Source organism: Pseudopodoces humilis, chromosome 10 (genome assembly GCF_049639895.1).
Source record: "Pseudopodoces humilis isolate 2021_Gansu_Grassland_sample_001 chromosome 10, ASM4963989v1, whole genome shotgun sequence".
Classification (NCBI taxonomy): Eukaryota; Metazoa; Chordata; class Aves; order Passeriformes; family Paridae; genus Pseudopodoces; species Pseudopodoces humilis.
The window spans coordinates 4,740,502-4,884,680 of NC_142209.1; the positions used below are offsets into that span (position 1 = coordinate 4,740,502).

Below are 144,179 nucleotides of genomic sequence, written 5' to 3' on the forward strand. Positions count from 1 at the left end.
TACATCACAGTTTGGAATACAAAAGCAGCAAGGTTCAGCCTAGAGCACTTAGACCCTACTACCTTTAAGAAGGCAAAGTGCACACAGTGGCTTACAATTGCAAAGCAAATTATTTCACATATCCTTGCAGTGAAAAGACAGCAAATGGACAGCAGATAGTGCACTAGGGAGCATCATGAGAATGCTTTTCTTGGTCAGTCTACACATACTTTGTGAATTAATCTGACACAAACACCTCTCATCTTAATATACTTGATAAAAGACAAATGTCACATAGCCTAACAAGTAAGTGAACTAGATATCACTACTTAAAAATCATTCAACATTTATGGTCACTAGTATTGTGCACACTAAGTACAGCAACGTTACTCAACAGCTTCAAAGATGCTTTTGTCATGACATTGTTTTGAAACAAGCAAAACCCAAAATTTTGTTAACTACTTCACATTCTTTAATCAGAGGAACTCCCTTCCCTTTCTGCAGAGGTACATTGTGGCGGTGTGGCAGGAGCTGCCAAAGCCACCGCCTTCCTGAGAGTTTCATGTCTACACTGGGAAGGGGCAGCTCTGAACACCAAACACTCAAGCACCACGATGTTGTCTGAGGGTTGACAAATAAGTATGAGAGAGATTATTTGTATGGTATTCCTGTGGAGTTTATTGATCTCACACAGAAGGGAACCAGGGACAAAAAACCCAGAACAAAGGGACGACTAAGGTTATCCACAGACAGGAAAGGGCGGAACATCACAACTGAGGGCCAATGGGTTGAGGGCACAGGGGCGAGCAAAGGTGGAGCCAAGGGATAACAGCTAACCAGGGTCTTGGGGGTGGAGTGACAGAGAATGGGAACCAATAGGGAAAACAAAAGCAGGGAACATTCTGGAACTGGAGTGGAGATTAGGGATGACATAACTCTTGGATGGGGACAAGGAATGACATAATTAGGATGATTACATCCTGGGGTACATAAAATACCAAAGGACTGTAGGAGAACATTCTTTAAACAGGGGTCACATCCCAGGGCATCTTACTAGCAACTTCCCCCACCAGCTCCTGGGATGCAACATCAAACATTAGAAAAAAGGAAACTAAGAATCATCTCTATCACCTATTCATATTTGTACTCCTAATCAATGACTCTATTTTTTTTTTTTTTTATAGCACCTCAGTGATTAAAATAAAGTGGTACAGTGAGCTGGTCGATTTTACACAAAAGAGCAGCCTGAAAGTTGTAGGCAATAGAATGTGTAAGTTACAAAGAGGGAAGATGAGTAATGCTTGCAGAGCTAGAAACAAAGCAGAACACAGATAACAGCTAGTCAGAGCTTTCTCCTACCCTAAGAACAAACTGGTTCAACATGTCATTTACCAGGAGGATTCATGAGGAATGCTGAAGTCTGAAGGTACACAGTGAGCCAGCCAAGATCTAAGGCACATCATGCATCACTATACCTTCAAGTTCAGGTCTCTTTGCTGCTGCACCTTGAATATAACATTTTTAGAAGAGATTATAACACATACTTTTATTCCCCAATAGTCTTTGGAATGTATAATTCTGCTCCAAAACTGGAAAGCAAATTGCATTTAGTAATGCTCACATGGCACAGAAATTGAAGGAGTGGGAGACTTGCTAGAATTACTACCACCTTTAGCTCCTCTCAGGACTATTTAACTCTCTCTACCAGAAACTGGGTGGAGTTCCCAGGTAGAATTTCACAACAAACAAAAAAATTCAATTGAAGATAACAGAGCTGTTCAAGAGAGATATAAAAATAATCCAGCTTTGTCAGGGAAAACAAAGACAGCCATTCAATCCTCAGACATTGCTAATAACTGTAATGATAGCCCCAGTTTTGAATATTTATTGAACATTATCTTTCCCTCTAACATTCCAATTTTGTTGATTTCCTGGCTACCTGGACCTACTCACTGAAGTAGCAGCAGTCTGTACCATTTATAAATACAAACACATAAATATATGCCTATTTTAACTTCCTCTGAAGTAATTTTTCATTGTAACTAGCTTTACAACAATTCAATTTGTTGAATAGTGCCTTTGAGTTAATCAAATGCTCTTAAAAGTTCAGTGATTATGTAATGAGTAATTAAAACCACCTTGGAATAATCACATTTAAAATACATCTATGACAATAAGAAGGTAGAACCGTTCTGTGAATTTACACTTTGCATGTAAAATAGAAAAATTCACTTTTTTTTTTTTTTTTTTGCTATGGTAGGTTGCATCCATGCTGCAAAAATATTGAGAAGTTAATCAGTTTTGGTACATGGTAACACTACATATTCTGAGTAATGCCTCCTCATATTAGCCCTTCTTGCTTCATCTGCCCACCACTGTCCCAGCAGTTAAGGCAGCAAATTTTAGAAGACCGTTTCAAATGTCTTCAAAGGTAACAGAGCATGACTAAGACAATTTGAGACATTAACAACTACATTTAAGAACAGGTGTTTACTGACTGGGGAAGTGTGTATACAACCTCACCTTTATGCTTCTTTTCTCAGCATTTGGGCTGAGACATAGGCCACAGAAATAAGCAAAGCTGCTTCTTTTATGCATTTAAAAAAGATTATTGGTTGGAGATTTCCTGCATGCATTAAGGAATTAAATACATTCTGTCCCAGCAAATGTAATGTTACTGAAACACCTTCAAAGTAGTTGCTAATTGTTGGAGGTTAATTTTTCACAAATGGAACGGGACTGCTGGGTGACGTGTCATGAGCTTTTATTCAGGTACAGGTCTCAGCTACGGATGCAGGAGATGGCACAAGCTCATGTCCGCCATGAGCAGCTGGACATCTCTTTGTTACAGTACATTAAAAGTTTTTCAGCCAATAGCATATTGCTAAAGCTTACAGACAATTGTTCTAGCCAATCACTAAAAGCACATGTACACCTGCTTCAAACAATGCTTGTTTGTATGCTTTCTATTAACAATACACAGTATTCCATTATTAAGCTTAAAACTTTCTACTATCATGGTAAGCATATTTTTCTGCAGCCTTAAGGTCTATCTTGGCCAAGCCTAAAAACTTAACCATTGTTTCATGTCCTTGCATATTGTATTATTGTATCTTCTTTACTTTCAGGCTTTGCAGCTGCAGATAGCTCTAAGTTCTCTTCTTTTTCTTTTTTGAGGCCTGTTTTCACAGCTTCGGAAAGTTTTATTACTTTTAATGCTTCCCAGAGTTGGGTATCTTGCTGAAAATTTAAAATTCTGCATACACAGAGATTTTTAAGTGACCTGTCATCTCTTGAATATGAAAAAGTATCAATACAATTTAGTAATTCTTAAACCGAGAGAAGATTCTTGCTAACATTACTATATTTTTTCTCAACTATCACCAAGAATTACATTAAAAGGAAAAATCATCTCAAAAAGTAAACCACTATAACTGCAGTGTTTCTGTAGCATTTCCTTTTATTCAAACTACTATAACTCCAGAATGAGAATGTCTTGATTAATGGTTTCAGCTGGACAGTACATTTTTTCAAGAGCAGCTAATTTAATATCCAGGTAATGTGATTAATATTTAAACCTATATTAGGCATTTTTACAGGAGTCCTCACTACTGTTCTAGTCTGTTGTACTCTAAATGGTTGTGCTACAGCTAATAAATACCAACATCTGGCAATAGTATCAATGGCAGTGATTAACTCAGGACAGGAGGGTAGTTTTTAGTTTCTATAATCCAGGAATTAGTGAAGCTGAATAAAGTTTGGAAATTGGTCAAGTTTTCCAACCCTAGACTTCAGTTGATAACTCTACACTGCTTCCCAGATACATTAAAAAATAAACACACACATATTTTTAAAATCCCTCCAAGGCAAGGATTACTTAGCAGCAATCTAATTTTGCACCCTGAATTTCATAGTTTTTATTTTGCTTTGTGAAAGATGAAAATTCTGACCAACTCATTTCTTTATCATTAGAAATTATGAACTTCCAAAAATTAGTAGCCTATCAGCCAAATAAAGCTGGCTCGGAAAGTAAGTTGGGTGATTCCACTGGGATGGTCTAGACTTAATCAGACTACACATGAGACCTACACAAGGTTGTGGAGTTTGATGTTTGATTGTTTTTTCTCTTTAAGACCTACAATCCAATTTCCTCAGTTGCTTGATGAAAAGATAGCTAGAAGGAGAAGCTTCACAAAACAAGGGTTTTGGCAGCTTTGCCAGTGTAAGAAATTGTCATTTCTTATCTGCAGTTACAGATTCTGCAGCACTGCCAACTCATCTTGTGCCAATAAAATTGTTTGTAAGGCTGAATGGAGAAACACCTCAGGGTCTGGGCAAAATAAAAAGAAAAGGGCCTATTCTTTAGCCACATAGGTACCCTGATGCAGTCCCTGCCAGATCTGCACAAAACACTTGTTTCAGTACACCTGTAAAACACTGTACAGCAAAGGCAGCAGCAGACAGGCAAGAACAAGAACTCTGTAAGCCAGAACTGCTCCATGACAAAACAGCTTCCTCTGCCAGGGCCAACCAATGAGGATCTGTTCAAAAAACAATGTAAATGGGTTTTGCTAAATTCTTCTTTAATTGGAATAGAATGAAGGGAAACAAATGATCAGCATTTGGGAGGCTTCATAAGTCTGCAAAGAATTCCTGTTAATAATTGGTCCCTACCAGGATTAAAATTAATCTTTAAAACATAATATTTTCATGATCAACTCTCACAAAACTGTTTCCTTACCCAACATAAAACCATAAACTTTACTTCCTGAACAGGGATACACATTAAGCACAGACAAACAGTAATTACTGTACCACAGCAAAGGTTTTGGGCTGACCTCGGACTGGAAATGGCAAGCACAGTACAAAACATTGTTAATGAAAGAATTATCAAAGGTCATCCAGCTCATCCAGCTGCTAATTTTAAGCTGCTGGGCAGCCAGGGACAGAATGATACATTTTTTGTCACCTATGAAAAGGAAAAATAATTTGTTACAGCCAAATATATATGTCCAGATTTTCCCCTGTTGTCTTCACAATTCCCTGTCATCAGTGATCAGATTTTTTTTTGAACTATGTCAGAAGACAACAGCAGAAGCAGTGAGGCAAGATAGTGCACAGAAAGAGAGTGGCTGATCCAGCCAAGAAAGCAAGCTGCATTTTTAAACAGAACTTTCTGCTGACAATTCTTTTCTGCTGCATCAAAACATATTTCTGAGAGAGCTTTAAAGTTTTGTCAGCTAGAGTATGTTGTTATTCAAAAGCAGAATTTTTCATTTTTACAAGTGGAGGGAGTTGAGCACATATAATAAATCTACTGTATTGAATGATTCTGAGGAAGTCTAGTGCCTCTTAAGGAATCCCTCCCTTTGACTTAATACTTGCAGGGTTGAGGGCAACCGAGCTGCATTAACTATGGTGTGTGAAGGGATATTTCAGTCCAAAGCAAGTCACTGCTATGCTGGGCTGGTTTTTGGTTGTGCACAACTGGTAATAGCCACCATCTGTTCATGCAAAGCATGAAGGTAGATAAACCAAGTGAGCAGCACTGGGGACTTGCTGAACAGCCTGAGGAGGAGAGTCAGAGAAGGTTAACTGGGCTTAGGAGGATCAGGAATGTGCAACCACAGTGGAAGAAAGGCAGCACATCAAATCACAGGACAAGGGAGAATATAAGATCATTCACCTTGTTTTCTCACTGAAGTGGTCATGTCAGTAGAGGGGAATGGAAAAGGGTGTGCTCATCTCCTCAGAAGCATCACAGACGAAGATACATAATCAACTACCTCTAAAACCAGACAGGCAGATTAAGGGTGGAATGGGAAAGACCAAAGAATTAGCTAAGGACTATCCCAAGATGTATTACTTGGAAAGGGGTCCAACTTCTCCCACTTCTCACTTTGGTTCCCTGACTTGCAAGGTTCATTGAATTTTATCTCTTTTTCTGGGGGATAAAAAGCTGCAGACAAAGTTAATTATAAATTCATGCATTCACGCTCCCTTTTTTTCATAGGTCTCCACATATCCCCTTCATATCCACATATCCCTTTCATATTCACAGCCCAGAGCAGCTACTCCATGACACTGAAATTATATCTGTATTGGCAGAATGGATAAAGGTGAAAGGAAATTCACAGAAGCAGAATGAAGATAGAGCCTTCAAGCACAAGCTGCTACTAAAAAAAAAAAAAAAAAAAAGTCATACTAATGGCTGTATAAGATCATTTTTTGCAATGGAACTGCACACATCTGTCTGGAAGCAATTGTACAGAGCTCAGCAAGTAGGGGAAAATGAAATGCTGCTCCCTCATGCATTGATTATAGCATTCATATCTGCAGAGACAAAAATCTGACATGAAAGAGAATCCTTAGCCCTATCACGCATCTACTGATAGAGTAACAACAGCATTTCAGAAGGCTCAGTTTTCTTTGCAAATTTTGAAATAAACTCCTTCTGCCTTGGAACAAGCCTCTGTTGAATACATGTTCCAATTTTACAGTTTGCTGTCAGAGTTTTTAGGCCTCCTGTAAGACAATACTGAATCTCACAGCTATAGGACCACTCCTGGCATTAACAACACACTCAATAAAAAAACAAAAACAAAAAACCCAAACAAACAAAAACACAAAAAAAAACAAAACAAAACTTTCTCTGGAATTTGAAAATATTTAGCAGGGCAAAGAAAACTGAGGTTGTCATAAATGGATTACTTACACTAAAAAACAAGCTATAATGCTATTTATGTGCCATCAGTTATTCCTAATACATTCCTAATGTATGCATCTATTTTTCTACACTTTTTGCTGGATAACATTGCTACACATACTACATATCATAAAATTAGAATATTCTCCATAAGAGCGCCACAAACACAGCTAGAGCAGCTCACAAATCAACTGGGAAATAAGCTGTGAAACCTACTAAAATCTTGAAAGTCAAACCATCAATATTTTCCCTGTAAATAACAAGCTTAAATTCAATCCAAAACTAGGAGGTGAAAAATTAGAGCCCCAGAAATGTTCCACCATTTACTTCAATATTTTACCTCCTCTCTTTTTTCAAATCAAAAATAGGTCTCATGCCTCAGCCACCAGACATGGGTAGTGCCTTCCTACAAGAATAGCTTCTTATACTACATTAACTGGAAGAATGCTGGGAAGGAAAGGAGATGCCAGCATCTGGACAATCAGCTTGGAATCTCAAAATTATTTTAAAAATCTCAAATTATGTTTGCCTGACTTCAAATAATTTTTTGTTCTTGGCCATAGCCTGGAGCAAATTTTTCTGACAGGAAATCATTTGGTTGCAATATATTACTCAAACTAGATGACCTAATGATAACCTCTGGCTTTAAAAAGTATTTCTTTGAAAGAGATCTGACTTTATTTATTGATATTTTGGTAGAGTGTTGAAACAGGAAGCTTTAACTTAAACATTAATTTTCCAGTTGTAAAACTGGTAAAGAAAGGATTATCTTCTTTTTTTCAAGTCCCTGAATTTATGCACAGGCAGAATATGAGAAGAGATACTTTAAATAGGGAAAGAAAAAAACAGCTGAAGATTTTATGGAAAAGCAGCTTTTTCAAGTAATATCTTGGACAAATGAAAATATTTTTCCTTCATAATTAAAGACACACAAAAGTACAAATGCAGGAGTGTGGAGGACTTAAACTACTAGTAGTCAAATACCTAGTTACAATTGCCCAAATAATCCCTCAAGGAGGTGATTAAAGAAGCTTTTTAATTAAATTAAACAGACAGAATGTAGCTGCAAATATTCACAAAGTTTATTTTATTACTTAGGTTAAGGCCTATTGACTGTTTAGGAAACTTATTTTGGTTTTAATTGCTAGAAGAGGATGTGTGTTGTTATTACATAATGCAAAGAACACTAAAGTCAAGATGTGTCACCTTTTGCTGAATTTTTGTACTGTTCCCCTCTTCCAAAATTAAATTTATCAAGCATTTAGCAATTAAAGGCCAGTACTTTGTAGATTATAGCTAAAGGTCATATAAATGTGGGCTTTTTTCCTCTGGACACTAGTTAGAAAGTGATTCCTCAAAACGGCTTTTCCATTTTTTCTTCAAAATTTGCAAATATTAGCATTTTTGTGAATGCATTCTGTTACTTTGAGCAGCATAAATTTACACAGTTCTACTCACAATCTGTGCTATTTGCTAAAATTTATATTAGATCTAAACATTAAACTATTTGTGAATCCTTTCCGATGCATTCACAAAATACCCAAGCAGCACTTAGCAGCTTGGCCATGGCAGTGATTAAACACTAGAGATGGCACTGGATCTATAAATAGCCAACTGTGCTTGTTGTGGAATTGGCCTCCTCCATCTCCTTGGTTAATTACAGTTAATTACAATTGGGGGCATGTCACACTGTATTAGGAACGGCGATAGTGATGACACAGACTCTCAAGTTTATTTGCAAACAGAGAGCTAGGTGTTATTCTTCCAGATCTTCTTTTATAGACAGTTCCAAGCAGGTCAGAAAAGGTAAAACTTTCATTGGTCATCAAACCAACACATCACCATCACTGGACAGTTAGGAACAACACTCCTCAACTGTTTCTTGCAAGTAAACAACAAGGAGAGAAGCAACACCTGCAAAGGTTGTTTTCCTTCTCTAAGGACTGTTTGAATTCCTCCTCACAATTTCTCAGGCCACACTTTCTCATGCCAGTGTGAGAAACTTATGTGACTTAGCTTCACACAGACACTGTGCTACCTGCCTGATCTCTCGCATTCACCATCCACAGGGGCATAGTCCTGGGTACCTTGGCAGCACCAATCTCTTACCCAAAGGTGGACATCAGGAATTGTTATTAACTACAGCACTACATTAATCCTTTCTGATTTATAAACACTGTCTGTTCCCTCACAGATTGACATTAAAAAGAATAAGCAGCTAAAAAAATAACTAGTCAAGTAATGAATCCAACAAATTTTCTTACCACTGATGCTGCAAACTGGGTGATCATGAATGAAATATTTTTTCAACATATTATTAAAAATCAGACAGAATTAAGTATTGTTGGGAGTTAGGTGTCCTTCCTTTACTTCTGGCTCACCTGTGGAATTTTTACCCATTTAGTTGTGGGGAAAACCTGACTGCTGGTACTTGGTGGGTGCTTGAGAAACACAGAGTTTGGCTGGGCCCAGGTGGGCCTCGCACCCCCTGCCCTGCTGGGATGTGCCAGTGCCAGGCACTGCCACAGAACTGCTGATACACCTCAGCCACTGGCCCGGGATCTCAGCTCATCCTTGCTGTTCCAGCCGACTGTTCCTCAGAGCCCTGCAGGAGCACTGGGACTGACTGCCCGAGGGGTTTGTGAAACAAAGCCTCTCCTCCATCCCTTCCCGTCTCAGCCGAGAAAGCTGTCACGGGGTCCCTGGTTCTGTTTTGCTGTTAATGCTGTAGTTACTGTTGTTTGTGTGCCTTGTTATACATACTAGTAAAGAACTGTTACTCCTATCCCCAGATCTCTGCCTGAGAGCCCCTTGATTTGCCCTGGCTGCCTTACGAATACCTGATTCACACCTGAGTCCTGGGTCAAGGGTCCCACATTCCTTGCCTCACCACTATCCAGCTGCACGCCTGTACCCATAAGGTCCCAGACCCGAAGTAACCAGGTTGTATAAGCCTCACGCCCCCACCTCACAATGTCTTTTTGCAGATTATGGAGACTCTCATATGTCAGGGACTCAGTGATGATTTCAACTCCTGGCTCCCCTGTGGGTTGTGAGGGCCCTCCTTTCTTATCCTTACCAACAGGGTGCTGTGATTCCATCTTAGACTTCCTTGTTTCCACAGAAGCAACTGCTGCTGTCTGTGATTGCCCTTGTGGTTCAACTGGAACCTGGATGGTTGTAACACTTGTGGGTTCCAGTGCTGCATCATCAGACTCTCCCTCTTTGAGGCAGGGGGAGGGTTTCCCAGCAGCTGAGGAAATGCACTCCTTTAGTATCACATGTATCTCCCTCATCAGAACCCTCATCCACTCTGGGTGGTTCATTTCTGAGGTGGGTTGTGGGGCAGGGTCAGGCTCTGGGGCAGCACCCCTAGTCTCTGGGGCTGCGTCAGGTTCTGGTGCAGCATCCTTAGTCTCTGGGGTAGGTGTCAGGGTGCTTATCCCTGTCAATTTCCTTTTGTCTCTGAATGCTATGTAGAACAGGCACATCAGCAACACCAGCCACTGTATGATGTCATTAGCATCTAGAGAAGATTTTAACCCTTCGAAAACTGGTGGGGCAGGCCGAAGGAACTGGGTGAAGAGTTGGGAGAAAATTTCCCCAGCTGTCCTTTTCTCCCAGTAGGCGCCATTATTAAAGTAACCCAAAAACCATCCAGTTAGTGTGTGATAGCTCTGAATCCATGAGCCCGCCTTCCAGAGGAAGTTAAACATCCATGAATTCCTCACCTTATCAACCTACAAAACAAACTGGATAATAGCCACAGTAGCCTTAGTTATAGGACTCATATTTAGGTAAGGTGCAGCAAATGGGAGAAATATAGCCATAACCACGTGCCACCTGAGCCTGGGTAAGATAGACCACATGGTTTCCTCTACCTAACAAGGTTTCCAAATCCAGCACACAGAAGTTAGGTTATTTAAGAACTGTTATTCCTTTTTTGCCCTTTTTCTCTCAGTGCACTCAGGCTCCACTGTTGGGTGCCAAAATCTGTCTCGGTTTTAGAAGACAGGTGTCTGCTAGGGAGGGCAGGGGCTGCCCTTGGATTGAAAATGTAGACCCCCTCTCTCTCCAAATTATTATAATTTTGAAATCAAGGGGCTCTCAGGCAGAGATCTGGGGATAGGAATAACAGTTCTTTACTAGTATTTATAACAAGGCAAACAAACAGCAATAACTACAGCATTAACAAGAAAACAGAACCAGGAGCCCCGTGACAGCTTTCTCGGCTGAGGCGGGATGGAGGAGAGGCTTTGTTTCACAAACCCCCTCGGGCGGGCAGTCCCAGTGCTCCTGCAGGGATCTGAGGAACACTCAGCTGGAACAGCAGGGATGAGCAGAGATCCCGGGCTGGTGGATGAGGTGTATCAGCAGCTCCGCGGCGATGCCTGGCACTGGCATGTCCTGGCAGGGCAGGGGGAGCGAGGCCCACCAGCGAAGAAAGAAGGAGAAGAAGAAGCAGCAGCTCCGTCTGGGTGATGGCAAATTCCCTTCTCTCTGCAGCAACAGCTCCCAGCAGTGTCCTTCTACGAAGCTGAAGAAGCCAGCAAAACTGTCCCTGCCCTCTCCTTTTCCTGCCCCCTTCCTTTCCCTGGGCCCAGCCGAACTCTTTGTGTTTCTCAAGCACCCACCAAGTACCTGCAATCAGGTTTTCCCTGCAACTAATGGGTAAAAATTCCACAGGTGAGCCAGAACTAAAAGGACACCTAACTCCCAACAAGCACGGTTAAAGGGAACTTTTCTGGGATTTGGTGCTAAACTAAATTTTGTGTGGAGTTGTGTTTGCACGGACCAGGCTCCCCATGTGAGACAGCAAGCAGAGGCAGAGGAGCTTTGTAACCCTGGGGGTGTAGGCAATGAACCAACAAGACCAAAATACATGTTCTCAAGAACCTATGTTTAAATAATTTTTGGTTTGGCATGGCATAAATTACAGCTCCAAACATACACAGATGAGTATGTGCCGGTACTGCTTGGGCAAACCTAAGTTCTTGTACAATTTGGTTGACAGAAGCCCATGTCACAGAAAAATTAAGATGTCTATGTGCATTTCCTTATAAAATTTCTTATATGAGAGTTTTGCAAGAGGGCTTGTTATAAATGCAATGGCAAAATAGGGTTAATATAAAAAGCGATTTATTATAAAACAATTTCAATCACAAACAACGAGAGAAAAAAACACAATAAAATAAACAGCGCAGCGCTGGGTGGACAGGGGTCTATACCCAGAGGTACAGATTTACCCAAATCCACGAAGGAGGGTAGACTGTCCGAGGTTTTTATAGGGATTTTGTGTCCTGAGGCCAAAACTCTGAGCAGTTACTGTTCAACAAAGAGTTTAGATGGTTGGTTGAATGAATTTCCTGGAACCGTGGAACTGAATCAATAGACGACTGGGCAGAGTCCATTCGCATGTGAAAGGTTCTGAGTGCTTCTTGATTGTATCCTCGGTTGGACTCTCAGGGTGGAGTGTCCAGGTCCAGTGCAGCCGATGGATATCTCGGCTGGGCTCATCTCATTGTTTGGCCTGATTGCATCTTCAGTCGGGGCTTGCAGGGTGGAGTGTCCAGGTGCGGTGTGGAGCCGATGGGCATCTCAGCCTGGCTCCTCTCATTGTTTAGCCTGATTGTCCGTGTCCTGCTCTTTATTTCAGGCTGATAAACGTCGCCTAGGGTCGTTACTGCCTGAATGGGTAGTTACTGCTGGGTTTGGGGGAAATCCTTAGGCCACACTATATTTTATATAATTTTTACATTGTTACAAATACAGTTATATACTTATTTATTCTTTCACGAATTTTTATCCAAGGTTACATTTATCACAGGCTGTTAGTTCGTTAAACATAGGTGGGCAACCCACCAACACTAAAATATTTCTGCCATAGTTGCCCAATTATTTGCTGTCTAAATATAGCAGTCAGAAAACATCAAGTCAGGACAGGAGAAACTATGGAAATGGTCATTCAGAGACACACACTGGAAGAGAAACCGACAATTTCAACTACATAATGGGGTTTTTATCACCTCAAATTCCCATTTGAATCAAGTTATTTACACCAATAACTGCCATTAACCAGATTCCAGTATTTATTTTTTGCTTACGAGTGTTTTGCCAAGTTCTTTAAACAAGAGTTAATAACCCTGAGGGAGAAGTTAAGTGTCTACTGAGGATACAGAAAGAGAATCAAGGATATCAAGTCAAATAAGTTTTGTCCATATGTTACCGCTGAAGATCAATTGATCACGCGAACACAGGTTGAGGTGTGGTGCAAGAAAGAGCAGAGTTTATTTTTCCTCCCAGGATTTATAGGCTTCCTACCACAGCCAGGGATTGGATGGTCAGGATAACACTTTCTCACTGCACTGGCCATGAGAGGTGCCCATTACAAGACGTGTAACAGAAAGAATGTACACATATCTATGTTTATAGTTACTGTCTTGGGAAAGTCCTTAGAAAACTATGTTAGCAAGCTCAGAAGCTGAGTTTTCAGGGCGACATCCATATATTTTGAAAATGTATCAGAGATTTGTCAGAAGACCAAGAAACTTAAAACTAACTTCTCTAGCACCCCAGTGGGCTCTGATGAAGACCAAAGCCATCTAGAAATTGAGAGAAGCCCATTTTCATCTTTGTTGTAAAAGCATTTTCCTTGGTGAAAAGATATAATTTCATTTTTCATGTAAAGTCTATTTTTGGTTTTGCCTGTTTGTTTTGTATGTGTTTGCTCATTGTGTTTTGGTTTGATTTTTGAGTTTGGTGCTGTTTTGGTTTGGGGATTTTGTTTAATTACACACAACAGGCTTCAGTTGCTCTCTAGATATTACTAAGCATGCTTGTTTTCTGTAAAAAGTTGTTCCTCATTCTCCATAATAAACACAGTCAGGTACTTCAAAACCAGAAAAACAATAAAGAAATCTAATTAAAATCTTTCAGCAAGCATCATTGATATATTAGATGGTGTTTGCCAGATACCATCAGTTTTTTATTTCATTTTAAACAAATAACATATAAATCAAGGATCTGTGGTGAAATCCTTCATTTGAGAAGACAGACTCTCTAAGTTTACCCTAAATTCCCAGCAGTTTTGTATGTATCAATTTATTTTTTATAATTGATATATAACTAACAATTATATAACTCTACCAGTCTAGGCCATTAGGGAACCAGTTTAGGCCGTTGGGGATGCAGACAGCTATGGTCCAGTAACCTGGGTGGCAACTAAATTCAGTCAGTCAGGACCAACTGCATGGGCTTTCAAAAACTATATAAAGTGAACTGCACTCAATAAATGTTGTCTGTTGCCACATGAACTATGGAGTGCTGTGCCGCGTCTGTCTCTACTGTGACAAATAGTAATAGTAACCACTTTCTTTTTCACAGCTCTTCCAGAAGCATAATGATGCTTCCCTTAAAACAAAATTTGAGATTGTCTTCATATTTCTTTCCTTATGTTGGCCTTAAGGCTGTCAATTTAGTCCAATAAAGATAAAAAGGGAGAGAAAGTCTCCCTGTTTTTACTTCTCTGCTGTGAATGTGAATAAGGTGAATAAACACCAATCTTGAACCAAACAATCTTTGAGATTAATTTTCCTGCAATTAAACATCATGAATCTGTGATACTGGCTTGTCTTGCAAATCAAATCTTACACAGGTGAAAGCTCTTCACCAATCCAGGAGTACTCTTTATAATCTGATTAGCTACTCATTATTATATTTAAGATGCTGTTACACTTATTACTACAATAGAGCTTTCTGATTATAATACCCTATGCTCTTAGCCATATATACAACCTTCTGATTAGAGATCCACCATTACATCAGCAAGAATTAATATCAGAAGAACGCAGGCTTTATTTTTTGTTATTAATACAAACTCCTGTGCTGCTAAACAAATCCATTTCCTAATCACATCATCTCTAATATGTTACCATTCTGAATAGACATTCTTACTCAACAGAGATGGACTTTTCAGAGAATGTAGAATTTAATATTATCCTATTGAAAGATCCTCATGGAGATGACAGCCTCAGATATATTAGTGTAAATACTCATTTTTCTTACAAGTGAAATCCTACAATGACACACCACAAAGAAACAAAAATGTGGCCATGTTGCTGTTGAAAGTCAAGAAGTCTGAGACGGATCTTTTCAAAGTCTCATCTGAGCTCAAATAGTCCCAATCAAGTGCTTTATATCCATATTAGGTCACTTTTTATCACACAATAGTGCAGAACTCATGTCTAAGCAAGACATCATGAATTCCTTCTCCAGACAGACACCTCATTCAATAAAACATACTTTAGTAAAACCTGTAAAAAAATGAAAAAAAAACAAACAAAAAACAATAAACCCCACAACAAAACAGTTTCTCCATCAAAACTTGGTTTTCCTCATAAGAAATAGAACCGAAATCATTCCTGTATAAATTTCCCAGCTCTGTGGAATTTATTTAAAGGGTCAAAGATTTTTTTCGAAACTTAGAAGAACCTCCCATGTGTGTTTACAATTTCTTTTTTGACTTACATTTGCTGAATGAAACAAATACTTTACTACAACTTAAAAATGTAATTTCTAACTGTGTCACTATTGTTTCTACAATTCAGTTCACCTGATGCCTTTCCTAAAATGTTTGTCCCTGTTAAAGATAACAGCAAAATCCTACATGACATCACTGGGACCAGAATCAGATTTGATACACTGCTCAAAACAGTGGAGGAAAGGATGGATTTAATAAGTCTGGTTGGGGAAAAAAAAAATAATAAAAAAAGGGAAAATCCAGTATATCCATAATAGAAACAATTTTCATACAATAGAAGTATCATGCCTTATTTGTATTTAAATGTTTGAAATTCCTACTATTAAAAAATTATTTCTAAGTGTCAAACACTTCCAAATACAGTGTTTCCAAAACTCAGAGTTTCAGCATGCAGGGTGTGTAAAGGTTTTTGCTAGTATGAAAAAAAATTAACTGCATGTGCCCATTCCATTAATATTACAAAGGCTCCAACTCAGATGTGTGTGAAACTTTTCCATTCCAAAACATAAGCAGTCTGTTTTCCCCACACTTACACTGCCCACTGGCTTTCTTAATGACCATCTAATAATTCATAGACTCAGCAAACAGCAGTGGTTAGTGGTTTGTTGGGATCTCTGTGTGACAGTGTTAATTTCTGTCATCTTTAATAACTTTTTTGTTGTTACGCAGAAGCATCCAGAGTGCTCAGGGTACAGTAACAAAACTGAAAGTGCTCCCACTTGTGCTGGTTGCCGTTCAGTTTCCAAGTTTAAGCTGAGGTTTTCCATAATAGACACAAGCAAAGCACCTTTAGTCTATGTTCTCTCATTATATTCTTCTGAAAACTACAGGTCAGTATCTCAACCATCACTTAACTGCTTACATAAACAGTGTTACTTTTAAACTCCACCTAACACAAGTATTCTTTGTAAGGAAAACCTAATGGTATTTGCAATTAATTAAAAATTAATTCTTTGGGAGTTCTACATGCACATGGATTTCACTGTAGCATCAGTGCTACATTTATTGACTGATACCTTGATCACTGTCAGTTGGTAACTGATGGAATCACTCACTCAAATCAGGATTTCATACTTAAATTCTATTTCTTCTGTCCCAGGGAGGAATTGAAATATCCAGCCATTGCAAGCCCTGAGAAATGAAATCTATAGTCCATTTTTCCCTATAAGAGTCTGTTGTCTAGATCAGTAATAAAATTACCTGCCTCCAATATCCAGATCAGCAATGGGGGACAATTCCAGCAACCTGCATCCTCCACACTTACAGCAATGTCTAAGTTTATGATTGACAGACAGCTGCAGGAAAAGTTAGCAGCTCACAAATTCACTTGCCAAAAAATCCTAATATCTAATTATCAGCCTCCAGGGAGATTTCTCTCAACATACAGAAGGTTTTTTTCTAGCTGAAAAAAACCCTAGAACATACAACAAAGTGGGGGGGACTGTTATGGACAAAAGCTCCAAAACTTAAAAAAATAAAACTGAAAAAATAAAATTCGATAAAAAGGTAAAATATCATTTTGAATTATTGAAATACACACTCACAGGATGTCATAAGTGAATAATTTAATATAATAATCTATGAATGTTTTATAATATAGAATCCTACTTCTATTAGTTTTATTTGAAGCAGTAAAAACTAAAGCTGCCCTTCAAAGTACCCCAGCCATTCTCACACTAGATGAGTACTGTATATATACACCATCATAATGTTTATAAAAGTATTTAACCTAAAGGTCAGCTTGCATTCAGCTTTCATAGTGGTGTAAATGTGAAACTAAACTGCTCATTGTAGCGGTATTTGTCTATATTTATAGTTGCACAATGCACTAGATCTGCATTCACTCTAGGTTTGAGTCTGCTAAGGCTTTAATTTGTTTGATCATTTAAAGAAACTATGCACTAAGAAATTAATAAAAAACCTGTCCCACTGCTATAAAACACAAGACCTACACATAAAGCTCTTGTTTCACACCTGCAATTATCTTTCCTAAAAGCTTTTGAGTCAGCAAGACAGCAGTGCAACATGGGCCAGCAAATCAATGCAACTTCTCCCAAGTATTGTAATCTAAAATTATGAATTTATAAAAATATATTATGAATTTATAAAATTATAAAAATAATGAATTTAAATTTTTCAAGATTCAAAATTAGAGCAAACTAACACATAAAGATGCATTTATCAGCAAAAATCTTCTTGCAGTCACCAAGAGAGGCACAAGAATGGTGGTCCCTATTCACAAAGGGGTAAAAGAGGCAATTTTACATTCCTGGCACTGATCTTTCCAGTATATAAACAATACTCCTGCTTCCAGCAACGGGCCAGACTTTCAGTTTTCACCTCCAATGGTTTCTATGAGCACTGAAATTTCAAAAGCCAGATCAGGAATAAGGTTTAGAATCTTTGATGGTTTGGCATTACACAGGAGCAGACACACATACAAATAATCCTTGTGTTAGATGGAGTTAAAAAGTAACACATTTAGAATACCTACCCAATTTCCCTCTGACTACTGAGAGGAATGATGAGTTTGTCTTTACAAACAAGCTGTGGGTCAGTTGATAAGATGCAGCTATCAGTGAGAGACAACGGAAACAATGGGATGGATTCCAGTAGAAGATCAAAGAGGCACTGAAAGAACACTATGAATTCCATAAAAGTTAAGAAGGGATTATGCATTGGGGGTGGGGGGGGGAAGGTACCCCAGGTATCAGGCGTTCCGGGAAGCCTGTACCTCTCAAGTACCTCAGCCTATGGGGAAAGAGAGAAGGGGCAAGCGGCCGGGAATTAGGATAAAAAGGAGGCTGCGCCCTCCAAAAATTTGAGAGACCCCAGGGGAATGCCCCATGGCCTCTCCCTTTATTTGAATAAAGTAAAAGGACTCCTCTGTCTCCTTTTTGGACATAAACCTCTGGTGTTTGTGGATTAATTTTCCTGACACTACCATCTCTCATTTGTACATTCTAGTCTCTTGACATGAAGTCTAAAGCTCACTATTTTTCGTCTCTGCTTTGCTCTTGACCAATACTCAAATTTTCCATTAAAATGCTGATATTCTTCAGCTGCCACTTCATCTTGACAATATTATGGAACATAATTGTAGCCACGACTCACCTCTACAGGTTGATAGGTTGTTTTGCACTGTTATCACTAGTGAATTAAGTTTATTTTCTTAAAAGAGCAATAGTAAGAGAGTGAACACCTTAAATAAGCCATTCTGCTTCACTTGCAACATTATGTATATCCTATAATAATTCAGTGTCAAACATCCTACTAGTGAAACTGCAAGACACTGTAAGAGACGGTCTGAAGTTTCCCTCATCTGCCTCACAACCATCCCAAGAACAGAGACTAAGACCCTGAAGACCCCAGGGGACTTTGTGCAGGAGTTCTGGCCTGGTTGAGGTGGATGCTCCCTAAGCGATTATTTGAAGGTGTGCTCGACCAACACCACAATAGTGATTGTTTGCAGGTGTGCTTGTTGTGCCATGGTACACTGCCTTTGTTCCTGCTGGTGAGCAGGTACTGGTGAGGAGTGGCCTGTTCTGTACCTCATACCTGCTTCACAGAGCAATGAGTCTTATCACAATGGCCTGTGAATCTCCCTATCTCTTGTCCAACTGCCCCTTGCTTTGAAACAGACTATGAAAGTGACTTGCTAAATTACTTTCTTCAAGAGAGATCTCCCCATGGAAGAAGACACTGGCCACTCCGTCTTGTCCGTTGATAGCTACAACACCCCCTTTTTTCTCTCTTTACTTTGCCTCTTTATCCCTCTATCTCCCCCCCTGCCCCCCCACTTTCTCTCCCTCTCATCTATCACACAACCCATGTTGTTAGCACTAAAATAAAGATGTATTGTTGCTGTGATTTAAACTGAAATCCCTTGGTGTCCTTTTTGCATGCTGAGGTCAAGCAAACTTCTCACGACTCCCACTTTTGCTAGCGGATCGTGACATAAATCAACATATAATTTCAATATCATAACTCCTGTAAGGACTAACATGAATTTAATGTCCAATCTTGCATAACTCCCCCATTTATATGGTCTACAGATGTCACAGAGCTATAAGAGTAAAAATAACCATGGCCTCATTAGATTTAAATTACCCTGTTTTACTTCTCCCACCAAGAAGCAGTTCCTATTATTAGTCCTTATTCAAAGTCATCGGTCATGCAAAGTTTTGTTTGCTCACAAGATCAGACTCTTGTGACCAGAACTCAGGGTTCCTACTCAGTAGTAATCCTACCAGAGATAATCCAGGACACCTGAAGGCAGGCAAGAACTACTCAGTAGAGCTCCTATTTTCACATGCAATAAAATAATATTTACACGTTGCATTTATTATGGTATAGCAATTCAGAGCTCTCATTAAGTTCATACCTACTATCTTTACAGCCATTGTATGTAATAGATACCATACACACACAAAAACATCAATCTTAAACAAGACTTACAAATAAAATTATGTTCAATACCAAACACATCTGAAAGGTTGCCTATATGGACATATATACAAAATTACCCTCAAAAAAGAGCTATTATTTAATAGCACAAAAACTCCTTTTTATATTTTTTGGCTGAAGTTTGTGTCTACAACATCCAAGCATCAAACTGTCTGTAAGACTCCAATTGAGTATATACCAAAAAAATATATCCCTGCTACACATCAGATGAGTGAGTGATGAACATTTGTCCTCATAAGGTTTTGCCTGTATCACTACAAACTTTCATAATCACAGACTCCCAAAGGTCCCTTTTCAGAGACTAAATCCATCTGGTCCACTCTTCAGAGAATGCTATGAAACAGAGGGAGCAGCTGTCCAAACAGCCCATCTCCGAGTCTCAATGTCATGATGGTTCTTGCAGCAAAAATGACAGAGGCCTGCCCCCCCCAGCCTACACTTGAGAGGAGCTGTGAGAGGCTTATGTCAGTCTTTATGCCATCATCACAAGCTAAATTTCTAAACCTGAAAATTTCTTGTTTAAATGTCCAACTGGAAAAAATCCACACAGTGATGTGTGCACAAAATAATCACTAAGTGACAACTGACACTCCAGGACAGTGCCCTGAGTACTCCAGCTGTGATTGCAATCTCATGTTGTTATTCACTCTGGGCTGTAAACTAGGGATAAATACACATTCAATTTTTAGTCAGCACTTAACATAGCCAGGATCTGCACCAAGCCTTAGCTCTGATCTTAGCAGGAGCAGATAAAGACCTTCCAGGAACTCTTTCAAGTTTTTCAGAGATGACATTCCCCTGAAGAGCATCCCTTAACCATCTCTAACATGAGCCACATTGCAGCTGCATGCACCACTCCAAATGTGAGATTCATTCACAGCAGTGATTGCTCATCCAAACTAAGTAACTATACTGCAGTTCAGTAGGCCACTGCAATTTTTCAGCTCCTTAAAAATTTAAATTCTGACTCACTCAAGATGATGGTTATACATCTTACTCTAATAATGGCAGAAGTATTAACAATGTTTCAAAGAGACAGGTAAGTTTTATTTTATTTCTCAACATTTTATAGCTAAGATCACGAATTTTCAGCAGTGGGACTGCACTGTGTATTAATTCTTCTAATGCACAGATGTGACTGTCACCTTTGACATTTCTAGCATTGATACATACTTTTAAAATTATCTTTCAATGGTAAGAAAAAAAAGAAAATTACAAAATTACTTTGAAATATTATAAACTCGAATTATAAAAGAATCAGAATAATTAATAACTCTTAAATAAAACCATAGAAATGCAGGTAACTAGAAATACTGCCTTCCTACTCAGCTTACTCCAATTCTGCAGAAAGAATTGTTTTCTTGTAAAATCTAAGATGAACAGTTCACTAGGTCTGTTCAAATGTCAGACTGAACTGATAAAGCTTCATGAGCTTTCAGGCAAAGCTTTAACTCCTTGTTTACTACAACATTGAAATTAAACTTCTAACATAACTATAAAACAGGTTTGTTTATTTGTTTTCCTGTGTCAGTATAACATTAAATTCATGGGCCCACTTCTTGTATACCAAAGGAAGAAGCATGACAGGAAACTATCAAGTGCTAACATGTAACACTAAATGTTACCACAGAAACCTTTAATATTTTTAAGTGTACTTTGCCGTGATGTTCCAACACACATGAACAAGTAGACTCCATTTTCATCCAACAAAGATACTTTTGACTTCCTAAATTCTACCAAAATGCCTCCATAACTTAAAAGCCTGATACTAGAATAAGTTTTCTACATTTATAGGTGCATATATAAACTGGTGCATCAGTTTATTTCTTGCTTTTTTCTGGATGGTAGACTATGGAAAGAAGACTGACATCAGCTGTGTACATCTATGTCCAAATCCAGTTTATGTGCATTTATGAAGTTTAAATCCTGAAACATGAACATCTGAAATTTCCCTATGAACATATCGATGGCTGCACAACCACACTAGCCAGATAACTGTGGTCATGGCTGCTTGCTTTTTTTTTTCTTTTATTTTTGGAAGAGATTTTTGGTTGGGTGGCGTGTTTCCATGGAGTTGTTTTTGTTCATTCTTCACAATGCACATCTTTGCCCTGACATTTTTTTCTGTAAATGCAGAGCAGCCATATTTTTAGTAGCACATAAAGTTATTATTGCTTTATTTCGATTAAAGTGTGCATATGTTTGCTTTGGCAAATTGAAGTTGATAAAAATGCATACCATCTTTTGAAATTAAGCAGCAGAGCATCAATGAAAAATCCATCAACACTTAACTAGTAAGTACTCCCAGTTCTGCCAGAAGCAGATATTAAGCACAATAAAAGTGCTGCAACTCACTATATCCATACTAGATTTTCTTTATAAACATTATTTCCAACATGCAGAGCTATGACCCAATTAATTGCACACAATTAAACATAATCCCAAATACAGTGTGGCTGTTGACTACAACTACTAAGAGCCCTCAGGGGATGAAAAAGTTTAAAAAGAGCCTTAATTTGTTCAGACAATGCAAACTTTATGCCAATGAAAATATCATTAGAAGTGGGTGTTCTAATCAATAGGCAGAATGGTGATAATGCACACTGAAGGATTTCCTCTAAAACTCCCCATTTGTAGGTTTTGTAGGGATTGCACACAGGGATGTTTCCATTACTGCAGCACTTACAAACAGCCAAGGCCTTTCCTACTTCTTACACTTGCTTATACACAGTGAGGAGCTGGGGGTGCACAACAAACTGGAAGGGGACACAGCTGGGACAGGTGACCCAGCTTACCCAAGGGATATTCCACACCACACAGCATCATACCCAGCATGAAAAGCTGTGAAAGAAGGAACAGGGATGTTCAGAGTGATGGGCGTTTTTCTTCCCAAGTCACTGTTGTAAGTAGAACTCTGCTTCCCTGGGTGTGATGGTTTGGCATTTAAAAAAAAAAAAAAGGTAAGAAACACCCACGGAAGTAAGGGCTTTGAGAGAGTCTGCTGGGAGTTTCTTCTCTGCTTGAGATCAAGCTGGCCAGTTCTCAGAACTGACATCATTGTGGACCATTGAAAAGTGAGATTACCTTTGTGAATACCATCTTTTAAACCTAAGCCCGGGAGCTTCTGGCTTTCTTTGTTTCTGGCCTTGGAAGCTGGTGTGGCTGCCCCGCCCCCCCCCCCTCGCAGCCTGCACGGCCTGGGGTGAGATTCAGCCAGAGCCCAGTGGTTCCCGGTGGGGGATGGAGGCTGCGGGGTTTAGCCCCAGGCCAGGCCAGGCTGCGCTGCAGTGCCTGCTTATCCTGGGAAGACCTCCAGGTCCCGTACCAGCGGGGTGGCCAAAGCTCTTCCCAGGGGCCTCCAGACGGCTGTTGACACTTGCCACCCCCCCTCCAGCCCCCTCACCCCCATGGCCCGCATAGACGGCTCCAGGCTGAAAAGCAGCCGAAAACCATCTGCTGTCTTCCAGTGGCTGCCAAGCTGAAATCTGACATCATTAATATCTGCCACGGTTTGAGCCAAGATTTAACCTTTTCACTACCCAGATGAGACCTGCAGATTTAAACCCTTCTCCAGAGAGAGGAAAGTGAGTGATCAACATGTAAAGAGACAACATGAAACATGAAGGTCAGTAAGAGAAAAGAAGTCAAGCCTCAGATGGAAGGAGAATGAGGAGATGCTTTAGTAAGCTGAAATATTCTTTTGGTAGAGCCATGGAGATGGACAATAATGTTCTGAATATCTCCTTTAATTCATGAAGAGTATTAGGAGGGAATGAATTATTCAAACTGTGAATCTGAGCAAAGGTATCCATTGATGAGCTAAGCAAATGGTGGAGTAGCTGTGATCCCATGAGATGCTAGAACAGAAAGAGAGACGTGAGAGTTGATGAAGACCCTTGGCAACCAGGGAGAAAATGGAGAAAACCTCTGTTCCCAGAGATGATCACAAAGACAGATGAAGAGAACCTTTGCCTTTGAATAACTTATCCTTAAAATAACACTTCTTGAGTTCATGGCCCATGAACAGACCTCAGATAGGTGTGAAAATAGGAGGAGGGCATGATGGCAAAGTTTTTTCTGGGCAGCTGCCATCATGAGAATGAAAAACTGCTTTCTTGTGGAGAACTCTCCATGGAATGGTGTCTTGGTTCTAGAAGACAGGTGTCTGCTAGGGAGAGCAGGAGCCTCCCTCGGGATGAAAGAATGTAGACCCCCTCCCTCCGAATTATTATAAATTTGAAATCAAGGGGCTTTCAGGCAGAGATCTGGGGATAGGAATAACAGTTCTTTACTAGTATAACCAGGCAAACAAACAAACAATAACTACAGCAATAACAAGAACTCAGAACCAGGGACCCTGGGACAGCTCTCTCAGCTGAGATGGGATGGAGGAGAGGTTTTGTTTTTCACAAACCCCTCGGGCAGTCAGTCCCGGTGCTCCTGCAGGGCTCCGAGGAACAGTCGGCTGGAAACAGCAGGGATGAGCTGAGATCCTGGGTCGGTGGCTGAGGTGTATCAGCAGCTCCGCGGCGGTGCCTGGCACTGCCACATGTCCCGGCAGGGCAGGGGGTGCGAGGCCACCAGCCAAGAGGGGAGAAGGAGAAGAAGCAGCCGCTCCGTCTGGGTGATGGCGAAAATCCCTTCTCTCCACCGCAGCAGCTCCGCGCCCCAGCACACGAACGTCCTTCCCCAAAACTGAAGAAAAGCCAGCTAAAAACTGTCCCCACCCTCCTTTTCTGCCCCCTTCCCCCCCCCCCACCCTGGGCCCGGCTACTCTTTGTCCGTTGTCAATCACTCCTAAGTACCGGTAGTTAGGTTGCCCCAGCACATAATGGGTAAAAATTCCCCGGGCAGGCCAGAACGACAAAACAAACAAAAAAAAAAAAAAAAAAAAAAAAAAAGACACCTAACCCTCAACACTATCCACCCCGAATTTTTTCCCATACCAAAATGTTACATTAAATATTAAACCTTTAAATTATGCACAAACACACACTACTTTAACTATATACATATGTACATGCAGATAGAGATACAAGCACAGTGTCATGGGTAGTTCACCCTAAAACCAGGTCCCCTTGGGGTATGCACCGGGTCTCTCCATCTTTTTGCATCACCCACCAAGTGCAACCCGGTCCCTGAGCAAAGACAACCCCACGGATTGGACTGTCTTTGCTGGAGGCAGAATTAACCCAAACAGTTTTTCCCAGCATACCCCTCATATGTACCACTGGAACCTTATCTCCATCTGTCGTTCTAAAGGGCTCAGATTGGGCAGGGCCTGCTCGGTTAGTGGAACCTCGGGTGTTCACCAACCATGTGGCTTTTGCTAAATTAATCTCCCAGTTCTTGAAAGTTCCCCCACCCAGTGCCTTCAAGCTGGTTTTAAGCAAGCCATTGCACCGTTCAACTTTCCCTGCAGCAGGTGCATGGTAGGGGATATGGTACACCCACTCAATGCCATGTTCCCTAGCCCAGCTGTTTATAAGGTTATTCTTGAAATGAGTCCCATTGTCTGACTCGATCCTCTCAGGGGTACCATGCCTCCAAAGGACCTGCTTTTCAAGTCCCAGGATGGTGTTCCGGGCAGTGGCATGAGGCACAGGGTAGGTTTCCAACCATCCAGTGGTGGCTTCTACCATTGTGAGCACGTAGCGCTTGCCTTGGCGGGTTTGGGGCAGTGTGATGTAGTCAATCTGCCAGGCTTCCCCATACCTATATTTGGACCACCGCCCACCGTACCATAGCAGCTTCAACCGCTTGGCCTGCTTGATCGTGGCACACGTCTCACAGTCATGGATGACCTGAGAAATAGTGTCCATGGTTAAATCCACCCCTCGGTCTCGTGCCCACTTATAGGTGGCATCTCTACCCTGATGGCCTGAGGCATCATGAGCCCATCGAGCTAGGAACAACTCTCCCTTGTGTTGCCAATCTAAGTCTGTCTTTGACACCTCTATCTTTGCAGCCTGATCCACCTGCTCATTGTTTCGGTGCTCTTCACTGGCCCTACTCTTGGGGACATGGGCATCTACATGACGGACCCTCACAGACAGTTTCTCTACCCTGGTGGCGATGTCCTTCCACTCATCAGCAGCCCAGATTGGCTTTCCTCTGCGTTGCCAGTTGGCCCTTTTCCACCTTTCCAGCCATCCCCACAGAGCATTGGCCACCATCCATGAATCAGTGTAGAGGTAGAGCTTTGGCCACTTCTCTCTTTCAGCAATGTCCAGGGCCAGTTGAACAGCTTTGAGTTCAGCAAGTTGGCTTGATCCACCTTCTCCTTCAGTGGCCTCTGTGACCTGTCGTGTGGGGCTCCATACGGCTGCTTTCCACTTCCGGTTCATCCCTACGATGCGACAGGAGCCATCAGTGAACAGAGCGTAGCGTGTTTCTCCTGCTGGCAGTTGGTTGTACGGTGGAGCTTCTTCAGCCCATGTCACTTGTACCTGCTCCTCTTCATCAGTGAGACCAAAGTTTTCACCTTCTGGCCAGTTTGTAATTACCTCCAAAATCCCAGGGCGATTTGGGTTTCCAATACGGGCGCGCTGCGTGATGAGGGCGATCCACTTGCTCCACGTAGCATCGGTGGCGTGGTGGGTAGCAGGAACCTTTCCTTTAAACATCCACCCCAGCACTGGTAGTCGGGGTGCCAGGAGGAGTTGTGCTTCAGTGCCAATCACTTCTGAGGCGGCTTGAACTCCTTCATAGGCAGCTAAGATTTCCTTCTCTGTGGGAGTGTAGTTGGCTTCGGACCCTCTGTAGCTTCGGCTCCAGAATCCCAGCGGTCGGCCTCGAGTCTCCCCAGGCACTTTCTGCCAAAGGCTCCAGGACAAGCCATTGTTCCCAGCTGCAGAGTAGAGCACGTTCTTCACGTCTGGTCCTGTTCTGACTGGGCCAAGAGCTACTGCATGAGCGATCTCCTGTTTGATCTGAGCAAAGGCTTGTTGTTGTTCAGGGCCCCAGTGGAAATCATTCTTTTTTCGGGTAACCAGGTAGAGAGGGCTCACGATCTGGCTGTACTCAGGAATGTGCATCCTCCAAAAACCTATGGCACCTAGGAAAGCTTGCGTTTCCTTCTTGCTGGTGGGTGGAGACATTGCAGTGATCTTATTGACGACCTCAGTGGGAATCTGACGCCGTCCATCTTGCCACTTTACTCCCAGGAACTGGATCTCTCGAGCAGGTCCTTTGACTTTGTTCTTCTTGATGGCAAAGCCGGCTTCTAGCAGAATCTGGATGATCTTTTCCCCTTTCTCAAATACTTCCACTGCTGTGTTCCCCCAGACAATGATGTCATCAATGTACTGCAGATGTTCTGGAGCCTCACCCTTTTCCAGGGCAGCCTGGATCAGTCCATGGCAGATGGTGGGGCTGTGCTTCCACCCCTGGGGCAGTCGGTTCCAGGTGTACTGCACTCCCCTCCACGTGAAGGCAAACTGAGGCCTGCATTCTGCTGCCAGGGGAATGGAGAAAAATGCATTAGCAATGTCAATAGTGGCGTACCACTTCGCTGCCTTGGACTCCAGCTCGTACTGGAGCTCCAGCATGTCCGGCACGGCAGCGCTCAGAGGTGGAGTCACTTCATTCAATGCACGATAGTCCACAGTCAATCTCCATTCTCTGTCAGACTTGCGCACAGGCCAGATGGGGCTGTTGAAGGGTGAGTGGGTTTTGCTGACCACCCCTTGGCTCTCCAGCTCTCGGATCATCTTGTGGATGGAGATCACAGCATCTCGATTTGTCCTATACTGACGGCGGTGCACTGTCGAGGTGGCAATTGGTACTCGCTGTTCTTCCACTTTCAGGAGTCCTACTGCAGATGGGTTCTCTGATAGTCCAGGCAAGGTGTTCAATTGCTTAATGTCCTCTGCCTCCACAGCAGCTATTCCAAAAGCCCACCTGAGTCCCTTTGGGTCTTTGTAATAGCCATTTCGAAGGAAGTCCATGCCCAGAATACACGGGGCCTCTGGGCCAGTCACAATGGGATGTTTCTGCCACTCCTTCCCAGTCAGGCTCACCTCGGCTTCCAACAGAGTCAACTGCTGCGATCCCCCTGTCACCCCAGCAATGGAAACAGGTTCTGCCCCCACATGTCCTGATGGCATTAGGGTACACTGTGCACCAGTATCAACTAAAGCTTCGTATTTTTGTGGCTCTGATGTGCCAGGCCATCGGATCCACACCGTCCAAAAGACCCGGTTTTCCCGTGCCTCTTCCTGGCTAGAGGCAGGGCCCCTCTAGCACTGGTCATCCTCTCCTCCCTGGGCATACATGCTAGAGGTTCCTTCAAGGGGATCATCCTCTTTCCTGTAATATCTGGCAGTTTGGTCACGGGAGGTTGAGGCTACCTTCACTTTAGTGGAACCTTTCTGGTTACTGGTTTCCTGCCTGAGTTGACGCACTCGTGCTGCCAGGGCAGAAGTGGGTTTCCCATCCCACTTTCCCATGTCTTCCCCATGGTCACGTAGAAAGAACCACAGCTCAGTTCGTGAGGTGTACCCTCTCTCTCTAGCTGGGGGACGCTGGGCTTGGAGTTTTGGGCTTGTGACCCGCACTGGTGCCATATGGGAACTGCTCTTCCTCATCTCTTCCCTCATTTCCCTCATCTCCTCTTTGAGTTCCTTAATCACAGCGGAAATCTTAGCCTGCTGCGGGCCATGGACCATACTGTCGTAATTTCTAAGCCTGGTAGCAACAGAACCCACCGTCTCTCGGCTGTTATCAGCGTTAATCAGTGCAATATAGGTGGTGTAGTCACGTGGCCCTAGATTTGCCAGACTCCACAACATCTGCCCAGTGCACCTGACTTTGTCGGGGTCATTATCATGCTGTCCACCCCTCCCAAAAAGGACCTCTAATATCGCCACTTCTCTCAGTTGTTGGATCCCTTCCTCAATGGTTTTCCATTCCCTTCTATGATAGTGCTCTTCCATTCTCTCTCTGTGGACAAACCTCTCTCTTACACTCATCAAAAGCCGCTCCCAGAGGGAAAGGGGCCCTTGCTCCCTGATGAATACCTGATTCACACCTGAGTCCTGGGTCAAGGGTCCCACATTCCTTGCCTCACCACCATCCAGCTGCACGCCTGTACCCATAAGGTCCCAGACCCGAAGTAACCAGGTTGTATAAGCCTCACGCCCCCGCCTCACAATGTCTTTTTGTAACTTACGGAGACTGTCATATGTCAGAGACTCAGTGATGATTTCAACTTCTGGCTCCCCTGTGGGTTGTGAGGGCCCTCCTTTCTTATCCTTATCAACAGGGTGCTGTGATTTCATCTTAGACTTCCTGGTTTCCACAGGGGCAACAGCTGCTGGCTGTGACTGCCCTTGTGGTTCAGCTGGAACCTGGACGGTTGTAACGTCTGTGGGTTCCACTGCTGCACCATCAGACTCTCCCTCTTCGAGGCAGGGGGAGGGTTTCTCAGCAGCTGAGGAAATGCACTCCTTTAGCATCTCACGCATCTCCTTCACCAGAACCCCCACCCACTCTGGGTGGTTCATTTCTGAGGTGGGCTGTGGGGCAGGGGCAGGCTCTAGAGCAGCACCCCCTGTCTCTGGGGCTGTGCCAGGCTCTAGAGCAGCACCCCCTGTCTCCTGGGCTGTGCCAGGCTCTGGGGCAGCACCCCCTGTCTCTGGGGCTGTGCCACGCTCTAGAGCAGCACCCCCTGTCTCCTGGGCTGTGCCAGGCTCTGGGGCAGCACCCCCTGTCTCCTGGGCTGTGCCAGGCTCTGGGGCAGCACCCCCTGTCTCTGGGGCTGTGCCAGGCTCTAGAGCAGCACCCCCTGTCTCTGGGGCTGTGCCACGCTCTAGAGCAGCACCCCCTGTCTCTTTCCCTTTGTCTCTGAAGGCTAAGTAGAACAGGCCTATCAGTACCACCAGCCACTGTAAGATGTCATTAGCATTCAGAGAAGATTTTAACCCTTCGAAAACTGGCGGGGTAGGCCCAAGGAACTGGGTGAAAGGTTGGGAGAAAATTTCCCCAGCTGTCTTTTTCTCCCAGTAGGTACCATTATTATAGTAACCCAAAAACCATCCAGTTAGTGTGTGACAGCTCTGAATCCATGAGCCCGCCGTCCAGAGGACGTTAAACATCCATGAATTCCTCACCTTATCAACCCACAAAACAAGCTGGATAATAGCCACAGTAGCCTTAGTTATAGGACCCATATTTAAGTAAGGTACAGCAAATGGGAGAAATATAGCTGTGACCACATGCCCCGCGAACCTGGGTAAGCTCAACAACATGGTTCTACCTAACAAGGTTTCTAAATCCAGCACACAAAAGTTAGGTTATTGAAGAACTGTTATTCCTTTTTTGCCCTTTTCCTCTCGAGCCCCACGTTGGGCGCCAAAATCTGTCTTGGTTCTAGAAGACAGGTGTCTGCTAGGGAGAGCAGGAGCCTCCCTCGGGATGAAAGAATGTAGACCCCCTCCCTCCGAATTATTATAAATTTGAAATCAAGGGGCTTTCAGGCAGAGATCTGGGGATAGGAATAACAGTTCTTTACTAGTATAACCAGGCAAACAAACAAACAATAACTACAGCAATAACAAGAACTCAGAACCAGGGACCCCGGGACAGCTCTCTCAGCTGAGATGGGATGGAGGAGAGGTTTTGTTTTTCACAAACCCCTCGGGCAGTCAGTCCCGGTGCTCCTGCAGGGCTCCAAGGAACAGTCGGCTGGAAACAGCAGGGATGAGCTGAGATCCTGGGTCGGTGGCTGAGGTGTATCAGCAGCTCCGCGGCGGTGCCTGGCACTGCCACACGTCCCGGCAGGGCAGGGGGTGCGAGGCCACCAGCCAAGAGGGGAGAAGGAGAAGAAGCAACTGCTCCGTCTGGGTGATGGCGAAAATCCCTTCTCTCCACCGCAGCAGCTCCGCGCCCCAGCACACGAACGTCCTTCCCCAAAACTGAAGAAAAGCCAGCTAAAAACTGTCCCCACCCTCCTTTTCTGCCCCCTTCCCCCCCCCCCCCACCCTGGGCCCGGCTACTCTTTGTCCGTTGTCAATCACCCCTAAGTACCGGTAGTTAGGTTGCCCCAGCACATAATGGGTAAAAATTCCCCGGGCAGGCCAGAACGACAAAACAAACAAAAACAAAACAAAAAAAAAGACACCTAACCCTCAACAAATGGCAAGAGAGAACTCCTTGCTCTATAAAGACTGATGAAAAGACTACTGCATAGTTGGGACTGCTTTAACCACCAGGTTTTGTCTCTATGTTGTCAGTTAGGCAAAGAAAAAAGTGGGGTGGAGAGAAAAGGTTTCTGGAGGTTTTATTCTGGTTTCTTATTCTTGTAGTTCTATTAATAAACTTTCTTTATTCCTTTTAAGTTTTAAGCCTGTTTTTCCCTTCTCCTAATCCATATTTTACAGCAAGAGATGAATAAGTTTTCTGGTGATTTTTAACTAGTGCTTTAAAACCACCACACTGGGGATGGCTGAACCCCCGCCTGCCCAGGGGAGGTGGTGAATGGATTCCTGATTTTCTTTGCTTGTGGGCACAGCTTCTGTTTGTTATAAATGCAAAGGCAAATTTAGGTTAAATAAAAGAACAGTTTATTATAAAACAATTTTTATAATAAAAATAAACAACGAGGAAAAACCACAATAAAATAAACAGCGCAGCGCTGGGTGGACAGGGGTCTATACCCAAAGGTATAGGTGTTCCCAAATCCACGAAGGAGGGTAGACTGTCCGGGGTTTTTATATGGATTTTGTGTCCTGAGGCCAAAACTCTGAGCAGTTACTGTTCAACAAAGAGTTTAGATGGTTGGTTGAATGAATTTCCTGGAACCGTGGAACTGAATCAATAGACGACTGGGCAGAGTCCTCTCATATGTAAAAGTTCTGAGTGCTTCTTGATTGTATCTTCGGTTTGGGCTCTCAGAGTGAAGTATCCAAGTCTGGTGTGGAGTCAACGGCCATCTCGGCCTGGCTCCTTTCTTTGTTTGGCTTAACCTGCTTTTTCTTTCAGGCTGATGAACGTCGCCTAGGGTCGTTACCTCCTGAATGGGTAGTTACTGCTGGGTTTGGGGAAATTCTTCGGCCACACTATATTTTATATACTTTTTACATTGTTACAAATCTAGTTATATACTCATTTATTCTTTCACGAATTTTTATCCAAGGTTACATTTATCACATGTTTTATCTACTAAACTGTTTTTACGTACACCTGCAACTTGTCTTGCTTTTCCAGTTCTCTCCCCCATCCTACAGGAGTTTAGGGTGGGGCTGGGGGTGGTGCAGGAGTGAGAAGCTGTGTGGGAGTTAGTTGCCAGCTGGAGTAGAACCACAGCAGCCCTTAAAAATTTCACAATAGCCATTAGTCAGACAGACTGTGACAGGCAGAAAGCAATTTAACTTCTCTCTGGCAGACCAGAGTGAATTTCTACAAACTGTTCTTACAAATAACACTTACAGATGTCTCAGCTGGCAACCCAACAGACAGGATACCTTGGAAAAGTTCACCTACATAATTATCCTGGAATTTTAAACTAGGCCTGCATGCAGAAGCTGGTTTTACAGTTAAATAAACATCAGTGAAAAAACATGAAGCTTTAAAAAAGGCAATAAAGACAAATATCATTTGTCTGCTAGTATGAACTCAACACTATTATTAAGACTTCATCTGAGCTGAATGTAAAAAAATTCTTGCGTATTTAAGAAATTTTAACTCTTCTGCAGATCAGGAAAGAAAGTCCACATAATGTATTTCTCAGTAGTGCACTCGTGCCATAGAAAGGAAATCACAAACGGTAGTAACTTTAATCAGGCATTCAATTTCCTGAAGTCTTCAAAAAATATACAACAGTTGCAGTGTGTTTTTGCCCCTAACAGCCTGTTCCATTTCCCCCCTGCTTTATCGGTTTAATCTAAGTTATATCCCCCACCTTTAGCTGTCCATCTTCCCTAAGTGCTATCCCTTGTTACAGAACGTTCTCTGTTCCTCCCCTTTCTGAGTTGTCAATCCCACCTTATCCCAGCCCCCTGCCTTAGAAATCCCATGGAAATCCCCTAATATTCAAAGCCCCATTGGTTTGTTTGATCTGTTCCCCTCCCCTTGTGCTCCCCATTGGTTTGTATATTGTTAATCCCACCCTGTGATCCTCCCCTGTGTTTTCCCTATTGGTTCAAGATTGTACCTTCCCCCTGAGACCTCCCCCGAATAAAAGTTCCTGCATACCTAGTTTGTTTGTCTTTCATCCCTGGACCATTAAATGGAATAAGCCCCTTTTGGATACCAAACTGAAGACCTCTCCCTCATTCTTGCTCCTGCTCTCAATAGCCTGTGCTGTAAAGCTTAAGCCCTACGGCTGTATCCTGGACTCCACTGCTTTCTGGGACCAGCCCACTTTTGGCCAAGAGCCAGGAGCTGGATGGGGAAAATCCGGCACTGCGTCATTGTTATAAATGCAAAGGCAGATTTGGGTTAAATAAAAACAATTTATTATAAAACAATTTCTATAAAAAAATAAACAGTGAGGAAAAACCACAATAAAACAAACAGCGCAGCGCTGGGTGGATAGGGGTCTATACCCAAAGGTATAGGTGTTCCCAAATCCACGAAGGAGGGTAGACTGTCTGGGGTTTTTATAGGGATTTTTAGCCTTGAGGCCAAATTCCAGGCAGGCACCATTCATCAACGGTCCTTGATTGTTGTATGAATTGATTTCCTGGCGTTGGAGAATAGAGTCAAATGGACGTCCGGACCGAGTCTCCTCATATGTAAAGAAGTTCTGGGTGGTTCTTGATTTCATTGTGGTTCAGGCCATCTGGATGGGATGGTTGGATCCGGGTTGGAGCTGATGGATATCTCGGCTGGATTTTTCCTTTTGTCTACCTGATGGCTTCCCCCAACGGTAGCCTGCAAGGCGGGGTGTTCAGGTCCGGTGATGAGTATCTCGTCGGAGCCTCTCCTTGTTGGCTTGATGATTCGTGTCCTGTCTATTCTTTCCCGTTGATGGGCACCGAGCCTGTCCCTGTCAGCTTGATGAGCCTTGTCCTGTCTATTCTTTTTCGTTGATGGGCGCCGGCTAGGATCGTTATCCTTTGAGTGGGAATTCGTGGCTAGATCTGGGAAGGGCTTGTGTGCCATACTGTACTTTATATTTTATATCATATACATTTATTTAGATTTCTACGAATTTTTACAAGTTCATTTCTCACAGTCATACAACCATTTTGGCTTAGAAATTAAGCACTAGAAAACAGAACAAAACTAGTAAGAGCCTGACACCTGCAGTGACTATTTATGCAGGCATAAGCAGGAACAGTCCAGATAATGAATATTCTAATAGAGACACAATACCGAAAATCACAGTTTATTCACACCTTCCCAACAGGAAAAGTAGAAGAAGTGACAAGCACAGGTAAAGCTGAATTATGATTAAGACTAATGTTGGAGGTAGGCATAAAAGTTAACAGATTCTTTAATAGCATTTTCTACACTATTGTCCTGGGGTGATTATGATGTTAAATTGTATCCCCATTCATCCACCTAGCCTAGAAATAGGTTTTGTATCCTTAAAATTTCATCTAAGAGTAAAAGTGAGTGGAGAAAAAGCACCGAGTCTGTTATCAGAGACTGTACTTGCTCCCCCCAGATCCCGGGACGGGGTTTTGACTACAGCACAGACAGACAACAAGGGACGATCAGATCGCCTTGGCTTTCCAGCTAGCCAGAGCAGAGAGGTCTTCCTGGACTGTTTTCTTTCTCTTTTCCTTGGAACGGATCAAACCTGCTCTGGACTGGGGACTCAGGGGAGCACTGGGAGCTTGCACCTGTGGACTACCGGGAGCCCAGCCTGGGCAGCGGCATTTTCCAGCACCAGAGGGACTGATAACAGAGTGAACACCCACAGGAAAGAGACCCTCTGAAGTTTGTCATCTCTTCAGAGCGCTGAGAGGTTTTGTAATTTGATATTCTTAAAAACGAGATTCACTTAATAAATTATAAAAAGAATTTAATATAAATAAAAGACAATTAGGAGACAAAATAAATAAAGCAAAGGGTTAAAACGGCCGGGTGCCTTGGTGCGCTGCCAAGAGCACACCTGGTATCCCAGGGATACCCCTTTTATCCCATCCTTGCTGTGAGGGGTTAATGCATATTCAAGCATGTCCCCTCCCTGGTTCCGCCTTCTTAGATCATGCTTTTGCACAGTCTCAGTTTCTGCTGGTCATCATAATTTTTTTGCTGGTCATCATTATTCTTGCTGGTCAGCATTCTTTTGGAGTCTGGTTTCCTTTTTTCTGCAGATGGTCAGTTGTTGATAAGGGTCTGGGCCTCTCATCCTTCTTCTGAGGGCAGATGGGTTTCATATCTTCCACTGATAACAGTTTGGCTTCTATTGTTCTCTTGATAACAGCTTGGGCCCCACTGTCCTTGCCCTCTGGGGTTTCCTTGCCTTGTACCTAGGAAATTCTTTTAAGCTTAAGACTTGTTAGCAAGAAAAAAGTACATACATAGCTAAAAAGTATTTAATATATAATATTCATCTGCGAAAGCCAATATCACAATACAAATTTATAACAAACCCCTCCTCTTCTTTTTTTTATAAATCATTTGGCTTGAGCAATAATTCTTGTTTTCTAGCTTCTAGCACTCGTTCATTTATTCACAAATCAATTTAGCTTCTTCCAACAGATTTTTCACATTATTTTGTTTTCTTAATACTATGATTTTTTTTTTTGTTTTTGCCATTCTAGATGTAGCTAATTTCAGGTCTATAGGTATTTGCTATGCTTTGAACTATATTGGTGATCAGCCAAATTAAACAGGGGATTAAACAAAGAAGAACTATTAAACCAGCTGTAGCACTGCTACAAGGGGAAGAAGCTTAGCTTCTTCTACTACTCTATCCCCAATACACTATCCCATCAATTAGTGGTCATTACTGATTTTCATTTTTGAACCGGCACATGGGCCATTTTTCTGATATCCTTGGCGATATCTAGAATGGCATTTTTATTGTCATTGAAAACAACAATCTTATGTATTAATTTTTTTTTTTTTTTACAGAACACCCCTTCTTTTAGCTAATAAATAGTCTAAAGCCACCTTACTCTGATATATTGCAGCTCTGGCTTTTCATCTCTGACTGGCTATTAGTTCCATAGCCCCAGCTGTTTTATTGGCTATGATTTCTCCAACAGCTTGGAGTTTCATAATGCGAAATTTGGGGTTCGATATCCCCAACTTCCATCTTGTGCCCAAGAATGTTTCCAATATGCATTCAGGGGCCACTTCTCATCTCCCCATTTTTGAGGTGCTCAAAACCATTCTCTTTTATTTCTTTTTAGGACCTCCAAAACTAACACCCCCAACTGATTTCTATCTCGTCAGAGTACAACTCCCCTTCCATTGCGAAGGGAGCTTTGGGTATGCATTTTTCTCACATATCCAAAATAAGCCATCTGGTGCCTTCCAATAGTCATTTTTCTGTTGATTTATATTTTCCCCAAATTTAGATATTTCTGGGATTCCAGAGTAAGGATTTTTCCCTTTACCATTACATCTGAAGAGTCTGGTTCGATTATCATACACACAATTCTTTTCTTTTACTTTTCCTTGAGTCCAATACAGAGTTGGCTCCTCTGGGATCCACCATGTAGAAGTTCCATTACTAACCTTATACCTTTTACAGGGAGTTTTCCTTATTTCTTTAATAAATTCCTTACCAGTTCGCCATAAACATTCTTCCCCTATCACTGTTGAACTTAGAATCCATCCTTCTGGTCGAGTCCCCCCTCTTATATTGGTCCGGTTCCACTTAAGGAGTTCCACTGGGCCTATGCTACTACCTTTCCATGGCCATTCCTCCGTCATCAAGGCTCCTCCACAGACCCAGCAGTTTGTTATGTTAAGTTCTTTACTTATCCTCTCCCCTAAATCCACAAACAGGTTTTTCCCTAGTCTTGAGATATCTATTTCCCCTTTTAATTGCTGTTTGAGCCTTGCATACAGGTCCTGACGTGAGGTTAAGTTAGGTTTAGGTTTCTGTGTTGGTTTTATCTTTTTTCTTATCACTTGCTCTTTTATCAATTCTTGGGTCTTTCCCTTGACCGCCCCCGTGAAGCAAATCCATTTTTCCCCTTTTGGGCAAATGCTTCCCAATCTAGTACCACTGACTCCTAAGTTTTCTGTGATCCAATATTTTTCCCATTTATGTATACAGGCACTTAACTTGGATGGGTTATAGCAGTGACTATTGATATTGGTGTGGGTAATAAGAAAGAAAACCCGGTGTCATTCCATGTAGAGCTTTTGACAGCATTTGTAACATGGCTTTGCTGGTGTCCCAAAAGGGAAAAGGATAAGTGACAGAAGAAGGAATAATAGGGGTCCAGTATGACTTACACCCCCACCAATCCTGCCTATGAGGTTGCAGCTCACAGCAGGTGTTTTATATTCTTCTCGGTGGCGAGTTGTAGTGGTCAGTCTGGTCTTGCCCCCTATTTCCTTGTCACTTCCTCTTTTGTAATTTCCAAGCAAATTTCTTTTGACACCTTTTAACAGCAGTTTCCCACCGTTCCTCAGGTACTTCCCACTCAACACGCACTAGTAATTTCCCATCTGTAAAAAAAAGTTATCATTTAAGTTATTCTTAATAGATTTGGCACCGAACACTTCCTGCAACGAGAGGCTTAACTTTGTGAACCATAATACCTATTATTCTCTAATTTAAACACTTATATTTAATCCAGATAGCATGTCCCGTATTGGGATGATTTAGACAAGGTATATGATGTGGCACTGATGGAAGTTGTGGTTCTCCCCCCCTCCTTTATACAGATCACAGGCAAAAGCAAAAATATACGAGGATTTCCCGACCAAAACAGCCCCAGTCCTCCTGTTTGGAGTGGGATTTTTCCTTCCCAAGGTGGATATCGAAAGTGTCCCAGAACTTGTCCAGGCAGGACTTGAAACTACTGATACAGGCTTGGTCTTACTTCTCAGTTAGGCGTGATTCTTAGCTCATTGCTTGGATCATTTGGATTGTTTCAGTTCATTACCACCAGCCTCTATCCAAGAGTCCAGTTTGTATCACTGGGTTTGGGTGTTACAGTCCCGTCCTCAGGTCTTTTGATCTTATTGGTGTGAATCCAACTTCACTCTTTGGTCCAGATTGCAGCTTCTCTGCCTTAATTATCAGTAGTACCTGAAAACAATTTCTTAATAACACAGGGAGAATGAAAACATCACATCAAAATTTTCCATCAGTATTCTTTAAAATTCTTGGGTTAAGCGAAATTTAACAGTTAACATAGGAGCCAATCTCTTTCTGCGCATTCAAATTAGTTAAACAAGAAAGGCTAGGTTAGTTTTGACTTCAAATAAATTACATTCATTACCTTTTTACCCTTTGGTTAATATTTACTTGTTTAGCTTCACAAACTTCTTTTATCGGTTTCTTAGAACAAACCCCTTCCTTTTAACAACAAGAGTAAAAGAAAGAAAGGGAAAAAAAAATAAGAGAAAAAGAGATCTTATTTCAAGAAATTAAACACTTTGATGAGGTTTTCAGAACCTAACGAGCTAGACTACTTTTGCTTTGGTCTCATCATACACCGGTCTGTTTCTTTGGCCTTTGTTCCGTTCCTTCTTTCCCATTCACAGCAGTTTTTCAGGCTATTTCTCTCTCCCCCTCCTGCTGCCGCAGCTCTGGGCCGAGCAGGCTGTTTCAGCAGCTCGCTCTGCAGGGAGGGGCCCATAGGCTGTCACTTGCGTGCTGACCCTGGGGCAAAGCTCGTGTCCCCTCTTTCCCTGCTGTGCCGTCCCTTCACACACAGGACTGGCATTTTCAAACACACTCAGCTCTTACCACTGCCAAGGGGCAGAGCCCGGAGTCCACAGTGCTCTGGTCTGGGGCTCCTCTGCTGGGCCAGCTCGCTCCTCAGCAGCAAACCTCACCCAGCACCGCTGCCGGGCCGACGAGCACTCCCGGCACCTCGCACCCCTCGAGACCCCGGCACAGACACGGCGGGTCCCGCTCCAGCAGCGCCCCTCACAAACCGCGCTCTGCACCCTTCACATCGGGTGCGAGAGGACCGGGAGCCGCCACACCGGGCCCCGCTGTTCACCACTCACAGGGACCGGGTCCTGCTGCAGCCGCTTTACATAAAAGCAATAAAACAACACCTAAACCTAGCAACTCCTAACCCAGCGCTCCAGATGCCCCTAACATACCCTAGTTCGGGCACAATTCTCACCTCTAATCGCGCTTGAAAGTTTTTTCTCCTCAGAAGCCAGTGCACACTCTTCGGAGCCAACAAGACACTTCTCATTCTCTTTCTAAAAATCTTTACAACTCTAATGAAAGGCATTGCAAACCTCTCTCTCTGCCACTATCATCTCGCACTCTTTACACCACATCTCTCCAGAATCTCCACTACACAAATTCCTTTGCTTTAGAATCAACTACAAAATCCTAACACCTCCTTTTTGGGGATCCTCCCCAAAACCCCAAAGGCGCTAGACACAGAGACCAGTCAGCTAGCCAGATGCTTTTACCAACTAAAACAAACCTGCAATTACTGTTTCTACTGCCTTGAACAGATCTTCAGTCAAGCTAGAAATGAAGACACAGACATCATTCTTCTCTAAATTTTCTTCTACAGGTACAAAGGAATCCATCTTCACACAGCTGCTTAATGTGAATAATCTCTAGTGTAACTTTTTTTTTATGACAAGATATGATCAGGTCTTTTATTTTTACAGGAATTTAGATACATTGACAAGTTTCTGACAATATCTTTATGTTTCAACAACACTTGCAGCTTATATACTATGAACAATCTATAGCAAGAACCAGTCTTAAAATTGTTTTCAAACTCTTCTTTCACAAAATAAGACTCATCTCTAAAAACACATGTACTTATTAAAATAGACCAAGTTTAGAGTCTCCACAATTCTCTTCTCAATTCGAAACACCAACAATCTTAATTCTAATCTTTTAACTGGGTCCACTTCTGCTTCTGTAATAAGCACAGCTGCAAAACAACACAAACACTCCTAGAGACATGTGCACTTTCTTGGCAAATTCAAAAGAACAAGAAATCATGGCAGTTCTGAGCCTGATCTTCACTTAAACACACCATCACAATAACTCTTTTTAGAAATCATCAGAGAGATGATCAGCATTTCATATTGTGAAAAGAGAGACAAAATAATTTTCAGCAGCAGTAAAAAGATTTACAACAATCCATAGGATTTTGCTTTTAGGCTGGCACCAGGTTCTGCTGTTAAGAACCATGGGCTGTGCCCATCAGCACGGGACACAAACAACATTAGGGTTAACAGCTCTCACACTTATTGACAACCTGATAAGTTTTCACCTTAAGAAGTGACTACTATGCAAATTACTGTAACTTGCCTTTAAAATTAAAATCAACCACAAAATTTTACGATATTCACTAAAGTAAAGAAATTGGAAGGCATACTAAGAAATGGGTTTGTTTTTCTACAAAATAAATATTGCAGTCACTCAAGAAGAAAAAAAAAAAAAAACCAAACAGAGCTTACTTCTTTTTCCACTTTCTCCCAGGATGCATTTCTTGGAATTTTTCTAAGCTTCTCTCTAAAGCTTCTCTGCTCTTCCTGAAATCTTAAATTTTAATCACCGACACAGCTTACTGCTGCAGAAGCTTACAGCACTATCATACACGGAATTCTCTCAGAACCCGGGAAAACAAAGGCTTGCAACTTGCAGCTCCCTTGGTTTGGAGCTGATACCATACGCCAGGACTGCTCCATATCTCACTCACACATCTGGCTAAGAAAAAGCTCTCTGAGACAGTTTGACACCAGTCCTTACTCTCGGAATCACAGAACTTAATGTGCCTAAGGTCTCATAAGACCCCGGCATAGAAAACCTGGGTCCCAGAGGGACTCACCTGGCTCTCTCACCATTGGGCATGTTCCCGGCCTGTTTCACAGCTTCAGGAGGTTCCAGGAGTCACTGAGAGCTCCTCCGATCCCCCTGTGCCTGGAGCAGGGAACCCGAACCAGCATCTGTGGTTCAATCCAGCCTGCCGGCAGCCACCTAAACACAGCTCTGCGGCTTGAGAGCTCCAAAATAAGTTTAAACAATCCAGGGGCACCAAGACTTAGACGGCCCCCTGCCCTCACTTTACTCAAAAGGGATAGGCTGAATTCATCCCCTCAGGGCACCCTCCGTGCCTGATCTTACCAGGGTTCGGCTCGACTCACCGCCGGCCAGAGCTCCAGGAGTTCCCTTGCAATCCTGAGGCTGACCCGCCCCTCCGTCCCAATAGCTCAGCAGGGAGTAGCCCTGGGAGCACCATCTCCCAGGAAAACCTTTCACCGCCGCCACAGTGGGGCAAAAAAAAAAAAACTTCTAAAAAAACCAAAAAACAAACAACTTCAAACGCTGAACCACATACCAGCTCACCAAAGCGATCCCTCCCCCGCAAGCAGCTCTTGTTGCCCGGGGGGGGGGGGGAGGAAAGGCACGGAGGGAAGATCTCCACTAAAGATAACCTTGGCTTTGCTCTGAGACCAGACCCGCTGAGAACAGATTTGTTACAGCACCCCCGCGGCTCCTGGGCTACAAGCCCCAGTTCTGGTTTGCCCCCCACCCCGGGGCTCCATGACAGGAGCTCGCAGGGAGGAAGCCAATCACTCCATGTGTCCCCACCGTGATCCAGTCCCTGTGGAAACATCGACCCGTGTTCACTCTTACTCCAGCACAGCACAGGATACCTTTCCTCTCTAGCAACACAATTCCAAAAAAATCCAAACAAACTTTAACGCAACAATCACACCTATTTACGCATTCTCACATCTGTTCATTCAACTCCACCCAGTCACAGCAAGACAATAAGGTGCTCTTTACTTCCCAGTTACTTGTTAATATACGCCCATGGGCACTGTAATATGTCAAATATCTCAAGTTTCTTGGATTATTCCTCAATTTGGCAGTTTTAAATCCAAATTTCTTGGATTTAATCCTCAACTTGACAAAGTTTTAGAGAATCCACATTTTACTCTGTTTTCCCAGTGGATTGTGCCAGGAAAACCTTGGGCTCCCTTTCCCGAGGGGCTAACCCCTCCCCTGAGACCCAGTCCCAGTAACCCCGGGGGTATCTTGCAACCCCCGCTTCCCACTCCCCCAAAGATTACTCACAATCCGTCTTCTTCTTTGGGTCTTCGTGCACAAGAATTATGGAGCAAAAATACCGCGGTTTTTAGGGAGCCTTTTCCCCTTTCCTTTGCTTTATTCCTCTCCTTCTTGTCCTCGGGGTTTTGACCTGCAGCCGCTTGGCCCACGCTAGGAGAAACGGAGCGGGGTCTGCTGAACTCAGCAGGGGCGCGCCTGTTTCCCCGTTCTGGATCTCCGGTGGTCCTAGAGGTGAGGTGCTTATCCCGGACGAGCCCCCAAAATTCTTAAAAATGAGATTCACTTAATAAATTATAAAAATAATTTAATATAAATAAAAGACAATTAGGAGACATAAGAAATAAAGCAAAGGGTTAAAACGGCTGGGTGCCTTGGTGCGCTGCCAAGAGCACACCTGGTATCCCAGGGATACCCCTTTTATCCCATCCTTGCTGTGAGGGGTTAATGCATATTCAAGCATGTCTCCTCCCTGGTTCTGCCTTCTTAGATCATGCTTTTGCACAGTCTCAGTTTCTGCTGGTCATCATAATTTTTTTGCTGGTCATCATTATTCTTGCTGGTCAGCATTCTTTTGGAGTCTGGTTTCCTTTTTTCTGCAGATGGTCAGTTGTTGATAAGGGTCTGGGCCTCTCGTCCTTCTTCTGAGGGCAGATGGGTTTCATATCTTCCGCTGATAACAGTTTGGCTTCTATTGTTCTCTTGATAAGAGTTTGGGCCCCACTGTCCTTGCCCTCTGGGGTTTCCTTGCCTTGTACCTAGGAAATTCTTTTAAGCTTAAGACTTGTTAGCAAGAAAAAAGTACATACATAGCTAAAAAGTATTTAACATATAATATTCATCTGCGAAAGCCAATATCACAATACAAATTTATAACAATATTATTCATTCATGTGCTGGGTAGTGTTTTGCCTGTTAAATAAACAGGTTTTTTCCACTTCTCTCAGAGAAATCTCTTCCCAAACTGGTTAGGGGGCGGGAGGAAGGGTTCACATGGGTTTGCTTCCAGGGGGGGCCCCACTGGAGGTTTTCTCCCAAATTTTCCCTAAACCAGGACAACTATGACTGGAATAAAAGAATCATAATGCAAGCAAGAATAAAACCCCTAACTTTCTTGAGATAGCAAAGCAAAATAACTTCTGCCTTTGATTGGTTTTGGTTCTTAGGAAAAAAAAAACCCAGAAGTTCTTGTATTTATCTGTTTTATTTGTTTTAAGAAAGTTTAAGGCACTGATCAGTGTTCTTTAACAAGATACTGTACTGCCCACAAATGAACACACTGAAGCAGATGGACAAAACAATTATTCAGAGGGAAAAAAACTAGCAACAAATAAGGCCTAAAGGAAAATTTAAGGTGACAGAGAGATATGTAAAGGCAGTCATGCTATTTTCTCATCTGTCTCATGATTCTCTGAATGAAATGAGATTAAAAAAACTTTGCCTACCAACTCCAAGCACAAATATTTATCATAGTTTTCCAGCTACAGAAACACAAAGCTTAATACAAGGCAGGTACAGAGAGTGAAAACACTACTTTGGTTTAAGAAAATAATTAGTGTAATTCAGCAGAACTCATTATTAATCTCTCAAGTCAGAATTAAACATTGATATAATTTACAGATGTCTTGGTTTCAGAAGACAGGTGTCTGCTAGGGAGAGCAGGAGCCTCCCTTGGGATGAAAGAATGTAGACCCCCTCCCTCCGAACTATTATAATTTTGAAATCAAGGGGCCTTTAGGCAGAGATCTGGGGATAGGAATAACAGTTCTTTACTAGTATAACCAGGCAAACAAACAACAATAACTACAGCATTAACAAGAAAACAGAACCAGGGACCCCGTGACAGCTTTCTCGGCTGAGAGGGATGGAGGAGGGGCTTTGTTTTCACAAACCCCCCTCAGGCGGGCAGTCCCGGTGCTCCTGCAGAGCTCTGAGGAACAGTCGGCTGGAAACAGCAGGGATGAGCAGAGATCCTGGGCTGGTGGATGAGGTGTATCAGCAGCTCCGCGGCGATGCCTGGCACTGCCACACGTTCCGGCAGGGCAGGGGGTGCGAGGCTACCAACAAAGAGGGAAGAAGAAGAAGCAGCAGCTCCGTCTGGGTGATGGCGAAATTCCCTTCTCCCCCCCGCAGCAGCTCCGCGACCCAGAAAACAAAATGTCTCTCCCCGAAGCCGAAGAAAGCCAGCCAAAAACTGTCCCCACCCTCCTTTCCTGCCCCTTCCCCCCCCCCCCCCCCGCCCCCCCCAACCCCCGGGCCCGGCCACTCTTAGTTCTTTGTCGAGCACCCACTAAGTACCCACAGTTAGGTTGTCCCAGCAACTGATGGGTAAAAATTCCACGGGCAGGCCAGAACAACAAAAAAAACAAACCAAAAAAAAGGACACCTAACCCTCAACAACAGATTTTGCTAGCATATAGTCCAGGTACAATCAGTCTTAAATGCCTTAATTTCCACATGTGCATGTATCTTGTATGTACTAGAAAAACACAGATAATTCCTGGTAAATAAGTACAATTCAGTTTCATGGTTTAAAGTATTTTAAATAATACAGACAAAACAAAACAAAAGGCAGCACAAAATCATCCAAGACATTTACTTTCTGCTTGCAGTAAGTGGTCAAGTGGAACCAAATTCACTTTACAGTATCAATGATTCTTTTGCAACTTACTCTTCGAAAGCATTGTATTTATAAAATAGAAGGTGGAGATCAAATGCTTCTCATGAGAGGTATCCTTTAAGCTTCATTGTGAATCATTAGAAAAATGCTTTCTCAGGACCTTGAATTTCCCCACTTCCTGCAAGTTAAAGAAACATTTTTATTAACTAGAAAATATGTTTTCTCCTGTCATATTTAAAATGCAGGTATGCTTATATTTTCATATATCAATACTGCATGTATCTGAGTGTGGTGGGGTGGAGGATTTTTCCAAAAAGGAAAATAATAACCTCTGGAAAAATGTTGGAGTCATTAGTATACCAAATATGACACATATCAATGGTAGCAAATGTTAAAGCCCAAAGTCTGGGAGATTCAGCTGAGCTGAGACCCTTCTTCTGTCTCAATGCATTTTACATATAAATGCAAATAACGTGTCTGAAAACTTGAGGCATGTTTGAAATTTTGGAAGTTAGCAAGGTGCAGAACACAAAGTAAGACACATGAACATACCACTTAGGCCAACAGAACTTTGATATCTACTTTTAAAAAGTTACAAACCCAAAATAAAAAATAGGAAATGCTGTTTTTTTCTAAAATGTCCACTAGCAACAAGATTGATTTACAGAGCCACATTATTTCTCTCAGCTTAGACAGCATCCAGGTGAAAGCAGTAAAGGCTGTCTAGGAGTCAATGGCTTTACTGCTTTAATTCTGACTGGAAATTCCAGCCTTATGATCCCAACATCTGCAGGAGCCATTTTGAGGGGGGAAGGAGGTGTTTTGGTGATATGCTATTTTAATTTGTCTTTCAAAACAAGTAGCAACACAAATCCAGTTCTCAACATCAACTGGATAAAGAGAAGGTTAAAAAACCCTATATTTGATTAAAAAAGATTTAAAAGACTAAACTAAGTTTTTATAAACTAAGTTATAACCACTCATACAATGTCTGCTTTGCAGAACAGGAAGGAACTAATACACTAAAACCCTCGCAATATGAAAGAAACAAGTTTGAAAGGAGTCACCAGATAAAACAAAGAAAATAAGAAAATTCATATATTTTGTCAGTATATTCATAAGGAATATATTGACAAAATGCAGCTGTTTTTCCAATAATAAACACAAGCAAATTCCAAGGAGGACGCCTCTTGCACCCCCTAGCCCCCTCATAGGGAGCTCCCTACACCCTCAGCTTCACATGCTGAGTAAAAACTTAGGAGACACCATCCATACCAAGATTTCCACTTGCCCATTCTTATTTTGAAAGGGAGTGTCTCATTAGGGACTTTTGGATTGGGTTCTTTTTCTCTTTGAACTGAAGATTGACAAGAGGGAGGCAGTTTTCTCTTGTTCGGTCTCAGTAGTTTATTCTTTTTCTTATCAGCATTACAAGGTACAAGGAGCTATGTGTACTATGATAGAAAAGGGGTAAAATGGCTAACAAAGATCTTCTTCAAGGTCTTTTATATGTCCATTTACTCAATTAACAGATGCTAACTACATTATTTTTCTTAGTGACCCAATGACTCAACACCTGTGTGCTGCACTGCGGCATTTTTTACTCAATCACTTACTACTACTCAAAAACCCCTAGGAGAAGAACATGAAGAAGAAAGAAGAAGGACAAGAGACAACACCTCAAATCCTCCATCTTGCCTCCTGTTCTCTAAACTTCTTTTTCACCCAGTGATTTAAGAAACTTTCTAATCTACACACTTACACTTTTCCTATCTAACTTTAGTATTTGTTCTCATGTATCGCCATGAAAACATGCTCATGAATTTCACACCATATGAAATTCAGTGTTTCCTTGAATCCCAGAACTAAGTATTAAAAACAAGGGCACACAATCTGTATCTCAGACTCCAACAAGGGAGTAAACGAAACTCACACTATTTCAACACAATTTCACTATTATGTACAAATTTGGGAATTTGGCTTTTTCTTTGTAAATGCATCACAGGTGAAGGCAGTGCTAAATTACCTTAGCCATGAGGATCCTCTCACCTGCTGTGTGCCCCTGAGGGCTTGAACCCCTCCAGGTGCACCATGCTTGAAAAACTTTGTAAGCTGCAAAACTTACAAAACTTAAAAAAAAATCTCCATCACACCCAGAAAACATGATAGAAATTTACATCTTGCTTACCCCCAGGAGCGTCAATGCTGGCAGCCATGTGAGGCTCCGCACAGGTGACTCTGCCTGGGCCAGCGGATAGAGGAGAAGGAGGAGGAGCCCACCGGTCTGCCTGGTCCCGCTGGGGCTGAACACAGGCAGGGCAGCGGGAGAGAGAGCAGAGCACCGCGAAGGTGCCTCTGAGCACCTTCACATCTTTCAGCTCCCAACAATACATCTCTAATTCACTGCTGCCACAAGAGATACTCCACGGAATCAGAGTTCATCTCTCCCACATGGTATGGGAGCCTACGGCTCCTCACAGGTGTGTACGGGCCTGCAGTGGGCACTAATGAGCTGAGTCACTTCAGCTGTGCCCACACCTGCTCAATGACACTGCAGGAGTGCCAATCCCCAAACCTGCCTGACCTCAGACTCCCCTAGAAACAAAACAATAGAGCCATCTACTGTTGCAGTATGCGTTTATTTTATGGTTCATAGTTCAATGTTAATTGTTTATTCCAATGTTCCCCTATGTTCTCCCCCAAGCTGGTATATCCCTAAGATGTATCCTCCCCTATGCTGCCCATCAATGTAACCCAACCCTTTATTCCCAAACCTTCCCTGCCTGTCACTGTAACCCTGCCCTTTGGGTACCACTCCTTTGGAAATCCCCTAACCCTCGAGGCCCCCACTGGCCCATGTGACCTGTCCTCTTTTCCCCCTCATCCTTATTGGTCCATGTATTGTAAACCCTGCCTTGTGCTCCTCTCCTGTTTATCCTTGATTGGTTAAAATTTTTACCACCCCTGGAAACCTCCCTGTATAAAAACCCATGCACAGAGGTGCTCAGGGTTCTTTGTCCCTGATCCCTTCAGCTTCAATAAACTCAGGGTGCTGGAACCCACACAGAGAGCCTCCTCCTTACTTTTTTGCCTTACCCCTGACACTTGTTCCCATAGAGCAAGTGACTCTAAAGGTTCAGCCTCTGGAGTTGCTTCTCCAAGGCTGTTCCCCACACCTGGCACAGGGATGCCGGTATGCACAAAGAGATAGCCAGGGCTCTGGTGACCATATAAAGCTATGACAAATGTCTCCATCTTTTAAATAACATCTTAGATAAAGCTGTCACTATAACGGTTGGAAAAGTTCCTGTTAAACATCATACTAGCAACTTGATGAAAATGAGAATGCATGGATAGAAAACCTTATCTGACTTCAACAGCTCTGTAACTGGACCATAAAAAACAAATTTTGTTTGGTTCTCAGAGGTAGAAGAAAACTGCAAAGATAACTTGAGATAGTGCCACACTAGGAAGCCTCATAATGACTTTAATCATCTCTTACAGATACTAGGAATTTTAATTGTTATTTAGTAGGTCGTAAAACAGTTATTACTATGCTGTGGCAACAGTTGTAAAAAGTGTAACTGATACTCTCTAAGAAGTTGGGAGTTTTGCTTTTTTTTCCAAAGTCTTCATTACATTTAAGTGAATCTCCTCAGCATGATTTTTTGGCACAAAGACAGCATGGGTAATTATTAAATGCTGTCATAACATACCTGAAATCTACAAAAGCATCTATTGTGGAAGTGCTCCTAATTTAATAGGACAGATATTTACTCAGGAAAGCTTGGTTGTAGTTAGTTTCCAATATTCCTAATTATGCAGTAAAACGTTTTTTGAACACACCGGAGTTTTGTCTTTGCTTTCCATGGAAAATGGATTTCACTGATAGTATTGGAAATAATTGTGAATTCTCACCAGTGACACTATGGTTTGGCACCTTAAAAAGCACTTACAATCACTATCTGTTATTCAAAGCTGTTGTTTCATTTGGGAACGAGAAAGGCAATCAAAAAAACCATTTGGTTACAAGGAGTAAAAAAAAATACTACATGCCTTTTAAGGAAACTGATGTACAGTTTTGAGGAGTTTTTTTAATTACAGGACTAATTTTGTCCAACCAGGGAATGTATCCAAAATGTTACATGAACTTTCAGCACCAGGGATTGGGCTGTTTCTGTGTAGCTTTACTGTTATGAGGCAAGAGGGGACGTATCACCCTCATCCCCAGAATGCTTGTCAGCTTTTCATTTCTGTCAAAGAAAGTTTTTTCCAGAAATTTACTGAGCCAGCAGTACTTGAGCTGGAGGCACTTGAATTATCCAATTTCCTATTAAAAGCAGGGAGCTTCACAGGTAAGCCTATTGAAACACTGAATATTTGCCCAGCATTATGTACTGTTAAACACAGACATCATATACTGTGATTTGATCTGCACTTCACAATCTTTTAAAATTTGCCACTGTCCCCATCTTCACCTTGTGTCTTCCTCTTCTGTGTGAATAACATAAATGTTTCCCGTTTCAGTGTGTTTTAATAGCTTGATAAAAACTTTCTATAAAAAGAAATAATTAATGTTTCATTCTTAAAATAAAATGTGATGGATGGAAATTAGATGAGCAATTATATCTGACATTAACAAAAAAATCTGCATGATATTCACTTGAAGCTTATATGATTTTTACAATGTTACATCAAATTATTAAGAAAAAATTCAGACTTAAATGAGTGTTAATGGAAGTACAGCTATAAAACTCTTACACCCACCATGTAGGGAATATTTTCAACTTAAACTCTTATTCCTCTTATTCAACTCCAACTTGAATTCTTATTCCTATATAAAATTGTGATGCATCAAAGAAATAGAAATATTAGTGCTTTGGGTTTTTTTTCCTTTTATGCTCCCTTAAATGTTATAATGCAGTATTTGTGAAAATCCTGGTTTAACAGTCACCACAACATGATGCTCCCAATAAATAGCAAAACTATTACAAGAAGTAAGCAGCAAAGTCACACCTCCAAAACAATATGCTTTAATAGAGGCTTTAGATGAATCTGCCATTCCCTGACTGAAGCAGATAACAGGAAGAGTTAACAAAGCTGAGAGAAACTTGGAATTTTTATTCTGTGGACAATTCCAAGTTAGGACAAAGAAAGAAAGTAATTTCAAATACACAAAAATAATAGATAGTAGTTAACAGATGTGGGGATTTTTCTTCCCCAAAACGTGAAAACTTTTAATACTGATAAACCAAACTTTTCCCCTTACAGGGATTGATATCTTTGGAATGATTTGTAAGAAAACAAAACCACTTAAGCACATTCAAAGCATGCTGAACGTGAAAAGAAGGAACTTCCGGATTGATTATTAAATTCAGTGCTGGAACCTGAAAGCACACACTTTAAGATAACACTAAAACACCCTATCTTGTTTATCCCACCAACTGAGGAAATCTGTTTGTTTCACAGAATGTAGATGAGAATTTTGACTGCTATTTTAAAGTCTTTATTTAAGAATAAAAGTGTGTATAAGATACGATTTATCAGTAGGTGTGGTGACCAGGCTGGGTCCCTTGGTCTAACCTGGGATGCCACGACTTTCCCAGAGAGAGCAGTCCCACAAGAGACAGCCTTCGGGCAGCCTCTGGAAATCTCTGACCACCGGGTAACCTCAGCAAGGGGCAGCCTGTGTCTGCAAGTGATTTCAGCTCAGTGATTTCAGCTCTGTTTATGAGATTATCCGGGGACAACTCAGAGATAAAGAGACAGGAGCGTCGTGTGGCGATTCCACAGAGATAACTTTTATTGTCCAGCAGCTCTGTGAAGGGTAGCCAGGGACAGGAGCCCGCTCCTGAACTGGGCAGACGCTGGGGTTTTTATGGGGGAAAGCCAAGGTGATACCAGGGGGGAAAACCAATGGGTTACAAAGGATCAACATAGTTACCAAAGCATGGTGGCATAGCCCACCATGACAAGAGAGGAGGGTTGAGATAAGCTTATCACAGCTCCCTCAGGGCACATTCCTCCCAAGGGAAAGCCTTGGCAGACTGACCTGACTCCGCAAGTAGGTCTTATAAACAAAACAACAAACAATAGCAGATGGTATACAATACTTCAGAGGAAAAACAAAGAGACTGCTAAGCCTCTAAAAATGGGGCAGAAATTTATTTCAGATACCTCTAAGGAAGCATTTTATTACTTTTATAACTTCTGTGGGCTTTGTTCCATATATTCCTTATGCAACTCTCCTCTTCAAAATGTACTTCAAAGTCAGCTGGTTTAAGTACACTGAGATGCTTTTTTTTCAAGAAGTCTTTTTTTCCTCCTTTTGCTTTAGCTCATTTTCTGCCTTCCTTGTCATCTTCTGTCAACTACCTGCTCTCCTAAACACTTCAGCTGACAGTTTATCATTCTTTGTTTATCTGTTCCAACAGCTAGAATAAAGGGATCTCTATTATCAAAATCTGCACAGCTAATTGCTGTGTTCTTTGTGCACATCAAGTGGCACACAATTCCACTTTTTAGCATGGACATCTTTCTTTATTGAGATGAAAACAGAGGTAAGTATTACATATGGTTCATATATGCTTTAAACACTGTGAGAGGCTTTCAGCTCATTGCTGCTTTAATCACCTATCACTCTGAAAATTATAATACCAGCAAGCTAGTAGAAAGAGCTGGAGAGCAAAAACAAAATTTTCACTCCTACTTTTGGATCACTCAGATAGAACTTTCCAGGTTTCTCCAGCCTCGGTGAAAGACAGAATTCCTGTACAACATAAGAACAAACTACTTTCCATTGCTCAAAATGCATGCTCAGAAATTAACATTCTCCTAGAATTCTGTCAGGAACTCTGTGACCCTTTAATTAAAGGATGATAAGATAGATGAAAATAAAGACATCTAAGACACTTTTTTTTACCATGTAAAGGTAAGATATTTTACATAAAATTGTGACTCTGCAAAAGGTCTTTTTTATATGTGTTCAAAGTCAAGAATTCTTCAATTTTTTTATATTTGAATATAATTCATACAAATCAGAAGACTAAAAGAGGTATGACTTACATTAGAGTAAGAAAACCAAAGTATTTTTGATAATCTATTACACAAACTGTACTTGAGAGTAGGACCAGAGGTAAACTGAAAATAGTACACTGTGCAAGTAGCAAAAGACCTTAGAGAGAAAATTAATAAGCAAATGCAAAGTTACATTTTCCAAATACTGTTTTGTATGTGGTAAAGGTATTCAAAAAATCCAGGTTCTATTATATATTTTGTATTTGAATGATGGGATTTTGCTCAAATTGAGAAGTTAGTCTCTCCAAAGTGAACAGAGAGAGCTGTTTGACATGGCATATATTCTAGTGCTAGCTCATTAGGAAGGTTTCTCCAGTTAAAAGTGGTAAGACCTTATTGAACTTTTTCTGCAAATGCTCTTCTAGTCCACTACTTGCCACTGAAAGAAGATGGCAACAAGTCATCTCCACAGAAAAGGGAAAAATATTGATCAGAATCACATTTACTTAGATTGTCAGATCTGGACCAACAGACAAGAAATGAAGGCTCCACAAAATAGAGGGGGAATAAAGATGTCAGAAGAAAAAGAAAGAAAAAAGAGAAAAAAAGGAGTAAGAAAACATGTTCTCAGTCATGCATGTAATAAATAGAGACCCTTTTGTTCGCCTAAACATGTAAGATACGATGCTTTGCAAAACTATGCTTTGTGTAATAGGGATGAGGTTGAAGGCTGCTGCTGACGTCTGTATAATTATGAGAACAGCCTTGCAAGCTCTCTTGAATTCCAGAAAGTTAAGCCACTCAGATAAGCCTTAAAAGGAGAACAGTGAGGAAAGGTCAAAAGAGGAAGACTCCTGATCTTCATCCTACGACCACCAGAAGGCAAAAAGCGACCACCAGTGACCGGAGGCACATGCGCAGAGACACCCGAGAAAGGACACGTAACCCGGAAGCCGGACCACTTAAAAGGGAGAACACGGAAATCGGACGTGCGGCAGCCGAAGGAGTAGAGACTCCCCTGCCGCCCAGCGCTGATTTTTTGCTTATTGCTTGCTTGCTGTAATTAATAAACTTTTTACCATATCACTCTCTTGAGTGCATTTATAACAATTTGGTGCCCGTGACTCGGATGCAATCTGTAGGACAGATTCTCGGCACTACCGGGGGGGCGCCCTGCTATTATTTAGCGGCCCGGGGGGGGCCGGTTTCTGCCTTGATTGCACCGACGAACCTAAAATTAAAGCAATAAGCAAAAGGGAGACCGGTCGACCCCTTAAAATCTGTGCACAGAGTCCGGACGAAGACGTGGGACGTGGGACGCGTGAGTATAACGGGGAACCGTTCGGTCGGGGTCAGGATCCCGGAGTGCGGCGAAGTGGTGTGTGTGTGAGAGGGGAACTGGCAGCCAGATTCCCCAAGTGAGAGCGGACCCTTAATTAGTGCGTCTCCCATTAGCCCGCGAGGGCGTGGGCCACGAACAAGGGGAAGCGAAAGAGACTGTGTGATTTGAAGGCACTCCGGAAGAATGGGGCAGGGGAAAAGCAAGCCCCCTGTATCTATTAAACTCCCACCGGTACCTAGAGATAGTCCGTTAGGTTATATGTTAGAAAATTGGCAGTATTTCCCGGGAACAGAAAATAAAGATAAGGTGAAAATGATTCATTATTGTGTAGAAGTATGGGGAGGAAAGGAAATTTCAAAGAAGGTATTTTGGCCTATATTTGGATCAACCGAAGATTGGGTTAGACAAAAGTTAAATTCCTGGGTGAACACAAAGATCCCCTTTAGTTCAGAGGAAAGTGCTTATGCAGAGATCTGGGTAGTAAATCCCGAGGTTTTTATATTTAAGCTGACAGAGAATTCGGAGGAGGGGAAGGGAAAGAAAAAGAAACCTCGGAAAGAAAATACTTTGATAATTCCCCCTCCATTTGTACCACCACCTCCTCCACGGGCCCCTCCCCCTCCGAACCCCGAGGAGGAGGATTTAAACATGCCAGATGTGGGACCTGTTACCAGGAGTAGATCTAAAAGGAAACAGGAGAATCTATTCCCATTAAGGGAAATGCCAGTGGGTGGTCCCCAAGCTGGAATAGGGTTTATATCTGTCCCTCTCAGTTCGGGGGATGTCAGAGAGTTCAAAAAGGAAATGGGGCATTTGCTGGAAGACCCATTGGGGGTTGCAGAAAGATTGGATCAATTCTTAGGACCCAATATGTATACATGGGAGGAATTACAATCTATTTTAAATATTTTATTTACGGCAGAAGAGAAAAACATGATTAGAAGGGAAGGAATGCGCATTTGGGATGCTCAGCATGCCCAGGGGCCACTGGCAGATGTAAAATGGCCCCTCCAAAATCCCCATTGGGATCATCAAAATCCAGCACACAGAGTACATATGCAGGATTTGAGGACTATTATAATTCAAGGGATTAGGGAAGCAGTCCCGAGGGGTCATAATATCAATAAAGCTTTTAATGAGAGACAGAAGAAAGATGAAACTCCTACAGAATGGTTAGAAAGGCTAAGAAAGAATTTTCAACTATATTCAGGAATGGATCCAGACACCCAATTGGGGCAGGCATTGCTTAAAGCACAATTTGTGGCAAAAGCCTGGGAGGATATTCGGAGGAAGATAGAAAAATTAGATGGGTGGCAAGACAGAGGTTTGGATGAGCTGTTGCGGGAGGCACAAAAAGTGTATGTTAGGAGAGAAGAGGAGGCTCAGAAGCGGCAAATTAAGATGATGGTGGCTGCTATGAGAGAAAGTAGAGATCAAACCTGGAAAGGGAAACAACAGAGACCAATCAGAGATTCAAAAGAAAGACAGAACACTAAAGTTTGTTTTTACTGTGGAAAGAAAGGACACTTTAAGAAAGAATGTAGGGTAAGAATCCAGGACGAAAAGATGTTTAAAGAAGATTAGGGGGGGTCAGGGGCTCTTTATTATGGGGACCCAAGAACATCAGAAAGAGCCCTTGATAAAGTTAAAAGTAGGTCCCCAGCACCAAGAAATAACATTCTTGGTAGATACTGGAGCTGAGAGATCAACAATTCAGTTTTTACCTAAAGGATGTAGTATATCCAAAGAAACTACTATGGTAGTAGGGGCAAAGGGGGAACCCTTTGAAGTGGGGGTTATTAAAAATGTGATGATAGAATCAGAGTCAAAAATTGAGTTGAGGAATTTTTTTGTTAATACCAGAAGTATTAGGAATAAAGTGAGAACAACACACCACTTAGCACCCTCAAAGTTCAGGGAGAGTGGAAAGGATGAATGGAGAAATAAAGAAGCAACTTACTAAGCTAGTAATGGAAACAAAACTATCATGGGTTAAGTGTATTCCACTGGCCCTTCTGAATATTTGAACCCAGCCAAGGGCAGATTTGGGAATTTCCCCTTTTGAGATGCTATACGGTATGCCCTATAATATAGAAGAAGTTCAAACACATCCAAATGTGAGTGATCAATACATCAATGAGTATTTGATAAAAATAATGAAGTTTAAAAAGGCATTGTGGGAAAAAGGGATGCTAGCTCAAAGACCACCATTGGATTTTATATTACACCAGGTACAACCCGGAGAGTGGGTGCTGATAAGAAGTTGGAAAGAAAATCCCCTAACACCGAAGTGGGAGGGGCCATATCAAGTCTTACTAACAACTGACTCTGCAGTTCGAACAGCGGAAAAAGGCTGGACACATGCGAGTCGAATAAAAGGACTTGTGAAACCACTAAAATCTAATAACTGAGAAGTGGGGAGCCCGGCTGGGGACTTGAGACTTAAGATATCCCGAACAAAATAACATCCCAGAACTATTAATTGGCTTAGAAACTTATGAATAATAAATTACATAGAGGCTTTTATATAGAATATAAGATACCTCCATCTAGTGGTGAGGAAATATATAATAGAGGTGTTAAAATAGGCTGTACGTTATGCCAAAATTGTTACCCTTTTGTCTGTTTTAAATGTATAATATGTAAAGAACTCTGGTGGACCCACTGTCATAGAGGCTACCCACCAAGAGGCGTGTGTAGCTCTTGCTACACTGCCCAGAGGGATCTCACTGATTGGGCTCTAGTAACTAGAATACAAGCAGGAGAATTTGAAAAGGGATCAGAGAAGTGGTGGGCCATCTACTCAAAAGAAGTCAATCCCTTGTATTATTGTTATCATCCAAACGAACCTACGCCTTTTGTAGCAAATATAGTAGCTGGGTTGTGCAGACGGTGGCTCCAGAAATTAGGGTGTTATACCCCTTTAATAAAGCATAAAAGTTGGGAAAAATACATACAAAGAATTAATAAAAGAGGAAATAATTCCCCTCCTGAAGAGTACTCTTGCTGTCAAGAAGATGGTACACCCCGTGTCCCGAGGCAACCGGGTCGACGAGGGAGGCAGAGGAGTAAAAAACCGTGGAGGGAAGCATTCCAATATACATGGGACCAAAGGGTCATGGTTCTGGAAATGCCACAAGAGTGGGAATGAGACAACCCAGCGAAGTAATTTCTGGGGAATCCAAATTGACACCTCACAAAAGAAAAGCCTCTATTATAGTAGGGGAAGCCAATGCTTATTAAAGAAGTCAGTAACAGTTATAATCTTAATTAGCACATTTAATATTAGTGCAAGTAAGACTCACGAGCCCTTCAATTGGTCCTTAATCCGATGGGAAGACCAGGTCGTTATCCAATCACAGATCACCTCTGAAGCCCCTAGCTTTCAAGTTACACTAGACTCTCTCATTGAGTGGAAGGGTACTAGTTATAAACCGCCTGGGTATAAGGTACTATATATGTGCCCAGCTTCTAATCCAAGCAGAGGATATTGTAATTACCCTGGCGAATTTTATTGTAAATATTGGGGCTGTGAGACAATTTCCATGGGGTGGAAGGTACAGAACCCAGATAAGTATCTAAAGGTTGAAAGGGGTCCACACGGATGCATAAAGCCCTGGATAGGTCCCTCGGGGGCAGTAACATATGTTGGAACTTGCAAATTTCACTACATCAATATAACACAATCCCAAGACCCTGGGTGGTTATTAGGACGAACCTGGGGTCTCAGGGTGTGGGAACCTGGAAGGGATAGGGGAGTGCACATTCTTATAAAGAAAGAAGTAGTTCCCCATGATTCGGGATTTGTTGGACCGAATCCAGTGGTGTGGGGAGCAGTAGACCCCAACGTAAGGAATCAAAATAACCATTCAGAAAAACTAGAAAATAGCACCCAAATAACAATCACGATAGGGACATCCCAAGAATATGGAAACAAGGCTCTTTGGAAAATTTTGCAAGCTACCTTTAAAGTGTTAAATGACACACACCCAAATTTAACTAGAGAATGTTGGTTATGCTATAACATTAACCCACCCTTTTATGAGGCCGTAGGCTCCATAGCAGAACCAAAAAGAGCAAACGGCACTAATCCTGCCGCCTGCTCATGGAAATCAGGAAGAGAAGACACCCCAGGAATAACATTATCTCGAGTTACTGGAAAAGGAAAATGTGTGGGAAATGTGCCCCCAGATAAAATTCACTTATGTCAAACAAAACTACAGATTAATCACCCTAGTAAGCCAGCTCAGTGGCTAATTCCAGCACCTAATACTAAATGGGTTTGTAACATTTTAGGAATAACCCCATGTGTTTTTATAACAGCCTTTAATGAAACCTATGAATTTTGCATACAGGTTATAATAGTTCCCCGGATTATTTATCATTCTGAAGAATATATGTATACACAATACCGAAATTCAAAGTTGGTAAAACGAGAACCCCTCACGGCACTAACAGTAGCCGTATTGCTAGGTATAGGAGGGGCTGGATTAGGAACAGGTGTAGCATCCTTAATGAATCAGCATCAGGGATTCAGAGAGCTTAGAATTTCAGTAGATGAAGATTTAAGAAGAATTGATAAATCTATAAAAGACCTCACAGACTCCTTAGACTCGCTGGCTGAAGTAGCCTTACAAAACAGAAGGGGATTAAATCTATTATTTTTACAGCAAGGAGGCCTATGTGCAGCACTTAGAGAAGAATGTTGTGTATATGTAAATAAAAGTGGGGTAGTAAGAGAAACCATGGCTAAATTACGAGAAGGACTGGAAAAGAGAAAAAGAGAGCAAGAAATGCAACAAAGCTGGTACGAATCTTGGTTTAACTATTCTCCCTGGTTAACAACTCTAATATCTACTATAGCAGGACCGCTAATTTTATTAATCTTAGGACTTATGTTTAGACCTTGTATTTTTAACAAAATCATTAGCATTGTGAGAGGCAGGTTAGAAGCAGCTCACCTTATGCTAATACGAGCTAAATATGAAGCCTTAAATGGGGAAGAGACAAAAGATTATTTAGAGTTAAGTAAAAGAGAACTACAAAGATTTAACGAACAAAAGTGAGCAACAGAAAAAGGGGGGAATTGTAATAAATAGAGACCTTTTTGTTCGCCTAAACATGTAAGATACGATGCTTTGCAAAACTATGCTTTGTGTAATAGGGATGAGGTTGAAGGCTGCTGCTGACATCTGTATAATTATGAGAACAGCCTTGCAAGCTCTCTTGAATTCCAGAAAGTTAAGCCACTCAGATAAGCCTTAAAAGGAGAACAGTGAGGAAAGGTCAAAAGAGGAAGACTCCTGATCTTCATCCTACGACCACCAGAAGGCAAAAAGCGACCACCAGTGACCGGAGGCACATGCGCAGAGACACCCGAGAAAGGACACGTAACCCGGAAGCCGGACCACTTAAAAGGGAGAACACGGAAATCGGACGTGCGGCAGCCGAAGGAGTAGAGACTCCCCTGCCGCCCAGCGCTGATTTTTTGCTTATTGCTTGCTTGCTGTAATTAATAAACTTTTTACCATATCACTCTCTTGAGTGCGTTTATAACAATGCACATCTCAATTTAGTGTACAAATCTATGTAACTGTATTCAGAGAATAGAAACATAAAAAACTAAGAGAACAATTATGATGCTCAGACAAATTCAGAATTTCTAATATAGGGAAGGAGGGGTAGGCACAGACAGTCTCCACCTGACAAGTGTTCAGATGACACAGAGCCCAGAATAGCTGTTAAGCTGCAGTCAAAACTGTTATCTCTAGGTAACTGGGTGAAATCCAGCAGGGAACAAAGGCAGAGGTATTCAAGTTTCAAGCATTCCTTTCCAACTTCCTTCAGAAACATCACAGGACCATATTTTAGACTGAACCTCTTGTGCTTTACCATTGTATTTTTGCCTCACTGAAATATCCTTCTTCCTAGATTAATATTTTCTGCTTATCATTCATCCCAATGACAACCTAAATCACAATCATCCTGTAAATAATGTTTAATATTTGATGTAATTTAAAAATTCAAGTATAAATCACCTGCATAAATTAACTTCTGAAGTATCTTTTACAGCAGTCTGTATTTGGCTGCGGATTTGTAGTCCTCTCTGCTTTCCCAGAGTTTCTTTATCCCAGTGTGCCATGATGATTAGTCATGTCAATTAGTGACATTGTCTTTGTGGGTAAATTCTTGGCGTTTTCCTATAATGCACATTCTTCCACCTTAGTAATTTTTATTTCCTTTCAAGATCTCTCACTGACAACATCTCATTGTGCTCATTTATTTACTTAACTGGCATTCACATAACTTTCAGTACAGTGATCTATTCATGTTATTGATTTTTATTAGGCTGCATTGCTCTATCTGTTGTAAGCATTGATTTGAACACCTGGACACAACCTTGAAAGTTTTCAGTTTACAGACTACCAACTCCTTCCTGCATTTTCTTCCCACTAATTCAAAAATTTTCATTTTACTGTAATATAAAGACAACTGTCACAAGCCACAGGCCTTTACTGTTTCAGTCACACTTCTAGCATTCCAACACCCATAAATATTGGTTTTCTAATGCACATTCTTTAAAACTTCACTTTGTTAGTTACTTTCTTGAATTACTTTGTTTTAATTTTCTACTCCAATTCACATCAAGTAATATCTCACTCCTTGAAAAAAGCCAGTAAATTTGCCAACTATCTGTCTTTTATGAGTCCACCCTCATCAAAATAACAGGAAAACTATAGAGTATTAGGAGTTTGGTGACTCTTTTTTTTCCTCTCCAGACCTGACTGAATAGCTATTGATATTTCTCCATCAATTTCATCTCCATAAAAAATGAATCATACATATACAAAAATGATGCATAGCTACTACAGGTTCGTGACAGATCAGGACACACATAGAAGGTTATCAGCTAATACCTAGGGATAATTCTAACTCTGAAAACTGATACAAGCAATAAGTTAACACTCCTATGCAAGAGAGCTATTTGTCTGCATCTGTCAAATTGCATAAGTATGGCATTTTCCTTTTTTTTTATTTATTCATTAATTATCTTAGATCAGGTTAGAATCCTGAATTAAGATAGGATCACTGTTAAATGCACAAACACCCTGAAAGGACCAGAGAGTTAGTGCTACCAACAGTGATATAATTTAACCAAGTTCACCAGATCAGAAGAACCTTCTTTATCTTGAAAGCCCACATTAAAGAAAAGTTGCATATTACACTAAACTCTCTGTAAAACAGTTAATACAGAATCTTCCAGTGCCATTTTAGATGTGCCTCAGAAAAGAGAATGACACTTGAAATTAAATGGCAGGTGTCTTAGGCTGCAATGCAAGATATAACCAAAAGTAAGTGTTCTATTACTATCTATTAAAACCAGGTGGGGCAGTGTTCTTTTTTTCTTCCATGACCCATCCTCCCTCCAGGGGATATCTTCTGTTAATGGGCCATTGAGTCTCATTACATAACTGATAAAATTACATCATCCCACTGCAAGATGCTCCACCCAGGGGGAGGAGCCAAGCATCTAAACCCATATATCTCTAGAGACTCACAACCCCACAGCAACCTTTCTCCACTGAATTCCCAGAAGAGAGAGACTGAACCCATCTACACCACCAGACCTTCAGAAGAAAATTACTTCCTGCTATAGGATCATTACTTCAACAGAACCACATCTGTGACTCCAGGAAGACTGCAGTCACCATTTAGTTAGACTGCTACCAACACCCTAACAGAGTGTCAGGTTATATTCTGACTCTCAGCAGGCTGGGATTTTTTGTTTGGGTTTTTTTTGTTAGTTTTCTTTTTTTGTACTACTGCATTTTTATTTTAATTTTTATTTGATTTTCCTAGTAAAGGACTGTTACTCCTATTCCCATATCTTTGCCTGAAAGTCCCTTAATTTCAAGATTATAATAATTCGGAGTAAGGAGGGTAGTTTACATTTTTCCATTTCAAAGCAAGTTTCTGCCTTCCTTAACAGACACCTGTCTTTTCAAACCAAGACAGCAGGGCTCTAAGAAAAAAAATCCCTGTCTCTTACAAGCACTGAAAACCACTATTGCTTAACACAACATATCTGTTAAAACAACACAGGCTGTACTAAAGTTCACAGCACAACCTAATGTAAAACCAGGGCATTCTTTTCCCCACTCTGATATAACACAAACAGAGCAAGTAACACTTAGAAAGAGAAGCTCTTACAAGCTCACATAAATCTTTATTAGTGTATCCTTTGTATTCTGCCTCTTGTGACCCCACAACATAACTGTTCACAGCCTTCCAATCATTCAGTCAGGAAATCCTTCAGGAACTGTTTTGGTTTCCTGCTTTTTCTTTTTCTCAGGAGAGACAAAAGCCAAGCACAAATGTGGATGCTCTGTGTAAGAATAAGAAAATGACAGACTTCTCTATGCCACATGGAAACCTGCTAAAAATGAAATAACTAAACTAGACAGAAAGAACAGGTGAGAATCTTGAGCTGTGTAAAGCAAACAGGAGGAAGTTCAGCTTTGTCTCTGAAAAAAAGTGTGTGTTTTCAGCAGGTTAACAAATCCACTGAAAAGGCTTGGATGGGCTGCGATATCACTATCACATCAATCCTTGAAAACCTGAAAGGGCATTAGCACAGATAGGATGAAAGAGCCTGTGCTATTTGCGGTTCCTGTGTTTGCTCCACATAGCACAGAGTAATAAGTACGATTTTGAAACAAAACATTTTAAGAATGCTATTTCATTTTTTTCTGCAGTCTACTCTCTGTATTACCTCAGGGACATGTCATCTGAAGATTATTTTCTAGTTGTCTTTGTTGTTGTTGCCAAAAGACTTCAAAGAATGAAAAGATGCTTTTCAATGATAGGAAAGATATTCTGTGAGGGCATCGAAGGCTCACTGGCCATTCATTGTTATTCTTTCTTTGCTTTAGGTTTTACAGCCCTTCTCAGGAAGTTGCATTTGAAAGCATTTTTAGAGATACTAAATGTGCTTATGAGAGTTTTACTTTATACAAGTGAAGCCAAGAAGAAAACAGATTTTGGGGATTGTTTATGTTATAAATTTGTATTGTGATATTGGCTTTCGCAGATGAATATTATATATTAAATACTTTTTAGCTATGTATGTACTTTTTTTCTTGCTAACAAGTCTTAAGTTTAAAAGAATTTCCTAGGTACACGGCAAGGAAACCCCAGAGGGCAAGGACAGTGGGGCCCAAGCTGTTATCAAGAGAACAATAGAGGCCAAACTGTTATCAGCAGAAGATATGAAACCCAGCTGTCCTCAGGGGAAGGATGACGGGCCCGGATGGTTATCAGCAAGTGACCACTTGCAAAAGAAAGGAAACCAAACTCCAAAATAATGCTCATCAGCAAGAATAATGATGACCAGCAAAAACAGTGCTGACCAGCAGAAAATAAAAATGTTCTAAATAGGTGGAACCAGGGAGGGGACATTGTAAATACTTCTTGAAGAAGTTTGAATATGCATCAAATCCTCACAATAGGAGGGGATAAAAGGAGTGTTCCCAAGCTACCAGGGGTGTTCCTGGCAAGGCGCCAGGGCACCCGGCCGTTTTAACCCTTTGCTTTATTTCTTTTGTCTCCCAATTGTCTTTTTATTTATATTAAATTCTTTTTATAATTTATTAAGTGAATCTCGTTTTTAATAATTTTTGAGGGCTCTCGCCCGGGATAAGCACCTCACCTCTAGGACCACCGGAGATCCAGAACGGGGAAACAGGCGCGCCCCTGCTGAGTTCAGCAGACCCCGCTCCGTTTCTCCTAGCGTGGGCCAAGCGGCTGCAGGTCAAAACCCCGAGGACAAGAAGGAGAGGAATAAAGCAAAGGAAAGGGGAAAAGGCTCCCGAAAAACCGCGGTATTTTTGCTCCATAATTCTTGTGCACGAAGACCCAAAGAAGAAGACGGATTGTGAGTAATCTTTGGAGGGAGTGTGAAGCAGGGGTTGCAAGATACCCCCGGGGTTACTGGGACTGGGTCTCAGGGGAGGGGTTAGCCCCTCGGGAAAGGGAGCCCAAGGTTTTCCTGGCACAATCCACTGGGAAAACAGAGTAAAATGTGGATTCTCTAAAACTTTGTCCAGTTGAGGATTAAATCCAAGAAATTTGGACTTAAAACTGCCAAATTGAGGAATAATCCAAGAAACTTGGGATATTTGACATATTACAGTGCCCATGGGCGTATATTAACAAGTAACTGGGAAGTAAAGAGCACCTTATTGTCTTGCTGTGACTGGGTGGAGTTGAATGAACAGATGTGAGAATGCGTAAATAGGTGTGATTGTTGCGTTAAAGTTTGTGGGTTTTTTTTGGAATTGTGTTGCAAAAGAGGAAAGGTTTCCTGTGCTGTGCTGGAGTAAGAGTGAACACGGGTCGATGTTTCCACAGGGACTGGATCACGGTGGGGACACATGGAGTGATTCGCTTCCTCCCTGCAAGCTCCTGTCTTGGAGCCCCGGGGGGGGCAAACCAGAACTGGGGCTTGTAGCCCAGGAGCCGCGGGGGTGTTGTATCAAATCTGTTCTCAGTGGGTCTGGTCTCAGAGCAAAGCCAAGGTTATCTTTAGTGGAGATCTTCCCTCCGTGCCTTTCCTTCCCCCCTGGGCAACAAGAGCTGCTTGCGGGGGAGGGGTCGCTTTGGTGAGCTGGTATGTGATTCAGCGTTTGAAGTTGTTTGTTTTTTGGTTTTTTTTAGAAGTTTTTTTGTTGGTTTTTTTTTTTTTTGCCCCACTGTGGCGGCAGTGAAAGGTTTTCCTGGGAGATCGTGCTCCCAGAGCTACTCCCTGCCAAGCTATTGGGACAGAGAGGCGGGTCAGCCTCAGGAGTGCAAGGGAACTCCTGGAGCTCTGGCCTCGGGCCGAACCCTGATAAGATCAGGGCACGGAGGGTGCCCTGAGGGGATGAGTTCAGCCTATCCCTTTTGAGTAAAGTGAGGGCAGGGGCCTTCTAAGTCTTGGTGCCCCTAGATTGTTTAAATTTATTTGGAGCTCTCAAGCCGCAGAGCTGTGTTTAGGTGGCTGCAGGCAGGCTGGATTGAACCACAGATGCTGGTTCGGCTTCCCTGCTCCAGGCACAGGGGGATCAGAGGAGCTCTCAGTGACTCCCAGAACCTCCTGAAGCTGTGAAACAGGCCAGGAACATGCCCAATGGTGAGAGAGCCAGGCGAGTCCCTCTGGGACCCAGGTTTTCTATGCCGGGGTCTTATGAGGCCTTGGGCACATTAAGTTCTGTGATTCCGGGAGTAAGGACTGGTGTCAAACTGTCTCAGAGAGCTTTTTCTTAGCCAGATGTGTGAGTGAGATATGGAACAGTACTGGCGTATGGTATCAGCTCCAAACCAAGGGAGCTGCAAGTTGCAAGCCTTTGTTTTACCGGGTTCTGAGAGAATTCCATGTATGATAGTGCTGTGGGCTTCTGCAGCAGTAAGCTGTGTCGGTGATTAAAATTTGAGATTTCAGGAAGAGCAGAGAAGCTTTGGAGAGAAGCTTAGAAGAATTCCAAGAAATGCATCCTGGGAGAAAGTGGAAAAAGAAGTAAGCTCTGTTTGTTTTTTTATTGAGTGACTGCAATATTTATTTTGTAGAGAAACAAACCCATTTCTTAGTATGCCTTCCAATTTCTTTACTTTAGTGAATATCGTAGAATTTTGTCGTTGATTTTAATTTTAAAGGCAAGTTACAGTAATTTGCATAGTAGTCACTTCTTAAGGTGAAAACTTATCAGGTTGTCAATAAGTGTTAGAGCGGTTAACCCTAATGTTGTTTGTGTCCCGTGTTGATGGGCACAGCCCATGGTTCTTAACAGCAGAACCTGGTGCCAGCCTAAAAGCAAAATCCTATGGATTGTTGTAAATCTTTTTACTGCTGCTGAAAATTATTTTATCTCTCTTTTCACAATATGAAATGCTGATCATCTCTCTGATGATTTCTAAAAAGAGTTATTGTGATAGTATGTTTAGCTGAAGATCAGGCTCAGAACTGCCATGATTTCTTATTCTTTTGAATTTGCCAAGAAAGTGCACATGTCTCTAGGAGTGTTTGTGTTGTTTTGCAGCTGTGCTTATTACAGAAGCAGAAGTGGACCCAGTTAAAAGATTAGAATTAAGATTGTTGGTGTTTCGAATTGAGAAGAGAATTGTGGAGACTCTAAACTTGGTCTATTTTACTAAGTACATGTGTTTTTAGAGATGAGTCTTATTTTGTGAAAGAAGAGTTTGAAAACAATTGTAAGACTGGTTCTTGCTATAGATTGTTCATAGTATATAAGCTGCAAGTACTGTTGAAACATAAAGGTATTGTCAGAAACTTGTCCATGTATCTAAATGCCTGTAAGAATAGAAGACCTGATCATATCTTGTCATGAGAAAAGTTACACTAGAGATTATTCACATTAAGCAGCTGTGTGAGGATAGACTCCTTTGTACCTGTAGAAGAAAATTTAGAGAAGAATGATGTCTGTGTCTTCATTTCTAGCTTGACTGAAGATCTGTTCAAGGCAGTAGAAACAGTAATTGCAGGTTTGTTTTAGTTGGTAAAAGTAGCTGGCTAGCTGACTGGTCTCTGTGTCTAGCGCCTTTGATGGCTTTGGGGAGGGTCCCCAAAAGGAGGTGTTAGAATTTGTAGTTGATTCTGAAGCAAAGTAATTTGTGTAGTGGAGATTCTGGAGGGATGTGGTGTAAAGAGTGGCGAGATGATAGTGGCAGAGAGTGAGAGAGAGGTTTGCGATGCCGTTCATTAGAGTTGTAAAGATTTTTAGAAAGAGAGTGAGAAGTGTCTTGTTGGCTCCGAAGAGTGTGCACTGGCTTGTGAGGAGAAAAACTTTCAAGCGCGATTAGAGATGAGAATTGTGCCCGAACTAGGGTATGTTAGGGGCATCTGGAGCGCTGGGTTAGGAGTTGCTAGGTTTAGGTGTTGTTTTATTGCTTTTATGTAAAGCGGCTGCAGCAGGACCCGGTCCCTGTGAGTGGCGAACAGCGGGGCCCGGTGTGGCGGCTCCCGGTCCTCTCGCACCCGATGTGAAGGGTGCAGAGCGCGGTTCGTGAGGGGCGCTGCTGGAGCGGGACCCGCCGTGTCTGTGCCGGGGTCTCGAGGGGTGCGGGGTGCCGGCAGAGCTCGCCAGCCCGGCAGCGGTGCTGGGTGAGGTTTGCTGCTGAGGAGCAAGCTGGTCCAGCAGAGGAGCCCCAGACCAGAGCACTGTGGACTCCGGGCTCTGCCCCTCGGCTGTGGTGGGAGCTGAGTGTGTTTGAAAATGCCAGTCCTGTGTGTGAAGGGACGGCACAGCAGGGAAAGAGGGGACACGAGCTTTGCCCCAGGGTCAGCACGCAAGTGACAGCCTATGGGCCCCTCCCTGCAGAGCGAGCTGCTGAAACAGCCTGCTCGGCCCAGAGCTGCAGCAGCAGGAGGGGGAGAGAGAGATGGCCTGAAAAAACTGCTGTGAACGGGAAAGAAAGAACGGAACAAAGGCCAAAGAAACAGACCGGTGTATGATGAGACCAAAGCAAAAGTAGTCTAGTGCGTTAGGTTCTGAAAACCTCATCAAGGTGTTTAATTTCTTAAAATAGGATCTCTTTTTCTCTTATTTTTTTCCCTTTCTTTCTTTTACTCTTGTTGTTAAAAGGAAGGGGTTTGTTCTAAGAAACCGATAAAAGAAGTTTGTGAAGCTAAACAAGTAAATATTAACCAAAGGGTAAAAAGGTAATGAATGTAATTTATTTGAAGTCAAAACTAACCTAGCCTTTCTTGTTTAACTAATTTGAACGCACAGAAAGAGATTGGCTCCTATGTTAACTGTTAAATTTCGCTTAACCCAAGAATTTTAAAGAATACTGATGGAAAATTTTGATGTGATGTTTTCATTCTCCCTGTGTTATTAAGAAATTGTTTTCAGGTACTACTGATAATTAAGGCAGAGAAGCTGCAATCTGGACCAAAGAGTGAAGTTGGATTCACACCAATAAGATCAAAAGACCTGAGGACTGGACTGTAACACCCAAACCCAGTGATACAAACTGGACTCTTGGATAGAGGCTGGTGGTAATGAACTGAAACAATCCAAATGACCCAAGGAATGAGCTAAGAATCACGCCTAACTGAGAAGTAAGACCAAGCCTGTATCAGTAGTTTCAAGTCCTGCCTGGACAAGTTCTGGGACACTTTCGATATCCACCTTGGGAAGGAAAAATCCCACTCCAAACAGGAGGACTGGGGCTGTTTTGGTCGGGAAATCCTCGTATATTTTTGCTTTTGCCTGTGATCTGTATAAAGGAGGGGGGGAGAACCACAACTTCCATCAGTGCCACATCATATACCTTGTCTAAATCATCCCAATACGGGACATGCTATCTGGATTAAATATAAGTGTTTAAATTTGAGAATAATAGGTATTATGGTTCACAAAGTTAAGCCTCTCGTTGCAGGAAGTGTTCGGTGCCAAATCTATTAAGAATAACTTAAATGATAACTTTTTTTTACAGATGGGAAATTACTAGTGCGTGTTGAGTGGGAAGTACCTGAGGAACGGTGGGAAACTGCTGTTAAAAGGTGTCAAAAGAAATTTGCTTGGAAATTACAAAAGAGGAAGTGACAAGGAAATAGGGGGCAAGACCAGACTGACCACTACAACTCGCCACCGAGAAGAATATAAAATACCTGCTGTGAGCTGCAACCTCATAGGCAGGATTGGTGGGGGTGTAAGTCATACTGGACCCCTATTATTCCTTCTTCTGTCACTTATCCTTTTCCCTTTTGGGACACCAGCAAAACCATGTTACAAATGCTGTCAAAAGCTCTACATGGAATGACACCGGGGTTTCTTTCTTATTACCCACACCAGTATCGATAATCACTGCTATAACCCATCCAAATGAAGTACCTGTATGCTTAAAGAGAAAATATTAGACCACGGAAAATCTAGGAACAAGTAGTAACAGATTAGAAAACAACTGCCCAAAAGGAGAAAAAAAAAAAAAAAAAAAGATGGATTTGCTTCACAGTTGTTGCCAAGAGAAATAACCAAGATTTGGTAAGAGAGCAAATGGTAAGTGAAAAGATAAAGCCAACACAGCAACCTAGACCTGTATTAACCTCATGTCAGGACCTGTAAGCAAAGCTCAAACAGCAATTAAATGGAGAAAATTTCTTCATGAAGTGAGAAATACTCCTGGTAAAAAGTATAAAGTTGGTAATAAAACTTGTATATAGTAAGTTCCAGAGAAACCAACTCTGTATTAGACCCAAAGGAAAGTAAAAGAAAAAATTATGTACATGGTAATAGAACCAGATTCTCCCAGTGTAATAGTACAGGGAAAAATCCTTACTCTGGAATCCCAGAAATAGCCAAATTTTGGGGAAATATAAATCAACAGAAAAATTATTATTAGAAAGCACCAGATGTCTTATTTTGGGATATGTGAGAAAAGGGCATACCCAAAGCTCCCTTCGCAATGGAAGGGGAGTTGTACTCTGACGAGACAGAAATCAGTTGGAGGTGTTGGTTTTTGAAGTCCTGAAAAGAAATAAAAGGGAATGGTTTTGAGCACCTCAAAAATGGGGAGATGAGAAGTGGCCCCTGAATGCATATTGGAAACATTCTTGGGCACAAGATGGAAGTTGGGGATATCGAACCCCAAATTTTGCATTATGAAACTCCAAGCTGTTGGAGAAATCATAACCAATAAAACAGCTGGGGCTATGGAACTAATAGCCAGTCAGAGATGAAAAGCCAGAGCTGCAATATATCAGAGTAAGGTGGCTTTAGACTATTTATTAGCTAAAAGAAGGGGTGTTCTGTGAGAAAATTAATACATAAGATTGTTGTTTTCAATGACAATAAAAATGCCATTCTAGATATCGCCAAAGATATCAGAAAAATGGCCCATGTGCCTGTCCAAAAATGAAAATCAGTAATGACCACTAATTGGTGGGATAATGTATTGGGGATAAAGTAGTAGAAGAAGCTAAGCTTCTTCCCCTTGTAGCAGTGCTACAGCTGGTTTAATAGTTCTTCTTTGTTTAATCCCCTGTTTAATTTGGCTGATCACCAATATAGTTCAAAGCATAGCAAATGCCTATAGACCTGAAATTAGCTACATCTGGAATGGCAAAAACAAACAAACAAACAAACAAACAAAAAAAAATCATGGTATTAAGAAAACAAAATAATGTGAGAGATCTGTTAGAAGAAGCTAAATTGATTTGTGAATAAATGAACGAGTGCTAGAAGTTAGAAAACAAGAATTATTGCTCAAGCCAAATGATTTATAAAAAAAAGAAGAGGAGGGGTTTGTTATAAATTGTATTGTGATATTGGCTTTCGCAGATGAATATTATATATTAAATACTTTTTAGCTATGTATGTACTTTTTTTCTTGCTAACAAGTCTTAAGTTTAAAAGAATTTCCTAGGTACAAGGCAAGGAAACCCCAGAGGGCAAGGACAGTGGGGCCCAAGCTGTTATCAAGAGAACAATAGAGGCCAAACTGTTATCAGCAGAAGATATGAAACCCAGCTGTCCTCAGGGGAAGGATGACGGGCCCGGATGGTTATCAGCAAGTGACCACTTGGCAAAAGAAAGGAAACCAAACTCCAAAATAATGCTCATCAGCAAGAATAATGATGACCAGCAAAAATAGTGCTGACCAGCAGAAAATAAAAATGTTCTAAATAGGTGGAACCAGGGAGGGGACATTGTAAATACTTCTTGAAGAAGTTTGAATATGCATCAAATCCTCACAGTAGGAGGGGATAAAAGGAGTGTTCCCAAGCTACCAGGGGTGTTCCTGGCAAGGCGCCAGGGCACCCGGCCGTTTTAACCCTTTGCTTTATTTCTTTTGTCTCCCAATTGTCTTTTTATTTATATTAAATTCTTTTTATAATTTATTAAGTGAATCTCGTTTTTAATATTTATCACAAACAACAGAATGACTGTGACCTTACCTAAATCTGGAAATTCTTACATCAATTGCATTGGATTTTGAATTAATCTGTAAGAAAACATTGATTCCGTTATTGAGCTAAAAATAGACATACACTTCAAAAGATTTACTGGTTCCTTTTACACTGTTCACATGCTCAGATTCTACTACCTGTTTCTGTTTTTCTGTAATAGCTTGACTTTGGCGTGGATTCCCATAAGGTTATTAACTCATTCTCAACTTTCTAACTCAACTAATGTAGAAAGCAATTAATTATTAAAACAATTAATTAGCTCACAATATATGAAGTGAAATAGTGGAAATTTTGCAATGATTGAGGGAGGCTTAGAAATTTTATCTGCTAAAATTTCTTTATGATAAGCCTCAAGTGCTATTAAATATCAGTGAAGTCTCTTTGGTAAAAATCAGTGCAGTCACACACACAAAAAAGCATTCTATTTTAAAGACCATGCTATAAAATATATTAAGCAGAACTCATGTTGTGACTGAGAGACCTACAACACAAAACCAAAGAGAAAAATTCACCAACACCTGCTCACAAGTGACTGAGTTATCTGTGACCAAACCTGGTTAAACCTAGACCTATTTGCTGTGCCATTACTCACTGATGACCCCTCCTGCCCTGGGACAGTTTCTAGTGCAGCAATTCCTCCACACTGGAGGAGAGGAGAATAAAAATGAAAGTGTGTATCACCTGCTCCAACTCTGTTTCAGCTATGCTGGCCTCATTAATTCCCACTTTATTAAGTAAAAATAGAATTAGATCACTGATCTTATATAGAACAGAGAAAATTTTCTATAGATTTGTTTCACTGGATTAATTTAGATCTTTAAAACATTATATTTTTCAGTATAGCGATTCACGGAAGATTTGGAAATAAAGTTATGGGGAGGGTGAATGAAACCTTGAGATGCCAATTAAGTTCTCTGAACTCCACTGAGGTCATAGGGAATGCAGTGCAGGCTTAATCTTAACTCGGCCTGGCTCCACCATTTTTATCATTACCTATTCTCATCTTTTACATCTCTTAAAGAGGGTTGCCAGCTGCTGCATATATAGCAGTACTACATAAGTTGGTATAGGACAGAGGACATAATTCATTTAAATAAGTCCATTAATCCTTATACTTTGTCAGTTGGCACATTAAATGGGCTTGTATTCATTTTTTTCCTGTGTGAAGTAGGCATTTTAAAATCTTTCACTGTCAAACAAGCCTGTTACACAGCCAGTGCAATCTTTAATGCAGTTTATCAAACTTAATATAATAGGATTCCTTGACACAGTACACCGATGAAGAAGTGAGGTTCATTTTCAGAATGCCGAAATAAAGCAAAGATTTGGTAGCTGATATTGTTCACACTTTCTGTAACGTATAGATATATGTACCTGCAACAATTTCTACAGCTGCTCACAGATTTTGTAAAATGCAATGAAAAAGCTTACTGTAAGACCTGTTAATCACTGAAAAGTCATCTTGCAAGCTGCAGCTGAGGTCCAGCGATTCAGATATGTGGCTATAAACGATATGACAGATGAGCCATAAAAGTAGTATTAGCAACTCCTGGATTTAGGTAAAATGGTGTATTATATATCATAACTAAGAAACTGGTATGTGAAAACAATTCTTTTGTGCAATGATATGCAACTGCTCTCAGTTTCCAGAGAAAATAAGATCTTTTCAGCTCATACTGCAATAAAAACCAAACAAACTATAATTCACAAATTGGTGGTTAAGGGTTTTTTTGGGGAGAGATTAAGAAGTATTACAGATCACTGTTACCAGTACAGCAAAACTTTAAATGTTCTGTATGATAAATATTTATTGCAGGTTGTATGAGACCTGAAACTGCACTTTTTCTATTTGCCAGATGCAATTACTTGCTATGTATTAAAGCACACAAACAAAGGTACAAAACCCATTTACCCAGTGTTAAGTACATTACTTTTGACAAACAAAAATGGAATGACTGTCCAACCTCTTTCTTTCCCAAGCGCAGCATCTTCTATCTTATAACCTGAGAGTGTTATTAGAGAGATGCAATTCCAGAGCACCTCCAGAGAGAGGTGAAATTCCAGAGCACAGTTCAATCAACAGATATATTAAAATTTAAAAAGAACATAATATTACTTCAGTGTACACACTCACACAAGGATTCAGGATATTTCTCAAGTGTTGTTGTTAAAAAAGCAGAATTGCAGTGTTTTCATGGATATATTGACTTTTGTAAGAACAGACACATCGTTTTGTAACGTTCCCATCAATAGAACTTTCCACTTGTAATACAACTCATTAGGGAATGTGCAGGTTCATAAACCAGAATTTATTAAAAAAGGCAAGTGAAAAGCCACAAAGTATACAGGTGGTTCTTATATTTGTGCAGTATTTATAGTAAATCCCAGAAATGCGAAGTAAAATAGGTCATAACAGAAGCAAGTTCTTCAAATATTGGACAAAACATGAGCAGATCCATCCACCCTTCCCCCTTTCTGCAAGGTATAAGCATGGATGATCTAACCCACAGCAAACAAAAAAAAGCTTCAAATTTTTTTTTTCAAGGAACATTCCCATAGGAGAAAATGCAACTTTATCTTTTCTACCTGAAAATGAGAGAAACCAGTTTTTCCCCAGAGCAGCCTGATGATACAGCATTAGGCTGGGCCTTGAACAGGTACAAGTGGAATCTGAATGTGCCCATCTCACCTGCCAGGTGAAAAACCAAAACACTAGCAACTAGTAGAGACAGGCAAACACTGACTCTCTGAAATAACTCTGCAAATCTAACTCACCCCACTTCACTCTTCTAGACACGGCCATTGAAACACCGAAGAAATTATTGGAGAAATTTCTTTTTCTCCGAATCCCAGACTTTTTCCAGAAAGGAAACATTTTTTTCCCCAATCAGCCTTCTTTGAGAACATAGGGAGCATGTTAGATATGAGGGAAAGTGCAATATGTTTTGAGAAAATTCACAGTTTTCTAACCTACATAATGTCAGCAGAAATTTATTTGCACTGTGTATTATCAAAGGCAAAAGAAAAAATTTATTAAAAAAAGTAAACAACGAGAAATGTATTTTTGTAGAACATACAAGAAAAAAAATTTGGGAAGACAAGTAAAAATTTGGAGAAGAACCAAATGCCATTTCTAAATGTTTAAATTTTAACTGTGTCCAAGATGTTGAAGTAAGCCTTTTCTTAAGATACATGTCCCTAATGAGTATCATTTAAAAAGTCAGGGAAGAGGTTTGTTTTTTGTCAATCCTAGCTCTAAAGAATACACACAGAAAAGCACATGCATGCAGGATCCTTAATAGAAAACAAGGACAAATAAAAAAAAAAAGGCTATTCAGAATGCCTATAGTATATTTAATCCATCAAATTTATCTTATTTGTGTTTCTGTGAGCCTGAAGGAGAAGTACATTAATAGAATCTGCTGTGGGTGTGAGCTGTATTAGCTGGTTCTACTCTTACCTCCATCTTTTCTTCATTTCTCTCTATGTATGTGGGAAAAATGCAGCATTTTTCAGACTCATTCAGAAATCAACAGAAAAATTTGATGGTAGAACTGCCAAAATATCATGACTGGAATATATCACATGTCAGTGAATTTACTTTTTTTTTTTTTTTTTGGCATGAACAAGGAAAGAATCCAGAAGAAAAAAGAATTTAAAATATGTCACATCCTTCTTTTGAAAATGTCTTTTGGTCTCAGTGCTGACCACAGAGCAGCAAGGTGTCATTTATCATTCCTTCTGCAAAAAATACAGCCAACAAGTGTAACAAAGAAATGGGGTTTCAAAATTTTAAGAAAAAAGTAAGCAGAGTTAATGAGAATATAATGTCCAGGAAAACAGAAACAGAAGCTTTTTAATCTTCTAGTTTAAAGTCTTTGAATTGTCCCTTTATTTATCTCTACATATTTTCATACAAAATGAAAGAACTTGATGCTGGGAGATAGTACATGGAGTCTTGTTTTTATAGTCAGGGTATTCTGCATCAAAACAAAGAAAGAAAACAAAATAAAGAAACAAAAGGTTTTCCAATAAACTGATAATTCATTTTGTTAATTATTACAACAAAATAATAATAAAAATAAAAATAATAAATAAATTTAAAAAATAATAAAGAAGTTCAGGACTCTTTAAGAAAAACCCATATCTCAATATTAATTACTTGTACTAATAGATATGAAACATTTGCACTTAACTATGGAGTAAAATGGAACTGTTAATTCATTGCTTTTTATTTCACAGTAGAAATTATTTAGAATTATTTCTGTCATAAGAGATTCTTTGTTTCCTACAATTCTAACCAAAGACAATTAAATAATATTCTAAGGTATTTTTAAATTTCTTTCCCAATTTTGGATAAAACTATGTGGAAAAGAATGTTTTTTTTTAGTAACCAGGAATTTTCAAATGAAATAAAATGAGTATGATGTGAATCCTGTGAAAGTTCATATTGGTCCCAATTAAAAATACTAGTTAGCCTACACAAAAAGAAAAATAAATCAGAACTTCACAGAAGATAGAGAAACAAGGTGTTATCTTCTAGTTTCGATATCTATAAAACTAAACCATTGGCACCTCAGGTCTTAGTAGTAGCTCATAATTACATTTTCTTAATTTGTTGTTTTGTCCTCCAGTAGTGCCAAAGTAACCCAGCTGACCAAAAAGAAGAATTTATAAGGCAAGGTTTGTGAAGGAAGACTGGTGGCGCAATGGCTGACATCAGTCATTTATTTGTTACACAGACTCTGTAAAGACAATCAGATTTCCCTTGTTCAGATTTCCCAGAAGACAAGGTGCCTTGGGTTAGAAATACGTTCTTCACCTGAAGATGGTTTTAGCACAACAGGTTTCATTCCTGGAATTAGCAGAGTAGAGCTAACTCCTGTGTTTGCTTTGATTGCTGCTGCTCTGGAGCCATTTCAGAAAAAGTGTACCTGCTTTACCAAAAATGGAGCTGGTTTGATTTTGGGATATTCTTGGGTTTCCCTATTTCATCAGTTTTTCAAGTGTTTATTCACTTAAATCTGAAGCATCTAGCATGTTTTCCACTCTAAGCTGGTTATTTCTCTTTTATTTGATTTTCTTATCTAAATTAATAACAGCCTCTATATTATTTCCCTTAAAATTGGTCTTCAACAGTGTCTCGGTTTTGGAGACAAATTTCAGGAGAAAACACCCTGGCATGAGTGTTTCCACTGAAGGGAAAGGGATTCAGTAACTCCCTTTTTTCTGCCAATGAGAGAAATTGATACTAGAGGCTGAAAGCGAAGAACTGTTTATCAACAGAAAATAGAGGGGGGTTGGGGGTGCCCTCAAGCTACAGAAAAGGATTGAATAAATGCTAAATATGAAGTCCCAGAAACTTGCCCTCCACTCATACACACACCTACGCACAGCAGAACAAAAAGAAACTCAAAAATGCCCAGGGAAGAAAAAATAAACGGGCTCACCGTGTGGCCCAGAAAACAAAAAGGCAACTGGTCCCTTTTGTCTCCGGGAAGGGGAAGAGCAGCAGCTCGAAGCAGAGCAGATGAGAAACCTGCTGGTTTTTAACCTCTGGCGTTGTTTTTCCTCCTCACTGCAGGCGAAAATGGTGGATTTTGATATCCCCTCTTTGGCTGGCTTGGTCTTTCTCGGGGTTTGGACTGACCAGGGCCGCCCTACAGGCTCTCCGGACCGGAGAGAAAAAAAACAAAAACCAAAAAAAACCCCAAAAAGGATTTGCCAGTGAACAGCCCACAGGCCAGGGGGAGGGGAAAAAAGAAAAAAGAATAAAGAATAAAGAAAAAAAAAAACACCAAACAAACACACACACCCCACCCCCCCCCAACATCCAAAAATACCCAACAGAAGCTTTTTGCCTAAACGGGCATATACTAATCCAGTAAAAGGCAACGAAGTAACGAAGTAACAATCCACGTTAATTCGCCGACCATGCCCGGAGAGGGAGCTTGGAAACAGCCCACTCCCCGGGCTCCTGCCTTGCCACCCACTACCTCTTAAAGGTACCACAGGCATTTCTGTGCATAAAGCAGATGATCAGGGAATAAAGTGTCATCATAAACTCACCCCAAGACAAACAGATATCAACAGCTATTAACAATATAGAGAATCTCCTCTGAAGTTGGACTCAGTTATTCTTTTCTAGCCCTGCATTTGGACTCATAGCACATTCCAAACAATAAATGAACTTCACGCTACCGTCTGCAGCAGTCAGATATCAGATTCTATTTAAACACAGTAGAAAATGAAGTACAGTATCACAAGCTCAAAAAATAAGTAAATAAATAAATAAACAAACAAATAAATAAGTGAAGTAGTCACTGTATCTGAGCACTTCCTAGCAAACCATTATATAACTATATTACGTTATTGTAGTCAAGTTACTAAATAAAATGTATTTTATCCTAAAGCCCAATCAGGTTATCATACATAAACCAAAGAACATTAAGGGTCTCTCAATATTCTCTCCTTGACACTTTTTCTTAATTAGACTCCTTTTTCACTACAATTCCAGGAAAGCACTCAAAGAAAATAATCATGACATTATGAGATGAAGGGACAGGGAAATTCTGTAAATAATTCCTTGAGATGGAAAGCAAAATGTGTTTCTGTCAAAATTATGTGTTTTCTCATGCAGTGCAGGCTTTCAAAGATGAGCTATACCCAGGAACCATTAATGAAATTGAAAATACAGAAACTCCAGTAATTATGCACAACTCCCAGGTGGCCTCTTGTCAAAATTTCTTGATGAATTTACAGGGTGCATCCAACTTGGATTTGTACTTTAGCCCTTGGAAAGGCCATTACATACATAAGGGAAAACAATTCTCAAGTTTAACAAGCATGAACACACTTGCAAAAAAACCTTGCTAAATTTGACCTTATGTTTGTGTTATAAATGACTAATAGAGGGAAATGAGCTCATACTGGGAGAAAGATTGTGTCTACCAGTTTTATCTCTAACATCAAGTGGGAACAATGACTGCAGCTCCTCTTTCCTCCTTTTCCAGGGTAACTCTTAAGAGAGCTCTGATTGAAACCTTGATAAAGTCTACTAAAACCAGTCCTCATGGATTGCTTGTTCTCCTTAACATCACTGATAACATGTGTTTGCCTGCTCCTGAACACCTCTCTCTCTTTCAGCACCAAAATCCCAAATCCAGTCCTGACACACACTGTTCTCTGGACCAGTTGTTTTGTACCAGCACCTTTCAGCCCCCAGTTTTGGCAAAATGCCTCCTCAATCTTATGATGTCTGTCATCACCCAACTGAAAAATGACACCTCAGCTTCAACAAAAATGCATTTACAAGTATTAGTTTTGCAGAAAAGGGTTTATGGATAATTTATGCATAATTTTAGTTCCAGTAGGAACTGTGTCTAATGTCACTGCACATATTACTTTTTTGCCTGGCTATTCTGTTTCTTTATTATTTTTCTGCTTAATCTTTGCCTCAAAAAATGTATCATGAAAAACTGAAAAGCATTTTTCTCTGTGAAAACACTGATGTAGCTTTAACCTTAGTTGCCCTTCTAGGCTGGTGGTTAATTTCCCCTCTTCAAGCAAAGTACTTTTAATAGTGCATTTCTGCTAATTTTCTATTCCACCCTATTACATGATCTATCCACATTTTGAGTCTTTCTCCAAAAATCTTTTTGGCTGCTAATGGAATTATTCATTAGAAGGAACAACATTTTCCAAATTACTATCTAATAATGTGTGCCCAAATGCATATTTAAACATACACATTGTTGACCTGATTTCTTCCCCCAATACCTACACAATGAGGTAAAATGCTTTATCTAAAAAAAGAGAATCCAGCTCATTTTAAAACTTAGCAATTATTTTCATTGTATTCTCTTTAGTGTTCATGGAAGAACAAATATTTGAAAAAGCATAGTAGCCTCAAAGAAAAGTACAATTTTGAGAGATGATGCATACTTTTCACAATTTAGTCAGTAAAGTCATAAAAACACTTGAAATAAGTTAACTCTTCTGAATTACAGGAGAAGATAAGATTCATGGAATATCTATGAGCAAAATTTCAGTTATAATAAGATACTTGGGATATCTATGAACAAAATCTCAGTTGCTTTTAATCTGTTCTTTTTCACTAGCAATTTATGTGGAAACCTATGTCAAATTGCCTATAACCTTCTGTTTTGGTGGGGATAAATAAATTTAACTTGTATTTCAGAAAGGTTTATCTTCTTATTTGCGACAGAGGCTTGATCCTGTTGTAATGGGATACTAAAGCCAAATAGAGATGAGTGGAATGGATGGGCTTGCTCCAGGTACACACCTGCTGGAAACTGTTGGTAAAGACTGACAAAAATGCACAGATTTAAAAAAAACCCAACAAAACGAAAGGAACAAGTATTTGGAAAATCAATTTGATATGATCTTCCCTCTTCTTGTCACCCATGAAAACATTTGCATCATTTTGGCTTACAGATACTTGGCTTGCTCTGGACTTTCAGATATAACAGTGGAAGAATAGCAAGTAGCAGGTATTAAAACTTTCAGAAAAAGCATGTAAAGAATTTAGGGAAAATTCAAAGGTTCTAAAACCCCTTGATTTTATGTTCTGTAGAGTATGTCCTTTATCCCTGATTAGAAGAAAGCGTGTTGCTGAAGCACCTTGTGCAGGAGTTTTACAGAACAAACAGGGAAATCTGAGTTGATCACAAATATTCCAAATAAATATTCAAATAAAAATAAAAATTCTACATAGTTTGTTTGCTTCTGAGACATGCCCTGTATCAGAGGCACATTTGATTGAATCAAGAAGTTGGGTATAAGGTTCAGTGGAAGTGTGTGCTGGTAAAAGAAACATTTGTCATTCCAGAATGACTTGTAAGTCAAGATGCCAATCATTAGAGGATAACAGATGTCTTCAGTTGTCTGCTGGCTCTTTATTTGAAATTTACTGTACTCCAGAGATAGCCAGGAATACCAAAAGATAGCACTTCTTTATTGTGATGAACAATGCAGATTTGCCCTAGTGAGCAGTTAGAGAACAAGAATGACCCAAAAAATAAGATTAGCAGAACTGAAAAGGACATGTCACATTCTCAGCAGTACAAATCCAACCGGAGGAACCACTTTGCTTACAAGCCTTTTATCTGCCGTGCCAAGGGCAGCAACAGTCTGGGTAAACAAAATTATTTGGTAAAGTTAAAAGCAGATGTAAAAAGACTAAAACAACTGAGAAAAAAGGAGAAAAAATTAAAAATTTTAACAAACACAACCAACCAACCAACTGAAACAAAACCAAAACAAACCAAAACCAAACCAAAATCAAAACCAAAACAACCCAGGAACTTAACTGTACCTTAGACCATCTAATGAATATGGACTAAAATCGGAATACTGAAAACTAGGCTTAGATGGAGAAACCAATGACAGAATGTAATATTTTCCTTATCATATGCATCTTATTCTTAAAACTAGTAATTTGTACAAGGACTTATGACATGAATTGCATGAGAATAACTGAAACAAGAGCATTGAAGCACTACTTCCACTCCCTCTTTAGCTTCCAGATCACTGAAGATATTTTGGATATGTCTATAGCATAATCCTGGCCAGTGTTTGTCAGGATTTTATATGAAAATGTTTTCTGTGTTAATTTTGTATTGTAACAGCTAACTTTTCAAGATACTCAGAATTATACAGCAGAATAGGAATATTACATATAAAATTCTTCCAACTATATGTGGATGTGGTCGAGACGAAAATCCCTATTAGGCAGTTAGCACAAAATTCTGTCCAACACCTAGGATGTTACAGGAAAATTAATGCTTCAAAAAGCATTTATCATTATGTTTGTAATTCACAGAATAATGAACAAAAACCTGTTCTGTGCCTGGTTCCCAGCTGACAGTGTGCAAATACCACTCAATACCAGAGACAAAATTTTCTTCTGATATACATTATTTCCACGTTCATAAACTTGTGTTGTCTTAATCACAAGGTTGTAAATTAGTAATATTGATAACAGTAGTAAGCTTTCTCAACTCATTTCTGAAGCATAACAATATATTTTATGTTTACACCCTATCGCACTGTATTAGGAACAGTGAAGTGATGACACAAACTCTCTAGCCTTAGTTGCAAAAGACAGCACTTTTTATTCTTCCAGATCTTCTTTTATAGACAGTTCTGAGCAGGTCCGACAGGTCTGAGCAGGTAAAGCTTTCATTGGCCATCAAACTAACACATCACCATCACTGGACAGTTAGGAACATCACCCCTTGACTGTTGCTTGCAAGTAAACAACAAGGAGACAAGCAACACCCGCAAAGGTTGTTTTCCTTCTCTTAATGATTGTTTGGATTCCTCCTTATTTCTCAGGCCATACTTTGTCAGGCTAGTGTGAGAAAGTTATGTGACTTAGTTTCACACAGACACTGTGCTACCTGCCTGATTTCCTGCATTCAGCATCCATAATACCCAACTTTAAAATCATTCCCAAAATGCTGTACGGGCCAACAAAAAGAATGTAAGGAACAAAGTAAAATTAAACTTTCAAGAAATGTTCCACATTTCAGATATTATTATAAGAAAGATTATCCAACTAAGAACATATTTTTAAATTTAAAAAAACCCAACAACAACTTTAAAAAAAAAGCAAAAGTACATCTTGGTACTAATTTTATACAAAACATAGGCAGCCAAGATTTGGCATGAGTCAAAATCTTTTGAATATGAAAAAATCTTCTGAGTCTGAACTTTTCAGCTGAGGGCTTACTAAGTGAGAGATCAAAATCAACAAACTTGATCCTATGGGCCTGTCGAGGTTTTAAAGCAGTACCTAAAATATCACTAGAAAACTTATTTCTTGCTGTGAGATATGGATTAGAACAAGAGCAAAACAGGCTTAAAACTTAAAAAGAACAAAGACAGTTTATTAACAAAAACTACAAGAATAAGAACACCAGAATAAAACTTCCAGAAAACCTTTTTTTCCCCCAATACCCAACCATTCCCTTGTTCACATGACAACATAGAGACAAAAAAACTTCGGTGGTTAAAACAGTCCCAATTCTTGCTATAGTCCTTTCATCAGTCTTTGTAGAGAAAAAGAAGTCTTCTGCTAATCTATGGAGTTTTTCACAAGAAAACTATTTCCTTTATAGCTTTCTATTTCTCTGATGCCAGCTGCCCGGAAATTCTGCCATCAGTTCTCTCCTCCCATTTCACATCATTCTGAGGTGTGTTATGGGTCAATGAGTTTAGGGACGTAATTTTTAAGGATGAGTTATTCAAAGGCAAAAGTTCTCTTCATCTGTTTTTGTGAACCTCTCTGGAAACAGAAGTTTTCTCTTTGCCTCAAGCGGCCCCAAATCTTCAACTATTACTTCTCCCCTCTCTGTTCCAGCATCTCACAGGATCACAACCACTTCACCATTTGCTGAAAATCCACACTTCCTCCCAATATACTCTGTCATGAATTAAAGGAGTCTTTTTCAGAACACTATTGTCCATCTCCATAGCTTTAACAGAAAAATATTTCAGCTTATTAAAGCATCTCCTTATTTTCTCTTCCCCCTCTAAAACTTAAGTCTTTTCTTCACTATCTTTGATGGTTTTATGGTGTCTCTTTATATGTTGATCACTCCCTCTCTCTCTTCCCCTCTCTCTGGGAAAAAAAGGATTAATCTGCAAGTCTCATCCAGGTAGTAAAAGAATTAAAGTCTTGCTCAAGCTGCAGATGTTCATGGTGTCAGGTTTCAGTTCAGCGGCAGAAACTGCAAACTGAGTCAGGCCGGCCGGCTCCGCTTTTCTCCCCCGCCACCCTCCGCGGCCTTGTCCGGCCTGGAGGTGGGGCAGGGGGTGGGGAGGGGCTGAGCCAGAGGCTGTTACCTCTTCAGAAGCTGTAAACCAAAGAGAGCCAGAAATTCTCAGGCTTACATCTTAAAGTAGGTGTTCACAGGTTGATCTCACTTTTCAATGGTCAAAACCACTGTCAGTTCTCAGAAATAGTTAGTTATTGGCTAGGAGAAAAAACTCCCATCAGCCTCCAGCAGTTTCAACCTCCTTAGCTCTCAAAGCCAGCCTTAAAGGTGCAGAACTTAATATACAACATAAACCAGGCATTTGGGAATACAAGTATCATAAAGTCACTCCAGGACAGGGCCCATTGATTGCACCAAGTTTGTTAAAATAGCCAAGAAATTTGGTTTTGCTACTCATCAAGATTGCACCTTTTCTGTGAATATAGCTTAGTTTAGCTCTCCAATACAAATACTGCAAAAGCACTGAAATATTTCTGGAAGTTTCAAATGCCCGAACACTCAAAAACTAAAGTGGCTTTGGCCACCTGAGGCTCTAGCATAGTCAAGGATCTGCAACTCACATTGCAAGTATTAAATCCCCACCTATCATAATGTTCTTCAGCTCAAAATATCTTCCTTCTAGCTAGATAAAAATGGATGACATCTTTTGTTTGATCGAGGAACGAGCCCCACTTGGATCCATAATGTACTTATCTATGGATGCTAGCTTTGGAGCAGGCTGCAGGCCCCATGGCCTCTCAGTCCTGCCTGAGAAGCTGGCCTGGGAAATTCACAGGAGGATTTCAAAACAATCCTCAGAAACAGAAAACAACTGCCAGGTGCTGTTTGTCTGTCCTCTTGTTTTCCTTGCAGGAGAAAGTCAGGGGGTGGTGAACCCCACTGACCAATGATGGTGATGTAGTGATTTACTAACCAATAAGAGTTTCCTTTCTGTACTTTCCACGAACTAATCTATATAACAAGCCTAGAACAATAAGCTAGAAGATTTCTCCTGTTGTGACTCCCTTGAGAGTCCGTGTCGTTCTTTCCCGCCGTTCCTAATTAGAACAACACTTATCTGATGAAAATGGGAATAAAAATTCTGTGTCATTCACAAACCAAACATATATGAGTTGATGCTTTATGTCAATAAAATTTTACAACACAAATTATGGCACAAATTTCAGTACTTTTGAGGCTAGAGTTCTCACTGATATAAACTCTAAGTCATGACAATGCTCGTGGGCAAAGGAAAGTAAACAGCATTCTCTGCCATGATGAGTTTAATCCACCAGCTGCATCATATTTAAATAATTTCTTATATGTGATAAATCACACTAAATAACCTCCAGTGAGGTAGTCTGTCTTCTGTGGAGAGCAGGTATCCTGGTCCTCGTGAATTTACCATTTCTCACGGCAGATTTTGCATCTTTGATAGAGGCATCTGTTAGAAAATTTTATTGACAGGTTTTGGTTTACTGTTGTGATTATCCGTCAAGGAAAACAGTCACATTTTCAGCAGACTAAGCATTGTAGACAATAAAATATACATATTTATGTAAATGTTTGCATCATCTGCTCTATTACTAGAGCAGCTGCTGATGAAAATTTTTTCATTTTCGGGTAATTAGAAAACATTTCTTTCTCTATCCATATTCTCAGGAAGCACTATCATTAACTGTTCCAAATTACTGTTTTATACAGATTTCAGGGAAAAATGACATCCAAGTAAAAGCTACAAGACATGACAATTACAAACAATTCTTCAATCACAAACCCCAAAAGCTAGTCCGGCCAAAGTACAGGAGCAGGAATTCTATTTCTCTGACTTTTTATTTCCATCCCTACAGTCATTTGCAACAATTGGTTCATGATCAAAATCAAAAGTCCTGTCATGCTGAAATCTTTGCATTTTAAGTATATGTAATTATATTTGAATATATGAAATATTTAATTGCTCTCAAGCTGCCGAACAAAATCATATTAAAGAACTTTTGCAGACCACTGGAAAAACAATACTTAATTCACTGAAGCTTATTTTTTTTTTTGTAAAAATGGTTTAACTGTATCAGGTATGACTAAATTTCCACAAGAATAGCTAAATACTCTGTGTATTTTCACTAAAGGCAGGGGCTGCAATATTAAAGGACATAACTATTTTCAACTGGATTTTCTTGATGCTGTTCATTGTTTTGCGCCACTTAATGGAACTCCTGGGTTTCATGACATCACTAAGAAATGCTGTTCTCATAAGTTTGTTTCTGCTCAGGTATTGACTCAGGATCAACAGAATAATTTAGAATTTAGATCTGAATATAGATTAGAATAGGCATAGCTGTGAGCCAGGGATATTTTTGCCAGGTTCACGTTATTTCTATAAAGAGGAACATTTACTGGAAATAACTAGAAAAATGGTCAGTAAAGTTGACAAAATAAAAAAAAAAAAGGTGACTGAATGGTGAACAGGACCACAATTTATAAAATATCCATAGTAGATGAATTCAGGAAGCAGATTAATTTAAGAGACAGATGTTCTGCTAGGAGGCCTAGGGCAACAAGCTTCCAATAATAGAATTAACAACATGGCAAACTGTGCTAACTAGTGTGTTAGACTATATGAATACTTTTTTTTTTTCCCCCAAACCTATAAATACAATCTCCTGCAAAGAAAAGGGATAGCTATGCTTAAAATGGAGCTATAATGCAAAACGTGTTCCATAAAAGATTCCAAATTCTAAATTTCCTGTCTCATTTCTGATAACATATTTCACTAGATTCTAATACTGTGGTTCATACTAACACAGTTGATTGAAGCAGAAAAACTTACCATGGCATTAATTATAGAAAATCTCTCTGCTGAAGAGTATGCAAGCCAAAATATGTACTTAATTAAACAGATGGGTGTTAAAGCACAAATGTAATAGTTTTGATGAATTTACAGAAAAGTAAATCAGAATATTTTACAACACATCACAACTAGAAGTGATACAAGGGTGTGATTAATTTTTCTTTCCCTGAAGCTAAATTTGGCTGCTGGTTCCACCTGCTCCTTGTATTCCCTGGAGTTTCAGAGAATACAAACTCCTGTATTCTCCACAGAAAAACCCAAACCAAATAGCCATAGAACTATTTTTACATATGCCATCCAGGAGGAAATTCTGCCCCAATGTTCTTATAGTTAATTATTAAAACCTTAATTCTTTTTTATCTTATTATCCTTTTGTCCTTATTATTTCTTTTATCCTTATTATTAAGATATTATTTTAATTATATTTTTAAATACCCAGTTTTACAGCAGCAAAATATGTTTGCCCTTGAATTCAAAGCATGTTTTTTGCATAGAAAAGAGAACAAATGGAAAATTTAATTAATAAGAAAAGCTGGGATTTTTTTTTAATCTGTTTGTTTAAAGTTGCTGTGATTAAAAGGAGAGAGGGATTTTAATTTTATCCCAGGACCTATTGAGCAAATGAGACTACATTATGTACTAAAGTTTTTTAGTTATGCCTTTCCTTGCACTACTAATTGCTTTTGCTGCTTGCAAATCTGCTCTATCAAGACCTGTCAGTGAAATGCAGCCTATGGATCCCTGTGCTGCAGCTGACAGACAACCATTCTTTGCCAGAGTTGTGCAGTATTTTCTCAGGAACACTATTAATATGCAAATTTAGAGAGTCCAGTTCACCACTACCATCTTTTTGCTTTGACTGGCTCTTACATTTAAAATTTTCAAGATCTGTCCAGCAACAAAGACATATCTCAACTTTTCATTTCTTGTTAAATGAGCAATAAATTTCAAGGTCAAACCCAGAGTGTTGTAATTACCTCATTAACTGAAAGTATTCTCAAGTTATCATTTTAATAGTATCAAAGAGAAGAAAGGCTGTGACCCATAAGAGTGAGTGGTTCTGGTTCACATTTTGGCTTTAGCTAAATAAATAACTCAGACTGAAAGCTCTAAATGCTTAATCTCAATCACAAACCAGCAGTTTATCTCTAATAATAAATCAATTCTGTTACTTGATCAGACTTCATTCAACGCATCCATAAAAGCTGATTGACTTGATGGATTTGGGGAAAATTTCCTCAAATAATATTCACCATAGAGACTTGGCACTCTCTTATATGGCATTTAATCCTCATAACGCAGCAGCACAGCTCACCATTTATATGTACTAATGACTGTTTAATTCAGTGCAATTTATTTGAAGTTATACTTTTTTAAAAAATTAGTAACACATTTTTTTTCATCTCTCTGTTATAATTGTGGTCCTGCAGGCAGCACAGCCATTTATGAGCTGATCCCTTCAGAGCACCTTGGCTCTCTGAGGGCCCAAAGCCAGCATCACATGGAAAGGCTCTCCCAGCTTTCTGGTGCCTTGATACTCAGGAGAAAGTTGTAAACATTTTGGTTATTGTAATCATGATCAAAATAATACAAATCAGTCTCTTCAATATTCACAGATCAAATCATGGACCCCTGCGACCCCTCTCCACTGTCCTCTAAGAGCCCTACACTGCAGCATCCTCTTTCTGAGCTGTGCTGGGCATTCCTTGGACAGAGCTTGGCCAAGGGGCTGGTCGGAGGCCCTCTTGGCCCTTCACATGGGTGTTGCAGTGTTTGGGCTCAAGGTGGAGCATGGAATGAAAGGCTCACTACTCCAGCACCAGAAAGAGGTCCTGTGATAAATATTCCTAGATTGCTCAGGTACTGTTTCATGATAATTTTACCAGACAAATGTACATTGATTCAACAGTGTTTAGTGCAGCTAAGAACTCCTGGTAGTGCATGAATGTAATGTTTCAGATGAGATGACAGAGCATGTACTTTCCCCATTTAGTTTATTTATTCCCTCGTTTCATGAGTCACTGTGAGTTATTTTCTGTATTTATAATAACCTCAGTTAACAAACCATCTGAAATAATCATACCATTTGAAAAACAGAAAAGTTGAAATCTCTGCTTTTCTTACTATTTGCATATTGCAAAACATGAGGTGTTTATTACTGTGCTTATCTCTTTTTATGACATATGGGAAGAGCCAATAACAGCACTGTAACATCAGAAATCATTTGAGCCCGGCACTTAAATTGGATTTTAACATCTACAAATCTTGAACAGTTAATATTAAGGACACATAAATCCCATAAAACTTCATTTAGATGTGAAGCTACTGAGTTCACAAAATCCATTATGAACCTTAATAGTGATGTACTGTTCTGTTGCACCAGATTGACTAATCCAGGCTGGGGTGTGTTTTCATCACTGTGGCTTGCTGGATTTAAATAAACCATGCTAGAGATGTTCTAATGTGCACAGCTCTGCTCATAAAACCCCAGGCTGCAACAGAAAATAGTTGTTAAAAAGATTGTAAAGAGCAATTTATCAACTCAGTACTGAATTATTAGTCACTATTGCTGTCTGGAATTTATTTCATAATTAAGAAGAGCTTATACATCTGCTTTATTATAATCAGAGAGTAAAATACTGGAAGGTCTTCCAAACAGAAATGGAATCAACAATTACATCTAAGATCCAGAGAAAATATCTGTTCTACAATAAAAAGGAAAAATATAACTAAGAAATTGCCTATGGAAAATCATAGAAGCAAATGTTTTTTATTACAGCAGATTTACAAAAGGAATAAATGCCTCTAGTCCTCTGTATTACCCACTTCAGACTGGGGTCAAGTTTTCCCCTACAATATTTGTAGGGATAGTTCAGTGCCAAGAAACAGAAACACAAGCTGACCATAATTTTCCTCAGCCTTCTAACAGTTCATTTTATTCTACTGCATTAAATGAGTTAATGCCTTTTCCAAATACTAGCAAGAAAATATGAAGCAATCAAAGAGAAGTCTCTCAGGCAATGTTTTGCATGCTTCTGATGCTCCTCACGTAATTCCTTGTGAAAAAGGCACTGTGACACTGTCTGACCCTTTGCCTGTCCCAGGAAACCACGTTCTGCTCCCTGTACAGAGGAAAGGCATCACAGCTGCTGCAACAAGAGAGCCAGTCTAAGCCTTGTGACTGCAAATGAGCATGATTTGCTCCTTATTGACTGCTTCATAAAAGTCAGTGATTGCACTGGATATGTCAATTACTGTAAATTAATGGCGTTCTACAGCCTGTTGCCACTCTTACCCTCTTTGATCTGGGGATTCTTAACAATCCCAAATAATAATTAAACATTTATCTGTGGAATAGTAGTTTCTATGGGAGTCAGTCACAATCTAGCCTCTGAGGAGGGAGATGCAATCATGAGACATTACTCACTAGGCAACAGTCATGATTTGGTAAACATTACAGCAAACTGATATTTAGAATAGGACTATTTCCCTTACTTGAGGCAGAACTATGTCTCTAACATATACACATATATATATACATGTGTATATGTCTCTAACATATACACAATCTCCTCAATGGAACCATGGAATATGAAGAAATTAAGCCAATTCAGATTTTTCAGACATATGGAATAAAGTAACCTACAATTAACTTCATATTCCTTCAGTTTTGCATCACTCTTTCAAGGATCTATAAAAACGATCTCTCTTGTCATTAACAGTCTGCCTTGCCAATACTTTTCAATACTTCTATGCCTTCCCACTCTTAACTTTATACTTCAACATATCATCTTCCCATCTTTCTAAAATTCCATCCCAGGCTGCATTTTTTTTTTGTCCAAACAACATTACAGATATTTCTTTTAATGCAAGCCTGAACAGTCAAATGTAAAAATAAGTTTTAATAATCAAAGACTAAGCATGAGATGGTAATTTCTCAAAATAGGGTTTCCTATATTCATTCTGAGCTAGAATTTTTTTGCTTACATGGGCATTCTGGACATAAAATGTATAGAGATATCTGCATATGATGAGAGTGGTAGTGGTGACAGCCCACCTCAAATAGTCAGGAATCTTTATGTTAGCTAGTATTAAAATACCTAATTGTTCAAGTATGGAAGTTTGTAACCTTATAGATGCTAGAAGATAAGTTCATCATTATCATCTTTTAATAACACAGTTTGATTTTTGTTCATAAACAAATGGACAAAGACAGTATTACATTGCTGAGCACTCATTCATCCTGAAGTTCGGTGCAGTCCTCAACTCCTACACTTACATTAAAAATAGGTAGTTACTAATAAAGCGTCAGATGTTCCCTAATGGAAGCTTAGCCAGAAGCAGAGAGTGACCTTAACACAGGCCATACCCACTCCAGTGGCTTGGGCAGCACAAGCAGAAGCAAATGGATCCACCACCAGATCTCCTTCCCACTCCTCAGCAGGCACTGGGGTTAGGCAACATTCTGGAGTAGTCATGGACTAATGGCAGTGTCAGAGATGAGGTGTTCTGAAGATGATCAAAGAGCAAAGAAAAGAAGAATTCAGTACCAGCAAGATGTTTTCAGCTGAGTAAGCAGGGTAATATTTTTATTATCCTGTAAAATTTCTGTGTTTCAAAATATCACCCGGTAAAGTAGAGAGGTACCAGCACTTTGCACATCATTTCTATAAAGTTGTGTTCTTACTCTAGCATAGCTCCCACTGATTCACTGCCAGATGAAAGATAAACACTAATATCATAGCACAAAATATATGTTATTTTCAACACCAGAAGCAGCATATAGATCTAAAAATATGAAAAACAAAAAGCTAATTTTTCCTTTCTCATGGTAGCAAATGATCCAAGAGAAAACTAAATTTATAACCGTCACAAAACCTCTGAGATGACCTTTAGAACAACTTCCCATCCCAAAGTATTCCTTGGGAGCCATCAGTCCAGAGCAGCATGGGGGATTGTCTCTGCTGGAGTGTGGCTCTCCTGCTGCCAAGCCTCGTCCCTGCAATTCCTGGCCAACACTTTGTTCTTGTTCTGTGGCTCCTAAACCAGCAGTTTTGACCTCAAGGGAGATCACAGCAGTTAAAATAGGGTCAATAAGCCAAATAATCCTGTATTTCACAGTTAGTAGTATAGAACTGCTGCTCTACTTCTCCTTTTTATTCACCTACTAATATTCAGGGACCAGGACATCACAGCATTTATTCAGGATATTTAGAGATGGACTGTTTCAGATCCATCTTCAGTAAACTTACAAGAAATTCCTTCCCCAATATGCCATTTGCTAAAACAAACCAACAAAGGACCTCAGAGGGTTTGGTATGAAGATTATTTAATTTGAAAGAGGAAGAACTAAAAAATTATTGGCATTATTGTTGGATATATATATCTTTTGTTTTCAAAATTAAGCTGTCCAAGTAATCATTTTTGTTTACATTTATGTCTCTAATGCTTACCAAAAATTTAATTAGAAGCATGTCTTACACACTTAGGATTATGAAGCTTAAGTTTTCTTCAACTTAAAAATTAAAATGTAGGGAGGAAAAATGATAATTTGAAATTGTGATGTAATTCAAGTTGGGTTTTTTTTAAATCAATTACACTAGTGAAGAATGGCATCAATTATAGGTATACTTCTTTTACCTACCTACATTAGCTCTTTTCCTTTTCTTTGTATTTAATTAAATCTAAGCCAGTCAATGTAAAATCTTGGTGAATTCTTTCAGCAAAAATCCTGCTCACTGTCTGTTAGAAAGTACATGTCTACAGTGGGGTGTAATAACCTGGGTCTGCACTTTGCTGCACACCTGCCTCTTCTTGCTCTCTCTTTCCTCTCTTGTTCTGATTCTGCACTACCAAGCCACCTACTCCACTTAAACTCTGAAGTGTTTCCATTAATTTCGCTGCATTAAATGTATATATGAAATTCATGTATCCAAATGTGGACACTTGGAAATATAATGAAGTGACTTACTGAGGACTGAGGATGGGTACAGATCTGGGCCCATTTTTTCAGCAATTACTTATTCCCCCTCAGGCAGAGATCCTTAACCCTTTCTTAGCATAAAACAACTCCCATTGTTCAAAAAACAGATGCAGAGGGCGTAGTTTTGATTTTGTGACTGCAATTCTGTTCAGATTTTTTAATCCTGTTCACAATGATGCCTCAGGAGTATCAGACATGCAGATAAAGAATTCCTAAACTGGGAATCTCAAGGGGCTTTTTCTTCTGAGGTCATGATAAAACCACCACTGGCTTCAGAGATTCAGAATGAAGCTTTTAATTTAGAGTTCAATTAACTTAAGCTCTCTAAAGGAAAAACTTCAGAAAAATGACAGCCTCTCAGTCACTGAAAGAAACCAGTGCAGCAATTACTCATTACTGGCTTAATGGATACATATTAAGCAATCAGATATTTAATCCGGGACTGCTGAGAACTGATGAGGAAGAGTCCCTACAGAAATATACATAGCCCAGGCTCACAGACAGTGATGAAAAGCTGGCTGCAAAGCAACAGGGAGTGAATAGCTGAAGACACTTGCAACTCCTGTTTATAGCAATTTTGAAATAATTTTTCTTTCTGTTGTTGTAGAGGAAGAGTCTCAAGAGTATTTTTTCCCTTGATTGTGAAAAGAATTTGTCCACAGCTATGAATATTTGCTCACAGAGAAATAAATGGATGCCATGCTCAAAAAATAAGAACTAAAGATAGGCTTTTAAAACGTAGATTTGTGTTGCTCAATGTAAAGCAGATATGACACAAACCCAGTCATGTGAAAGAAACATTTCTGAGACCACCCACCTGGTGACTTGTTTTTGGAACAATGAAACCCAAGCTGAAGCTTGTTGTGTCTTTGAAAAGAGACTTCACTCCTGTCTCTCCCAGATACTGCTGCAGCTCTCTGTGATTAAGCATTTTTACTGAATCTCAGTACTCTCAACCCTTCAGAGTGACCATAAATAGCTCTTGATCAATCCCAGGATCAATCTCAAACCTTGTCTTTTTGTTTTTCTTTCCCCACCAGAGTGGTGCTGGCAGTTAATACCTCATTCCAGTTTTCAAAGATGTAAATACAAAGTGCATGGAGTGAGACGGAGCTCCTGAAATCTGAAATGAGGAGATTTAACCAGAGAATTCTCAGTTATGAAGAACTGGCATTTTGACCTTAATTATCCAGCACAAGTCACCACCATGCCAGTGGATCTCATTATTGAGTAATCTGAGCCTTGAATGGGGATAGATCTCTGCATCTGAAAGAGAAAACAACCTGATGTGATTAAGAGTGATTTGGTTGTGAGATATAATGGTGCAGCATTTTTTAAAAGTTATTCCAATTCTATTAAGTGATGAGCTCCTTAATTCTAGCAAGAATGAGAGATGTAAAAATAGCAACTGAATGTGTAAAAGATAGATTGTCAGAGCCTTCTTCAGGAAGCATATTTATTCACTGTTACAAAGGAAAATCTATTTTTGTTGTGGAAGTTAGCAGCAATAAACTATGACCAGACAGATGAAAGTATTAAAGTCCCTATTCTCAAACATGCCTGGCAGAAACATGTTTTGTCTTTCCCAGTGATGCTGCATCTATCAACTTCCACAACAATTTTTCTTCACAGATTCCATTTGCTATGCTTTTCATGGACAGAGCAGCCTGTTCCAAAAGAGTCCACAATTTATTCCAGAAAACTTTATTTTTTTTTTTTCCCTCTGTGTTGGTATGACTGATCTTTCTTCCGAAGATTTTCCATGAGACCAAGTTACACAAATTGCTATTCAAATTACAACAAATGTCAGAAATGGGCCTGAATATTAATCATAATTGGGTCTTACAGGCATCATTTTAAAACTGAAAAGATTAAAGAAATTAACAGAAAAATGCTATGTATTTTCTGAGGACTGCTTCATTACTTGTTTTTTTTGCATTTTACATGCTTATTTTGCCCTTTTCTGATTTATCAGTGCAGTTCTCCTAAGAGAGAAATGCTACATGGCCTGTTGAAGTTTTGCTTTAATGACCAAACTTTATAGGGCTCTATTCCAGTAACAAGAATCTCTGGAAGAATCACCAAGGGTAAACTCCAAGAATTGCACATATGAAAAATCAAAACAGCAGAAAGATACAGCACCTGAGGAAAGAAATATGCTTATTTTTGTCTACTTTCTTAGTTTTGTAGGGTCCTGGAGATCTTTAAATCAATTTTCCCATCTTTCTTCTCCTTTAGTCAATTTTTATTTGACCTTCACACCATAGTTCCACTATCCCAAAGTTTTCCATCTGACACTGAAACATAGTAAATATCCTTCTGCCAGCACAACTCTCTGAATTCAAATACATGCATTCTGCAGGTGACAAAAGGGGGATAAATGGATTGATCCTACCACAGAATCCATTGAACATTACAGATTTCTCTTTATTTAGGTATTATGTGCATATTGGGACTGACTGATGAAGATGGAAAGCAGAGACTTAATTTACATACAATTTGTGTTTCTTTCCAGGCTGGTACAAATTTAATCACACCAATTCTTGGAAAGCATTTTTCATGCTCAAATGTTACATGCTGAGAAATTATGGGCTAGGAAAATCATACAGCACAAACTTTATAAGGCAAGTGGTTATGCACCCAAATTAAACCCGGGTTGTTTGCTTAAGGGACAGAAGTAGCATTTTAGCTAAAGCCTTTATTTGAAACATAAATTAAACAAATAAATTCACAGAACCTCTCCAGGTCAACACTGAAGAAAAAAATTTAATCCTAAACCACTTATAAAGCCACTATTTGCTCTTAACTTACATGCTGCTAAGGCTACAGACAAAGTACAGAATTTTATAAACTAACATGAGATATTGTTTCTGCTTTTAAAAACAATAAACAGCATTTTGGCTTCTAGTTTTAATTAAAATCCACATTTATAGAAATATTCTGAGCAATTTATGCTATTTTTTCTAGCTGTCCATCTCAAACCATACCTTATTTCTATTCCAAAGGAAGTCATGGCCATACCAAGTAGATGATCTGTCTAATGTGTGGCTAAAATTTTATACAACTAAACACTTAAGTATTACCCATACAATTATGCAGAAACATAAAATTTATTGAGGTTTTGTCTCTACTGCATAATATTGAAAAAATCAAGAGCATCTTCTTCCCAGCAATGTGTTCCTCTTATATGGCATCAGTCTATTGCCTGGATGATAATAAAAATAAAAATAAAAATAAAAATAAAAATAAAAATAAAAATAAAAATAAAAATAAAAATAAAAATAAAAATAAAAATAAAAATAAAAATAAAGGGGGAAAAATATTATAAAGTATTTCTAATCCCTTGTTCAATTATTTCATATTGTAACATGCACTGTAATTTGAGAAATAGATTTGTTCCTGAAAAAATGACTGAACTTGCATTTTTATTTATCTAACAGTAAAACTATCTTGAAAACCTTCAGTGATTTTAGTTATGTTTGCTTTACACCATTCACAGGATAAGACAATTTTATGAATTAGTTTGTAAGTAATGGAAAAACAGCTGTTCAAGCACCTGATAAAGGCAATTCTGATCAAAACTCTCCTTTCTGATGTAAATAAAATTCAATGCACCTGCTTTGTAATTCCCTAGTTCAATGAAGTATTTCTTTTTAGACAGAGAAAAAGTAGTTATTGAGATAACTAAGTATAAGAATACATTAGCAGTGAGATTGTATTACTGACAAGAAATTCTTCCATGGTGGCCAAGTTAAAAGTGCCTCAGAATTGTGTCCTTGAGACAATGAAAGTCACCTGCACACTGGCTTGCATTAATAAGGCTGCTGAACAAAGGAGTAGGATTAGCAGAAAGTTCCTTTGGCTCTGCTGCACTCATAATGCCTTGTGTATAGAAAAAGTCCACCCTAGGGCTCCCTGGAACAAGACAGACATTGAAATGCTGCAGGAAATCCATGGAAAGGCCACAAGGTAGGGGACTGAGAGGAGTGGGAGCAGTCAGAAACTGGATTTCAGTCGGACTGTGAAATGACTGTGTTTGGAGATGCTTAAAGACTCACAGATGAGGGGCTGAGAAAACTGCCAAGTTTGAAGCATGCCCTGTTAAGCAGGGTTAGAAGACATGATAAATAAATCATTGTGCAGTGATCCATCCTCTTTTAAAATAGCTACTTAGGAAGTTACCTAAATCACACTGCTTTAGAAGACAGGTAGAGCTAGAGTTTCTACTATTTAAAAGCCAGATCCCTACCAGATACAAAATGCATCACTTGACTGAAGGAGTAGCCTGGATTTTGCACCTTGTAGGCAGACCTTTTATTATCAACAAACTTCTTGTCTACCTTTACCCAGCACAGAATCCTACATCAGGCAGTATCCACTTGAATGTCGGGGTAATAACTGTGGGAAGGAAGGATTTCAGCTAATCCTAATTCAGCACTTCTCATTTCTGATTAGAACATCATACTTAAATAATATTTTAGGCCAAAATCCTAAATGCCAGTTGTCTGTCAGTAACTGTAATTTGTATGGATCTTTCTATAGCTTCTTATTTACTAGCACTAAGCTTGTCAAAATGGTATCTGCCACTACAGGAGTCTAACAATAATTAGTTTATTTATTGTGAATGCAATCCAGTTGAAAACCCAGTCATATCTGTTTATCAAGTGGACTAATCCAGCCCACTTGAATAAATTCTCCTGGGGATGCAGCATCATAACCAAACTTGTCACCTTGCTTTAATGAGAACTTTAGCAGACTCATGCTCTCCCCAGTGAGAGATTGCCATAACAAGATCCCATCCTTCAGTACAAAAGACTGAAAATAAATTCTTCACTTCTTCCTTTGTTCACCCCGGGGGAAAATTACTATGAAAGACAGCCAGCTCTCAGAGATGCTGTTGGAAAGAATTGCCTGAAAACTTTTACAGAACTTGGGCTAAAGAACCACTGTGACAACTGACATATTTATCATGCACTGGTGCTTCCAAATTTAACATACAAGCCTCAGGGGCATGTGGTATCATACCAAACAATCCATGTAATTTACATAAGCTAAAGGAACATGCTTCTAAGTGAAGGTAGGAATCTATTCGTAGTCTAATTAAAGTCTTATTAGTTGAACTGATGATTATTATTAGTCCTACAACTTGTTTCCAATGAAGACAGTTAAACTTGGCATTTAAAAACTAATATATATCTTTTTCTCTGATATTTTTCTGCTTGCTCTAGGTTTCTACAATTTTCTTTCCTTGCTTTCCTTTCTGTACTCTCCTAAGTTCACATCTTATGGAGTTGGCTTACTGCAAGGAGAAAGAGGGACAATTTATCAGCATCCCATGTCCTTTGTCAGGAGTATGATGTTCATAATCTATTCCACCTTGCTCTTGAGTGTGCATGGGGTCAGTTTTAGCATTACTTTTAACACAGCATCTACTGCCTCTCTCGTCATGGGTTCACAATTCTATATTATGTGTAAATTTACTGTATATAGTTCTGTATTTTAATGTTGTCTCTGTTATCCCTAAAACTGATTTTAACATCTTGCAAGGTCACACTAATTTAATGACCACTGATGAGTTATTTATACCTCTGATACCTGCAGTGTCATGCTGTGTTTGTACTTTCAAGACCTATGTTTTCATTCTGTATTTGTGCAATTCAGTAACCTCTGCGTCATCCTTCAAGGTGTGGTTTTGTGATAAGTAAGGTTTTATTAGCACAGACTAATCATACATAGATTTTTGCTCAAGGGCAATAATAGTTCAGTCTTCAAAGTATGATATATTTGAATACAGACACATAGAAAAGCAGTACTCTGGTAACAACTTGCTGCAACAGGAGCTGCCAGTTGCTGCAATATCTCCAGTATGATACTGAAATTGTCTGACAATAACATACCCATCACTGACAAAGAGTGCTATGAAATTCTCTGCAAGGTGAGGATTTTCTAATTGTAATCTAAGTGTAATCCACATTTTTGTGCTCCATTAATATGAATTAATTGAATCAGGGGACTGTCTTCATGAACAAATGCTAAAAGAACCAACAAGCACTACTCCAGAGGGATTCTTTCTAAAACTCAATATATTGAGGGACTCAGATGTGAATGGTGAGCTTAAAAACGTTGAGATACAAACCATTTTAAACAAATAAAATATTAATAGAAATATTTGAGCTTAGATGAAGTTTATATTTTCCAGATATATCACCTAATCCACAGTCAAAAGCACTACTATATATATAAAATAGTGACAGATGCAGTTGGAGGGTTGGCTATAAAATACCCCTTTGAGATTACTTGTCTGGTTACGGCCAAGTGTCAGGACACATTTGACATTGTTGGCCTGGCGAAGATGCTGCCAAAAAGGCCATGGGACAGTTGGGTTCTAAAGCCATGAGGAGAAAGGAAGGCAAACAGCAAGTTTGCCACTCCTGGCTTGGAGATGTGCTGGTGCAGTCTCTCAAAGCAGGGTTACCTTCAAAGCTGATAAGAGGCTTAGCTGCTGGTGCTGAAAATGCTCAGATTCATTACCACAGCCTTTTCCTGATGCTTTCAGAAAATTAAACTTATTTTGTCTTAGCACTGAGCAGGTAGTATGCATATGGGGTAGATTAACATGCCTCAGCTGACAACCTGTAACTTGCCTGAGTATATATGAGCATTCCAGAAGTTTTAGCTCTGCACAAGAAAGGTTCCATCAATCTCTGGTAGAAGCAAAGCTGCAAATTAAACAAATATTTGCCAGAGTTCAATCACAATGGACAGAAGTGACATTTGGCAAATTGAAGTTTATTTGCTATGTAACTTCAAAAAAAAAATGGCTATCAACAAATAATGTCAAGAGAATATTACACATAGGGACAGGTTTATTTTAAATTTTGCCTCAGATTCCAAACAAAACTCAGAAGGTCTTTTTGGATCCAAAGTGCTGTGCACTTTGTTGCTGTGCATCAGCAACAACTCTGTGATTGAGTTCAGCAAGTGCATTCTTCATGCCATCCAACATGTGGAGGCACAAAGAAAGAGCTGCAGGTCTGTGCTGAGGGATAACATTGTATGAAAAACCTGGCATGAAGGAAGTAACTATGTCACTGTATTGTCACAGTACAGTTGACCTGGACTAGACAAAGTAAATCTGAGCATAACACAAATCCAATTTGGCTAGCCTGGTTCATGTCCGAACACATCCCTGGATAAGTTACAGGAGACCCTCAGCCATGCCTGTTCAAGCTGAGAAGTAAGCACATCACTGGCCTAGTGATCTAGGTGGAGAGAGCACCCAGACAATAGTTATCTAAGCCTGGGAGTTTTGAATCAAGTATAGAAGTGAGCTCTGCATAATAAACGTGGCTATTTTGTCTCATGAGCATCTGGTTCACGAGTTGTGGAGTTTTTTGTCTCCCCACCCATGACTGGTACATTACATAACCACACAGAGTAACCTATAGACAGAGAAGAAGAGACATGGTAGGATGACAAACCAGGAAGATGATTTATTTATTTATTTATTTATTATTAATATTTATCATTTGCAGAATATAAAACCTGATTATCAGAGATGTGGTTACAGGTTGAAAAGAAAGGAAACCATGACTTGCACAGAAATATTTAGCAGTATAGGTATAAACAAATATTTCATTTTGAAAGGCTATGTACAAAAAGGTAGGATCTGAATGTAGAAGGTATCTTTACAATGTAGATATGTGAATACAGGCAGATTTCAGGGAACAAAGTGAGAAGTGAAGAAGTAGCAAAGTAACATTGCGGATGATGGGAGATGGCAGGAGAATGCAACAAGTAGTTCAAGTTTTATTGTATTCAAATTATCCTGCCTTAGACAATGTACTAGGAAACCACAAAAGGTTTACTGTTGGAGCCAAAAATAAAAAAAAACCAAGACCAGAGAAGTGTTGTGAGGTGCCTCAGGGAGGCAAAGAGTTAGTTTCAGATAAGCATTGTTAAAGTGATAGGCGTGGCTGTAAGCCATGTGTGTGAATTTTGACCCCCTGTGTTGGGGGATGGGTATGTGAGCCCTGGATGAAGTTGTCCCACCCCAAACCCCTTGTGAAGGGCGGCCCAGGAGTTCTAATTTGGTTTGAGTCCCTGGGGGTTTCTCTCTTGTTGTGTTTCTAGTGGTCCCTAACCCTGAACTCCACCTTCAAAGGTGGAGACCCTCAAGAGTTCTGTCCCTCAAAACTCCTGCCCTGTTCGGGGCTCTCCGTTCTGGATCTGAGTTGTTCCCATGCTGAATAAATGGTTTCATGAACAGAGGCCTGTCTCATTGGTGTTCCATGCGGGTCCCCAGAAAATAACACTCTGGGACCTGATCCTGCAGTTGCGGACTACAACAGAAAAGGTATTGGGGTTTTTTTGAAATAGATCTCATAAAAGCAATCCATAAAAGGATCAGGGGACAAGAATAAAAACAGTAACACGAAAGGAAGAGCATGACCAAAGTTGACATAATTCTATTCAGTTGACATAATTCAAGCTTTCTTGAAGAATGGGGAGCCTGGGAGAGAACTGAGGATTGCTGAGAAGCAATACAAGATTCAGTCACAGCAGATAAGCAGCCAACCATAGGGGAAAAGGGCAGAAAATATGTAGGAAACAATTATGCAAAGGAAAATTAACTACTTTGGCAGTGAATTAAGAGGTGGTCTGACATAGAAATTACTTAAGAAATGCTCAAAAATTCAATCACAAGAAGCATATTTGTCAGAAGAAATGTGCAAGTGTGAACAAGGAGATTCACTTTGAACTGCAAGGCAAAAGCAGCAATAAGGCTGTAAACTTTGAGACACAGACATTATCCTTGTTTAGAGAAATGTAGCATGCAATATAAATTTTCTCTGAGAGAATTCTCTAGGAGTTCAGAAGAATTAAATAGGCTCTGCCATTATTTAATGTTGATTTATATATATTTTGTAAAGTAACAATTTGAAGCTAAACATGACGTTTTCTACAAGTTTTTTGTTGTTGGTTTTTGGGTGTTTTTTTTGTTTTTTTTTCTTTTGTGACATTTCTTATTTTTGCAAAGGCAAGAAGTCAAAGAAAGCAAAATGGAGGAAAACATTATTCCACATCCTACCCAACAACTCTATTGGGTGAAGTTTTCTACATGAAATTTTTAAGAGGAATTTGTCCCAAGTAAAATTCTTAAAGATTAACAATGAGAAGAAATGTCAGTACTTTGTTTTTCATATCACCCACCCAGCTTCTTCAAGGGTATTTCAAAATGAGCTATTCCCTTCAAATAGGAATACAGACATATAAATTAACCTTGTGAAGAATGCCATACTAGGAAGGTTGTATGTTGGAGTCAGAGGCACAGAGTGTGTGCCCTATTCTCTGATACCTGGCTCTGACATCCAAGAAAGCACTGTATTTCACATAACACCATGGAGACAACTGTTAAATAGAGAAACTAAGAGTGTGAGTGTGTAAGTTAGAGAGTTTTCTTAAGTCACTGGGTGAGAAAGTTAAAGTTTTAAGCTAGTTTAGAAAATAAGAGGCAAGATGGAGGAAAGTTGTCTCTTTTCCTTCTTCTTTCTTCATCTTCTTCTAGAGGTTTTTGGGTAGTAATATATGATTGGATAGAGAATGCCACAGTGCAGCACACAGGTGTTGGGTCATGGGGTCACTAAGAAAAATAATTTACGTGACATTTGTTAATTGGGTAAATAGAGATATAAAAGACCTTGAAAAAATTCTTTTTTAGTTATTTTGCACCTTTCTATCTTAGTGCACGTAGCTCCTTGTACCTTGTATACATGTAATGTAGATAAATGAAGAATAAACAACCAAGTCCAAACAAGAGAAAACTGCCTCTCTCTCATCAGTCTTCAGTCCAAGGGGGAAAAGAACCCAACCGCAAATGTCCCATCAAGACAGTTGTATTCCCAGAACAATGATCTTCTTGCAGCAAATTCTTTTGCTTTGGGGTTTTTTGAAGAAAATCTGTGTATTCCAAGTAGTGCACTCTTCGATTTGAGCTGTAGTTCAATCACACATCAAAGATTACTAATTTTGGGAGAAGCACTTATAGAGGAGGCCACAGGGTCCATGTTCAACACCTACATCTCTTCTAACATTTAAAGAGAGGGAGTGGAATAGTTCAACTGGAAGGGACATACAACAAGCACCCAGTTCCAACTGCCTGACCCTTCATGGCTTTAGATTTAAGGTGCAAATAATGTTTTGTATTCTTTTTATTGGTGTAAACTTACCCAAGTGAATTAACTAAGGAATCTTGAGCAAGAAGTGAGGATTGACTCCAGTTAAAATCTAACTCCTTTCCAACTGATCCAAACTGAAGAAGTGGAGAAAATGTTATAATTCATCCTAAACCAGCCCAAATTTCTAACTTCCAGTTTTATTATATTCTCTTTTGAAGCCCATTAATGTTTTGCTGAATGTAATCATTCTTGTGACCATAAGGAAGAAATAACAATTTCAATATCAAAAGTGATACATTCATCTGTCTTCCCAAGGATTGCCTCTTGTGTTAAACAGCTGTGGTGAGAACACACTATTATGGCGATAACATTTTGCTGTTCTGTGTGTGTGCATTTCCTGTTCCCTCTCTGACACAGTTTTTCTTCAACATCTCCCCTATGAAAGTACTACATTTGCTATCCCATTCCTGAAAATTCTGTGTACAGAAAGGCAATATGCAAGGAAGATAAACTAGTTAGTTTTCAAATAGTTTTCTGTAGGCTCTAGGGACTTCTACTAATTCTATATGGTCATTTCTACTCTTTCAGAGCATAATAAAAATTCACCAAAAGGGAGAAAAAATAAAATAAATCTCATTAGAGCTCCTCTGCAGTGAGTGCATGGTCAGTAAGTGTGTGTGCACTCTGATTCTGTTCTGCTACTATTCTGCAAACCCAACCTGTTAACAATGCAAAGATGTCAATTAGCTGTTTTTTGGGTAAACCACATATATTTAAGCTGCCTTGGAATGATGGAAGGCTGAAACAACACAGTCTGGATGTGACCCTCATGCTCTTTCTGGACTTCAACCTAAACAGCTGAATAGCAAATAAAAGCTTAGATTTTTAAGTTGATTTAAATGCATAATCCATCAAATCCACAAAGGGCAGCTGAAAAATATTAGTATTAAACAAAGCTGAATATTATATATGCAGAAGACTATAAAACAAATTACATTTATTTTTTCCCTCATTTTTCATAAATCTACTCAGTCCTTCAGCTTCAGAGCTGCCATTTACATCTCCAGACCAATAACCAGTAGGGTCTGTGCTTACAAAGGCTTTGCTCCAATACTGTCCAACAATTATAGTGTGCAAATATCTTTCTTAACTACACCTGTTTTTTACAGCCATAGAGAGGTTTGCTATGTTTGATTTAAGCGTCACAGGATGTCTCCAGGCATTTAGCAAGGTCAGTTAATGAAATAACTGGCATATGCTAATAACAGCAAAGCAGACTCCACTTACCACGACAGGATGGAATTAAATAGTTCAAGGCAAAATACATCATTTTATCTGTCTGCCTGAGATTCTTCTTCTCACCCAAAATTAAACTTGTACACCCTCAGTAGCCTTTAGACTTCTGTGCTACTTGTTTGCTACTTTATTTTACTAAATATCTCCAATGTATGCGGAACCTGTGATTTTAAGGAAGGTCCATCACATTGAATAGGTTGTGTGTTTAATTTCCTTTCTTTATCAGGAAACTGATTATTTCCATGGCATTCAGCACTGTATAAAGGGTGCCAGCTTTTCATCTCTAATATCTCTTGCTCTGCCAGTGATACCTGCATTTATTTTGCATCTCCTTTCACAGGGAAAGGATAATACAGTCAGGTCAATTTATGCCTTGATTCTCAAGACACAGGGTAATACAGTAAACATAACTTTAACAGACTCAAGTGAAAACAAAGCAGGATGGAACAGGTGTATCTCCTACATTTCATCCTTCCTTATTCAATGCAGGTTTGTAAGCAGAAATCATCTTACTGAAAAAACGAACATATATTTTTAAATCATGAGTATTGCACAAAAGGATCTCTCTAACCCTTTCAAAGTGCCTGCTACCATTCTTGCCTTGTTTGGATGATCAGTGTTACAAAGGCACCAAACCTCTGCAACAGATTACTGCAAATTTTTTTCCATAGTCTTCCCATACCAAATCCACAGGAGCTGGGAAAGAATCTCTACAGTTTCTCATCACCTGTGCCTTTGAACACTTTCATTTGGCTTCGGACTATCCAAAAAAATGGGTTCCTTTTTTGTCTAATTCCAATTCTGTTGACTTCCATCTTTATGCTTTGAGCTGCCCAATCAGCTCCCGGTGCTCAGGCATTCCTTTACGGACAGCCTTGTGCAACCCAACAAATTCTTAAAATACCTTTAGCACAAATTTTAAGCCTATGTTTCACAGCACCAGCACAATTGTTAGGAAAGATGGAGATCAACCCATGGAATACATCTTACTTGGAGCTGAATAAAAAATGAGCTGTGGGCTGTAATCAGCAAATCCAGATTTTCTGTGTTGAGCTAAGGCCAGATGAGAAAGTCTTGATTTTATCAGGCATATTTTTTCCATAGACCAAACAATAATTTGACTCTCATTTTCTGTTACACACAAAGGATTATTCTAAGCTGTAAAAAGTAAAAGCCTGAAGATATTAAAGAAGTTCTGAACAAATATCTAAAAATGTAAAGCAAAAACAAAGCCAAAGTTGATATGTTATATTAAAAGATGAAGTTTTACAATTTTTATTTGTCAGCAAGTCTATCATAATTTTTTGATTGGTCAGACTGCTTAATTACAGATAATGTATTAAACAAGTCCAAGACCTTTTTTCCACTGAACCTAAAATATAACTGACCTTAGTAGAAACTTAAAACAAATACACATAAACTTGATTTTTACTCAGACTTCAAGCAACTCTTGTTCTTTCTTATGCAGTTTGTGCTGACAAATTGCTGTTTCTACTGAGGAATAATTCACTGACCAAAATGGCAAACATATTAGAAGTAAAACAATACTGACACAAGAGGAAAAGCCCCAATAACCTCAACTGTGAAGGAAGACAACATGGGTTCAGAGTTTTTGATCAGCAATTTTGAACAAAGAGCTGAGAAACAGATGAAGTAACTCCATAGCTGCCTCGCTGCTCTCTCCCCTGCTGTAGCAAAAAGCATGTGAAAAATGAGACAACAAACTTGGAAAGGAAAAAAAAACCTGCAGAAAAACAGATAAAGGGAAAAAAAAGCTATTTATTTTACCATTTTACTGGATTTACCCTCCTGCAATGCCTCTCTGCTTCTGAATCATACTACTTGGAGCAGATCCTTTATTATTTTCTCTTCTGATCACAAGCAAAGGTACTAAAAATATGCTCATTTAGGACTTACATACCAATTTGAAAAATACTTCTATTACAGACAGACAGACAAGGGCCCACCGTTTTTGGATGTGCATTTGTTCACTCTTAAATTGCCAGTAAGTGCTGAGTGCAGAATTTTCCATGCTCTTCAGAGTTTGGCTTTTTGTCTAGTTTTAATCACTGTCTATGAATATTTTGGTTTATAAACAAAATATTTCAAGATTTATATAATAGTTTCTCTCACAGTTGACCAACATACGGTTTTTCAGGGAAATAATTTTCTGATGCAATACAGTCATAAACACAAACATGGAAGCAGTTGTATTTTCACCAACTCCATCTGCTAAAGCAGCAGGTCATAACTTTTTTAAAAAGTAAAGGAATGATAGAATGAACCATACTGATTCCAGACAGCAAACACAATATTTTAAAAGGTGCTTTCCTTCTTTGCTTACCTTTGGAGTTTCACTAGCTGATACTATACATCAGTTCTTCACAGAACACTGAACACAGAGCTCAGTTTTCCATACATGAGATATTTTTTCTCATATCCCATGTCTCAGCAAAAGTTAGTGTTGTGACAATCTGACAGCATCAAATTCCCTGGGAAGGTTTTGTGTTCATCTCCAACAAGCTAAATGCACCCAAATTCAATTAAACTTGCATCTAACACCTGAAGCCTGAATAATGGCCATAAGTTTTATCTGAAGATCAGTACATGTAAACTTTATCTATTGCATCACCAAACAAATTAATCTCTTTCTTCAGTCTGAATACATTGCTGTAACACAGACCAAGAGTGCCCCTTCCCACTAAATTTAATCTAGTATAATTGCAGACAATCCTTAATGGGCAGCTGTAACCCCCTCCAGATGCCAGCCAAATCAGGGGTGATTTAATGGCCTTGTGTCAGGGAAGGGAAGGTGCGGGAAGGTGCGGGAAGGTGCGGGAAGGGAAGGTGCGGGAAGGGAAGGGAAGGTGCGGGAAGGGAAGGGAAGGTGCGGGAAGGGAAGGTGCGGGAAGGGAAGGGAAGGGAAGGTGCGGGAAGGTGCGGGAAGGTGCGGGAAGGTGCGGGAAGGTGCGGGAAGGTGCGGGAAGGTGCGGGAAGGGAAGGGAAGGGAAGGGAAGGGAAGGGAAGGGAAGGGAAGGGAAGGGAAGGGAAGGGAAGGGAAGGGAAGGGAAGGGAAGGGAAGGGAAGGGAAGGGAAGGGAAGGGAAGGGAGATCTGTGGTTGGAGATCAAGCTGTCACTGGCACAGCCATTATAGGCCGGTACCACAACAAAGCATGATACATTTTTGGTTTTTCAGTCAATTCAAGGCACCATTTCTTTTTTCTGTTGTACATGCATTTAATGTTTAAATTATCTAAAGCCCAAAGACATCTCACATCTCAATATTCTGGCACACAAAGACAAATTTATGGTGTTGTCTTTGGAAATAACCAGAGAGATTACTGTATGAATTTGATTGAGAAATACTCAGGTGATATTGAGATTTTTCTTTTTTTTCTATAGCAGTTTTTGGACCCACAAAATATACTTCTGTCTACTGCTGAATGCCATTTTCACATGAACAAAAGGTTTTTGCTTTATATTGAAGAGTATATCTCGATTTTTCTACAGTAAAGTCATCTTTCTAAATCACTTGGCATTCTCTTTCAGATGATAGTGTGGCATCAATTATACCCACACTGTACAAACTAGTGCTTCCTTCTGACACTGGAATATCTCCCACCCTGCTCTCCAGATGCCCAGCCAGAGAGCCATTCCAAGAGGTGCTCCAAGAGAGAGTCAGGAAACCAGATAAGCAAAGAGGGTAACCTGAATGTGTATTTTGTCATATTCCTCATAAGAACCTGTCACATCATAAAGGGCAGGAAATCAGGTGCTGTGAGGGCCTGGCAAGGCAGCTGAAGTGCACCTGGGGTAAGCACTCACATTAATGAATAGGGGCTTGAAACCCTTGAGAAGAGACTTTCTCAAACTCTCCTTTGGGCAGTAGGGGTGGGTGTAGTGCTGCTGCTAAAGAGCAGGAACCACTCCTGCAGCAGCAGGGCTGCTGCAATGCCAGCAGTTCACACACAGCTTCAGATTTCAGGAGGTCACCTGCCCAGTAAAAGATGTGGTACAGCCTGGGAGCTGCAAGGGCTTACATGGAAATTAATTTTTCTTGCAGAGCCAGCAAGCAGCCACTTGTTCAACAGTCTCTCAAGATGAAGTCAGAGAAGACTTGACACTTGTATTTAGTATTTAGGAAAGCAGAGTTAGTTTTCCTCTGTTATCCTTTTTTTTTTTTTTTCCTTTAAACAAAACATTTCTCAGTAATTGTCGTTCACTGAGCACATACACATTGTAAGTTATTTTATCAAGCTGTCAAATATGTATCAAGTAGGATACATAGACCAGTGCTCATTAGTGACCTCTAGAAACTGAACCCACTCTTGGCTGAAGGGTTCCCAAATAAACCTGTTCTTGATATGGAAAGAAAGTCCAGGAAAATATTTTGGAAGCAATTTAATTATTCTAACAAAACCAGATTGCATTAATAACACCATTTCACCTCAATTTAGTTAAATATTTGGTATGACAAATCCCTGTGAGAAAGGTTTGCCATACAAATGCTATTATGCTGCACTTTAACCGTTTACATTCTCGTTATGAAAAAGTGATTTGTTTTTTCCTCAGAATATCAAAAGTGAATGTGTATTAGAACACATGATTAGAAGTCAGACATTTACTGAAATATAATGAGAGTCACACATGATAGAATAGTATTTTCAGCAGGATCAAAACATTAAATCTTTGCTCACTTGAACTCTGCGAGTTCATGCAGCCTGTACAGATGTTCTGATTTCAGTAGCCCCCACTCATGAGAGAAATGCTGGTGATAAACTGGCCTAAAAAGCCACCTGTAACAGAGCAGTGTAACAGGCTTTAAACCCATTACCCACAAAACCAATACTCGCAAAATAATTCAGACAAACCAAAGTTACATCTTCTGTTTCAGGCATGAACTAGCTCATGGTAAACCATACTATTTTGTGTTCTTTTCCTGCAATGAATCAGATGAGTGGTTCAAGTTTAGAGGAGTTGGGGATTCCAGAATTATCTGCGAGTGACCTCTTGGTTCTGACTGATTTACATTGAATGGAATGGACTCTGCTGTAACCTGGGAACATCAGAGTGACCCCAGTTTGACCTAAGTGTTAGAATACAAAGGGAAGAAGGAAAGAATCATCAAATCCCAAACTCAGAGAAGCAAAAAGCCTGAGCCTTTGCTCAGCAAAGTCAGAAAATAATCAAAACATTTTTTTCTTTGCTTATTATTCTTCCAAAATAAAGCAGAAGCTTCAACTTGCAAAGAAAAGGGTACAGTTGAAGTGTTTGTGTGTTTTCCTGAGTGCTGTTAAATCAGAAGAGTGACAGATACTAGCATTCTGATAACCCTGCAATATCAGAGATTAGCATCCTGATAACACACTCTCCAATGTAGTTCCATTAAAGTTACCACCACGACTTCCCCAAGATCCTTGTGTTGGATCATAGATGCCAGCACACCTCCCTGATGCAGGAATACAATTAAAGGCCCTGTTTTATGGATAAACAGGAGAGCATCATGCAGAAGTGAGACCTAGATTATTTCCATTTTCTTTAAACCTCTCTTACCTATTAGATATGGCACAGGTAGCTTTTCAATATATGTATCTCATTACCAGAAAACAGTACATATCCTTGAAAGATCATAAATTAGAAGGGTATCTTAGAGTACCTGGTTTGTTTATAAACAGTGCTAATCCATTTCCCAAAACTAATTCCAATACTTGAGCATTTACTCTCAGCACCCAAACTGGGGTGAGGTTTACACAAAATTAACCATTAGTGAAGTCCCACTGTAGAGGTTTCAGGAACATCTGCAAGCTTATCCAATTAACAAAGATTGATGTGGCTGCTCCTTGAGTCACATCACAGCAGAGTTTGAATTTCTACTGATTCTAGATCTGTCCGTGAATGATTTGTCCTGAATTATTATGCTTTCTGTATTATTCTATTTTGAATTTATTTTCCAAAGAAGCAAATACTTATTTCAGAGCCCTTTAAAAAACAATATATACCTGTAACAGCTTTGTAGTAAACAACTTTTACCTTGTCTTACAGAGAGAGCTGTGTTACTAATTCTATTTCCTAGACTTCATTTAAGTTTTTATATAAAATTTCCTCTCTAAGCTATATGCTTCCTTTCAATAAAAACATTCTTTGTACAGTCTTATAAAACTTAAATGATCACGTTTCAATAATGACTTTGCTCAGCAGAGATACAGGGAATAGACTCTTGTGTCACTGACAGGTGTAAGAGGTTAAATTTTATCTGAGTGTCAGTATTGGTTTAGAGACTCTTGGATGGTAGAGATAGGGTTTTGTCAGATCACAAATTCAATTAACTAGTAGTGATTAATTCTCAGGGTAAGAAATCCAAAAACTTAGTTTGTAATACCCTGATATACATTTGAAATAATTATTGCAACATTTTATTATACTTCTCAGTTTGAGAAATACTCGGTTGTCATTAATATTGCTGTTCTGTTCATTTTAATTAGAATATGCACCTGCTGATTAAAAGAAAATGCCTTGTCATTACTCAGAACAAGGAAACTAAATGATGCTTTATATGAGCCTTGGCTGTAACACTGGTTCTTAAACCATGAAGGGGCACTGATTGATACTTTCACTGTAATGGTAATTTTAATTTGAAATATGCATTTGAAGTTGATAACACAAGTATCAGTTATTAAATTATTTGAAACATCTCTTATATAAAAAGTATGAGCTAAATTTCAATACCAACATTGCAGTTTCATAACTGCATGCATCTGAGAGCAAGAGATTCGTATCTATAAAGAGACTCTTATTTCTCAAACACAAATAATTAATTATAATCCGAGAATTAAATATTTTTGAATCACCTGAGTGGAGGATTGTGTATATACACACATTGTTGCCTGGTAAGCAGATAAGATGAACAAAGGATTTAAGAATTTGCTTTGAAAAAGTAATTTTTTTCATTTTCCTCTGGAAAAGGGTTTTGATATGAACATTTTTAGGGTGCTTAGGCAGCCATACTAGAGACTGCCATTTAAGATTTACTTCTTGATCAAAATAAGGGAGACTTGTCTACCTGCAAAATTATGTGCCCCTCTTCAGGGCTGCTCTCTGAGTCTGGGATTGCTCCAGCCCAGGAGTAGCACCTTGCACTTGGGCCTGTGGAACCTCATTTAGGTTCACCTGGGCCCATTTTTCAAGCTTTTGACTCAAAGTACGTCATTTCAGTAATTATCTCACCACAAAGCCTGCAAAAGCAGCAGTGCTATATATTTTAATCAGTCTTTTCAATCAAGATTTTTTGTGTGTCAGGGTAAAGTCTAAGAGGAGGAAAGCACAGCCCAAGCCCTTTATATGCTTCATGCTCAATTCACTGTTGTTATAGGTTGCCACATGTGTAGGAATAAAAGTAAATTATTTTTCCCCCTCATTTGCTATAGGTACAGGCACTATCTTTTCATAGATAAAATTGCAAGAGAAATATATGGTTGCCATAACAACCATAATAAAAAATACTGAGGTAAAAAAAGTCCTTCACAAATGTTTTCAAGTGATAAAGGTAATTTAAAAATTTTCACAGAGAGCATTTGAAAAACAAGATGTACTGGGATATGAGCATGAAACTACAGAAGTGTTACTATAGTAACCCATGGTGTAAAGTACTATTCATGCAGTGATTATCCTGAGCAGATAAATCACTCTCATTAACAGTGAGGTGGATCTCTGCAATAAGTTGGGAGAGTAAATAATGTAATAGACTCTCTAGACATACTTATGTCATTACTGTCTGGAACAACACTTAAAAAAAACCAACCAAACAAAACCACAACCAACCAAAAACCAAAACCAAATAAACCAACCAAAACGAAAAACAAACAAACAAACAAACAAACACCAAAAAAACAAGATCCTGAATATAACAAAAAACCCCAGCACAAAGATTTGGGTTAACCCTGTAATGAAGAAATAAAACCTCAGAAACTCAGGAAAGCAGTTCTCCATATTTCTAATAGGCTAAACTGAATCTAGGTAGGACATCATGCTTTTTATTAAATTCATTTTCTTCCCAAAAAATTATTTAATGCAATCATTTATTTCAATGATTCATCAGTCCAAGATGTGTATTTTGCCTTTGATTCTTTGACAAAAACATATTTCAAGAGTTTCTTGTGTGAAATGGCAACAGCAGAAATCAGCTGTTTTCATAGAATGAGAGAATCCTGGGTTGGGACCTAAAAGCTGGTCTAATTCCAAGCCCCCTTCCATGGGCAGAGATGCCATTCACTGGATCAGGCCCATCCACCCTGACCTCTTTGGTTGTTTTTATTTTCCTTAGACATGAACAACTTAATTTCTAGTTTAAATATTTCTTCTCAAGAAAAAAATCACAGAAAATGTCTTAAATATATAGGATGATACAGATTTTTGCACTATCCTCATAAATTATATATTAAACTGGTGTATGCTCTGAATATTCTTGGAATGTAACAGCTACTGGAGATCAGGCTCACATTCATTTTAGACAGACACACAAGCAGCTTCTGAGAATGCTCCTCAGCAGTTCATCCTCAAATGTTAGCAATGGCTCCTGGGTGCCCAGTACTTTTCTAATGTCATATAAAATAAAATAAAAGGCTGCATGAATCACAACCTTCTTTTGTCTAATTAATGCTATAAATTTTAGATAAATTAGACAAACAGAAAAGTATGCTTCCTTTAAACCTGACTTTGCATGCTGAGACATCATATGTATAAATAATACATATATGATTAGAAGACCACACATAAAACTGCCCTAAATTTTTTCTATTCCAAACACATTTTGAGTTAATCTTTAGTAACTACAGACATAAGCAATATGTTAACAATATGTTAATATTATAAGAATAGCATGTAAATAAGCAAAGACTTTGGACAATAAATTGAATCTACCTTGAGAAAGGGCAGAGCTGTAGCAGAAGACACATGATCTGACTCCTGCAGCAGTCCATACTCATCTCTCTGGGACCATATATCATGGCTTAACCTGGTTATCCAACACTTCCCAAAGCACAACCCAATTGCAAGTCCTCAGGCCACAGCAAATTCAAGTCAGTACAACTCAGATTATCTCCTTACTTTCCACAGTCAAATGCATTAACATTTAAGTGTGAGATACATCAAGATGTTTTTCATTGAAACAAAATAATGTGCAGAATTATCAAATTCACAAAAAGCATGGATACGGTGAGGGGGGTTGTGTCAAGTTTCTCCATTCCCCAGAAATAAGACTGGGATGGATCTCAGAGGCCTTAATAAAAAATAAGAAAGAGTAGTTGATTTGCCTCATGCAGTACTTAACAATGCTATATTTTCTAAGCTAAATTTTTGTTCAAGGCCTATTTAAAGAGCAATTAAATACATTTGAAAACTGACTTTGTAACATACATACTGCTAATGGAAAAACAACCATTCCACATAACTGTGATTTTTGGATTAGCTCACATTGGTAGTGGCACAATTCCAGAATAATACTGAAAGTGTAATTCAGGTAGACAGCAGGAAGAGTGTAATCCAGCAGTAGCAGAAATATAGAAATGCATATATTCAAATAATACCTAGAAATTTATTACACAGCCAACTGAAATCTTTAAGTTTCAACAGCTATTACAGGTAATTTTCTTTGATATCTCAAAGAATATTTTTCACTTGCCTTTTAAAACTTCATTATTACCTAAAATATCAATTATAATAAGAAAACAAGTGAGGCATCATCAATTTGGAACAACACTCTCATCAAGCCCAGTGCTGTTCTCATTCTAATCAGAGTCTATGTATTTATCACAGTTTGCTGGATTTCTATTTATTGCATGCACGTGGAACACTATATATAAGCATCTTGATCTGGAGTGGGAACACCTGGATGTATTTCAATGACTGCTATGTCACTTTCCTTCAACAATACTTAAGTGTATCCTTGGACCCAAAGGACTGAGTGAAAAATTAGAACTTGAAATTTATTAATGATAAAAGAACCCCAAAAAGATTGGTTCTTACAAACCTTGTTATTGTTCTACTTTAAAGAGCGTTCAATAAATTATGTCCTTAGTAAAAATCTCCATGTTTGCATGGGACAGATAAGGAAATCAGAAAAACAATTACAAACAAGGTTCTTGCTCTCTCCTTGTGATCCTACTGCAGTGCCAACTACACAGGCATTTAGAGAGTTGCACAACTGATGGTCCTAAGATACAAACTGGCAAAACCCAGACAATGCCCCACCAATCAGTACCCAGCAACATTAAGAGGTAATATAAAAAGGCAATTTCGCTAAGGTGAAAACTAAGCATCTCAAATAGACTATGAAACAAAAAAGAAAAGGCAAAAGAAGAGGGGGGGAAAAAAATCTTTCTTACTGACCAAACTTAAATACATCAAATTCCCCTTGTATTCAAGCGATGGTGTACAACCCCATCCCCAAAACACCAACCAGGAACTCAAAAATTTTCTGATTGATAAAGCTACTGCTTTTTATACATGAAGAACATATGACCAAATGATACATTATGAGAGGAAATATTAAAAGCAAAAAGGTGGTATGGATAAAAATTGCAATATATTATCTGTGTACTAACTTAACAATTCAACCTTTCTATAACAGTATTTTCTTTTCTCTATAAAACCGCTCATACCATTTTCAAAGATAGATAGAATTTTTCAGTTCAATTTTGAAATTATTTTGTAATAAGAAAAAAACTAATTTATTTCCACCAGGGAAAAAATATAAGGTTCTACAAGAGAGGGTCTATGAAACATACATAATCTGCTCACTCTCTTCTGATTTATCCTAATATTTTTTTAATACATTAAGTTTTTGAGAAGATACCTCTGTATTTTTAAGATTAAGAAAGCAATTTGATTAAACTTCAGAACAGGAAAAATATCACTTATTACAGCTTTCAATTTATGTTTTATCCACCCCAGGTGTATGCTCAGTAATTTCATTTTGTAAATACACTGCTGAGATTTAACATGCAACAATTCATAACCAGGAGTAGCTAGGTAAGAAATCAATGAGGAAATGTGCAAAACTCAATTTGTATCCACCCTTAAAGCTCACCTTGCTTTCAGTTGTAGTTTGGCATTTAGGAAAAAAAGTGGGAAATATCCACGGAAGTGATTTATATGAGGGAGGCTGCTGGGAATTTCTTCTCTGCTTGAGATCAGGCCAACAGCTAGCTAGTTTTGAGACTGACAACATTTCTGACCACTGAAAAGTAAGATCACCTTTGTGAATACCACCTTTTAAACCCAAGCCTGGGAACTGCTTGCCTCTTTGTTTCCGGCCTTGAAAGGTATTGGAGCTCTGGTATGGCTGGCCCACTCCCTCATGGACTGTGCAGCTTGGGGGAGGCTGGGCTTGGCCTCCCGCAGCTCCTGGGTGGGGGATGGAGACTGCAGGAATTCCCCCAGCCCCAGGCCGGGCCAGGCTGCAGCCCCTCCCGGGAAACCCTCCAGGTCCCATTCCAGCCCTTCCCAGGGGGGCCCTTGGCCTTAGGCTGGGACCAGGCCATGGCTGCTGACATCTTGACGATACGCCCCCCGCCCCCAACCACGGCCTGCACAGATGGCTCCAAGCCAAAAACCGTCTGGTCCTTCCCTGTGGCTGCTGGGCTGAGAGAGACACCCGAAATCTGACATCATGAAGGCCTGCTCGGCTTCAGCCAGATTTAACCCTTTCACTACACAGATGAGACCTGCAGACTTAATCCCCTCTCACAAGAGAGGAAAGTGGGAGCTCAACACATAAAAGACAAAATGAAATATCAAGGTCAGTAAGAGTCAAGCCTCAGATAGGAGAATGAGGAGATGCTTTAATAAACTGAAATATTTTTTTGGTAGGGCCATGGAGATGGACAATAATGTTCTGAAAAATAACTCCTTTCATTCATGAAAGAGTATTGGGGGGAATGAAGTATTCAAACTATAGACCTGAGCAAAGGTATCCATTGATGAAGCCAAGGAGATGGTGGAGTAGATGTGAACCCATGAGATGCTTGAACAGAGAGAGAGCTGATGAAGACCCTTTGCCCCAACGGAGAGAAGAAAACCTCTGTTCCCAGAAACGATCACAAAGACAGATGAAGAAAACCTTTGCCTTGGAATAACTCATCCTTAGAAAACACCCCTTGAGTTCATGGCCCATGAATTCCTCTGAGTGATGTGAAAATGGGAGGAAGGCATGATGGGAGAGTTTTTTCCGGGCGGCTGCCAGTCATGGAAATGGAAAGCCATGAGAAAACTGTTTCTTGTGGAGAACTCTCCGTGGCATGACGAGAGAAAACTCCTCTCCCTACAGAGACTGATGGAAAGACTGCTGGTCTCCTTTAAAGGACTACTTGGTACTCCTTTAACATCCCAGGTTTTGTCTCTATGGTGCTAGTTGGGAACAGAAAAAGGTTGGGTGGGAGGAGAAAAGGTTTCTGGAGGTTTTATTCTGGTTTCTTATTCTTGTAGTTCTATTAATAAACTTTCTTTATTCCTTTTAAAATTTAAGCCTGTTTTGCCCTTCTCCTAATCCATATCTCACAAGAAATGAGTAAGTACTCTGATGATTTTAGCTACAGCTAAAACCACCATACCTTCACAAACTTTGTTTGCTGCTTTTACAACTCAGTATTTGAAATTACTACAAGAGAGGAAACAGGGGTAGAACTTCTCCTGTGTGACATTCATATAGCAACAGCTTAAAGAAAATCTTGCTATCATTACAAATAACTACTTAGGCAACTCAGAGAAAGAAATGGATACTTGTCACACTATATTAGGAACGGTGAGAAGCATGACACTGACTCTCTTAGCTGCATTGTCCAAGAGAGCAAAGTTTTATTATCTCTGATCTTCATTTATAGACAGGTTCGAGAAGGTCTGAGAGGTAAAACTCTCATTGGTCATTAAACTTATACATCACTACTATTGGACAGTTGGAACTACACCCCCTGACTGTTTCTTGCAAGCAAACAAGAAGGATCCAAACAATACCTGCAATGTTGTTGTTGTCCTTTCCCAAGAACTGTTGGAATTTTTCCTTATGCTTTCTCAGGCCAGAGTGAGAAGCTTGTGTGACTTAGTTTCACACAGGCTCTGTGTTCTTGTGTGTTTTATCCACCCCAGGTGTATGCTCAGTAATTTCATTTTGTAAATACACTGCTGCATTTAGCATCTGACACTGCTATTGGCTGCACTGGAGCTCTGGGCTAGCTCTACGGTGCCACTCCAGCACGGGCAGTGGCCAGGAGTGGGGAACTGCAGGGGTAAGTCAATCCCACTACAGAACCTTCAGAGTGCCGATTCACAACGAGCTCTGCCAACTCAGTCATCATGGGTGGTGGTAAAAGGATGGAGGAGACTCTCTTGATAGAAGTTCCCAGGACCAGGTTTATTAAGGAGAGGGGAGGAACACAAGGATCACGGCTGACAGAGTTCAGGACTGAAGAGAGCCCTGAGCACCTCTGTGCACTAGGTTTTATCCAAGGGGAGGGTACAGTCCAGGGTCCAATGGGAGCTCACGGTGGGAGGGGTGAGGGGAGGAGGTTACAATCTCAGGGACCAATGGGGATACAAAGAAGGTGGGAATGTAACATATCAACCAATAAAGTACTGAAGAAGGGATGACATACATGGAAGGATCTGGGAGGAGAGGTGGGGTTTACAATGATGGATGGGGAGTTGGGGCAGGGTTAAGGTGATTAATGAGGAACATTCAAGAAAACTAGGAGGGGTTTACATGACAGACAACTGGAACCTACCAAAGCAATCAGTGGGGGAAAACCAGGAACATACCAACAGACAAAATACCAACAATTTCAACCGAATTAAATACACATATTACAACAAGCATCCACAGAAACTGAAGTAATGTAAGTTTATTCTTTTCAACCAATCAGATTTTAAATATTGCTAATCCTTTAGGAGAGGTGAGTACAGATTTCATATCCAGGCTATTTCCATTGAGTGTAAAGAGATTTATACCACATGCAGACCTGCATTCAGCTTGGGTAGGGGGATTGTTTATTACAATATGAATTGCATTTCAGTCCCCCAGAGTCACGGGTTATCACATTGCACTGACTACCACGCAAGCATAAAGGGAGAAAATTCCCTGCTTTAAGTTGTTTCTGTAACAGATCAGGCTATGACAATTTGAAAATATAAGTGATGGCTGAACAAATGAAATTATTTGTCCAAGTTACAAAAGGCCTTTTAAATTTTTTTCCCAAAGAAAACCAGTATAATGCTAGTCTTTTGCATGGGAAAGTATTTTTATCTTAGTGCTTTTTATATTTAAAAAAAAATTGGGCAGTGATGCTTCTGCTTCTGTACTGCCTGTAGGTGAACCACATTACGCTTTGATAATAAAGATAGTAACTCTCTAAAGAGTGAAGGAAATTATATGTAGCCCAGGGCCCTGCTTTCTTTCCCTAAACTCAAATTAGCAGGTGCTGCCTGGTTGTATTTAAAGGCATCCTAAATGTTCTTAAGTCTTACTGCTTAGTGCTCTAATATTTTGGGCTAAGTTTCCACTGCTAGCAGGAATGTTTCACATCTACAGTTTTGTGCTACTTGCATTTAATAAATGTTTATAAACAATTTTTCAACAGGAAAAGAGAATGAGAAATCTAGTCAGTGAAATTGCCTAAACATGTAACAGAAAGATTTAGCTGAGAGTGTTTTTGTTTCAATAACAACTATATTTGGTAAAAAGAAAGTGCTAATATAGCTGCTGTTTGGGTCCAAATTCAGTCTTCCACTGAAGTTTTCCCAATGATTTCTTCGTGGCTGATTCATACTTGTGGACTGGACCCAAATAATATGAAGTTAATTTGTAGAAATCTGAAGGAATTCCATATAGATTTGCTTAGTAACTTTTAGTTACTAAGTGTCCTGGGTTGATTATGATGTTAAATTGTATCCCCATTTGTCCACCTAACCCAGACACAGGTTTTGTATTCTTAAAATTTCATCTACGAGTAAAAGTGAGTGGAGAAAAAGCACCGAGTCTGTTATCAGAGACTGTACTTGCTCCCCCCAGATCCCGGGACGGGGTTTTGACTACAGCACAGACAGACAACAAGGGACGATCAGATCGCCTTGGCTTTCCAGCTAGCCAGAGCAGAGAGGTCTTCCTGGACTGTTTTCTTTCCCTTTCCTTGGAACGGCTCAAACCTGCTCTGGACTGGGGACTCAGGGGAGCACTGGGAGCTTGCACCTGTGGACTACCGGGAGCCCAGCCTGGGCAGCGGCATTTTCCAGCACCAGAGGGACTGATAACAGAGTGAACACCCACAGGAAAGAGACCCTCTGAAGTTTGTCATCTCTTCAGAGCGGTGAGAGGTTTTGTAATTTGATATTATTCATTCTTGTGCTGGGTAGTGTTTTGCCTGTTAAATAAACAGTTTTTTTCCACTTCTCTCAGAGAAATCTCTTCCCAAACTGGTTGGGGGGCGGGAGGAAGGGTTCACATGGGTTTGCTTCCCGGGGGGGGGGCCCATTGGAGGTTTTCTCCCAAATTTTCCCTAAACCAGGACACTAAGAATTCGTAAGTTTAGCTGCTGCAACAGGGTGCTCTAAGTAGAACTGTCAAATAAATAACGGTGACTTTTCTTACAATAATAAGGAAAGTGTGCTCTTTGAAAGTATATTATTTCCACTAGCTGAAAGGTCATTTTCACTCACTCAAGAGATTTCAAATCAAATTTACCACTGATAATTCCTTTATACCATTTCCATATGCTGTATCACGTATTCCAAAGAAAATGTGATAAATTGCTTTTTATCATCCTTGGAAATATTCTTTTCAAGAAAGAGTATGCAGTGAGTAAACAGTGATAAATGTCTATTTGTCACTGTAAATACCTTGTGATGTTTACAACTTGCTATTAAAATAAAGTAATTCCATGTGGACTACAGGTATTATGTTGATATCTGTATGGTTGTAATCCTCAATAACCGTAAGTCAGTATAGTCTATTTTTATGGTAATAAATGTTATACATGAGACTGAGCAGGATAAGCATAAACTCCTGTGAAATTTTATCCTTTGTTTTGGAACTACAGAAACAGCTCTAGTCTTCCTACCGATTTGCTGGTGACTTCGAAAATATAAATTCTGTAATTGTCTTGTAACTTACTGTCAATGATAGAAGGTGTTACCACTGAATTCAGCTACTGGGATACAACATCACACCCCTGTTAATTATAATGAGTCTTAGTGGCTGCTTGAAAACATTTTCACTTAGAAGTTATTCAAGGTATCTTAAAATAAAATTATACTTTCAGCAGCATAATTATTTTTTCTGAGAAATTATTTTGTTTTTGAGAGAAATACCACCATTTCATAAAAACCAATAATTTCCTAAAGTATAATTAGAAACCCACTGCTATAACGCTACACATGATTTCTCTCTTTTCTAGCCACAGGCTCCAGTGAGTTGTGATTTACATCCTGGGGCTTGTATCAATGGCTGGAGAGTCCTGCACTTAAAAGAAAGGGTATGCATGTGTTCTTCCAGTAGAGGAGCCCTGGCAGCCACAGAGCTGTGACTGAGTTATCACCATGGTTTTAGGCACAGTGGCATTTTCTTATATTTGTGCTGAATTTTGAGCAAAAACACTTTACATCTTCACAGAAAATCAGTGTAAATGGAGGGGTGGAGAAGAACATAATACTCTGAAAAACTAAAGACTGTAAGCAGATTACTTAAAGGTAGTGTACAGATATTAAAGAGCTGGAGATGTGCAGAATTAAAGCTACTGTTACAAGAAAATACACAAATTGTAGAAAAGACTTTTATCCACCATCCAGGACAAAGACTACTCTTACACTCTCTCCCTCCCTCTACTTTTATAGTTTACACAGTACACAGTCACTCTATCTGTGAAATGATAATTGATTATACACAACACATTCATGTTTCATATATTTAGTGAACATATTGCATGTTCACTAAATTTTCACTTAGCGAGAATGTTATAAATTTGTATTGTGATATTGGCTTTCGCAGATGAATATTATATGTTAAATACTTTTTAGCTATGTATGTACTTTTTTTCTTGCTAACAAGTCTTAAGCTTAAAAGAATTTCCTAGGTACAAGGCAAGGAAACCCCAGAGGGCAAGGACAGTGGGGCCCAAGCTGTTATCAAGAGAACAATAGAGGCCAAACTGTTATCAGCGGAAGATATGAAACCCAGCTGTCCTCAGGGGAAGGATGACGGCCCGGATGGTTATCAGCAAGTGACCATTTGCAAAAGAAAGGAAACCAAACTTCAAATAATGCTGACCAGCAGAAAATAAAAATGTTCTAAGTGGAACTAGGGAGGGGACATGTTTTTGAATATGCATAGAATCCTCGCAGCAGGAGGGGATAAAGGGAGTGATCCCACGATACCAGGGGTGTTCCTGGCAAGGCGCCAGGGCACCCGGCCGTTTTAACCCTTTGCTTTATTTCTTTTGTCTCCTAATTGTCTTTTTATTTATATTAAATTCTTTTTATAATTTATTAAGTGAATCTCATTTTTAATAGAGAAATAATTGTGATTCTTCAGCTACAAGTTTCTTAGGTGCTGCTCTCTCTCTCTCACTACCTATGAGACAATTGTTGCATGCTGAGCTCTTCAAAAGATGAATACCTTAAATTCATCATATCTCAAAACCCCTGATATTTATACAGCAAATCTCAGTTTACTGAACCTTCTATGAAGACAAGGCTAAGCAGTTTTCTTCAAAAATTCATATTGGAATCCATGGGTATTTTATGTCAGAAATGTTTGATGGGTTTGTCTGACTTAGCTGCAGTTTGTTCAAGACCAGGCTCAAAATTATTTTATTTGCAGTCACTGTATAATACTAATCTGAAAGCATCTGCATTTAACAGATCTATAAATGAAACAATAATAAAAAACCCTTCTAAATAGAGTATTAGCATACAAAAAGTAACCCTACCAAAAAAAGCCCAACACCAATCTATATAGATGAGTCTTGCATAGAAAGAAACATGTGACCAAATCCCACAATATTCATAGCTGCTTCTTCTAGCCTGTTATCTTTCCAAATGAGAACTTACAGTATTATTTGATGGTCCAAAATGATAGAGGAATAAAACAAGGGTTTTAACAGAAACCTCAAAAATGCATTTTTGCATTATTTAAATGTGATCAGTGAAAGTGAAGGTGACTTAAACCTTCAACCTGGACAACCATGACAGAATTACCTTCATTCTATATCCTGATGCTAAGAGAATATATTAATACAATTTCTGGGCTCCCCAAAATCCCTTTCTCCATACTGGGGAAATTTGCTTCCCTCTACAAAGGGCTCAGTCTCTGTCCCTATTCCCTCCAAATAAACTTAACTGCTTGTTAGTTGTGATCAACTGGAGCTAATGTTTCTGCTTCTCAAGCCTTTTTGCTGGAAAAAGCAAATAATCTTCTTTTCAGTTAAGAAGCTGAAGCATATTAATCGCTCCCACTGTTTTTCCCAGCAAACAGAAATTGTAAAGCACAGAACCAAAATCTACTTGTGTTGGGGGTTAGGTGTCCTTTTTTTTGTTGTTCTGGCTTGCCCGTGGAATTTTTACCCATTAGTTGCGGGGACAACCTAACTGTGGGTACTTAGTGGGTGCTCGACAAAGGACAAAGAGTGGCCGGGCCCAGGGTGGGGAAGGGGCAGGAAAAAGGAGGGTGGGGACAGTTTGGGCTGGCTTTCTTCGGCTTCGGGGAAAGACATTCTTTTTTTGGGCGCGGAGCTGCTGCGGTAGAGAGAAGGGAATTTCGCCATCACCCAGACGAAGCTGCTGCTGCTTCTTCTCCTTCTTCCCTCTTTGTTGGTGGCCTCACACCCCGTGCCCTGCTGGGACGTGTGGCAGTGCCAGGCATCGCCGCGGAGCTGCTGATACACCTCAGCCACCAGCCCAGGATCTCTGCTCATCCCTGCTGTTCCAGCTGAGTGTTCCTCAGAGCCCTGCAGGAGCACCAGGACTGACTGCCCGAGGGGATTTGTGGAGCAAAGCCTCTCCTCCATCCCTTCCCGTCTCGGCCGAGAAGGCTGTCACAGGGCCCCTGGTTCTGTTTTGTTGTTAATGCTGTAGTTATTGTTGCTTGTTTGCCTGGTTATACTAGTAAAGAACTTTTATATTCCCATCCCCAGATCTCTGCCTGAGAGCCCCTTGATTTCAAAATTATAATAATTCGGAGGAAGGGGATCTATATTTTCATTCCAAGGGAGGCTCCTGCCCTCCCTAGCAGACACCTGTCTTCTAGAACCAAGACAACTTATATTTTGCTTAAGAGTTTTGCCTGCAAGCCACAAAAACTGGCTATGAAGTCAAAGAGGATTTTGTAGACTTGGAACTGGAGAAATAAATTATTTTTTGTTGAACACTTTGTGCATGTGTGTATTCTTATTTACTCTTCTTTTGTGATAGTCTTGCAAATGATTTCTAGTGGGTAATAATTTTATTTTTTTTTTATGTGTAGAGATTAACTTACAGTGGAAGATATCTAAGACTAATAAGTGAAGGACAAAATACACAAATCAATAAAATTATTTAAGGAAGCAATGTCAGAACAAGAACTAAATGAATGTGAGAAGAGAGCAAAATAAAGGGCTGTATCTGCAACACAACTACCACCCAGGATGTTTCAGGTCACAGTTCCCACCAAACTCAGGCTCTCCCCCAGTTACCACCACTGTACATACTGTAGATGCTAAAACACCAATTAACATATCAGCTATCACTTTACCCTTGATATTCTTCTGTACACTTGGCTGGTACAATTTTCTAGGTAGCTGTCCTTTAGCAGATAATTTGCAAGTTGGTAGAACAGATGCTTCTCTTTCCTTTTCTATGATATAAGCAAATACTTTTAAAGATAAAATGTTTATCTGAATATTTTGCTGCATTTAAAAAACAGAAGCAGTAAAGACATAATAAATAAAATCCTCATTATAGCATAAACTTTCTTTGAGCGATTTCTCCTCATCTGAAAAACAGCTAATTGACTATATCGCTGTAGCACCTGTTTTGAACTGATGATTTTCAGAATGCAGATTACTGATGATTTCAGATCCAGGTAATTTAGCAACTGGGAAAAATTAAATTTGGAAAGGCAGCACTACCAACTCTAGTAGAGCAACTACAGGTGTATTTTTTGACACATAGCTAGCACTAAGAGTAGGTGTACTCAGAGAATCCCTAAATGTAAGGAAAGACACAAGGTAATAGCTCAGTTTAGAAGTGAATAATAAATAAGGGTAAATGTGCAGCTTACAGGAGGAATACCTTCACTGCAAAGAGTTCTTGTGTGAAATTGATTATTGCTTCTGACAGACATCTTCTATGCTATTTCCTTTGAGTACATATGCAAGAATAAACAGTGTTAAGCAAAATATTTGACTACTTCATATTACTGAAATCCCATTCCTGACCGGGTATCTTTTTTCTTTTAAATATATTACTGACAAAAAAATAAGGAAAGCACTGATCTATCCTGAGTAAAAGTGTTTCTCAGCCACATTCAAAGGCCATATTCATTGAAGCCTTTTAGGGTAAATATGTGTCATTTTATTGGGATAAATGGAGCTGAACCAATTTTAAGCTTCACTGAAGCTTCTGGAACTGAGGAAAGAATATATCCCTTGTTTTGTAAAAGGATAGAAAAATTTAGTAAAGAGGAATAATGATAAATTTAACTGCATCAGGAATTCAAAGATGTAGTAGAATAATTTGTTTCCCAAGTTTTCTGTGAAGAGCTAACAGTGTAAGACTACAGATGCTGTTTGATTGTTTCCTTCAGTTGATTTTGTTTTAGAAGAGTGAGGCTACAGAATTAAATTATTTGCAGGAATTCTTTGGCATTTCTGCAAAAAATACCAATACTCCCAGCTGAAAGACAATCCTTGTGAAATATCAGGAGGTTCCCAAAGTATCTGACTTCCAAAAAAAATTAATTGTCTTGTTCCCATCCTTATAGGGGAAATCATCAGCTCAGCTTTTGTTTTTGTGACTACTGTAAAACATCCTTCTCTCAGTCATGGGTAGAAGATATGGTTAGTGGTAAAGGCAAAGGGAAAATTACACACACAGTTAATTCAAATTATTCACCAAACAAATAATGAAACTTGCAGGTAACTCTCATTTCTCTGCTAGAGCAGTAGATCAGTAAAAATCTTGTTTACATTGGAATAGTTACAAAAATAAAACTGATGTGAAATTGGTTTCTTTTATGCTAAATAATGAAAATTGCTTTGTATCTATTCAGAAGCCTTTGATCAAGATATACTCTCCAGTAGTGTATTCTGGGCCTGTTTCTTCCCTCTTTGTCTTTTACTATCGTAGTTACTGCAATCAGAATTTTAAATTCACAGGGGAGGAAAAAATATCCATTTGAAAACAATAACCCAGTCATCAAGAGCAAGTGACACTGGGTATGTCACAGACACAGTGATTGTGCACAAGTCAGCCTTCTACTGTTATGATTTGGAGGGGTGATGACAGAATACAAAGCTACTCCATTCTAGGAGCCACTAAATCTGTGCAATAGGGGCTGCAGCAGAAACACAGAGGAAATGAGAATAAGGAAAGTGGAATATATGTGTTGTCCTATACAGCCATGTACTATGGAAAGGCAGCAAAGAGAAAAGCTCAACCTTGGTTGGAAAGAGCAGTGGATTTCTGTGACTGGGCCATTCAAGAGCCGTGTTACTAGTTTAGCCTCAGCTGGACTCTTGGCCAGACCCTTATTCAAACACTGCCAGATTTGTCCAGGGGAATCCTGGAAACATGGAATTAGACTTTTCACTCTTCACTAATTTGCAGCTTAGGAATTTTCACTGCTAAACATTGCATCCTCATCCAGACACAAAATACCAGGTCTAATTTATGGCAGAATTGAATCTGGACCTGTGTCTCTAGAGTAGACTCAACTAAATTTTTAGATGTGACAGGATTGTCTATTTAAAATTCAAAATCTGGATGCAAGAGCTGCAACATTTTGACCACTGTTAGAATACCTGAACTGTGCTCCTACAATTAATCAAATTTTAAAAAGCAAAGTAGTATTTATTGATGCATGAGCTAGTCTGGATTTCTTTGTCATACTGCTACTTTTTCCACAAGCACACAAATTTTTAGAAGTCTTTAAGAATCAGCCCTTTTTGTCTACTTTGCAAATTCTGACATATCTCAGCAGTCACACAGAAATCAGTATGATTGTGCATTGCCCTAAAGATGCACATATTAAAAGTTGAATAAGTTTATTGCAAAGTGTTCCATTTTCTGATGTCATCTTCAGATAGCAAGAAGTTTCAGGCATTCATCCTTGCTTAGTTCCTTTTAGGACAAGAAGCATTAAAGAATAATTATGAACATTTCCAACAGCTCCCCAGAGAGCAAATGTTAAAGACTACTGGTATCTTCCTTTCCACTCAATTATAGAATTTAGCGAGGAGAGATTTTGAAGGAACTGTTTAAGCACTTAACACCAAAGTTTTAGGGGGCAATTCTGGGAAGTATAGCTATAGCTTTAAATTTATGTTACTCCTACTTCATTTTAAATTAGAAACAGATAGTTAATAAAATAGTAAATTCCTTAATAAAGGAAATAAAATGGCTTTTTAAAATAGAATTTTATCCACTTAAAATTTGTACACACATTACAAGAGCCCTATCGGAAAAAAGGTTGGTTTAGGATAATATTCTTGTTTAACTCAATTCTGAAAAGGACAGATAATTTCCCTCTCCTTATAAACACAGAATTTAAGGGGCAATGTAGTTATTTAAGCTGCTTCAGTGAGGCACGTTATGCTGATTACAAAGAGTGCAATAATTTCTTTTAACAAATTTGTAATTCTAATCAGCATTGGTTTTCTCTCAAGCTGTCAATGTCCATTCTATTATTCTCCTTGTTAAATGAAATTACTTAAACATCAATCAAGCATGAATGTTCTATTTTTGATTGGAGAATAGCACATTAACATGGAGAGAGTAGTTAAACCCCTCATAATGCTTAATAAATTAATCTAATCAACCAAAATTATCTACCTAAATACCTGCATACAGATGTTCATGATTAACAGTTCAGAGAGATATGTATGGCCATCTTTAGGAAACCTTAGGGTTTCTGATTAGTCATTAAGGTAGAGAAGACCTAGAAATATCAGATAAATTGTTGAAGCAAATCCTCCAAGAAATGCTACAGGTGGATTCAAGTGAGACCAAAACTCCTGCTAAAGGACCATGTATGAAGCAAAACCACATGGAGTTCTTTGGGGTTGAGCTGTACATGTCACTACCTTTTTAAGGCTAACTGAAAGCAGAAGAAAGGCATCATCATATTCCATCATTTGTCACATATAAAGTATCCTGAAAAAACATATGAGATGGCTTCTGCTCCCATCTCTCAGGGTGGCACACACAGCTGTTTCCAATTCCACTGGAACAGCAAGGACCTCCCCAGTGCAAAACTTACTGCTTTTCTGTCCTGCTCTGGCATCTGATGGTGTGCTGAAGCCTGTCACTGAAATATTACATAGAGCAGATTAAGGAGGTTTATCAAATTGTGTTACAAAGGCAGACAGTACATATGTGCAAACACTTTTGCAGTTGGCTAAATAGGACTCCTAATGGAAAATACAGGAAACAAGAAGAGAGGCAGGAAAATTCTGGCTTACTCTGCTTAGAAATTGAGCTAGCCTGAACAGTGTTGTGGAAATGCAGCCTGAAAAAAAATGTCATGCACATTTGGGGCTTGGAACTTTTGCTGATATCATTTTCAAGTACATTTGGCTCTGGATAAATGGGTTACACACAGCTCTAATTTAGTTTCTATGTATGTATTGAATATACTACTTGAGTTACCACCCACATTATTTTCAGCTAATTCAATACCTTACAAACAATCTTTCCTCTTTTAATATATTCTAAAGGGCATTTAAGTATTTTAAAAATACAAATCAAATCTCTTCAGAGTGCAATAAAAGCACAATAAAGCAGGTCTAACATGCAATCAAATAATAACCACTTCTTTAAAGGTGGAAAATTAACTCCTATAACACTTGCAAAACTCAGCCAGTGACCGACACTTCAGAACAAGAAAAAAACAGCAGTCTGAATTCATCCAAGCTCTCCAGATTATACTTCCAATATTCCAGTACTCTTTTGGTAAATATACAAAGATTAAAAGCAATGAGACAGAAACCTTACAATTGCAAGAAACTTCCGATTCTTCTCAGCCTACCATAACCATGTATACTCATGAGTTTATTCATCATCATTTAGAAATATAGACATTTATTGAATAGATGGGATGTGCTTGTCTGTCTTGGTTTGGAAGACAGGTGTCTGCTAGGGAAAGCAGGAGCCTCCCTTGGAATGAAAATGTAGACCCCCTCCCTCCGAATTACTACAATTTTGAAATCAAGGGGCTTTCAGGCAAAGATCTGGGGATAGGAATAACAGTTCTTTACTAGTACGTTTAACAAGGCAAACAAACAACAATAACTACATTAACAACAAAACAGAACCAGGGACCCCATGACAGCTTTCTTGGCCGAGACAGAAAAGGATGGAGGAGAGGCTTTGCTTCACAAACCCCCTCGGGCAGTCAGTCCTGGTGCTCCTGCAGGGCTCTGAGGAACACTCAGCTGGAACAGCAGGGATGAGCAGAGATCCAGGGCTGGTGGATGAAGTGTATCAGCAGGGATGAGCTGAGATCCTGGGCTGGTGGATGAGGTGTATCAGCAGCTCCGCGGCGGTGCCTGGCACTGCCACACGTCCTGGCAGGACAGGGGGTGAGAGGGCCACCAACATAGAAGGAAGATGGAGAAGAAGAAGCAGCAGCTCCGTTTGGGTGATGGTGAATTCTCTTCTCCAAACCACAACAGCTCCGAGAGTGTCTCCCTTTCCAGCCTGAGAAACCAGCTAGCCCCCAGCTGCCCCTGCCCTCTCCCCTGGGCCCAGCTAAATTCCCTGTGTTTCTCAAGCACTCACCAAGTACCATCAAGCAAGTTTCTCAGCAACTAATGGGCAAAAAATTCCTTGGTGAAACGGAACAAAACGAAGGACACCCAACCCCCAATATTATCTAAGAAACATCTAATTCTTAAAACAGATAAAAGGGAAAGACAGGTCTGTAAACCAATCAAAAATTCATGGATAGATTTAACACAGATTTTTTATCACACACTTCTCATAAAAAAATTACTTCAATAGAGAATGAAAACATATTCTTTTCTAGAAATATAGCCTAGAATTTATGTCCACTTGGTTTGGATGTTAAAATATCATACTGTACTTGCAGAAATTCCTAACAAACAGATTAAGGTACTTCCACTTAGGTAGCATATTCTAATGGCAGATGTAAAGTGACAAATTCTGCTGTTGGGTTGAATACACACATTTTTGTGGTGGCTTTTCATAACATAAAAGCATATTCTACATAAGGTATTCTCTGGATTTCTACAAATATTCTACAGATACACACATTAAATTGGGCCCTTTTAAAGAAAATCACTACCATCAGTGTGCAAATGGAAGGATGGAAAATGACAGAATTTAAAGAATAAAAAAACAACTCCGATTTCTAAATGTAACTGTGTCACGATCCACTAACACAAGTGGGAGTTGTGAGAGGTTTCTTTGATCTTAGAGTGCAAAAAGGACACAAAGGGGTTTCAGTTTAAATCACAGCAGCAACAATGCATCTTTATTTTAGTGCTAAGAACATGGGTTATGCAATAGATGAGAGGGAGAGAAAGGGGGGCGGGGCGGGGAGGGAGAGAGAGAGATAGAGAGAGAGAGAGAGAGAGAGAGAGAGAGAGAGAGAGAGAGAGGGAGAGAGGCAAAGTAAAGAGAGAAAAGGGGGGGAGTTTAGCTACCAATGGATGAGATGGGGTTGCTAGTGTCTTCTTCTGTGGGGAGATCTCTCTCGAAGAAAGTAACTTAGAAAGTCACTTTTATAGTCTGTTTCAAAGCGAGGGGAAGCTGGCCAAGAGGTGGGGAAATTCACAGGCCATTGTGATAAGACCTATTGCTCTGTGAAGCAGGTATGAGGTACAGAACAGGCCACTCCTCACCAGTACCTGCTCACCAGCAGGAACAAAGGCAGTGTACCATGGCACAACAAGCACACCTGCAAACAATCACTATTGTGGTGTAGGTCGAGTATACCTTCAAATAATCACTTAGGGAGCATCCACCTCAACCAGGCCAGAACTCCTGCACAAAGTCCCCTGGGGTCTTCAGGGTCTTAGTCTCTGTTCTTGGGATGGTTGTGAGGCAAATGAGGGTGTTATAAATCTGTATTGTGATATTGGCTTTCGCAAGTATAAGGATGAATATTATATGTTAAATACTTTTTGGCTATGTATGTACTTTTTCTCTTGCTAACATGTTTTAAGCTTAAAGAAATTTCGTAGTACAAAGCAAGGAAACCCCAGAGGGCAAAGACAGTGGGGCCCAAGCTGTTATCAGCGGAAGAACAATGGAGACAAGGCTGTTATCAGCAGCCAGGACCAGGCCATTGGCAGCGGAAGGATGTGAAGCCCAGCTGTCACCGGTGGCACGACGAGGGGCCCAGACTGTTATCAGCACTGACCGCTTGCAAAGAAAGGAAATCAAATTCAAATAAAATTATGATCAGCAAAAATAAAAACCATACGAAGCATACTCTGAAGAGGTGGGTTCAGGGCGTAACCATGCAAAATGCTTCTTTGAAAAGTTTGAATATGCATTAAACCCTCACAGCAGGAAGGGATAAAAAGAATGTTCCAAAGATATCAGGTGTGTTCCTGGCAATGCGTCGGGGCACCCGGCCGTTTTAACCCTCTGCTTTATTTCCTCTGTCTCCTAATTGTATTTTTGTTTATATTAAACATTTTTTATAATTTATTAAGAAAAGTGAATCTCGTTTTTCACAAGGGAAACTCGGACCATCTCTTACAAATTGCAAGAGCTAAAAGTCAAACACTATGCACCACTTAAATTCCTCATGTATTTCTATAAACACCAACAGAATTCCAAGGGGGCAACCTGCTGCAAAGACAGGTACTTAGAGGAGCCGCGGATTCCAGGGGAGGGGAATACTGAAAAGACTTTTGAGGCCTAATCCAGACTGAGCCTAAACTTTGCTTTTTCAAATGTTCTATTTGCCTAACTTGACCAGCAAAAGAAGACAATGCCATCAACATTTCCAATCAATTGAACAGAAAGTGCAGTAAATGTTCTAAAGAATAAAGAAAAATACTTGCAGAGGTTTTAGAAATCGTTGCCAGGAATAGGTTCCCTATGACAGACTTTTTTCCCCCTGCTGTTTCCATAAGGAGTCCTGATTTTCACTCCATCCGTAAGAATTAAGAAAATGGGTTTTAACTAGGTGTTACAACTTTCATAGCAAAACTTATTGGGCAATAAGTACTTAATTTTTGAAGGAGTTGTGGAAATATTACACCTATAGAACAAAATGGACTTAACTTACCTGCTGGACCACTTCTTAGGAAGCACATCTAATTATCTGTCCCTCTTAGCATAACTTCAGGAGTGGCGGTTGCAGAAATGGGAGAATCATTCAAAGGCCATGACTTGATTCCAGAACTAGTGGTTGCTTGGAAAAGCTCTGGAAAGAAGTAAGTTTATGGAAATCCCTTTAAGAAGACATAAAATGCAATAAAAAGAAATATTTATGCATAAGGAAATGGGGTTTTTTCCGCTTTATAATGACTGTTTGACTGCTGCATATTGACATTTCTACATTTACCATGTGTTGGTGGCTGGTCCGGAGGTCTGTCCGACCCCAGGCACTGCCACCCACTATCCTGGATAGGAGTCCCGTAAGGAACAGCTGTCCAGGGGGTCTTGGCAATTTCCAGTCAGGAGTAACCCTTATAAGCATGGGCTGAGGCTTCAAGTGTTCAGCTCTTACAGATGTGATTTCAGGTCTGTGCAGTGATCAGCTCTGATCAGCCCAGCTCCACTAATGGGTTACCCCAGCTGACATGTAGACGAGAGATGGGAGGTCGTGTAATATTCCGCAGAGTCCTTTAATAGCAGGCTTCAGCGAAGGAGGCCAGTGACAAATTTCCACTGAACTGGGCAAAAGCTGGGGTTTTTATAGGGAAGGGGAGAATTTGGAAAAGGGACAATGGTTTAAGGCCAGGGTAAAATGACCAATAGTTTACAAGCAGGTAACATGGGGTCCTGAAGCAGGAAGGGGTCCACAGCTTAGTCACCATGACTAAGTAGTTTTGTCTTATGTTATGGGACAGATCTCCAAGAAGAAAACCTTTCTGAGGACTGGCCTCCCTCCATAATATGTATAAAAGCTGTGAACAAAAGAATGTTAATATCTTAAAATCTTAATTTGATAAGATCAAAATATTTTTGCTCACAACTGGTTCAGTTATTCCTCCAAATCTCATTCTTCTTCCATGTGACCATAAATTATAAACTTCCCTCTTGTCAGTACACTATGGGAAATCTCTAAACAAACTGAAAAATCCCATTTATTCTTTTTCTCCAGTTCTATCAGGCTGATATTCAGGGTTAGCCATGCTCCTGAAAGAGACTCCAACTTTTAGTCCTTTTGATAAATAGGTGAATGACTTGGCATGTCTCTAAACCAGAGGAAATGTTGTAACTGGAAACTTCCCACCATTTTTCTGAGCAACACATGGTTCTACAATCCCCAGCTTCATGCTGGGTAACAGGTCAGAACTTTTTCCTCATGCAAAAGGATTTCATTAATAGGTCACTGCGCAACACCAAGAAATAACCACACGTACCAAAGACTTCCTGTCACCTGAGATGATTAAGGCAGAGATCCAAAGTTCACTGCTACCAACCAAATACACCATAAACTAATTATGGACTCCAGTTTAGAAACATAGCAATGACTCCTCCATTTTTTTTATGTATATGGTATTCTGAGAAACATTGCAGTGTAGCAATTACCATTTCACCTGTACATATTTCTGATGATGATGGAACCCCAGAAATGGCATTTCTGGTGTCAGGAAAGGTCACCTTCAGTACTGTAGCAGAGACAAAATAAAATGTGGGGAAAAGCTACCCTCCTGGAGTGTGCCCACAACTCTTCCTAGCTCCCCCATGGGACAAACGAAGGAAACACGTAACACCCTTGTGTGCTCTTAGAACAGAGGACACCAAAAACCTTGTCAGGAGCTGCTTGTGGGGAAAGCTGCCATTGGAGGGAAGTGGTTTTAGATCATCTTTGACCTAAACAGGCATCACCAAAATATGCATTTCTAACTCTAGAATGCTGGGTGGAGATACACAGTTCACAATTTTGTTTTAAAGCTGTAAATTAAGTTCACAGTGTTCCACTACTTCAAAACACAGACAAAACAGAAACAAAAACAATGTTCTGTTCTCCAAAATAAATGAGTCAATAAACAAAAATCACTGTCCATCTACATACAGAATATGGATTTTAGTTGCCTCAACTAAAGCTGCAAGAGAATAAAATAAGCCTGTTCTGTTGTATACTACTGAAGCCAATTGAATTATTATCAGAAAATCTTCCTTTTAAATCATGTTAATAAGGATTGTTGTAGCATCAGTTTTGCAGATAAAATTCTTAATCAGATAAGACATTTCTGGTGTTTGAAGGAAAATCCTGCCATAAAAACATATCCCAATGTTAAATCAGCAAGCCATCCCTGAAACCTATGCCATCCTCACTGTGTCAACTGACCAATAGTTATAATGCTGTTGGGAATAAAACATTTCCAGTACTGCTTCTATCAATAGCTCATTTAGAGGCAAAAAGCCTTATTGTTTTATCATGGCTTGAATAAGCTCTTCACATCTGAGATTTATTACCTAAATTACAAAGAGTCTTCCATGTTATTTCAGGAGTACTGAAAAACTATTTTTCTACAAAGGTGAGGAGATACTTTAATATTTATGGGTGTATCACCAAAAAATTAAGAAATTTTGTTGGTATAAGTTTGAAAAACACAGATTATCAGACTAATTTTTCAGCTTCTTGGAATTCAACTGCTGTAACTGGCCTGATTTCAGAAAGTCTCTCAGACAAGGAGTCCAATTTAAAAGGTTGCCTTTAAAGAAGGTAAAAGAAGGTAATTATTCAAAAGGATGAGAGTGCTCCTTTTTAGATGGCACAGAGTCATGCTGTTTCCAAATTTTCCAGCAAAAATACGTTGGCAAATGCAATACTTTTGCAAAGATGTATCTGACATAGAGAAAAAGGTGTTGGAATAAACACTGCATTCACCAAAACAAAACCCAAGCTGCCACTCACACTAAATATACTATTAAAAACAAAAAAGGTAGGGAAAGCAAGAGAACTAGAGATGTCAAGCAAAAAAAAAAAAAAAAAGGCAGCAAGAAAACACAATCACTACTCTGTTTCAAAAATCTAGGCATTGTCACATCACGGATTATCCATATTCTCATTAATCCATAAATTAATAGGAAGATAAGTCTGGCAGAGAGAATCTCAAGAGCAACAACAGATAGGATTCACTGAAGTATTTGTTAAAAGCCACTAAAAAGAAGGGCTACGTAAGTAAAATATCAATATAGTTTTTAAAGGGGAGAAAACAGAAATAAATCTGGAACCTTGGAAAATACCTGGGAAATGCAAGAAGCTTGTCCCTTATTGCTCTCTGGAAAGAGAAGCTCTTGAGCTATAGGTGCTACAGCCACACATCACAGCAGTGCGGGGATTTTTCCTTAAACCCTTCGGAAGGATGTGAAGAATTTTTAACTGTGTGCCTCTAAATACCATCTGATTTCTAAGCCATATCATATACGATTAAAAACATCTAATGGACTGAGTTTAAAAGAGAAAAATAGATAGCAGTTTGGAAATACTGAGAGTGACATATCCTAAGGAAGTAATTAAACCTCAAAATTATTTATCATACCTTGAATCATTTCCTCCATTGTTTGGTTCCTTATGGAATAACTCCATCAAATCTAGTTCCTCACAGTATTTCACAGACTGGCATCTTCCCACACAGAGAACTGTTCCAAACTGTTTTACTATCAAAAGTTAGTAAGAGATTTTGCATTCATTTGCATGTGTCTGGAATTTCTTGTATGACTGATGACACACTGAAGAGTTTTATTTTTGCAAAGAAGTTAACGTAATATTGTACAAATATTACTGCCAGTGATTTTTACTCACTCTTGAATATAACAGTGAACACTGGTGCTCTGGGATAACCAAAGATGAGCCTGGGGTCAATGGAAAGCAGATGAAAACAATTCAGTAAATGGATACTTCATTAAGTTCCTTACCTCTTGAAGATAAAGTATTCTGTCACAACAGATACAAAAAGCTGAACAACTAGTCACTTGTAAAACAATATGTAAACAGATTTTTTCCAAACAAAAGTTGAATTTGAGAATAGGTTTTGAAGCATAACATTCTGTAATATCAGCTCAACCAAGTATTTCTGGACTGCTCATTAAAATGATTATAATGAAGTTCAGCAGTTTACGTGGTGTCTCTGTAGTAAACTCAAAAATTTGACATAGAGATAAAAGCTGATATACAGCTGATAAACCCTTTTTTTCCCAAGAGCCTTGAATTTCCAAAATCCATTAATACTTTTAAAACCCCAAGATCTGTCCCAGCCTAATTATCTAAGGGAGTGAGTCATTTGACGAAGCATCTCTCCGATTCATAAGCTACTTGCATAATTTAAAAGCTGCTACTGCTTATCCAGCCCACACCACTACTGGTGAATGTAATACGTGTAATAGTTGTGTTGGCATACTCTAGAGTAATACATGAGAGGATTATTTTCTCCTGTCTTTATATCATAATTTATGAAGATATGTGTACGTATACAGAGAGAGATCAAAACTTTCTCAACATACGGTGCTTTTAGCATAAGGTACCTTAGGAGTTCCTTATCAAGTTAAAAATTAAGAAAAAAATAAAAAAAACCTTGATAATATTAGAATATTGGCATGCATATAATCAGTCATTTCCTTCTTGGACACCCCTGAAGATTTAATAACCAAGAGATGTTTATTTTGGTAAACTGTAAGACCTCAAAAATTAATTTCTCTTTTCAAGTTTAGAAATGCTTGTGCTAAACAGAGTGTTACCTTCAACTATTTATTCCTTATGAAAACTATCAGGAAGAAGATTATCAATGACTACTCATTATCTGGACTCATATTACAAGACAATCTTAGATAGTATTAATTGGTTTACAATAAAAAATAATAACAAAACATAATAAATTAATTTTAAAAAGACAAGGTTAAAATTTTAAAAAAGGAGATTAAAGAATAAGAAAACCAGTGACTAAACCCCCATAATTATAACACAGGGATATTGTACTCTAATACTACATAAATTTATTAGCTGTATAACTAGGTTGCCAACTAAACTGTAAATGTTTACTCTGCTATTACCACAAACTATTTTTCCCTCCAGTTTGAGCTTAGTGGGATAATAAGTGCCCAAGCAGTATTTAGGCTTTCCAAGCTGTAACAGTCTCAGTCTCCTGTGGCTCTCTTTATCAACACAGTGGAACAGAACTCTTTGAAGGCAAGCTCTCTTAACCTCACGTTCTCCAGAGGGTAATTCAGAGTATCTGCTGTCCCATCACTGCCTGTCTGAGGTGGCCTGGGGGACTACAATCTCTTAGATACTAAGTGGATTTTTAAATATAGATACAGGAACTGTTTTCTTTCACCCCAAAAGTGCTCAAAAAATCTCCTAGGAGAGAACATGGGCAAGAAGCAAGGAGGACCTCATCTCTAGTACTTTCTTTAAATTACTGCTCCCAAGAACAAGATAAAATGGAACTGCAAGTGTTGAGTGAAAGGAAACAGTGGGAAATCATTTTGGGTTAGCACAGCTCAGAAAGCATCTTGGGCTTAAAATTATGGTTGTCTTTCCATAGGTAAATCCTTTCCTGTGTGCTTTGTACTTAAGCCCATTAAATCTTGATACAATTTTTTACAGATAATAAACATTTAGCCATTTAAGAGCTCTAATATTCCCCATCACTGGAAACGAATCTCTTTGTCATAAAGATCTGGGTGTATTCTAGCTGTCTATAATCTTCTCCTTTTTTACACAACTTATTTTCTGTTTGCTTTACTCTTTTCTTTTGTACACTACCAGTATAATAAAAAATTGAAGTGAATCATGGACTTGGAAAAGCCATCAACAACTTCAAAAACTTCCAGGGAACTGCCTTACTTTACAAGAATATTATTTATAAGAGTCTTATTTACAAGAGTCAGCACATTTTCATTTCAAGAGAATGAAACAGGCAAAAGTATCTATTTCAAAGCAAAGTATAGCATCCTTTATTCCAAATTAAACCCCAAATGATGCAACTTAAGCAGCAGTGATCTCTCATTTATCTATCACATGATTTTATTCCCATAACCCGAATACTTCCAATAGGTTTCTGTACTTCAGACACCTTTCTGTTCTAATTGTCTTCCTCAGTTATTTTCTATCAACCAGCCCCACAGACCAGAGAGCCCAGCAACTGCTTAAGTGAAGTGCGCTGGTAAAACTGGATAAATATGTGCTGTGATCATCCCTCAGCACCTGTGGGAGACTTTGATACACCAAACACAACAATGTGTATTTGTCAAGAGAGCAGACAACATTATTCCAAGTCATGTGAGAGATTTATGGAGAAAAAGACCTTCCCTCATCTTTTGTCACCTCTCAGCAGTTTACTCAGAGATGATGATCTGTTTGGATTCTGATCTGCTACCAGTTCATATCATAGAGGAAAAATCTGTGATTGCTCAGCTATTGGGTAAACAGTTCTAGCTCAGCCAGAACACACAGCCCTTGTGAACAAACAGATCTATAGATACAGGAAGATGTTTTAGTTTTGTCTGGCCTCTAAAGGGATGGCAGACAAACAGAATAGTCTTTTCAAACAGATCAGTCTTATATCTCAAGGGGGGCTGAAGGTATGCCCCATGTAAAAAGTTAGCAAGTTTTAGCTAAAAATTAAGTCCTCAGGCAGGGATTAAACTAATGGTGGATAGAGAAATATTGTCTTACAGCTACCACACGTCAGAGAACATCACCATGGCCCCAAGAAGGACTTTTGCCCAAAACCTCACTGATTGCTGTGCCCAAATTCACAGTCCACACCTTCAACACAAAATTAATTTTGGAATGATGGTCCTTGAAAGAATGGATAAATTCCCACGAAGACTGTGGGAAATGGAAAAATGGAAAATTCCACAGATGCTGAAGGGTTCAATCTGCAGCCTTGGAAAGAGCTTGGGTTAATGTAATGATAAAGGTACACAAACATTAAATAGAAAAATTATAAACTTATTTTCCTATAGTTTTAAGTAAGAATATGTCTAGAGTAAGCAAGAAATTATGTTGGGTAAAATAGTGTGAGGTCTGAGCTGTAATAATGTGATTTATAGAGTAGGCTAGGGATCTAGAAGCTATAATAGAGGTGTGTGTATATGACCTGTCAGCTTATTGGCTAAGAGACAGACACAGTGCGGCAAAATTAAGCAAAGGTGTTAGGTTATTAAGTAGAAACAAGTTTTGTGCCAACTGTCAACTGGACCAAAATGTTATATATTGCTGTGTAGAGAAGAAACCCGTGACTACCTTGAGTTATGGCTGACTTGTTGCTCCTCTCTAAATCTCACGCCTTTGAGACTGATATCTTATCTGGCTTACTTGAGCAATAAATCATCTTAAATAGCAAGGTGGTCCCATACCTCATTTTTCATCTCAACAGAAGACAACTATGAGTTGTTCATTACATTCTTTCATATTTTGGTTTTGCATGGGAGAAGCTGTAATCACAGTCAAAGAATGAATAACATGTAATTATTTCCTGTTCCTGAAACCCAATTTAGGTAGGCTAAATTTGTAGGTGTCAATAGTCAATGTCATGTAGTATCATAATTCATAAAACTTTTAAAATAAAAGTATTTATCCAAATTCTGACAGTCTGAAAAGTGAAAAAAAAAATTGTTTTTGTTTGCTAAAATGTAAAATCATGTGAGATACTAAGTCCTGCATATAAGTCACAAATCAGATGAAAGTTCATGTTTATATATTCAATTGATATAAACTTCAAAATTTTAGGTACCATTATTCCTTGGTTTATTCATGACAACTGAGCTCCAATTTTTTCTCTAATGCAAAATCAATTCACATGGTACATGTGAAATATTTCAAATCCTTTTATTCTTGCTAATATACAGAACAATTCCACTAATGAAATCACCATGGCAATGTAGCTGTTAAATTGTAAAAATTAGCCTGGTAATATTAATGAAACGTCAGGAAAGTCTCAGAAGATATCTCCCAAATATATTTCCCCATTAAAAAATGGGACTTCTAAAAAAATTTTCCAGACAAAAATATTTTTATATACATGTTATATAATGTTATCAAAGTGAAGGTGTGCAGTTCTAGATTTCAGAGAATCAGAGAATTGCTTGGGTTGGAAGGGACCTTAAAGCTTGTCTATCTCCAAACTCCTTGCCATGGACAGGGGCACATGTCGTGGTGTCCCTTTCAGAGTGGTCACTCCACCCACCCGGGCTAGCCAGCCACCGCTGGCATGCAGGAGGACACTCCTCTGGATCCCCAGAATTGGGGGAGCGGCCAGGGATTTCTCCCTGGATGGAAGAGACTGCAGCGACACTGGCAGAGGAAGGAGTCAGGCTCTTAAGGAGGGCAGAAATCCAAGGTTTTATTCCGTCCCCACCAGGACTCCAAACCTCAAGGGTACTGCTCCAAAACAACCCCCAAGGCAGCGGGTGTCAGCAGCTTAAATACTGGGGAGGAACAAAGGGCGGGGACAGACTGTCAACCAGTAGGGAACAAGGGGGGAAATGTAACAGGGCTTGAGGGACATCTGGGAGGGCAAATGATGGTGCTTTCGGCGGGACTCCTCTCTGTCCCTGCCCTATCACTTGAGGACCCTTCTCCAAGCTTTCTAGAAGCTGAGAGGAGTAGCCGGGTGACAGAGAAGGCCCAGAGGAGAGGGGCTAGGGGGAACACAGCAGGATTGACAACTGGGACAACACATTGTAACAAAAACAGAGGTGAGAGGGGATCAAACCATTAAACATCATACAGTGGGGAGCAAAACCAGCAACACAATACAACAGGCACCTTCCACTATTCCAGATTGCTCAGAGCCCCATCCAGCCTGGCCTTGAACGCTTCCAGGGATGGGCCAGACACAGTTTCTCTGGGCAACCTGTGCCAGGGCCTCATCACCCTCATAAGGAAGAATTTATTTACAATATCTGCTCTAAACCTCCCTTTTGTCAATGGAAAACCATTCCCTTTGTCCTTCTACTCCAAGCCCTTGTCAAAAATCGCTTTTCAGCTCTTATGTAGTTTGTTTCACTACTGGAAGGTGTTCAGTCCCATCTTTTTTCCTCCAGGCTGAAAAACCCCAACTCCATCAGCATGTATTTTCTGGCGGGAGGTTTCCATACAGAACAAAGTTTTTCCACAAAGTTTTTATACAAAGCCTCATGCAGCAGAAATGATAGATTTCCTTGCTCTTGTTACAGGGTAGAAGTGCAATCAGACGAAACATCAGAGTTCGGACAGTTGAAAGAAGCAGTCACAAATGCTCTCCTATGTTTACCACAGGGTAGCTGTGAAAGGTACAAATCTCTGAAGCTGATCACTGTGTGTGAATGTGGATTGTGTTGGATTTGTTTAACAAAACTTAAAGGCAAAGCTTTTGTGAAATTATGCTTATCATATCAAGCATTGACTGATCTGAAACTTTCATACTATTTTTTTTTAAAGGAATCCTTTACATTTCAATTTCTACTTGAATGAGATTCAGCCAACCTTGAAAAAGCAAATCAGTTTTTGCCAGCTGACTAAAACATCAACAAGTTTAAAAATTAAGAGTGAAAACTTTTATTGCCTACCTTTCTCTCTTTGGAGAAATGAGAATAATGCTGAGGACTAGCACATGAAAGGGAAGCAAATTAAAAATATGCTAATATATAGTATTTCTTTTATGATATGGCAGGAAGTGTTCAACTTGGATAAATCGAACTATACAATATAATTAAAACCCAAATGTAACATTCAAATGATGACTAATAGAAAATGATAAAGAATTCATAAACAGTAAGTATTAAGCACAGTAATTAGTATGTCAGAAACTGCAAGGGAGCTGAGTATCTTAAAAGTAAATGCCTGTGCCTCTTCTTCAGTGAGAAAACACTCAAACTAATCAACATAAGCTTACATATGTTGAAAAATAGTTTGTGTTCCTTTAATCGCTAATTGTGGGAAATGGAAAAATGGAAAATTCCACAGATGCTGAAGGGTTCAATCTGCAGCCTTAGAAAGAGCTTGGGTTAATGTAATGATAAAGGTACACAAACATTAAATAGAAAAATTATAAACTTATGTTCCTATAGTTATAAGTAAGAATATGTCTAGAGTAGGTAAAAAAATTTATTAAGTAAAATAGTGTGAGGTTTGAGCTGTAATAATGTGATTTATAGAGTAAGCTAGAGTTCTAAAAATTAAAATAAATGTTTGTGTATGAGTACGTGACCTGTCAGCTTATTGGCTAAGAGACAGACTCAGTGTGGCAAGATTAAGCAAAGGTGTTAGGTTATTAAGTAGAAACAAGTTTTGTGCCAACTGTCTATTGGACCAAAATGTTATATATTGCTGTATAGAGAAGAAACCTGTGACTACCTTGAGCTATGGCTGACTTGTTGCTCCTCTCTAAATCTCACGCCTTTGAGACTGATATCTTATCTGGCTACTTGAGCAATAAATCATCTCAAAGCATGGTGGTCCCGTCCCTTGTTATTCATCTCAGCAGCTAATTAAATAGTTAAACTTAAAAGCTTGAGCAAATTATTAATAATCTATCATAACCAAGCTAACAATTTATTTGTTGGTTGGTAAGCTGCTGTCAGGAGCTACATTTAAGGTATATGTTTAGATTACTTTAGTATCCAGCCCCTCATACATCTTGAGCTGCATTCAGACATGGTGATTTCAGGAGAATCTCCACAAAGTCACAAAGCAGTTTGGGTTTATCTGGTTTATTTTCATGAAGGGCTTCAAATGAGTTCAGAGATGAGGTTCTGGTTAAGGTTTTATTAGCAACAAAACACTTCAGGGTAAAGGGAAGTATTCTTAGAGAAGATGAGAATTTTGGTTAATATTCTTCGAATACTGACAAATTCTTATTATATATATGTTGCTATTTTAAAGTGCAGAAACAAATTATTATCAAATTTATTAAGTATTTATTCTACAACTATTTTGTAGAACTTGCAGAACATCAAAATAGAAGTGAAAGCAAGAATCTGTGAATCTTTAAATCATTAAAGCACTTTGATATATATTAGAAGCCAAAACAAACAAATTTTTCTGAAGGACAAAAAAGAACCTGAAATAATAAGTAGAAAACGCAAAATCTGAGCATATACGAAACATCCCAGAAAGAAGCTGAACTGAAACTATCTAAAGATATCCCAAAACTATCTAAAGAGAAGCATAGTTTTCATCAATTAAAACAAAAATCAGCTGAAGTTCTAAAACCTCTGATCTTTCTACACTGTTCTAAATGCAGCCCTCCCCCATCTCATAAGTTCTACTTACGCATAGTGCATACATACACAGAGTTGTTACGGAATTGTCTCTGGAAAGTCAATAGCTCTGCATTTAGGGCTGGAATTGTTTCTGGAAAGCCTACAGCTCTGTATTTCAGGCTGCAGTCCCACCAGAGGTGATATCCAACACTCAGATTTGTGAATCCAAGTGAGCTCTTCTCACCTGTGCCCCAACAGCATTTTCTTACCACAGTCAAGATATTCAAAAACTATGCACTGAGAAATCACCATACAGAAATATATGGTACAGGGGACAGGAGGAATCAACAGAGTACCTATGACATATTAGGAGGAATCCCAAATTAATCGTGATCAAGTCTACTTAAAATGGACAATTTGAGGCCTTTAATATGATCCTGTTTCTAGTTTATATAGTCAGTGTTGCTTTTTCTGGGATAATTCTTGCAATTATTTGAAGATGGGCACACAGAGACAAATGTCTTGTTGAACAATGACTCTGTAGTAGAGCACGAGTATCAGTATGCTAAGTACTCTTGCTGGTTTAAATCTTTCTGACAATTATTTGGGAAGCAAGATAAACACTCACCCAAATTCATTTAACTCTGCTAAAAACATTTTTCTTTATTCTCCTGTGGTAAAACCTGTGAGGTGATTTTAAATACACGGGCTTTTAACTACTGGGGTTTTTTTCATGGATATATCAGGTTTATCTAAAAAGCAGGAGAGATCATGAAAATCCTGACAAAGTACACAACTAAATTGGATAAATGTCATGGACTAGTGCAGTAAGAAATTATGTAATCATAAAACAAATGTCTCCTTGATACTGCATTGACACTCTTTCAAGACAAAGGGCTCTTGCATTTAAACTACAATTTTAAAAGCAGTCAAGGACACTGAGCTATAAAATAGTTACTGAAAAGGAACTGTACAACTATGTTCATCATTAAAACTAAAATCTTTCTGAAGAATATCTGAGAAAGTACTCATTCTCCTGATGACTAATGTGCTGACAGTTATCAACAGAAATTGCTTGTTCAAAAAAGTCCACTGCTCTACCTGCCTCACAGAAATAAATACAAAGGTAAAACAGCTTTACAAAGGGAACACTTGATAGCTTTGGTCAGAACAGCAGGACTTGATTGGTCTTTAAATGTCTTTAAATGTTTCCATTAAAACTGATTCCCTTTTTGCATTGCTCAGCAGCTTGCTTGGGCAGCTTGCTTTCTCAAACCCTAGAAGACAAAGTTCTGTTTCCTACCCTCACCCTGTACAGAGCAGGTACTGCCTGTATTGGGCAGCCATAAGACACAGGAGCCTCAACTGGTACCAATTAATTGCTGCATGTGTTCAAGTTAATACAAAACATTTGGCTACTGGTACTGAAATTAAATTCTCCTTGAAATTCCACCTGCAAACAAAAGGTAAACCTTCACAACTCTCCATGGCCTCATTACTGTATATCAAAATATTCTGTGTTTGGAAGAATTAAACACATAAATGAAAAGGCATTACTAAACAAAGTTCCTTTCAATAAAAAAACCCAAACAATTCCTTTCTAATGTAGTAACATGAAAATCATTCCTGGTTTTTTGATTTCAATAAACCAGTAAAAACCAGGAATGTGAGAGCTGGCATTCATATTAGCTGCCTGCCAGTTCTTTGGTTTGAATTGCTCTATGAACACATCTGACCACAAAGAAATGCTTCAGTCCTACAAGCCAAAGTAATCTTCTTTAGATGCCTGAAAACAAGAGCAAACATCCTGGAACGCTAAATATCCAGTAATCTTACTATTAATGTCTGAGTCTGCATCCAGAACATGCACACAATTATAGTCTGGGAAAAATAACAAGGGTCATCCCTGCTGAATCTGAGGGCATCTCATCTTCAGCAATGTGAAGCAAGGTAAACCCCCCATGAGCAACACATAGCAGGCAGGAAATTAAACTGATTTTCACACAGGTTACACCTTAGGCATTCAACCAAATTCACTATGAAGAAAAGTAATTATGAATGAAAATTAACAGCATTAAAACTCTTTTTGTAATTATTACTGAGAGAAGGAAAGGTGAGGGAACAAATACGTCACCCCACAAAAGGTTTTACTAAACACTAACTTATTGAGGATCACTTTAAAATAACACTGAGTACTCTGGGTGTGTGTCCCTCATGGAGATTTCACAGAATCCTGCACGATGCCTATTTCTGTTCTTTAAAGATAATATAATTAAATCAGGTATCGACTGCCTGCCTACCATGGTTGATTCATTTCTAATTAACACTGCTGCAACAATGAAGGACACACTGAGGGGTAAAACAAACAAACAAAAAACCCAAAAAAACCCAAAAACACCAGGCAACAAGTTTGTTTAAAAGAACGAGGTCACGGCCTTAACACTGACAATGAGACTTCCTCCCACTTCTTAAGTTTAGAAAGTTACTTCTGTGAAAGTTTATATTACTATAGCAGTCCCTGTTAATCTGCTGCTTATGGACATTTACACAATTAGCCAAGGAACATCATTTACAGATATGTAAATATCTGTTAGGTTTGAAATGGTGCTACTTCTATTAAAAACCCAAAGAAAACCCTGAACATGAATTTTGTCAGTTGAAATAACTTGCTTCTGCAGTTTCCATGTGCAATTTCTTGTTTAGGTTCCTGAGAATTGGAAGCACATTGAAAATTTGGGCTAAATATTGCTTTCAGTGTTGGTTTTTTTAGAGCATGGTGCTGGCAACACCAAGGTTGTTGTGGCCTGGACAGTGGTCTGGGTGCCCCAGCCTTCCCACAGAAGTGTCCTTAGAAGGACACTCTTGGGTGCACAGGCACTTCCTGAGTGATCACTGCCTGAGTGATCTCAGCTCTGAGCCCTGAAAAGGGCAGTTGAGTGATTGCAGCTCTTCAGGCGATGTCCAGGTGACACAGAAGGAGGAACATGGGCCTCATGTGGTGTTCCACCAGAAGCCTTTATTCTCGGTCCAGGGACAAGAAGAATTCCAGATACTGCAAAGGGGTCAGGGATGAAAGACTCTGGATAGTCAGAGTGAAACAGGGGTTTGTATAGGAGCATCAGGTCTAGTCAGCTGAGGGTTCAGGTGCGGAGCAAAAGGGAAGGACTAATGGTGTCACTAGAGGACACAAAGTATTTCAAGAGATAATCATACACACAGCCACTTTTCATGAGGTGAAAAAAGCCTTTATTGCGGGGTTTTGTCAACCCATATATAAGCAGTTCCGATCAGGTCATCCTGATTGGTAGAAGGAACAACACCTCCCTCATCCCGTTGGTGGGACAAGAGAGACAACACACTCAGAACATCTGTGTCTTGTTTTGGGAAAGTAATTCCTTATTTACACAAATAATCCTTGAGCGAGAAAAGGTTCCCAAGACTTTCCCTTGGGAACAGACAGTGTCTGAGAGCTTGAAATTCTCTCAGGTTCAGAAATCATGTCCACACAATGGGGTACATAGAATTTGCATGGGGTACATACAATTTGCATGGGCTGCAAGGCACGCTGGGTACATCTCCTTTTGTTGCCCCAACAAAGAAGGAACTTGTCTAGGAGCTTTCTCTCCAAGGGAAAATTGTGGATTCTTTGTTAATCAGCCCACCAGCCTCCACAATAATAGTGCTCTGTTTTTCCACTGATACAATGAGTCCAAGTATTAAAATACAT

The 144,179-nt window shown here is 39.6% G+C and overlaps 1 long non-coding RNA gene across 1 annotated transcript; it reads right to left on the bottom strand.

The window, feature by feature from the left end:
- Positions 1-43,593: 43,593 nt before the first annotated feature.
- On the bottom strand, positions 43,594-75,448 carry LOC148183655 (uncharacterized). Its single transcript, XR_015773396.1, has 3 exons — positions 75,237-75,448; positions 44,513-44,639; positions 43,594-43,898 (listed from the first exon to the last, which is right to left on the bottom strand). It is a non-coding gene; the product is annotated as an uncharacterized LOC148183655 (long non-coding RNA).
- Between the last annotated feature and the right edge of the window lie 68,731 nt (positions 75,449-144,179).